Source organism: Adiantum capillus-veneris, chromosome 21 (genome assembly GCF_014529385.1).
Source record: "Adiantum capillus-veneris isolate H3 chromosome 21, ASM1452938v2, whole genome shotgun sequence".
Taxonomy (NCBI): Eukaryota; Viridiplantae; Streptophyta; class Polypodiopsida; order Polypodiales; family Pteridaceae; genus Adiantum; species Adiantum capillus-veneris.
Window position 1 is genome coordinate 10,163,014 of NC_140951.1, and position 144,179 is coordinate 10,307,192.

General features: G+C 42.6%; 1 protein-coding gene across 1 annotated transcript; it reads left to right on the forward strand.

Moving 5' to 3' along the window:
* The first annotated feature begins 64,381 nt into the window (after positions 1 to 64,381).
* Positions 64,382 to 64,766, forward strand: LOC147430533 (uncharacterized). Its single transcript, XM_086494455.1, has one exon. It carries the CDS (start codon positions 64,386 to 64,388, stop codon positions 64,764 to 64,766), a length of 381 nt encoding a protein of 126 aa, XP_086350581.1. The 5' UTR covers positions 64,382 to 64,385.
* Positions 64,767 to 144,179: the final 79,413 nt, after the last annotated feature.

Below are 144,179 nucleotides of genomic sequence, written 5' to 3' on the forward strand. Positions count from 1 at the left end.
ACAAAGCAAGGCTTGTTGCCGAGGGCTTTAAACAAGAACAAGGCATTGACTTTGATGAAGTCTTCTCTCCGGTGGTCAAGATGACTACATTGAGATGCTTTCTTGCATTGGTTTCCATATTAGATTTGGTGTTGCACCAAATGGATGCAAGACAGCGTTCTTGCATGGTGATTTAGATGTGGAAATTTACATGCAGCAGCCAGAAGGGTTTGTTGAGAAAGGCAAGGAAGATTGGGTATGCCAGTTGTTAAAGAGTCTTTATGGCTTAAAACAATCACCGAGGGCATGGTACCATAAATTCCACAAGTTTATGCTTTCTCAAGGCTACAAACGTAGTGAGTTCGATCACTGTCTATATACAAAGAAGGCTAAGGATGGTAGTTGGTTGATCCTTATTTTGTATGTGGATGACATGTTGATTGCTGGCGAGCACTTGGAAGAAATTTCAGCTTTGAAGTCAAAGATGGCAAAATCGTTTGACATGAAAGACATGGGTGAGGCAAGTCATATACTTGGTATGCGCATTGAAAGACACGGATCAAAGAAGTTGATTTGGTTGTCTCAAACAGAGTATATTGACAAGGTTTTGCAACGTTTCAATATGGAGAAGGGAAAGGCATTGAGTGTTCCATTGCCACCATATGTGAAACTTAGCAAACAAGATTGTCCTGTGTTCTAGGAAGAACAGGCTGAAATGGATAAGATTCCATATGCGTTTGCAGTGGGTAGTTTGATGTATGCAATGATTGCTACTCGCCCAGACATTGCATTTGCAGTGGGAGTAGTAAGTCGATACATGTCCAACCCAGGCAAGAAACATTGGGAGGCAGTGAAAGGAATATTGAGATACCTGAAAGCTACAAAGAGTATGCACATATGCTATGGGAGTCAGGAGCCAAGTGTAAAGGGTTTTACAGACTTAGATTATGCAGGTGACTTAGACAACCGAAGGTCTACATCAGGGTATGTCTTTACATTGGCTTGTGGAGCAGTATCATGGCGTTCTAGATTACAAGATTGTGTTACTAAGTCTACTACATAGGCTGAATATGTTGCAGCATCAGAGGCATGCAAAGAATCAATTTGGCTTAATCGACTAGTAACAGATTTGGGAATCAAAGAAGAGATGCCCGTGTTATATTGTGATAGTCAGAGTGCTATACAATTGGCTCGCAATCCAGTTTATCACTCAAAGACAAAGCATGTGGATGTGAAGTATCATTTCATCAGGGAAATGCTCGAGGATAAGCAAATTCAGCTTGTCAAAGTTCACACCACAGAAAATCCTGCTGATCTACTTACAAAAGGACTTCCCTCAGAGAGCTTTGCACACTTTCGCAAGCAGTTAGGTGTAGGGTAGTACATCACTTCTCTACATCTCTTGTATATTAGCTTGTATAGTAGCTTCTCTCACACTTAAAGTACCACATTGGACTTTAAGTGGGAGGTTGTTGGGGTATAAAGCCCAATGTGGTTGCCCAGGTAAGTGGGCGGGCCGCCAGGTATGTACACATATTATTTTGTAAAAACCTAATAAGAACTCACTATGCTCTACACATTATGGTAGAGTGAGTTCACCATATCGTCGTGCTCTTCTTCTCGCACTCTCTCTCGCGTCACACTTCTGCTCGTACTCCTTCACTTTTTAGACAGCTTGGACTCACCCTCGACATCTCCTTCCTTCTCCATAGAGCATGTCTGATGCACTGGACTCTCCACATGTAGAGGGATTAACTCTCGCATCACCTGCACCCTGGTCAAAGCCTTATCCACAAGCACTCACATATCTTCATCCATGGCATCCTTGGCATCATCAAAGCCCCAATCAGCTTCACTTTCACAACATACCTGATCCAAAAGTCCTACGCCTATAACGTCATCATGGCAACCCATAGACACCTCCAATTGCTCTTCACCTTGGTCAACATCCATCACCTCATGAGCTTCAGAAATATGCCCAACCCCATCGGTTGCCACTTGATCATCATCCCCTTGTCAATTTGGTAGACCAGCTTGGCTATCCCAAGACTTAGACTAATCCTCCTTTGCGGATCTTTGAACTGATTGTCCACCATAGCCACTTTCACTGCTACTTTCATCAACATGGCCACCAATAGACCACTGCAAGTCACCTTTTATAGCATATCCTCTTTTCACTTCAACCTATTTTTCTTCCACATTTGCTATGACCATATCATTAGACACATAATCAGGCAACTTTACCTTTACCAGCACCGACCTATTAGAATCGGCCTCCTCGTCGTAGGATGTGGGCTAATCCGGTCCATCTTCATCAATTCCCTTCAAAAAACTAGAACTAGACTCTCCATCTTCATCAACATCATACATTGGCTCGGTATCAACATCTTCAACTACCTGCTACTCCACAAAATCTTGACCATCGTCTAGGCTTTGTGCACTTTCTTCATCTCCTTCTGAACCTTTGATTTCTGCAACTTGACTGATATCTGCTAACTTCTCATGCAAACTTTCCACAAGAATAGGCTCTCCCTTTTTTATTTGCTCGAGAAACTTGACACCTGCTTCCTCTTTGGCACGCTGGCTCACTTCAACAAGGGGCTTATCCTTTTTGACAAGCTCTTCCATCATTGGCACATGCACATCATAAACTGGAAACTTCCAAGGAACACTATTGTTGGCCTTACCTCAACAGGCTTTGCATCTTACACATTTTGCACTGCCTTTGATTGAACCATAGAATACTCATCTAGCCTTGCAAGGAACATAATCTGCAGGCTTCATCAAGCCCAGCTCTAGATTTCACTTCACCTTTGTACTCTTCAGGTTGGTCAGATACACCATGTCATCATAGGTATCAGCACCGTCTTCCACCTTATCTCTGATCCTCGGATGCAAGCACTCAAGAAACTTTGACAGCTTCAAAAATTGATTGCCTTTCACCCCAATGGCAACCTATAACTGTTTCCAACATGCTTCAGTTTAGAAATGCACAAAGGTCAAGGGTTTTGAAGTGGCATGCTTGTTTTGCCTAGAAAGTTCAATGTGAGCAATCTCAACCAAAAATAGCAGATTTCTTGTACATGCATAAATGATGTATCCAAAGTGATTACCAAGTCAAAAAATGAGTTTCATCATGTCATTTGAGGCCAAGGGATTTTTCCACAATTTAAGGGAATTTTCCCAGCTCGTTACGGGCAAAAAAAAGTTTAAAAATTACTCAAAAAAGGCAAATAACGGCTTAAAATGCCACATCACTCACGATGCCATGACTACGAGGAGTTGAGAATTTTTTTTAAATTATAATATCAGCACTTGGAGATTATTTGTGAAGGGATATATAGCTTGCTTCTATGGTGTAATAGTGCAGTTTCGTGCTGTTTATATAGCTTGCTTCTATGGTGTACTAATGCTTCTATGGTATACTAGTGCAGTCCTATGCTGTTTCCGCTATGTGTTTGAGGTTGTGACGCTACCAATTAGGGTTTCCCCTATTAAAATAATCAATTGGTCTTGTATAATTAAGTTCTAAAGCTTCCATGAAATGACTACAACAAAGAATTGAAGCGTTAATTTAAGGTTTGTCTCTGGGCAAAAGAGCACTGCATTCGTGCAATTAGGAGCAACGCTACACCACATCTTCACACACATAAAAGTTCTGAGTTGTTCTTTGTTCTTTTTCAAAGTGAAGCTTTCATGGCTGGAAGTTTGGTATTTTTGAGTGTGTCTTTAGCTTAAAATATTCTACGACTCACTTGATATTGTTGCGAACCCTCACAGTCAGAGGCCTAACACTTTCCTAGCCGCACTGTGTACTTCTTGCCACAAATTTGGTGAACCCGATGCAAAATAGGCTAGAGTGAGGGCTCAAAGGTTTTTTTAAGGTCTCAATACAAATTTTTGAATACATGGAGAAACAAGATCAATAGGGGGTATTTGTTCAAGTTACTCTGCAAATGTTTCAAGCCTTTTCTATGTTTATGTAGCAGCAACAAGCTCTTTAAAGGAGGGAGCTTTCCTCAACCAAAGCTCTTCAATTAGTGGTAAAGAAAATGTACCAATTTATTGGTAAAGATGTAACAAAGTATCTTTGTGGGTATGTAAAGTAGACGGAGCTACATCGAGTGCCTTTGAAGAGGAGATGATACAAAGTTTTGAACTAGATGTGGTTCCTAAGATTAGAGAGCATGTAAGAGGAATTATAAATTAACATGGGGGAACTTGGGAAGCATTAAAATTATCTTTAAAGGAATATTTTTCATGGAGGCCTCTTAAAGGGTGACAAAGAGAACATTTTTAGAGTGGGTAGTTAGGCCAAAAAAGGGTCTTTCACCTACCAAACTTCTAAGGGAATTCGAGCAATGCTATGATCAACTATCAAGGACTAAAAAGGCAACCCTCAACTCAAAGAAGATAGAGCTCTTTTTGTAGGATGTGGGGAAATGGATTCAAGACAGGATATTGAGCATGGTTCGAAGACCGATTGGAATGAGGACAAAGATGTCGTTGCTAGCTAAGCAGCAAAAATGGAGACACAGGATGATAGTCAACCCTACTCAAGTCATGAGCATTTCTAAGAGTCCCATAAAGCCTGTTATTGTGGTTTTAAAGACCAATTGGAATGAGGACAAAGATTTTGTTTCACTGCTAGCTAAGTGGAAACGATGGAGACACAAGATGATAGTAAACCCTACTCAAGTCATGAGTGTTCCTAAGAGTCCCATAAAGCCTGTTATTGGTTTAAAAGAGTGAAAAAACCATCTTAGATTATATTGTCAAGGGAATGCAAGAATTGAAGTTAAAACTTGCAAGGATAGAAACAAGGGCCAACCATTACGGCAATCTATAGAGAAAGACCTCAAAATAGAGAAGGATTTGTAAAGAGATGTATATGATGTGATAGTATTGACCATGCAAGGAGGGATTGTGAAAGTTTCAAACATGCTTTGATGAATGAGTTTTTTTTTTAAAAGATGGCAAGATCCACTTAAGAGAAATAGGTAAGTTCTTGGGGACAAACTTTGGCAAAGGTGGGATGAAGAAGCTAGTTGAGGACATGGCTACTAGCCATGCAATCTTAATAGTTGAGGTAGCCACCTATGGGTTGAAGGTGGAGGCTATTAAGCAAAAAGGAGTCAAGGTAGGAGAAGAAGCATCTAATAGAATTGGAGAATTGTGGCCATGCTCAATAGAAACTACTAGATTAAGGGTTATTAGGAAGGAAATGGGGTCTAAGGGGGCCTCTTTATTGCATGGGATTAAAAAGGAGATATGGAAAGGGAAAATGGGTGGATGCCAATGGACTAAAATGGTGGGTATGGCAAGGCCTAGAAGTAAGCGATCAAACTTGTACTCTTTTATAAAATATAAAGAGAAAATCTCTTATAAGTTAAAAAAACTTAAAAAGAAACTTTTAGCTAAATAATTGGGTAGAAACCAATTTTTTCTCTCTCTAGTGGTTGCCAGTTTCTCACCCCCTCTCTCCTAAAAGGGGGTCCCTCCAAAAACGTGATGATCATTCCCTCCCTCTCTCTTGACTGTACCATCTCTCACTTCTCTTCACTCCACCTCAAGTGCAAGTTGCTTCTCTTTCCTTAATGTTACTTTTCCCTCCCAAAAAGCTCTACATTAGAAGTTTGAACCTCCTTTCCCTCCTCAAGATTACTGCATTCTCCTCAAGTTGAAGTTCTCCATTGCTCTATGAACCTCACTACACACCTGTACCTAAAGCTGAAGATCTACAAAATATCCTTCTGCTTGATCTTCCCTCTTTCTTTCCTCATTGCTCCATCTCCATTAAGGTCTCTAGAGAGGATCTAGTCCCCTCTCAAGCTTTGCAACATTATCTTCCCCATTAACCAACTTTCAAGTGGAGCAGTATAGCAGTAGGTGGCATTAACCATATTTGTGCATGCAAGGTCTCAAGGAGACGTGTGGCTTCTCAAGTACACCATTGGAAAGGAAGAATCATGGAGTTCAAAAAAACCCAAGATGGAAAGTGGCTTGCGAAGGTGCAACATGTGTATGTCTCTTCACAACTGAAGATAGAGACAACAGTGGCTCCATCAAGGTTTCTTGCAAACTGGAATTTCACCCCTCTGTCAAGTTCCTAGATTGTCTAATTTATATTATTACCACTTCGGCCGCCTCTCTCTGTCTCTCTCTCTCTCCCCCTGCGTGCGCACTATCCTTCCGACTCCTCACTGTAGTCGGATAAAGCAAATTGCGACACGTGGCACTGGAAAACCAATCTCCTTAATATATAGTATAGATATACGTTGCTTTGATGGCTATAAGATTTCCATTGCTTGTTCATGTTTGCATATTTTTTCCCATCTAATTTTGTAAAGTGGAGCCAATAGAGTTCTTCACAGGAACTTTTGAGACCATCCTCGTTGACCTTGGCAAGTTGTTGTATGATGGTTGTCCATCCTCTAAGCTTGCCTCACGGGGATTTTTTTTTTATAACCATACTTATGTCATGCCTAGGAAAAATGGGTCTTTGTCAGGTTCACTTACCAGCCTTGCAGAGTCTGGAATGGCCTAATCCACCAGTGCCTTGATTGTAGCAACCAAAAGGAGAATTGAGGTGGATGTGCATGCAGCAATGAAGTGCACCTATGGTTCCCACAAATCCACGGTAACATGGTTTATGTATCTTCATGTGTTTGTGTATATCTTTCAATTTTAGCGTGTTCACATGACACCAACAATGTGGACTTGCAAAGGGGGAACAACGATCAATGACTCGCTTGCAATTGGATGGGAGACCAAGGTGGTCAACCACTAGGGAGATAGAATCAAGTGATTTGTAGTAGGTATTGTATACTGATTCTTAACTCTTACTTGACTTAATCCATGATTGTCAATATCTAGGTGTAGAGTACTATCCTTATTTCAATTAAAACAAACAGTTTTCCATGGAGAAACACTAGGTCGAATGAAACCTTGTTCAAGAAGTTAAGCTGTTCTTTGAATTTCACAGCCTCAGGTACCGACATCATGTATGGTTTTTGAGCGACTGGTTGAGCTTTTGTAATAAGCTCTATTGCATGATTAACTTCACACTTGGGTGGTAACTCTGAAACTTCTTCAACAAATATATCATCAAAGTCAGTAAGCCACTCAAGTTCAAGTGTTTCCAAGTGAATTTTTCTAGGTTAAACTTTACAGCATAAACCATCTCCTTCTTTTTGTAGCTTTTCAGTAGCCTAGTGAAGTTTATAAGCTCAAGTTTAAGTTGTCCCCACGTAATTTTGGAACTATGCTCATGTGCAAAAGTCAATCAAGAAATTCTACAATGTAAGTGAGCAGCACTAGAAAGCTTAGATGTAGTAGGCACATGATCCGATCAAAGATGTGTTCATTGGCATTAGGAACACAACTCACCGATCGCTTATTTGTGCACATGTGCCGCAAAATGGTGCGGTCATTTGTGTTATTTCCCTACTAAGTGCAAGTTAAAAGGGGATGCAGTGAGCGCCACCTCAACCTGCTGTAGCTTTTGCAAACCCCGTGCAAATTGCAACGTTCTTCCCGCCATATGAATGCCCCAACATTAGTGTGAACATGGTAAGGGGGGTGTTGTTCATTGCAATGACACCGTTGAAGGAGCCGTTTGTTTGATACAGGGGTGTGGTGGGCCTAGCTGATGTGGCAACCACTTTTTCAATGAACGTCCCGTTGAACATCTGCATGTGTGAAACACAAGAGACTTCTTACTCAACAGTGCTAATTATTCACTTCAAAGAAGAGAAGCCCAAATTTTGAAGGAGTTTAAGCTCTTATAATCAAGAACAATAGAGTCAAGACCCTAATTGTTCTTAAGTGTTCACATGGGCATGGAAATCTCAAGAACCAAATTCCAATTGACAAGTTACATTGGTATAAGTAAAACTTGGAGCTAAGGGCCTAGGAGATCAAAACCCACCTATAGCATAGATTGGTTCTTGAAGGGAAATTGGATGGCCGGCCCTTGCAATGCTGAATTGTGCAAAAATGCAAACTTCATAATTGAAGGTCAACTTTGTCTTCACCATTTCAAGCTCAAGACTTATCTCAATTCATTCATTATTATGCATGTTGAAGCCCTTTGAAGCGGACGAAGGGTGTCAAATACTATTGCTACTCTAAGCTAGGACAACAAGAAGATATGGTAGAGAGATATTAAGTTAAAGTGGAAGAGAGAGAATCGACAACTTCAATCAGGAGTGCTTGATTTTTTCTTTCCCAAAACCTTGGAAAACCTCCATATGAGGAATACTAGAGTTAAATTCTAGAGAGAGAGAGAGAGAGATTTTATTATTGTACTTGGAGGTTAAATATGACCTATGGGACCAAAGTTACATGTGAAGTAGTATGTGTATGGCTGATGAGTGACTCTCAATGCTCCAAAATTGTGGTGATGAGAGTTGCAATGCAGAGCCCACACTGTGGCTGGGAGAGGAAAGTGTGTAGGTCTAAGTCATGTCTGAAAATGTGAGAGAAGCAAGTTCGGATGTGACCAAAAGCTAAGCACTCTAGTAGTGTCTAGTACTCAGACTCTCAAACTTGCAGTGAGCATAATGTGCACAGTTGATTTGACTCTTCTCCATTGTCCCAACGCCATGTCTCGCATCGACGGAAATGGTAGCTAAGCCGAATGGCTGCGATAGTGTGTATTGCTGACAAGGGGATAGGCTCAAGCATGTAAGTGTGAGTACGATTTCCTCTTTCAATAAAGAACATGGTTTTGTAGTTGGGGGAAATATGGGTGGTGATGTATGAAGCGTGACCCATCGGATTTCTCCGAATCCCTAATACATTGGTATTGTACAAAAGACTCATTGACATGGGAGTCAATTGAAGAATCATGTAGCAAGTGTAATGCATCCTGTTGAAATTAGGGTTGTAATGAAAAACACATGGCTTGGAGAAGACGAAGGAAGCTCAAGGCACACAATAGAGAGTGTATAACTTAGTGTGCAATGGAAAGATAGATAGCCCTAGAGTGAATGGCATATATACAATGCACGAGGGGGGAAAAACTCCTAAAGAGGGAAAAAATTCCCCGACTGTCCTAGTATGTTCACACACATCACTACCACATGTATATGGTAACAAATCCCCCCTGGAGTGATGCAATGAACGAGAGTTGGCACATGAGTAAAGGGAAGTGCCATGCCCGGAGGACCTGATCAATCCACAAAGGGGAGTAAGCCCAAAGCTTTGTGAAAAGCTTCGAGCTTCTCACGAGACAATGCCTTTGTGAAAAGATTTGCAAGGTTGTCTTGTGTTGACACATAAGCCAAGCTGATCTTTCCTGCTGAGAGCCTCGCCCTGACATAGTGGTAATGCACCTCAATGTGCTTTGTGCGAGCATGAAAAACTGGATTTCTCGCAACTACCAATGCGCTCTGACTGTCAGTGTAGATAGTGTTGGCAGTGTCCTATCCAATACCCAAATCATCCATAAGGCGTCTAAGCCATACACACTCAACTGTATCTGTGAAGACTGCCCTATACTCAGCCTAACAACTAGAAGTGGCCACAGTAGGTTGCTTCTTGCTCAACCATGATATACATGAACTGCCAAGCATGAAACAAAAACCACTTGTGGACACTCGCGTGTCAAAACAACCAGCCCAATCTGAGTCCGAAAAAGTCCAAAAAAGAATGTATGTCTGGCGGCAATGATCCCCCCTTGGGATAAAACAAGCCAAGATGTAAAGTGCCACTAAGGTAGCGGAAGATCCTCTTGACAGCGTGCCAATTCTTAGACCTTGGGCTATGCATAATTCTGCTAACCTGTGAGAGTGCAAACTAAATATATGGCCTCGTGTTGCATACATAATGAGGCAGCCAATAGCAATTTGGTAAAGAGTGACATCAGCAGGATCACCAGCATCACGAAGACTCAATTTCAAACCTGTTTCCATGGGAGTGGCAATAAATTGCAATCCTCAAGTCCAAATTTACATAGCAATGTCTCTATGTAACTTTTCTGACACAAGGCAATACCACCATCACACTGCTTAAACTGTATGCCCAAGTAATGATGCAACATCCCCAAATCTTCCATCTTGAAAGTAGCATTCAAATCATCCTTAAATGTAGCAATATGTCTCTCATTTGGTTGAGTGATCAACAAATCATCTACATAAAGAACCACAATGAGAAGTATATCACCCTCACACTTACATACAATGTGATTTTTGTTGCACTGTTACGAAAGCCTTGTCTGACCAAATGAGTGCCAGCTTTCTCATACCAAGCACGAGGAGATTGCATCAACCCATACAAAGCCTTCTTACATCTACACACTTTGTCCTCTTGTCCTTTCTTGACAAAACCGCGAGGTTACGTTACATAAACTTCCTCAAATATGTCACCATTCAAGAAAGCAGTAACAATGTCTAATTGATGTACATCCCAACCAAAATGAGTTGCCAATGCACATAGAAAATGCACAGTAGTCATAGGACAAGTGGGAGCAAAAGTCTCTTCATAGTCTATGCCTTTTTGCTGTGCATAACCCTTTGCAACAAGTTGAGCCTTATGGCGACCGATCTCGCCATCCGACTTGCATTTCAAGTTGTAACCCCACTTTGTACCAATGGCCTTTTGCCAGGAGGCAAATCACATAAAGTCCACGTGTCATTTTCTATAAGTGCATCATATTCTGATGGCATGGTAGCCATCCAATTTTTTGAATTTTGTGCTTCATCAAAAGACAAAGGTTCCTCAACATCATGTAAGCTAGACACAGCCAAAGCATAACAATTTGATGCATAAGATGCATGGCAAGAGCCTGAACGAGTACGACTAGACAAAGGTGCATCCAATTTACTGTCACGCAATGTATGCACCAGCCATTTTGGCATACCTCTAGCCTGCTCATTTTCAGCCCTTTCCTCATCAAGTGCATCATGTACATTTGCATCATTAATAGGCTGATCAAAAACCCCCATAGGCTGTACATTTGCCTTATTGTAATTTACATTTGTATTTCCACCACTAAAAAGAGGCAACAAAGTGTCATAAATGTCCCGTGAGCTTACATTACTGTCTCTAGTACATGACAACAAGGGCTGAACAGAATCTTCCACAAATACTACATCTCGTGAAACCAAAATATGCTTTATTTGCGGATGATACAACCCATAACCTTTGCTTTCATCACTATAACCAAAAAAAATACATTTGGCAGCCTATGTTGTGTTTGTGGCACCAAAGCATATGCCAAACAACCAAAAACACGAATGTGCTCAATAGAAGGCTTTCTATCATGCCATGCTTCATATGGAGTAATAGATTGCAAAGCTTTTGTAGGACACCTGTTCAGTACATGAGTGGTACACATGATGGCCTCAAGCAAAAAAGAATGCGGCAAAGCTTGACTTTTGACCATACATTGTGCCATTTCCGTAAGTGACCTATTTTTCCTCTCAACAACACCGTTTTGCTCAGGTGTATAAGGAACTGTACATTGGTATTTTATCCCACGATTAGCCAAAAATGCATTAAATTCATGAGACATGTACTCCCCCCCTCGATCGGAATGGAGGGTGCCCATAGTACATTTTGAGACATTTTCACTCATAGCCAGAAATTGTTTGAAGCACATAAAAACTTCAAACTTCGCTTTAACAGAAATACCCATGCATGCCTAGAGTAATCATCAATGAAAGTCACGAAGTAAAGGTAATTGCCCAAGGATGGAGTTTGCATGGGCCCATAAACATCACTATGCACAAGTTGCAACCTGCATGTGGCCCTAATTGAACCATCCTTTGGAAACTTCAAACGCTGCATCTTACCCAAAATACAGGCTTCACAATTTTACCACCAAGTGACCACCTTTTATGTAGCCATGGGTCGGGCTTGTTGGACCCGCTAGTAGTGTATTATGTTATTGGCCGAGCTTGTCGGTCAAGTAGGAATGGTTAAGAGTGATCGTTGATGAGAGACGCACTCCAAAATTGGAACCTATAATGTTTGGGTAAGATCGGCTAAGTGTGGGCGTCCAAATGTGAATGCGCAAACCCATATAAAAGTCAATCTAAACCTAAAATACATCATTATCTCATTTGTGCAATGCAAGAAGAGTGCTCTTTCTCCATCTCCCTCTCCGACTCCTTTGTGTACTAGTGTGTGTGTGTGTGTGTGTGTGTGTGTTTAAGTTGAAAAATCCCCTCATACTTGAACCATACTTAGACAATTGCATTAGATAATATATTTAAATAACAATATTTTAACACAAGATGTCATAAATCATTTCATATACACCAATACAACATTCCGTATCTAATGGATAATACAATCGTTTAGATCAAAAATCTGATCTTTGCTCCTTACACTATAATATCTTAGTGTTGTATCTTATGTGCCCATCCTTTGGGATGAGCTTCCACTACATCTGTATGTAGAAGGATCCAGCTGGTATATTTGTTGGTACATTGGACGATCTTCCGTTACTGCTACAGTTTTCGTTGTAATCCCAAGGAAAGAATCTCTTACCTGTCACCATCCAAGAAACACAAGCCTGTCAGAACCGGCATTACTTGGGAAGACAGGTGTCAACGACTCCTTCCCCTTGTTATTGGTGTCAAAAATTACAACAAAACTAACATCATAACAAAGATCTAATATTAAGTTTGAGCCATTTATTTATGGTAATGTTTACATCATTTAATTCCAAAAAAAAAGGAACAGCATCTCCTTTGTAAAATGGATCAATTCTCAAAAATTTCAGTCTACTGCCATCTCATCCGAGACCCCCACTTGGGGATTAAGGCTCTTTTACCATTCTTTGGACTAATTTCAAGTAAACCTTTGTGTTAAACATTATGCATTTATTCGATAGCATCAAAAAGTATTTTTATAATTGTGAATTCACCACTATATACTTACCTTCATCAGAAGTGGTTTCCTGCAGCTAGGCAAATGTTTAAGTTGAACCGTAGGTTATTTATATACATATTGTGAGACGGATGTTTAAATTATGTTCAGTCAGCCTGTAAGTATTAGCATTATAGGACCCAAAAAGTGCATCAAAAAGTACAAATACGCAAACTTTGTCGTTACAGCCTGGTTATCAAATACTCCATATGAGAAATACCTAGCAGCTTATGAGCATACAACCAAAGTATTAACAGTAAGCATGTCTATGTGTGCTATGAATCATGTGTTTATGTGTCCGCATGCATCTTTTTGCAGTGGCCTATTCTTGATACATTTCATTTGTAACTCAAGAAGGACCGTATGTACATGTACGTACAGGGCTTGTGAAGCTTTATGTACGCATGTGTGCGAGGAGCATACAGGTACATGTACGTATGTACATGTACGTATAGGGCTTGTGAAGCTTTATGTACGCCTGTGTGCGAGGAGCATACAGGTACCCAGATGATGGTATTCTGAGTTGAACATGTAAGAGGGTTATAACGTGTCAAGCATCACCGCATAGTACTATGACTCAACTCAACAAATTGCAGCCCAGTGGCGTTATGTAAGTGAGAAGGAACGACAGTCGAGGTAGTGAACATACATATCTGTGTCCAAGATTACCATGTAGTAATCAGTTTTGCTAGAAAATCCAGTCAATGTCCAAAGCTAGTACTGACAAGACAAGTAATGACAAACATCCTCTAGTGTATGTCTCTCAAAGATTCGAAAACAATTAAGCAACCATTTATTTGTATTCCGACAGTCAACCAAAAGATACCATAGGCCACCACCCATGCTAGTTCCAATATTCATCTAAATATGATACTTTGAAAAAAGTTTCAACCCGTAATCCAGCAATATGCAACAAACCTGTATAAATCTACCCCATCAGAGAGTCTAATGTATATTATGCATGGTAGACAATCAACCCAAATTTCCTAGTTTTCTTTAAGGTTCAGGGTCTCTATCTATGTATACCAAAGTAAAAAATGATGCTAGTCAGGTTTTGATTCAGCTTGAAGTCAGTACAAAACCTTGTAAAATCCAAATGCAATAACCATAACTAGATATGATTTTTCCCAGTAAATCATGTGTCATAACCACCAAGAGATGATACTCACCTCCAAGTACAAACATTGGATAAAAAGCAACTCCATATGACTATATTAACGAAAAGGACATAAGAAATAATCGTATTTAAAAACCAGTATGTACCATTCCATCATCTAGATTACCCATCTCTAAAGGAAAAATTTGGACAGCATCTCCTTTGTACAACGGATAGGTTTTCAAATTTCCAGTCAAAGCCATCTTTACGGAGACCCTCACAGGAGGTTAACGGCCGTCACAAAAGGAAAACAAGCTCAAAATCTAGAATGTCCTTGTAGTTCTATTCTTCCGAAATCAATAACCCTGCATTTGCATCCATTACCAGTTTACCACTCATCTGAGTAGATATTGTACTTTTTCTTGCCAAAAAAAAAACCTGCAAACCAAATGTCTAAATTGTATATTTGATAGTGAAAAAACTATGAAAGCCATCATGTATATGTCTATGTGTAAAGCTATAGTACTCCAAAACAACCAGAACTAGTCAAAAACTAAGCAACCTACATATCAAACAAAGTACTGAATAAGTGTCGTTCATGGGTTAAAGTACTTTTTTGCTGTCAATTGGGAAATTTATATGCTTTATCATAAAGCAAGAATGAATATCATGTCCTAAATGCCGATTCTCGATATAAGCACAAGTTGGTGTTAAGATTTTGCCAGTATTTTGCCATTGCTTGTGACAATTCCCAAAATAAATCAGAAGACCATTATCAAAAGACATAATAGAAGTCATAATGAATGTACAAAACAAAATATATACTTTCCACCGGACTGAGGAGGTGCAGTGCACCTACCTGGACGATGTTGGTTTCCTCTTTGAAGCAAGTGTTGAGTGTCAGAGCCTATGAAGTAGTAGCTCGAAGATATTCCACATTAGCTATTGCAAGGGAGACCATCTTGCTTGCCAATTTGATGTATGTACTGAGACACAGAAGAAGTTGAAGGTTGTTTCCAGCCATTGTTTCCCTGTTTGATATCCGATTACAGAAGGTGCTTCGAGTATTGGAGGAGGCTTAAGGATGGGAGACCAATGGAGGAGGTAGAATGTAAACTCATGTCGTCTGCTGCATCTCGCCAGTATGCAAAAAGAGGGTGAACCCGAAAACAAAAATCATGAAGGGGTTTGTAACACCAAATATCTCTATGGACAGCATTTCTCAGGAGGAAGGCTAAACACAGAATGCCATCGTTCCATCTCTTGTGTGTGTGTGTGTGTGTGTGTGTGTGTGTGTGTGTGTGTGTGTGTGTGTGAGAGAGAGAGAGAGAGAGAGAGAGAGAGAGAGAGAGAGAGAGAGAGAGAGAGCGCATAAACTCTGTAGATAGTCACCAAGGAAGCAATCCTAAGTTGCGCATATTCAAGCACCTGTGTGCATGTGTGTGTGTGTGTGTGTGTGAGGGGGGGGGGGGGGGGAGGAACATGTATACCGACTGTCGCAAGGAGCACAAGGAGGGATCCGGTGTTCAGAGGTGCAGGAAACGAGCACAGAGCCTGAGGGATACAATTTTCGGAGGTGCAAGCAATGAGCACAGCGCTTCATTTTTGTTAGGCTGGGCACTTCACACGATATGGCACTTTTTTTAAGGCCTATGAAGTATTGATCGGATAAGATTATTCAAATGAAAGGTCGCCATGTGTGCAAGTTCAATCCCTTTGTAAGCTTCTTACTGCAAGCTATGTGTGGGACATGTGTGTTTAATTATATGCACTATAAAATGCAGACGAGCCCTTTTTTTTTTTGTGCCAAAAAGCCTTTGACTACTAGGATCAAAAGGAAGGTAATGGAGGTAGGTGCAGATAAGATAATGGGTAGCCTTAAACAATTGGGTAACCTTAAACACATTACACCATATTTACGTTGGAACCGAACTACTCAAGCCAGCCAAGTATGATCTCGACCCTCAGTTTATGGTAAAGAAAATAACTTAAAGGCTACCACCTTTCCTCGAGTGAGTGGGTGCACTGACTTTGTGTGTGTACTACATACTATTGAGACGGGCGGGCAACCCAGAATGTATCACCAAGCCAAGAGATCGCACAAGGACTTCTAGAATGTCGTCACAGTGTAGATGTAAGAATCGACACTGTCAGCTCGTAGAGGCAGACAAAGGTCGTGATTGGAGAAGGGCCAAAATAGAGAATAGTATCTATATTTACTAAGAAAGAGTGTGTGTGGGTGTGGTATACATCTGGTAGAGATTTGGTACCATGAGCCATTACATGTGGTCTTGTCTAGAGACTCGGTGAAACTTTTCTAGAGAGTAGCAGTTCTAGATTAGTACACCACAAAGGGGAGCCGTTAGCCAAGGGTTAGCCAAAAACTTGCCAGCTAGATAAGTGTGTGTGTGTGTGTGTGATTGAGCATTGCAGCTGCGCGACAGCGGCGAGGCGGCTGAGTGCGGCACAACGGCGGCTCCCTCTTCTTTGCGGCGAGGAATCCTCCACAACAGCAAGTGTAGAGCGATGAATGACACACCATTGTCATCTTTGAGCTAACTAGTTTAGGCTAGTTGCATACTTGGAGCCATCTGTGGCTTGCACACAATGTTAAGCAAGTCCCGTGCGGCAGAAGCCCACATTTTTGGCGCCGTTTCTAGGGAATCTCCCTGCACTAAGTGCTTCTTCTGTGAGTGTTTGTGTTAGGAAGGAAGAGGAAGAAGAAGAAGTTATTTTCTGCAAGTTTTTATTTCTTGCATAATCTTTGTTTTCTGTCAATGTCTGCTTGCACATAATCTTTTGCATAGTTAGCAGTTAGTGTGTTAGTAGTGAATGAGTGTTTTCTGCCAATGTCTGCTTTTACACAGTTTTTTTATTTGTGCAGTTATTAGTTAGTGTGTTAGTTAGTGAATGAGTAAGCAGTTGGCAGAGTAGGTAGCTTCACAATTAGTTAGTATTCAACAGAGTAGTTAAGTTTAGTTAGTAGAGTAGTTAGTTGTAGAGGAGATAAGGTTAGGTTAGTTACAGGAGAGTAGGTAAAGGTGTAGTGTGTGTGTGGCCCAAAAAGGCCATTGAAACCGCGTGCACGACAACCATCCAAAAAAAAAAAAAAAGTCGAAAATATTTTAGCGTGAGATTTATTTTAGTGTAAGATATATTTAAGCGTGAGACATGAGTGTGTTCTATAAAAATTTAGAATCGGGATCATTCCCCCAAGCCCAAACCTTAGTCCTCAGTCTAATGATATATACTAAACTCACTCTTATATATATACCCTACCCCCACAAGAAGGAATGAGGGCATGTGGGACAAGTTCCTCAAGTCCTCCACCATCCCCTTCACACTCACCCTTCGGACTTACTAATTCTAGTCCTCTCCCCACCTAGGAAAAGACTAGTTTTAGGATTTTGATGGCTATATGTAACCAAATCGGGGGCTGTAAAGCATGAAACGTCACTCTAGCCAAGATGCTCATTTTGAGCTATCCCACGCCATATTCTATGGCTTGGTTAAAAAAAAGGAACCGAAAATACAAAAATTGGGTTGTAAACACCTTAAAAACTAGGTGAGCGGCCTTCACGGGCACTCACCAACACCTCTAGAGGGTCGAGGTCACATGAACCTACGCTCTACTCATGTGCTAGAGGACGAGCACATTGAGGGTGTCTCCGTTTATGCGGGTACTCATTATTCCTCTACCTTAGGCTCTAGGCCCTCAACGGAAACCCAAGGTAGTACCACTCAGGACCCGCATATTACGTCCAGTGACTCTTCCTCTGAGTACGATGTCATGGAGGGCTACCCAATGCCTAATCGTGATAACTCAAGCCAAGACATGCATGCCATGGGCCCACAATCCGGGCCGAGCGTGCTTAGCCGCTTGAAGGAAACCATTAGTAGAGCCACTCGCTACGAACATGGAGCTAACCATGTAAATGAGGGGGGTGGGAAAGTAAATTCGCCATTCATGACCAACGTAGACCCCATGCTCTTAGAGAGTGTGCACATGAATACTCCATTCACTTCACCCCCTAAATCTTCAAAGCTATTACCCTCCGAGGTTATATTACCTGATGGTAGAAGCCTTGACGAAGTGCAAGAGGTTGAGCGATATATCATTGCGGCTAGGGCAAAGGAAATCGAGAGCTTACACAAGGCGGAGCAACAAAGAGAGTTAAAAGTGAAAGCCCCTATGTCAATATCCTTGCTAGGAGAGAAATCTAGTGCTCCTAAATAGAGAGCCACATTGCATCTAGTTCAAAGGACACCCCTAGCACCTGGATCCTAGATGGAGTGTTCTTAAATGAGTGCCTTCAACGGGTCTCATGAGATTCTTGGATACAAGGAAGGCTAAACAACCAACCTTATCGCAAATGGAGACTCCCTTGGTAAGTTCAATGGATCCTTCCTGTGTTGTTTCTCCAAGGGTCTCAGTGCAATATGAGCCTATAAGTGATAGCTTTACTTTTCCAAGTCTAGCTCATCTTTCCCTTGATGACACCACAGCTACCATGCCTACCCCAATGATGGGAATGCCAAGAAACACGCCATGGATCTCATTTGTTAGTAAAGCACCGCTACATGGTAGCTCAATTCTGACAACAGTCCCTACAAGTGTGTATCAATCGTATGCACCTATGGGTCCTGGTACTCATGTAGTTCCTACCCCTCCCATTGTTTCAACAACCTATGCTCCACAACCACAACACCCAAGCTCTTATTTCCGTGGGACCATACCGGCTAGCATTAGCATGTCACATCCGACATTTTCTATGCCTAGGGCCACACATATGAACTTTGGGCTTCCACATGGCACAACACCGTGCCAAACGTGGAACCCAAGGGCTTCCTATGCGCCAAGCCCAATGCCAATACCTACTCCACTTGTAGTCTCTAAAGCGCCTTCACCCACGGTTCCTGCTCACTGAGGTGACCTAGAAACATTTTCTCAAGCTATCGGTCGATCTATTGCTGAGAATATGCGTAACACACCCAATAGAGAACCTAGAAGTAAGGCAGTACAAATAGCCAAGCTCACACAAAAATTTAGTGGAGACGGGGATGTGAGAAATCATATCGAAGTGTTTGAACAAATATGCAATTCTTTAGGAGAACACAATGACCTGCATAAGAGTAATGCTTTAAGCCTAACCTTAAGTGGAAAGGCTAGGGATTGGTATAGAACCCTAAGGACAGAAGAAAAAACGATTAACCCTACTCTTAGGAGACTGTTCTTGAAAAATATATGTACGAGAGGGAGTGCTTTGGGTGTAGCTTCTCAGCTCCAGAAAGCCCAACGAGAGGAAGGAGAGTCGGTGAGGGAATTTATTAGTCGTTTAAAGCATTTGAATTCTTGTTGTAATCCAAATGAGCGCTTCAATAATAATCAATTGCTTTAAAGATTTATTAGGAGATTACGACATGAGGATATCTACAATGGCCTAGTCATTAGAGGTATCACCATTTGGGAAGCGGTCACCACCAATGCAATCCAATTGGAAGGTAATTTAATGATTCAAGGAGAAAGTGTGTTTGTTGAGCTTAAATCTATTAGCTTGCAAGCACCGGGGCATCAGCCAATGACCCTAAAGCCTATTGCCAAAGATATCTGAGATGACTTTAGCAGATCTCACCGAGGCCATTCAAGAGAGTCTTAGACAAAATCGTGCTCCGCAAAATAATCATATATATCCAAGAAGGGAGCATCAATGGTGCTAGGTATGCTATGGTCCGCATAGTACCAGTGAATGCCCTACTTTTAGAGTGAAATTCAATGGGAATTGCAATGCCTGTGGGAGATATGGTCATCAAGCTAAGGATTGCATAGTATTTAAGTGTCTGATGGCCAATAGACCAATCTAAGCATGGACAGACACACCTCGAGTGCCTGCATCAATGCCGGCTTCACCTCTTGAACAAACGTCACAACACATGGTCCCAGGGCCCAAAATGTTGTTCAAACAACACCCTTACCACCTCCAGTGCTAGGACTGCAACCACCACAATCGAGAATCACTTATGTGAATCAAGTGGGTTGTGAGTCATCTATTGCTTGTTTGGAAGGCTGTGAGGAAGATATAGACCCTAATATTGCCTATGGGATTGATGCGCTTGAAGAAAGTCCACAATACTACATGGAGGACTATTAGGGATAGTTCAAACATGTCTATCAAGTAGCTGCTCTTGCTACAAGAGGACAAAATATCAATTGCACTGCTAAGAGACCACCTCTTCAATGCTATGAGTGTGGAGGTCCACATCGTGTGGCCGAGTGTCCTATTAGGCTACAAAAGAACACCACACTAATGCAAACCAATCAAGCAAGCACATCTACAATGCCGATACTCATGTATAATTGATGTGGCATAGATCATTTGATTGCCCAATGTTCAAATAATCCAAATGCACTGAAGATCACGCCATTAAACTTGATTGAGGTTACAAAGGAGCCATCACAAAGTACACATGTGGTACCAATAAATGCACTCGCATGATCGATGCTCCAAAAACAAAATTATATTCTTGAAGAAAGAGACACGGCTTCAATTGCCCAATCTCAAAAAAAGAAGAAAACACGAAGGAAGAGATCTCAAAAAGCATTGAATTCAGACCCCAGTTCAAAGACCAACATAGGGACTGGTGACAACCCCATATATATGAACGACACTGGAGAGGATTCTGATTCAAGTGAAACCATGGAGACCAAAATGACCACTAAGAAAGAAACCAAGAAGGCAAATCGTCATGAGCCACAATGACCAGGATCCAAGAAGAAGATAGGAACTTATCCAAACACTATAGAGGAGATCAAGCGGGTCAAGCAATTAAAGAGTTTGGTAGAAGATACCCAAAGGGATCTAGAGCTAGCACCTAGGTAGATCCAGATTATAGACACAGGGTTCCCTACGCAAGAACAACCTCAGAAAGTCCATAGACCCCTAGCCATACCTAGTGTCATCCAAGAAGTAAGTGATCAAGCGGGTCAAGCAATTAAGGAGTTTGGTAGAAGATACCCAAAGGGATCTAGAGCTAGCACCTAGGTAGATCCAGATTATAGACACAGGGTTCCCTACACAACAACAACCTCAGAAAGTCCATAGACCCCTAGCCATACCTAGTGTCATCCAAGAAGTAAGTGATCAAGCGGGTCAAGCAATTAAGGAGTTTGGTAGAAGATACCCAAAGGGATCTAGAGCTAGCACCTAGGTAGATCCAGATTATAGACACAGGGTTCCCTACGCAACAACAACCTCAGAAAGTCCATAGACCCCTAGCCATACCTAGTGTCATCCAAGAAGTAAGTGACTTAAAGTCATGGGAAACTGCGTGTACTCATATGGAGTTATGGAGATGCCAATAGAGGAGGAACACTTAGATCCACAACCCAACCTAGATGAGAACCCTATTGTAGAAATACATGTTAACAAGTTGGGACAATACTTTGAGGGAGATGAATCCAATGCAACCATACCAATCACTACCAAGGGATTAACTGTGAAGGGAATCCTTGATGGTGGCAGTGGGTTAGCATTGTGACTAAAAATTGCTGGGAAACTATGGGAAGACCTCACCTTGGAACCACAACCATAGTAGTAAAGATGGCCAATGGCTCTATTGTTAAACCTATTAGGATGGTAGAAGATCTCAAATGATCAAGGTCTTTGGACATAAAATAAGAAATACCTTCATTGTTATGGATTTCTCCAAGCATACTATGGCATCTGAGATGATCTTAGGACGTCCTTTCATGAGGGAAGCAAAAATGGTGCATGACTGGTCTAAAAACCATGTCTAATTGCAGTTCCAAGATTCTGTCATTCGAGTGGATCTTGTAACTAGTTGAGCACATCCTCTAGGAAACAGGTTTATAATTGATCATAGATCTGACACCACATTTCACTTGGACCCATTGCAGTATTGTTACACGTATAAATCAGACACTAATGTTGGGAAAGATTCTCCTTATATGGATGTACTACCTGGGATGACTGAGTCGGACAATGTGGATTGGGTCCACCTAGCAGCAACCATAGACACTTGGGGACATAGGAGGACGACCTAGGTAACACCTGAGGGGGATGAAATTCCATCACTGGTTCCCTTAAATATGCTAGAAGCAATGCATATAGCTTCTGATGACCTACAAGATGAAGGTCTGACTGGCATTGGCACCAGTAGTGTCTCACAAGACTATAGCCCACATGATTTGGGGTCAGAATCATCAATTGACATTGACTCCGAGGACGAAGAATCTGAGTTAAATCTTAGTGAAAATATTGGGAACAAACCATTCAGGGCCCAGTGGTACCCTAGATGACAATCTATCCAAGGGAGTAGAAGACACAAGTAGCGATTCATCTAGTGACTCTTCACTAGAGATCGACCATAATCGAAAATTAGACAAGAAGGGTAACAGATATAAGAGGCGACAATATTGAGCAAATGTGCATGCTAGAATAAATGAAAAGAAATCTATCGCAGAATGGCTTAATTATATAGGGGCATGTGATGTTCATCGGAAGTTGGTAGATAATTGAGTTGAATACCTTCAAAGCATTATGTGGTGTAGTCTACAACCCATTGACATCGCACAAGTAGAGGCAACAGAGGAGCCAAAGTTGAGCCGTACTATAAGGAGACGACAAAATCGAGAGTTAGCTCAACAAAAAAAGGAATCAGAAGTGAAATCATAGTCCATAGAACAACAAGACCCCACAGACTTACACCCTGCACCTGAACATTTCAAATCCTACACCAAAGAGGAACGTAAGGTTGTGTATACAAAGGCTCAAATAAAACCTATCGATTGAAGCAATGGAGTCTACGATGGTCCAGCGATAGTTAAGGAAATAGAGCTAGTAGACCCAAGAGAAGCGCCCAAACCTGTTTTCATTGCCCAAGATTTGACTGAGACTAAAGAGTGTGTACTTAAAGAACTTCTCAAGGAATTCAGGGATATATTTACTTGGACATATCATGATATGAAAGGTGTTCCACCTTTCGTGGTGCAGCACACAATCCCCATGAATAGCATGGCTAAACCAGTACATCAATGAATCCTAAATATGCAAAGATCATTCAAGAAGAGATTGAAAAGATTGTGAAATGCGGATTCATATACCCTATTGAGCACTTTGAATGGGTGTCTCCAATAGTGATTGTGCCAAAAAAGAATAGGAAACTCAGAGCGTGCATGGATCTCAAGAAAGTCAATGCCACCACTAGAAGGGACCATTATCCCTTGCCATATTCAGAACATGTGCTTGAAAGAGTTGAAGGGAAGGAAGCTTATAGCTTTTTAGATGGGTAATCTGGCTACAATCAAATCACAATTGCGCTAGAAGACCAAGTTAAAACAACCTTTATAACCAAATTTGGAGTGTTCACATTTTGTGTTATGGCTTTTGGCTTAACTAATGCCCCTGCTACCTTTCAAAGATTGATAAACACTGCTTTTAGAGAATATTTGAGGGAGTTTTGCAAAGCTTTCTTAGATGACCTTTGTGTTCATTACTCTTGGAAAGAACATCTATCATGCTTACAAAAAGTGTTTGAGAAGTGCAGATTGTATCGCATCTCCTTAAACCACCCTTTAAAATGCCAATTTTGGGTTAAACATGGAGTCATTTTAGGGTATATAGTGTCCAAAAATGGGATTTCCACATATGAGAGCAAAATTAAAGCCATTGCTGAATTTCCATCACCTACAAACTATAAAGGAGTTCAAAGGTCTATGGGCCATGTTGATTATTACCGACGGTTTATTTTAAACTTTTCTGAGATAGCTCGTCCTTTGTACAAGCTTCTTATTGAGTTTCACTAGACCACAGAGTGTGACCATGCTTATGAGTCATTGAAAAAGACCTTGACTAGCGTTCCTATTCTACGAGTGCCTGATTGGAATGTGATTTCCCATGTGCATATTGATGCATCAAACTTTGCTATTGGGTGTGTTCTAGCTCAACCAAAAGAACATAAACTGGACTACCCCATTAGCTTTGTAAGTCGTTAATTGAATGATACTGAGAGAAACTACAGTATTATAAAGCAAGAAGGTTTAGCTATGATTTATGTAGTAAACAAATTCCGCTACTACCTTCTTGCCAACAAGTTTGTTTTCTATGTGGATCATCAATCCTTGTTGTATCTAGTAAATAAACCTTGTTCCACAGGAAGAATTACACGATGGTTGTTAATTCTCCTTGAGTTTGATTTTACCGTTGTGGTGAGACCTGGTAAAAGACATGTCATGGCGGATCATTTGTCTCACATACCCAATGGTGAAGCCCCTACTGGAGTCGATGATGAATGGCCCGATACTTCTCTATTCCTAGTCGAAACCATACCTGAATGGAGTGAGAAGATTGTGAACTTTCTAGTTAATGGCTTTTCACCCAAAAAGCTTCGTAAGGACATAACTCAAAAACTGTTAAAAGAATGTGAACCTTATTCTCTCATTGCAGGAACTCACTATAGGCTAGGGAAGGATGATATTCTTAGACGTTGTGCCTGTGAGGATGAGTATTTATACATACTGTAAGAAGCCCACATGGGTATAGCCGGAGGACATTTCTCAGGGGAACTACCAGCTAGAAAGGTGTTGCAATTAGGCTATTGGTGGCCTACCTTATTCATAGATGCATCACTTTTTGCAAAAAGATGTGATGAATGCTAACATCACAAGATCACACAACGAAAGGATAATATGCCCTTACATCCTGTTAAAGTGACTCAACCATTTGAAAAATGGGGGTTGGACTTTGTAGGCCCAATTAGTCCGGCAGCTCGTAGCACTCAATCTCGATATATTATCGTTGTCACTGACTACATGAAAAAGTGGGCGGAAGCTAGGGCGACACGCAAGGCTGATGCAAGGTCGACTGCCAAGTTCCTCTTTGAGAACATTATTACAAGATTTGGTTGTCCCTTTGAGATTGTGAGTGACAATGGCACTCATTTTATAAATGGAGTGATAAAAGAACTCACTACCAACTTCATGATAGCTCACCATAAGTCCACACCTTATTATCCACAAGCAAATGGACAAAAGCTGAGAGCACCAACAAGACCTTAAACTCTATCTTCACCAAAATGGTGGAAGCTCATTGCACAGATTGGGATTTGAAGCTGACTTCAACCCTATGGGCTTATCGTACTTCTTACAAAGTGGCTATTAATTGTACACCATTCAAAATGGTATATGGCCAAGAAGCAGTTATGCCATGGGAGTTTGTAATTCCTAGTCTGCATGTAGCTTCACAAGAAGGATGGGATGGTAACCCTTTAGTTGAGTGCTTATATATCCTTGACAGGTTAGATGAAGAAAAGAAATTGGCTGTGAAAAACGAACTTGTGGAGAAAGATAGGAGGAAGAAATGGTTTGGCCGTCATCTAAATAACAAGGATATCAATGTTGGTGATAAAGTCCTTATGTATGGAGTGCGTAACGAAAAGAAAAAGTTGAAATATGTGGGAAAAGGACCATATAGAGTATGTGAAATCACCCCACAAGGGACCATTTGTGTGGAGACTCTTGATGGAGTTGAAACCATTGGATTCCTCAATGGGAGAAAATTTAAAAGATACTATGATCCTTTAAGCCAAGAGGAACAACGTGCCTCCATCAAAAAAAGGTAGCCAAGGCACAAACAAAATTGAAGAAGATACATGCTCAAGTTGAGGCTAAGGAGCGACAACAACGCATAAGATGCGAATGAGAGGCTAACCTTGGAGTTACACATGCTTTCCACATTGAAACCAACAAGGATTGGTTGGACTCTGAAACACCTCTACGATACCCTATTGAGCTAAACAATGCCTATGGAAAAGTACTATATAATGCCTTATTGGACACAGGTGCTAAGTATAATTGGTTATCATATGGGGTGTGGTGTCAGTGAGGCAAGCCATCTCTATCTGATAGTATTATCCAAGTCAAGGGTGTCAACAAGAAAAAAGCCACAATTTTTTGTATCTAGCACACTTCTATCAGTTATGACATTGGGGTTGTAGCTCAAGACTTTTTGGTCATGCCTACTAAAACTATGGAGTGCAACATAAACCTTGGACACACGTGGATGTTGTCAACCAAATGTACTATTGATTGGGGTACTGGTAGTGTCATAATGCAACCATCGACTCTTACCCCTATCATTGAAGCAAAGTCACCTACGTTGCAGACTCTAGCAAAGTTGCAAGATAGCCAAGATTAACAAACCAAAGTGGTTAACTCGTCCTTGTCGGCTGCCCATGAACCTAGCACTTCAACACTTGTAGTTGCAGCAAGAAGTAAATATTGCAAGTACTCAACCTGAACGACCTAAGAGTGCATATCAATGGGTCCCCAAGGCCTTACTTCCAGATACCTCAACCCTTCCATCCATTTCAAGAAAAACTTCTCATGGAAAACCAAGAGTGCACTCTAGGAGAGTCAAGATTCCAAAACGACTATTAGAAGCCCAAGGCTACTATGATGGAAATGATCAAATTTGGGTACCTAAATGTAAAATGTGTCTTTCCCTATCACCTACAAAACCCTGTGAGTCAATCAGTGCAGCTCCAAAACCAATGGCAGACCGTGGGAAGGGAAAGATCACATAATGCTACACATCTATTCCATAGCTACTTTGGGTTCCAAGGTAAAACCAAATTATTCCACCTAGCTCAGGAAGGGGGGAGTACATGAAGCTTCTAGCTCCTCATGTAATACATCCATAGAGGTAAAAGCTTCTCCACAGCCTCCACCTACAATAGTGGACCTCCATGAAGCTACAAAGGAATCCGCACCTCCCAATGTTCAACAATCACCTGATGAACCACTTCAAGTTCGACCTTACCACCCTTGCAACTCAATGAGGCACCTAAGGTAATAGAAAAATACTGGCAAAATTCCTCACCTATTACCAACTGGAACAATTGGTTTCAAAGGGTGATGAGCACATTTCAAATAGTATGACCTACCCAAGGAAGGGGGGAGTCCTCACTCACGTCAATATTTTGGATCCCCATCCTCTTAAATTTTCTTCTCTGACATTTGAACTCTGCAATTGAGGGATTGTATATACATAGCCTTATATTAGTTGTAGCAAACAAAAAAAATAACAAATAGTAAAAGAGCAAGAACGACTAGCAACGAGAGAGCACCCTATCAAATCCTACACATAAGTCCAAATTCACCATGTCACATCAAGTAGCACACAAAAAGAACTCTTATGTTTTAAAGACCTAACCAAATCTATCTGATTTCTAAGATATGGATAGTTCACCAGAGGCATGCGCTTCTATTTTTTATGAAAGGTACCCTTTTTATTTTTCTCAAGTGTTTCACATCTGCTTCCCTGTACTTTCTTGCGAATGGGATTTGGTAAAGAGACTTGCGTGTGAGAGAAATTTTGAGGAGTTAGAATGGATGATACGTCTATGGATAACTAGTGATCCCTACCCAATAGTGAATGTTTCTCCAGTGGCACATGCTTATTCTTTTGCACAAGATGAGTATCCACGCATAGCGAGGTTCTTGATAAACACGCTTGAGCAATAGGATGATGAAGAAGAAATAATAGAGATCGAGGAAGACTATGGCCTCACAAAAAATGATTTTGTTTATTTAGATGATGAGGATAGAGACCTAGCCTTAGGCATGCCACCCGGTTTATATAATATCATCTTTACTTGATTCTAAAAGGGATGACAGATAGGTACGTTAGGGGTCTCGATTGTGTTTTGAGTTTGATTTCTAGGAGTTTTAATTTGTTCACACTGGCATGGCTCCTAGAGGTATAGTGCGTTGTTTTTTGATATTGTTATGTAGGACTTATATGGATTTCCATCCACATGGCTGAGGACATCTACTTCAATGAGGTATGGCAAGGAGAAAAAGAAGCCAACTCACCTCTACCCTCGCTTGCCGACTCCTGATCGACTGCTGCAATTGACGCTCCTCCCTGGCTGCCTCCTCGGCTCTTGCCTGCTTCTCGCTATTTTCTCCCAGTGTTCTCAAACTACTACAGTTGCCACCGCCCAGGCCTCGACCTCTTTTTGCTTTTTACAACTCGCTCTGCTCCTCTTTGCTCGCGCTCGCACTTCCTTCTCTCTTTTTTTGCTCTCCAACTCTGTCTGACGGCACACTTTTCTTTGTTGGAGCCTTTATATTATTAAAAAACACCTTGTTGCTTTCTTATGTTCGTTATTTTTAGCAGTCCGCACTAGAGAACCAAAGTGAGAAACATCATTGGCTATGATAGCCACACCTACCCTCACCAACTCCACCAGACTTGCTAAAGAAACCTCAATAGTTCCTACTGTATTTGCTTCAGAGGAATGAATTGTAGTTTGCAAAATCTGTCCACCTACTATATCATAGGTGAAGTGGCCTGGTCGTGAAAGTACAATAGTTGCTAGGAAAAAATGAAGAGAATGAGGATAACACGTGGAGTTGCACCAGTATATAAGAACTGCTACAGCTAGTAAGGAGGCTTGGAACACAAGGCCAACAGCCCCCAACCTCAATAAACCCAATTCGTGAACCAAGGTAGTCGAGAGAAATGTTGCTCCAAAACCCATCAAATTTGGCAAAAACCTTATCCAAGGTAGTAGTGAGCGTGTATTCAATGTGCTCCAGGTTACACTGTTCTGGAAAATAACTCCTCAAACTCTTATGTTCATCTCGTAAATGAACCATATTTGGTATACATATTAATCTACTAACTATGTACTTGAAGCGACAATGTCCCATACAATAAATGCCTCAAGAATTTATTGTGCCCTCCAAAGTTCATTGTAGTAGACATACATATCAACCGTAGAATCCCAAGCATTATTTCTCTGCAATCACCGATACTGCAAAAATTGACAGCTCTTTTGTAAGAAAACCTTAAAAACCTTCTTTTTGTGTGTTTTTCTCTCAATAAACGTGGGGTGTCACGACATCCACCCCCTCTGAACCTACACATCCTCCGGCATGTGCCAACCATCTTCAGGTTGTTAATCTTCATAAGCAAAAGTATCGCCAGAAGTATCTTCTAGTGAATACATCACATCATCTTCTTGGCATTCTCCAGAATCTATGTCACCCAGAACCACTTGTCCTTTACGCTTCTTGAATAATTTGATCCTCTTTCCTGCAATGGGTACTTTAAGCTTGGTGCTATCAAGTTCTCTGAGCTTGTAAGTTCCATTATCATCACGACATAAGGTCCAAACCATCTCTTAACCATTTTACGCATGGCGAATATTGATTTTCCAAATTGCTATCATAAACAAGTACCCAATCTCCATCTTTGATAGTATATGGTCTCAACCTATGCTTCTTATCCAATGCAACTTTGTTCTTCAATCGTGCCTCCTTGAGCTTATCTATTGCCTGATCAATGTCTTCTTGGTGTTGATGGCCGGCTTTCGAAACCATGCCCGTGAGAACCATACCCTAAGGAAGGGAAGCTTTGTTACCGAAGGAAAAAAAAAACAAGCAAAGAAGGGTCTTTACCATTCACCATACCCCCCCCCCCCCCCCCCCCGCCCCAAAGTTTACCACCGGTAGGGCGCCGCCAGTTCGTCGGCCACACCCCTCCATTATCACCACAAGATGATCTCTCTCTCTCTCTCTCTCTCTCTCTCTCTCTCTCTCTCTCTCTCTCTCTCTCTCTCTCTCTCTCTCTCTCTCTCTCTCTCTCTCTACTGCCCGCCCCCGCCCATATTCTCCCTCTCCTACTCTACCGCTGCATCATCCGGCCCGGTAGGTGCCTTTGGTATCTCTATCCACACTCCAACCCCGGCAGGCAGTACCCCCCCCCCCCCTTATCTACACCTAGCTCCCTCCCTCTCTCTTAGAATTAGCTACGGCGGGCCTTAGGGAAACTATCACCTCTCCAACCCCTATCTCTCTCATTCCCCTCCTCTCTCCCTCACCACATCCTCCCCCCACTATATCCTCTCTCTACCCTATCTCTTCCCAACCCCTCTCTCTCTCTCTCTCCCCCTCTCCTCCCTTGGTGGGAACCACTCCCCCCCCCCCCCCCCCCCCCCCCCCCCTTTAACTCTCTCCCTCTCTCTTTCGTCTGTTGACTAAGCATAACCACCCCCCCTTGCCTTGTCGTGCGCACTATCCTTACCCCCATCCTCCCGGGCCTCGCGCTGTACAGTGCCGTCCGCGCACTCTCATCCACACCCCCCAACCCCCTATCCCCTCCCCCCCCCCCCACTGTCACTCTCTTTCACGCCCTGTCTTGTCCGCACCCTGCCCGGCTCCACATCATCGCGAGCTCACGCTCCCTACATCACTGCCGCAACCACACACACACACACACCTGCTGCGCTACGCACCCACACGCTCACACACACACGCCCGCCCCCCCCCCCCCCCCCCCCCCCCCCCCCCCCCCCATCCCTCTTCACCATCCTGACCCCCCCCCAACCTCTGCGTCGTCTGCACCGCCAGAAACCGAAAAGAGAAAAAATAAATAAATAAATATATATATTGCATACATTCCCCCGTTCCCATGCACGCTTGCACGCACATACAAACACACACATACACACTCACGCATGCGCACCCACATATACATATATATACACACATATCCACTCATACACCAATACGTACACACACGCATATACGCACTACAAATAAAAAAAAACGAAGGATTCCACGACTACGACGACAACGAAAAAGAAGGAGGACTCAAAGCACGCGCCGCCAACAACAAAAAGGAGAAATGCGTCGAAGGCATGCCCCGGCCGACCCCGAAAAGAAGTATGCTCTAGACCGACGCACTGGCAACACACCATTTGCCGGCAACACGCAACCACGACGCCAATTTCAGTAATTTATAGGGTATTTTCATAATTTCTTCAGTTTTCAACCAAGCCATTGTAAAATCCCACTTTGTAAATTTCCTCTCTCTAGGTGATGGTCACAAAGGCCCACCTAGAGATTCTCATCTTTTAATAACCTCCCAAAACAAAGCAAGGGTCAACCACACCGGGCCCACCACTTGCTTTGTCTCCCCGATTAAGCTTACCCTAATCACGTCGGGATTACCATAATCCAAGCAGCCAACACCTATAAGTTGGCACTGAGAGGTCACTATTGGGGGGGGCAGTTTATGAGAAGTCAGCACTGGGAAGAGTTGACACTATCACCATCACGAGGAGGGGGGCTTGTGTGTTGGGTTTGCCTTGGGAATTGCACCATGCGAAGGGAGCCACATCCACCTCTCTACTCCAATGGTCGATGCACAGGCGTATACACGCTCTTGATAGCAAGCTTCACAATCATTGAGTCGTCTTAGAGAGCGCACCAAGTAGGTTGCACCATCTTTTCTCCCTACCTCTCTACCACCACGGTGTGCCACTTGTAAATACTGCAGAAGTAATTCTCCCTCACACCCCGGAGGGTTTTCATCATTTGCAAATATTCTCATTCTCTCTCTCTCTCTCTCTCTGTGTGTGTGTGTGTGTGTGTGTGTGTGTGTGTGTGTGTAAGTTTGCGGTGTTCATATCATCGTGGTTTGCGTCCTAGCCGCTCAAAGCTAGGTGGTGCCCCCTGTTCGCTTTACCGTGAGGCTCGAGGCGTGCCATTCGGTCCTCGGCGTTTTAGAGGCCGTCGGGATTCGGGGTTTGCTTTGCTCCCGTCAGTGTCTTTCAAGCTGCCAAATGCGCATAGCAAGCAAATCTTCAGTTGACAAGTTTGATTCCCATGGCAATATGGTCCAAGAAACAATCGTCTCTTCTGTAGGCATGATTGGATTTTGCCCATACATACGTTCAAATGGCATAAATCATGTAACTGAGCTATGAGTAGTTATGTCATCCCATAAAGAAAAAGGTAAAAGTTTAGGCCAATCACCAATTCGTCCTCTATAAGCTTTGGCCAAAGCTTTAACAATAGGCGGATGTCCTCTTTCACTTTTTCTATTACCTTCCGGATTATATGTTGTAGTAAGAGCCAACTTGATTCCCAATTGATTGAAGAACTCATATGCCTCATCTACATCTAATTCACCTCTATCAGCAGTAATCTTTCCAATGCAACCATATCGGAAAATCACATCCTCAAGCAAAAACTTACATATTGAACTTGTAGCTTTGCTGCTCTTCCTTCAACCTGGTTAGTGAGATCCTCTCTAGCAAGAACAATATACCTCATTTGCCAAATACCGATTGGCATAGTAATCAAATCTACAACCCACTTATAATGCATAGCCAATGGATAAGTAGGATGTAACTCATCTCGATGTCTCACATTTGAATACTGTTGAAAAACCATGCAATTCTCCACAAATCGAGCAATATCTTTGTACATGCCTTTCCACTAATAGCGATCTTTAATCTTGGAAAATGTTGCCCAAACTCCTCTATGTCTTGCCCATAAATTCTCATGAAACTCTTTAATTACCTGTTGTTGTTTTACTTTGTCACATACTACTTGTTGTGGTGATCCTCATGGACGTTTTGGCAGCTTCCACAAGTGCCCATCTTTAAGGAAATAACCGTAAGCTTTCTTCCTGATCCTCCTGTATTCTTGGTCACTCCATTCCTTTTGCTTGGTGAGAGTGCTGAGATAACGGCCTATCAAAAGCCACTCTCCATCATACATCTCGTCTGAAAAAACTTCAAAAACATGAGCAAGAGCACTACAACTTGCATGCAAATGAGAAGAAGTATAAAACTTTAAGCCCACATCATCACTCTCTATAAGCATCTCCTCCTCATCTTTATATCCGGCTCTTGATAACATATCTACTACCGGATTGTCCTTCCTGCAATATGACAGAATTAAGGATTAAGAGACTTAATGAAAGCTATCCACCATAACATAGCAATATCCGGAGTGGAGCAATTCGTGATCATTCCTATCAATGGCAAACAATCAATTTCCACTACAATTGAAGCTCCAATAAAATAGTCCTTGTCAAACTTTAGAGCAGTAGCAATGCCCCAAAGCTCTCTCTTAACCTGTGGATAACTTTGTTGACGAGTGTTAAGCACCTTTTCACCAAATCGAATAGCATATCTATGACCATCCTCATCATCTTGACCAATAGCCCATCCAATGCCTGTAGGACTAGTGTCAACCATCAAAATCCTTGGCCTTCCACATTTATAATCAACCTTCCTTAAGGTAGGAGCTTCCAAAAGCATCTTCTTCAATTTTTTGATGGCCTTTGTATGAGCATCTTCCCACAAAAATCTTTTTCCTTTTCTTAATAATGGTAAAGTACTTCTGCAACATGAGCAAAGTGTGGTAACCAAATACACACTTTATTGTATTACCTTGTGCCAACATTACGAATTGCTACCTTATTTATGGGCTGCATGTCCTGAATAAATTGTAGGGCTCCATTCTTCTTTGGGATGGTGAACCATCGATTAGAATAAGGTGCACAAGATGGCTCCAAAATACCCATACGTATCTTTTTATTTAACAAGTCAATAAGCTTTGGCAGATGGGCTTTAGGAACAGGAATAGGACGCAAATTCCGTGGCATATGTGGAACGATAAAGATAATCATAGGTGCTACAATATTTGGATCTACACATCCAATCTCACTGGGCTCAAAAGCAAAGGTTTTACCATGTTTTGCAAGCATCTCCTGAAAGCAGTTGACCTCATCATCAGTAAGAAACCCTTCTTCGCCGATGACTACTTGCTTCAAGGTCTCTTCAGTAAATTTGTGGCCAATGTTCTTGGGATCTCTTAGCTTCGATTGGTGTGAAGCTTTCTTAATAACCTCATCACTTCCCCCTGGGAGAGGGGTAGCTACAGGCCTAACCCTCTTTGCAATAGTCTTGTACTTTGTATCCACATGCACTTCAAAAGCACCACCCAATTCTTTGCTTACATCCATTAGAATGTCATACATGTCCATCAAATGCACTCGCACAAATTCAGTCCCACTTTGCAACCTACACTTCTCGATAACTTCAAGTTCTGACATCGTATCAACATAAGAAACTTCTTCAAAGACTCTTGAGATAACATCGCCATGTTCAAGTACATCACATCCCTGCAAATTACTTTGAACACTTACCACATATTGCTTCTCCCACTTAGGTAGCTCCATGAACTTCCTATATGAAACTGAACCTTCAGATGTTAGTCCCAGAAACCTCGAAGAAAAAGTCTCTTCTTGCGATAACTTCTTCTTCTTTGTACCACTATAGTCCCGCTCTATAATGGCACCCCAAGAAAATCCTGAGCAAACTTGTACTCTTTGAACTCTTTGCGAACCCTTGGCAAAGGTTGTTCTTGTAAGATATCTTTATTCTGGACATGATCAATACAAACAGTCAAAAATTGAACCGCTCTCTTACCATCTTTGCTTCAGATCCTTGCATATGCTGAAACATCATCCAAAACCTTTTTCTCCATATACACAGTTGTGGTGTAAGGTTGCCCTAGGATAAGTGGATAAGAGGAATGTTCCTATATTTAAAAAAAAAAATGTTCATCACAAACATCTCTAATTGTAACCTTGACATTTGCACATGCACCATATAAATCTCCAGGCTAGGTGTAGGCAGCTTGAATCCGCCAGCCATGATCCATATCAATAGGCCACTTCCCTCTCTGGTACAAGCTTTTTGACATCAAATTAATTTCTGAACCATGATCCACAAGTGCTAGAATAGGCTCATCATGAATATCACCAATCTTAACAATTGTCTCCGTAGTGGCTCTCGCCCAATGTGTTCTGGAAAAATGACTCCTAGGAACTGCTTCCTCACCATCATCATTATTGAAGTGAACATGTCTTACCTTGGGTGTAACTTGATTGGAGATCACTGTAGACTATAAGCTTTCTTCTTCAATCTCTGAGTCGTAAGCATCCATAATTGATTCTACATGTTGAATCACTTGGCTCTTGACCGCATCAGGTTCTTGCTCAACTGGTACTTGTTGCTTTTGCTTTATAGTAATGATTTCTTCATGAAATTCACGTTTAGCAATACCCAAGACTTCACCCAAAGTAAGTTCTGCCTTGCTATTGAGAATGCATTCCCTCAAATACCTTCTTCAGATCTGTAGCCAATTCAATATCAGATTTTAGCATGTATGAAGGCCCTCTTGGCTTACCTTGCTTTTTATCTTTGGATGCCTCTTCCATAACCACTTCAGGTGTAGGAACTGCTTTGGAACTTATGCCTTCCTCCTTGTTGCCACTAGTCCTCGTAGCTCATTTTGATGAGCCCGCAATATCTTCATCTCTCTTGCGATTCTCTTCCACCCTAGGATTTTGGAAGAAAAGCATACACAGAAAGAGAATCTACAGGATTTGACCACCCCGTAGTTTGTCGAATGCAATTCCTAGCTTGACTGAATGTGTCATGAGTTATTTTACCTTTGTCAGTTGTCCTCAAAGCATAGGGCCACAGATTCCCTTTAGCCTTGATACTTTCCTCATCCTCCGCACTGCATACCTGTAATCCATAAGTTGTTGCATCAACCCTAGAAACATTGTGCTGCATCTCCTCAACCAGCTTCTTCATACCACCCTTCCCATAGTTAAAGCATAGATGTTCACCAGTTTCTTTCAGATGCAGCTTGCCGTCCTTCCAAAAAATTATGTTCTTCTTATAAGCTTCATCAAAATCATCACAATTTTTGCATATATGATCTAAGCTATCACACCACATGCTCCCTTTATCCCAATCTTGTGGTGGAGGATGTTGTCTGGGTTTTGAAGAAGATCCACTTGCATTCAAACCATCAAGTTTAACAGCTTTCAATTTCAAATTCAACTCTTGTATGCCTTTTACCAGCTCATCAAGGACTAGATCTTCCAGCTTGGGCTTGGGCTTCTCCACTAGATCCTCTTCGAGCGCTTCCATAGGCTCAGCCACTATGAACTTGTCCACCATCTTTTGTCGCTTTACAATCATATTAACATCTTCTATAACCAATTTCCAATCAAAAGTTAAGCCCAACTCACCTGATGGGTCCCCAAGCAAGTGTACCAAGCTCTTTTGAAGGCGCGAATCTGCTGCTTGAATAAATAGCTTGACCTTTTCTGGTTGCATTGTTTTCTTCTCAGCAGTAGATAACTGTTCAAACTTCTTTTCAAAAGCTTGTAGCAATTCTCTTGCAGATAATCCTTTATCCTTCTATTGTATCCATTTCATAAAGCTTTGCTTGGTTACCCGTTGAGAATCTTCGAGAAAATACTCTTCTTGTAAAGCCTTCTTAAATTCCTGCAAATTTGCACCATGTGTTACCCAAATTTCTTCAATTCGAGCCCTAAGCTCGGGAGCTGCAATTAAGTGAAAACCTTCCACTGAGTCATGATCATTAACTCTAAGAATTGCAGTGGCACGATGGTGGCGAGGCGGTTGAGAACGGTGCAGTAGTGGCTCCCTCTTCTTCGCGGCCAGGAATCTTCCATGACAGCAAGCGTAGAGCGGTGAGTGACACACCATTGTCATCTTTGAGCTTACTAGTTTAGGCTAGTTGCATGCTTGGATCCATCTGTGGCTCACACACAGTGTTAGGCAAGTCCCTTGCTTCGATACGTGCGTCAAAAGCGTCTCCCTCTTCTTCACGACGGCGAGGAATCCTCCACGACAGCAAGCATAGAGCGGTGAGTGACACACCATTGTCATACTTGAGCTTACTAGTTTAGGCTAGTTGCATGCTTGGAGCCATTTGTGGCTCAAACAGAGTGTTAGGCAAGTCTCTTGCTTCAATACGTGTGGCAAAATCCCACAACAAACATTTTTGACAGGTGCTTCAAGAGGCGGCAAAGAAGCAACCATATCATATTTTTGCAAACCCAGCAAATTGGCAAAATTCAGATAACCAAAACGTGCATGCCAAAGTTTTGCATTTGAAATAGCCCTTGAATCAACAAGTGCATTTACAAAATTTTTTCCACACTTGTCATACAAAGTGATCTTATACAGCCCACAGCACAAAAGCCCAGATGCAACAATTTCATCACCAAAATTGAGATCATGAACTATACATCTGTCATCCACAAATTTGACTACAAGTCCAAGTCTAGTGATCCCAGGTACATAAAGTGCATCAACAAGTGTGAAATAACTCCCATTTGCATCAGTAAGCACAATATTTCCAACTCCCTAAATCGGATAAGAGGCATTGTTGGCACAAGTGACTGAATTCCCATGAGGGACAGACTCGAGAGAGGCGAACAATTCATGATGTGAGGTAATGTGCTTCGTAGCACCACTATCGAAATACCACACATGTGAATCTGCAGCAACTGACATGCATGCATCATGGACATGAGGATTGTAAGTGCACTCTGCACTAAAAGCCCATTCTGCATCAACATCAGCATCACAATGTCCTTTCACAGAAGACTCAACAATGGCTGCATTTGTAGTGGAACCACCCTCTTTCTTCTTAGCCTCTTTGGCCTTCAACTTAGGACATTGCTTGATCAAGTGATCATTAGCTTTACAATAATGGCAACACATCTTCTTTTTGCCCTTATCACATCAGAATGTCCAGACGAAGTGCTGCCGACAGAAGCATTGGGAACATAAGTTTTGCCACTCGTAGCAGAACCATAAGACGTGGCTGCATTGTTGTTACCACCCTTTCTTTGAGAAGCAATAAAAGCTTGTTCAACTACACGTTGTCTAGTCCTGTTTTTTTTGGAAAGTGACTCTTGCAATAGCAATGTGCATAATCAACCTTGAGATTTCAGGATTTCCTTGAGTCATATGTCTCCAAGTACTAGCAAAAGTCTGGTAAGAATCTAGTAAGGCATCAAGAACAGTCTGAACAAGGGAACTGTCTGAAATGACTTCACCTACAGAAATAAGTTTCTCATTGATATCCTTGATACCAGCAAGGAAAGTGTCCATATCATCTTCCTCATGCATAATCTTTGACTCTAGCTCTTACGCAGCAAAGCAATTTTAGCCTCATTGCAACTTGCATAAAGACCGGCCAAAATATCCCAAGCCTGTTTTACATATTTTGTTGAACGAATGTGAGGAACAATGGTGCGCTTCACAGACAATGAAATCAATACATGAGCGTGCGCATCCTTTACATCCCAACGAGATTGTTCTGTCGTAGGCAAAACAACTCAAATAGCAGCAATCCTTGTAGCAAGACCTACCACATCCTCAACATCGCCTACATCCTCAGAACGAGGATGTACATCAATGCCCTGCACAATATTCTAGATGCCCTTTGACACAAGAACATGTTGCATCATGTAAGCCCACATAGGGTAATTGTCCCCATCCAATCTGTCCTAAGCAACAACAAACATCTTGAACACATCTGTGTTGTTGTGAGCCATGGTAAATATTGCACCTGATGTGAAAACTTCCCAAAAAGAGGAGAAACAAAGCGAGAACAACACGTGTTATATAGCACAAACCGTAGAAGAATGTAAGGCACATGTTATGAAGAAAATGGCACTGACAGAAAATCTGCACTAAATGACAAAATAGCCCATGCAGTATTGCCTGTACTGGAAATGAAGCCTGAAATGAGCCCGAATCCGAAATTTGAGCAGACTAAGCTCTTTGATCCATCCCGAAATTCTTGTTGCCCTGCAAATGCTTGCCAAAGCTCATTGAAATCGAAGAAAATGAGCAGGCGTGTGCTGGAGATACTGGCGACTAAGCCTAGGAGGACGCAACCTGCTTTGATACCAATTGTTGGAATTAGGGTTGCAGAGAAAGGCACACGGCTTGGAGAAGACGAAGGGAGCTCAAGGCACACAATAAAGAGTGTATAACTTAGTGTGCAATGGAAAGATAGATAGCCCTAGAGTGATGGGCGTATATACAATGCCCGAGGGAAAAAACTCCTAAAGAGGGAAAAAAGGCCCCGGTGGTCCTAGTGTGTTCACACACATCACTACCACATGTATATGGTAACACATCCCAACTACCACTTCTTTTATGTCTTGCATCCATCCCGTGCTCAAGGTCTTGCTTTTTGAACTTTTTTGCGTCCTTTCCATGCAATTGTAGAAGGTCAATGTGAGGGTTTTGACGCATCTTTATCATGTACTCCACAACCCTTTCCATGCCCATAACCTCAATTGGAAGAGATCTCGACTCAAGAAGTAGGGGAGAAGTAGGGGCATTTATGGTGTTTGTGTCTTAACTTGGAGAAAGTTTGTAAGAAAGCGCTTTTGGACATTCTCAAACTCTTTCCAAGTAGACTTTGAGATGCTCCCACCCCACACTTCAACTCCATAACGAAGAACCGATGTCACCAATGCATCAAAAAGGTACTTATTGTGAGAACCCAACACTTGATTTTTTCCACATTACGCATGTTCTCGAATGAATAATATGCTCTCTTTCCCGCTTTCAAACGATGCATAGCACATTCATGTCACTTATGATTGGACAAAACCTCAAGGCCAAGATACTTACAGCTCTGAATGACTCCAAGTGTCTCATTGTTGTACACAATGCATGGCTTCTCCTTATGGTTTGTTTTCAGCATAACCTTTGTTTTGGATTCATTCATAATCAGCCCACTATGTAAGCAAAAGCTCTCAAGGAAAACCATAAGCTTTTGTGCATCTTCTAAAGTGTGTGCTAGAATCACTACATCATCCGCATACAACAAAAGCATGATTACTGCATTGCAATTAGTGACCTCTTCAATGCCTTCTTCTTGCATAAATTAACTCAAGTACCACTTGTTCCAATTGATGGATGCATAGACCAAACAGAGTTGGTGACAACGGACATCCTTGTTTAACGCCAATAGTGCTTATAATTTTTTTTGAAATTTCTCTTCCCATATGCGCAATTCACAAATCATATTCTCATAGATTCAAGAAAACGCAAGAATAAACTCACTTGGCACTTGGAGTTCTTCCATCCTTCTTCACCAATTGTCACGTGGAATCATATCAAAGGCTTTCTTAAAGTCCATAAAAAAACAATACAATCGCTTGCCTTTCAACCGACTTTCTTCCATGAGAACACGAAGAGTGACAAGATAATCAATGGTGCTATGGCATTGACAAAAATCCACTTGTCCTTTTGCACGCTTGTCATTCTCTTCAATCCAACCACTCAATTTCATTTCCATTATGCACCCAAACAACTTTGCCATAAGAGACCCAATCATTATAGTCCAGTAGTTGTTTACATTCTTTACATCCCCTCCTTTATCCAAAGGCTTAACTCAATCAATACTCCAATCATAAGGCATACCATGTTGAAGTGCAAGTTTGAACATATCACACATCCACTCATGGGTAAAATCTCCATCCATTTGATCATCTTCGGCTTGATACCTTGAAGATCTCTCGCTTTGTGAGTGGCCAACTTTTCAAGCCCATCACATACATCCTCAATAGTAAACAAAGATGGGAGTGAACCATAAAAAAAAATCAACATTTGCTTGCTCATATAATTGCTTACAATGTGTGTACATATCCACGACTCAAGTTACCAAAATACCCGCTTGCCCCTCAAGTTTCTCCAAAATCTTTCACATGCATGTGCCTTTTCTTGGACTTGAAAATGTTGTTGCTTTACTTCCCATTTTCTTCTCTTCTTTTGAATCAATGCCTTGAATGTATACAAATGACTTTGATAGTTGTCTCTTTCCATAGTTGCATCAAGCTTTATCAAGGACTTTTGAGCATGTGGATATTCTTTATTAAACCACCTTTTGCAAGATCTATCTTTGTTGATACCATGGAGTTTCTTTATGGCAAAGCATTCTTCGGCACAAGAACAAATAACTTTCTTAAAAGCTTCCCATTTAGTTTCCAATGGTGCGTCATATTGAAGCTTTGTCATCCATAACTTTTTCTCAATCATTCCAATGTACATTGTGCCCATTTGAAATCCATACATAGTGATAATTTCTCTTCTCTTTGGCTGAGATTATCATGCTTAGTTGCTTCTCCACATTAAACTTAAATACATAAGATTCGATAGTCAGATTCGGGGGTCCATTGGCCAAACATAAAACTCTTTATGTGATACATGATGTCTTTTGAGAGTAGCATATAGTTTATCACACTATCCCCATTATGTTTCCTACATTTAAATCCATTGGTTGCACTCCACAAAGATATACCATTGGCAATAAGCATACACGTCCATTACACATGTGTAGTGATCTAGCTTTTTCTTATCCATTGAAGTACGATCATACAAGCAAACTTCCTTCAACTCCCTTGAAATGTATGCCATATCAAATTGTTGAGTATCATGTTGCAATGTTTTTGTACAAGCATTCATATCCCCAAATACAATAGCATCACCTTCGCCTTTGAAATAAGCAATGTCCTCTTCTAAATCAAAAAATGGTTGATCTCTATCCATGCAAGCATAAAAGGGGGAATCGTGATGAGAAATGTAGCAACCAGCTACAAAAATGGGTGCTCTTTTTGGTGTCATAATTTTCAGACATACATAACGTTTGTACTTGTCATCTTTCACAATTGATACAAAATCTTCCAATCTTTTCTTAACAATACATGCTTCTCCTCCTTGCCCTGTTTGTTGCTTGAGATTCTTTGAGCACATCAATGAATGTATATTGTAATCCTCCAAGCCATTAATCCTTTGTGTATCATGCTCCCAAGTTTCAACAAGAAGTACAACATCGGATTTGCTTGTTAGTTCATCAATGCGAAGCCCCGCATTCCATGGGTCTCCATTACAAATCCAGAAGCATATTTTCAATTGTAACTCAATCTTGTAGGTTACGCATCCGTATTTTCTCGAGGGACTTGCCTCCTCCTTGCGCACATTTTCTTCATGAGAGATCTCTTTGTTTTTCTTATTCTTTTGCCTCATATGCCTTGCGACGCATATTTTGTTGCTTAATAGTGCGATCTTCATATACAAAACATTTTGTATCCCTCAAATAGATCCAACTATTATCAAGCATAATCTTTCGTTTGGTCTCATCCCGTATGGTGCATACAATTGGCCGTTCTCTTGAGCGAGGAGCTCCTTGCTTACCCACTCTATGTGGTCCATAGACCATAACTCCAGACATGCCAAAGTGGATCTTAAAGAAATCTTCAATAACAATGGCAAGAGAAGGAGATGTCTCTAACTTCTCTTCTAGAATTCCATGAATAACAATGTTCTTGGAATGTCGCTCCCGTTCCTTCAATTCCTCCACATCCACATTCTCAACATTCTTTGTTTGAACCATAGCTTGCATGAGTGAGGAATTAGGAACCACATTGTTACCACATACGTCAGCCCAAGACTTGTTTGTGCATACATTTTTCATGTCGCATACATCTAGACTCATGGTGTCAAATTTATCCTCTTTCAATACATGGCCATGCTCTACTTTGGTCATGCGCTCCTTCAAAGCATTCAAGTCCACAAGAGAGCGTTTACATTCCTTGACTTCCTCTTCAAGTTGCATCAAACGTGTTGTTCGCATCTCAAGTGTCCTCTTGAGATTCTCATTCTCAACCACAAGTACCCTTAGTGTGCCATTCTCCATTGCAAGTGCCCATAAGTCTTCGCCTTGTTTGTTTACGATCTCTTGCAATGATACCAAGTATGCTATGATCATGGTTTCTAATGTCGTTGGCTGGGTGGTTGTGTTGCTATCTCCACACTTAGGAGATTTTGGATCATTTTTCACAATAATTGTGGACCTTGCTAAAGAAAAAGAACCCTTGCGAGTGTCGGAAGACACTGTATGTAAAATAAGAGATGAGAGTCAACTTTCTTGAACCTATTCACTTCAGAAATGTTGCTACAAAAATGCATTCCATAACTATAAAAAATTATGTCTTTACATCAATGTGTAAAGGGTGTCGTTCTCTTGGATTGAGGCTATAGATCACCCAAATCGGAGTTCAGATGACGAAGTTATGATCAAAAGAGTGAACTGGTGTCTACTATGTCAAAAAATGGTTGCACTAGAGAGAGAGAGAGAGAGAGAGAGAGAGAGAGAGAGAGAGAGAGAGAGAGAGAGAGAGATGCAATGAAGTGGGCTCCAAAACCTAAAGCTTTCAATTGCACAATTAAATTTTTCAAAGAGTCTGTCTTGCTCACTTCTTGGCCTTCAATCAACTTAAAATTTGTCGTTGATTATGAGCTATTTGTATCCACTTTGCATCAAACCAATCCCTCTTCCCTCTCTAGTCTCAGTTTCCATTTCTTATTCTTCTTCTTCTTCTTGAAAGCCTACAATGTGTGTGTGTGTGTGTGTGTGAGTGAGAGAGAGAGAGAAAGAGAGAGAATAATCATTGATAGATTAAAAAGGATAGCTACAGACTATAGTTTTCCCTACGCCCCCCCTCCTTAAATGCATTGAATGTGTATGCAATTTTTGGGGGGTTACCTCTATTGTATATGCTTATGCACACTTGCCAAAGACTCCCCTATTGTACAATCACATGGTACCATACGAAATAGACTAGTGAATCTCCCATGGTTTGTACATGATCTTTTGTTTAAGAAAAAATCATTCAAAATAAAAAACAACTCCATAAGAAAAAAAATTGGATATTCGTTTACAAAAGCATAGATATACTTTTCAAAAAGCATTTGTGTCTTGAAAAGACTGGCACTGATTAGGAACATTTGAAAAACTCGTATTTTTAGTCATTTATAATGCTTCCTTGGTGAAGGAGTACGAGCGGAAGTGTGATGCGAGAGAGAGTGCGAGAAGAAGAGCACAACGATATGGTGAACTCGCTCTACTATAATGTGCAAAGCATAGTGAGTTCTTGGAGCATAGTGCTGCTTGATATTCCAGATTTCATCTCTGACAATACATCCCATGTGGAAGTACCTCCAATGTCAGGATGAAATCTGGAATATCAAGCAGCAAACACAAGCTACCTGATGAACTAGTGGATGTCGCCTACAGTATGTGTGTAGATGCGCCCGTGTCGTATGTGACACGCCTCCAAGAACTGTGAGCTGTCCTTCAATGTGTAGACAGCCACAAATCAACACTCTGGGAGTGCCGATATCCTCAACACCTGCAGTCGTAGGCCGAAACCCCAAATTTGCAGAGTCGGATCTGCACCTGCTGAGACCACGTAGTTGAAAATGGCATGCGCAGAACTTTGTCGAAGCTGAACGGTGGCCGAGATGACCTCAGAATGAAATTCTGAGAACACCAAGGCCTTTGGGCCCTCCCACAAGATTTGGGGCCGTGTCGCCTATCGAATCTCACTCCAATCTGAGCAGGTGACTCTGGCTACCTGCAAAATGCTGCCCCGAGCCTCGATCTGAGCTCTTATACCAGTTGAAGGAGTACGAGCGGAAGTGTGACGCGAGAGAGAGTGCGAAAAGAAGAGCACGACGATATGGTGAACTCGCTCTACTGTAATGTGTAGAGCATAGTGAGTTCTTATTAGGTTTTTACAAAAGAATATGTGTACATACCTGGCGGCCCGCCCACTTACCTGGGCGACCACATTGGGCTTTATACCCCATCACTTGGGAAGACTTTGTACATATCCAAAACTTGTCTTTTTAGGCATTTTTTTGTCACTCCACTAAAAAGGATGCCATTTCTCAACCTTCCGCTCATCCACCAACCCTCACACCCACCCATCCATTGGCCTTCACAGCCGCCATCACTTTGTTTCTTTAAGTCATGGCCTCAACACGTATACTTTTTCATGTAAATAGTGCAATGGTGCTTAACCTCTATTTTTAGTACAATGATACTTTAATCCGATGCAAAAATATATCTTGACCTTAACACCACGAAGTTGTGTATTGTAGACTACAAGGTTGCCATTGTTGCCCCCTCTACCTTCCTTTCTGCTTACACTTTATTATGTCTAATCGTCCCTTCTAATAGAGGAGAATCTCTTAAACTCGATGCAAAGTGGGGAGGTTGAAATTCTTCTCCATTTTGTAGAGCGCCTTGAAAAATATCCCCTCCTTGCAAGACACATCAATTGCCAAGATGGTTCCGCCTCCGCCTAATAGAGACAAGTCTCTTGAGATGGGTACTGCTACACTCTCCTTGCCTCAATCAAAGATTATCATGGTGGTATCAACGTCAATGGATTGCTGAGAATTTGGTGTTTAGATACCATGTTGCAAAGTCAAGCTCGTCAATGGTCTTTCCCTATAGAAGATGGAATTTGATGATGGAAAAATGGGAGGCACTAGACTCTGATGTTGCTACTAGATATTTAGTTGACCTACAAATATACCTTGCCCAAGCAATATACTAGGTTTTTACAAAAGAATATGTGTACATACCTGGCGGCCCGCCCACTTACCTGGGCGACCACATTGGGCTTTATACCCCATCACTTGGGAAGACTTTGTACATATCCAAAACTTGTCTTTTTAGGCATTTTTTTGTCACTCCACTAAAAAGGATGCCATTTCTCAACCTTCCGCTCATCCACCAACCCTCACACCCACCCATCCATTGGCCTTCACAGCCGCCATCACTTTGTTTCTTTAAGTCATGGCCTCAACACGTATACTTTTTCATGTAAATAGTGCAATGGTGCTTAACCTCTATTTTTAGTACAATGATACTTTAATCCGATGCAAAAATATATCTTGACCTTAACACCACGAAGTTGTGTATTGTAGACTACAAGGTTGCCATTGTTGCCCCCTCTACCTTCCTTTCTGCTTACACTTTATTATGTCTAATCGTCCCTTCTAATAGAGGAGAATCTCTTAAACTCGATGCAAAGTGGGGAGGTTGAAATTCTTCTCCATTTTGTAGAGCGCCTTGAAAAATATCCCCTCCTTGCAAGACACATCAATTGCCAAGATGGTTCCGCCTCCGTCTAATAGAGACAAGTCTCTTGAGATGGGTACTGCTACACTCTCCTTGCCTCAATCAAAGATTATCATGGTGGTATCAACGTCAATGGATTTCTGAGAATTTGGTGTTTAGATACCATGTTGCAAAGTCAAGCTCGTCAATGGTCTTTCCCTATAGAAGATGGAATTTGATGATGGAAAAATGGGAGGCACTAGACTCTGATGTTGCTACTAGATATTTAGTTGACCTACAAATATACCTTGCCCAAGCAATATCTCTTTGTAATCGATGAAAAGGTTGTTTGTTTCAAAAAAGATAAGAGATTTCTGTGTGAGAACATGGCGTTTCCTCGATGCATTTTTTAGAAAACTTGTAACTGATGCAAATTTTGATTGAAATATGCTATTTCTTTGATTTGGAGCCCGAATGATTTCAATATTAGTGTCTTTCAATGCTTTGTCACGTGATTTTGTTTACAGTTTTAAAGTTTATTTGACATTAATTTTAAGTGCTTTTTAAAATGTGACCTTGGGTATATAAGTGACTTTCTAGGTTTTAAACTTCATTTCTCACACTCACAAAACTCTAGCTCTAACCTCTCTTCCCATCTGCTTTGCAAACAAACCCATGGCAACATCTTCTGACGCACTTCTCATACAACTAGAAAAGGTAGGACTTGAGGATCGAGCACATGAACTAGTCAATGTGTTTGAGGGGACAATTGGCATGCAAGCCACTGCCAACATGCATGCATAGATATTCCAAAGCTTTCTTGACTACATGACACATCACATGGAAGAATATGCCATAGTGTTCAAGGGATCGGACATGGCGTGGTTCCTCAAATACCTCTATGCAGTCAACAAAAACTTTTCCTTTCGTTTGTTGATGTTTATTAAAGGGCTCACTGGACGGGACTGCACGAAAAAGGATGAGGATGACACTTGGGCATGGTGTGCATAGGCACCCAATTCATTTCTTGAAACATGGTTATGGCCTTACTTGTGTTGCATGGAGAAGGGAAAATCAAAGAAAAGGTCCAACCAAAAATTGCATGTGACCATTGTGGACGAATCGAATGAAGTTATCAAAGAGGTTGATGAGTAGGCTGAAGCATTTAGGTTGTTTCAAGTGCGACAAGCAAGGGCATGCATACCACGCTTGTCTCCAAAAGAACACCCACCATGAACCTCCTAGAGCTACCTTGGTCGCAATTCAAGAGGAGGAAACTCACCACAAAGGATCTCCTCTATGCCATGCTTGGGGAAAGGTAAGAGACCATGCTTTTATTCTCTTCGACCCTGGTTCTACTCACAATTTCATATCCATAGAGTTGGCCACCAAGCTAGGCATCCAAACCTATGAGATGGGAGATGTCCTACGCGCAGATGGTGCTTTCAAGGGGCAAGAAGCTTCAGTCACTCCCTTAATCGGGAAATTGAGGCTCCATGTCCAAAGCTATGTGGACAAAGAGGACTTATTTATCTCTCCTCTCAAGCATGAGGATTTTATTCTAGCATCAAGGTTTGATCGCATGTCTACCAATGTTAAATTCCCTGAAAGGAAAATCTACTTTAAGTTCATGGAAAAAGATATGTACATAGATGACACCATACCCATTGTACATACGCAAGCAAATGGGTAACACCATACCCATTGTACATACGCAAGCTTTCAATAAGTCAATAAGGAGCTCTATTTTCGTGTACATGATTTTTGTTAAAGATTCTCAAAATGAACCTGATGCTTTAGCAAAAGAAAATATAAACAATCACAAGGAATTAGAGTTATCCAATTTTCTCAAGGGGTTTCAAGATGTCTTTATTGACGATATCCCTTGTGAGCTACCTCCTAAACGAGGCAATGATGACCATGCAATTGAACTTCTTCCAGGAAGTTCACCGCCTAATAAACCTCCTTATAGAGTTTCTCAAGCTCAACAAGAGGAGATTATGTGGCAAGTGCATGAGTTAGTTGACAAGGTCATGGTTAGGTCTAGCTCATCTCCATTTTGCTCACCTGTGCTATTAGTGCAAAAGAAAGACGGCACATATCGTATGTGTGTCGACTATAGAGCACTACATAGAATCACTCTCAAACATAGGTTTCCTGTTCCACGGGTAGAAGACCTATTTGATATACTACAAGGGTCCACCTACTTCAGTAGGATTGACCTAAAAAGTGGCTATCATCAAATAAGGATAGTTGATCAAGACATTGTAAAGACCGCATTTTGCACTACTTTTGGTCTTTAGGAATATATATGCCTTTTGGCTTGACCAATGCACTAGCCACATTCAACCGCTTGATGGAGAAGCTATTCAGGCCTCACCGACCCTTTACTAGAGTGTTCTTTGATGATATCATCATCTACTCTAATTCACGAACACAAGAAACATCTCCAGGTAATATTTCAAGTCTTAAGAGAGAATAAACTTTATGTTAATCGACAAAAAAGTGAATTTTTCTTGTAAGAGATTCAATATTTAGTCACATTATCTCTCAAGATGGCATCCAAATGGATCCATCAAAGTTAGAGGTAATAAAAGGATGGCCTAAACCAGGGAATCTTCATGAACTCAGAAGCTTTATAGGTATGTGTGCATACTATAGACGCTTCATAGAAAAGTTCTCACTAATAGCAGGACCATTACATGACCTAACAAAGAAAAAAATTAGGTATACATGGTCTACCAAGGAGAACAATGCTTTCAAAAATCTTAAAGAAAAGCTTATCTCTCAACCAGTGCTTACACTACCGGATCTCTCAAAGCCATTTGAGGTCCAATGTGACGCTTGTGGTGATTGCCTTGGAGCTGTTTTGCTCCAAGAAGGGCACGCCATAGCCTATGAAAGTCGAAGGCTCGACCCTATTGAGCAAGCTCTAGGCATGTATGAAAAGGAACTCCTCACAGTTCTACATGCCTTAGACTCATGGAAGCACTATTTATTGGGGACTCCTTTCATTCTGCGCGAACGGATCACCAAAGTCTTAAGTACTTCATGACATAGACCAAGCTCTCCGACAAACAAATGAGGTGGGAAAATTTCCTTTCGTAATTTCATTTTCATATTGCTCACATTGATGGCAAGCATAATCAAGTAACCGATGCACTCTCAAGACGGCCGAGAGTGAATGTGGTTTCTATAGAAACTCACAATAATCTATGTTCTATGATAGATGAGTATGCTAGTGATCCCAATTTTAGAGATGTGATTTCAGCCCTTGCACTAGGGAAGAAAGAGGAACCATTTACTTTACAAGATGGTTATCTTCTCTATGGAAATAGACTATGCGTTACTAACTCACTACGTGAGAAAGTAATGAATGAATCTCATGCTCCTCCTTATACTGGGCATAGAGGGATTCAATCTACCCTTAAGGGGATTGAAACATATTTCTATTGACCTACCATGAAATCAAACATACAAGAGTATGTTTCTAAATGTGTGGTATGCCAAAAGATGAAGTTTGATAGAGGGAAGCAACCTGGATTGCTTCAACCCTTGCCAATCCCTAATTCACCATGAGAGAGCATATCCATGGATTTTATCTTTGGATTGCCTAAGTCTATCCATGGGAATATGGGAATATGGACGATAGTAGACAGGTTCAGTAAACAAGCTCATTTTATACCTGTCAAAAAGACTATCAAAGCCCATCAAACGGCAACCCTCTTCATTTCACAAACCTTCAAGTACCATGGCTTGCCAATGTCCATAGTGTCAAATAGAGATCCTAGAATGACTAGTAATTTCAGGAAGGGTCTCTTTGAGAATTTAGGGACAAGGCTAAACTTCTCTTCGGCCTATCATCCGCAAACGGGTGGCCAAAGTGAAATAGCTAACCTAAAAATTCTTGATCTACTAAAATCCTATGTAATGGAAGTAGATCAAAGGTCCCAATGGGAGAAGTCCATTCTCTGACATGAAGACAAGGTGTTAAGAGGCGGTAAGACTATCTAGCGATATCTTATTAAGTTTAAGAATTATCCTTTTGAAGATGCTAGATGGATGCAAGGCATACAATTAAAGGATAACCTAAACCTTGGCAATGCTTACAATGCTTCCCTAGAGTAAGCAAATGTACAAATGTTAAAAATGAACAAAGTTTTTGTCTTATAAGACTCTCTTTTTCTTTATTGTGCACAAAAATGAAGTAGTATGCATGCTTAGATCAAGTTTGCGGAGACGACGTCTCCCAAACACCAAGTAGAGCTTGCCACTCTATAGGACTAATGCGCAGACATGCTTGCGGCAGCTTAGGCTCTCAAGCGCCAAACGGACTAGTCATCCATTCTGGAACGATGCCATAGGATAACATAGGGATCCTCTACCTGCTAGAAAAAGGACTAATGAATAGGCTTTATCTTCTCTATCCCATAGTCGAGGACGACTATGATTTCAAGAGAGAGGTAATGTTGATCATTTAATATTGGGAAGTTTCAGGGGAGAAAAAGCTAGAATATTGGTTAAGCTGGCAGACTGGCCATAGTAGAGATCCAAAGGAGGAAAAATATGGATCCAAAGGGGGGGCCATATGCAAAAGATCAATGTGCAACAATGGGCTTAAAAGACCCTAAGGTTCAGCACATTAAGACTTCCAAATGCTAAGGTTCCAAAATTCAAAGGTTGTGTCCAAAGGTCAAACACTAGGAAAATTGGATGCTTAGTGTGTGTAAAACAAGTATTCATAATCCCTACATAGGAGGGGGCGAGCCTTGGAAGTAGGGGATGAGAGAGAAACACATACACACACTCACAAGCTTCCTTTACACAAAGGGAAAGAGGGACACATGTCAGCTCCCTAGCCCAAATGCCCACAAGGTGTACTCAAATACTATTGGATGGCCATGGAGGTGGACCAATGAGAATTAGGCTAGAGTAAATCTAGTTTAATTAATTTAAAAACACTTAATAAAATAACCAATAGGAATTAAGCTCTCTAGAAGACTATTGGACAGTCTCCCAGGGGGTCCAATGAGCATTCAACAGCCCAATGGCTTGCCTGATTCCTATTGGCCAGGAGACAAAGGGGTCCAATGAGAGTTTAGTTGCATTAATTAATTACCTAAAGCTTTCACAAAAGGGGAAAGGGGGACACATGTCATAAGGCTATCACTTATGCTCTTGAAATTCCATTGACTAAGCCTAGAGAGGTCCAATAGGGTGTGAGCATGAGCAAATAGCAAGAGGGGTCGACCAAGAGAGAGAGGGGACTGATTTTCTCAAGGAATTATTACATACACATTCACACTAGTCCATGTGTTGAGTAAGAAGACTCTCTCTCTCTCTCTCTCTCTCTCTCTCTCTCCTTCTCAAGCTTTAATGGAAAGCTTATCACCTACTCCAAGCTTGTGAGAAGGGAGGCCCACATCAACAACTCTTGGATTTGTGATGCAAATCCAACCAAGAGCTAAGCTTCAATGCCTGCTCATCTCCTCTACCATGCTAATTACTAAGCTAAGCTATGCTAATATGAGTGATTAATATGTGAGGAGATGTACATCTTTCTCGTAAGACTACTCCTTCTTCCTCTCAATCTACTCTCATACTCCGCTAGCTCTCACCATCTTCGAAGATGTGTGAGGTCTTGGGTCTGAGAACGTGAGGGAATTGATGTTGTGTTTAATAAGTGTTTTGCTTAGTGCTTGAAGTTTCCATCTTCATTGCACTAGCTAGTATTGAAGGAACACCAAAGAATTGTATTGTAAAATGTCTCTCTTGATGGGAGAAACCATAATACAAAGCCTTTTGGAGGGGGGACCGGCTCCATGTAAATCCGGTCCTCAATTGTTGTCAATAGCTTAATTTCTCTCTCTTTTGAAGTATTGTTCATGCTATCTAACTAGGTGTTATACTTTTTGCTGCTCTCTCCACCCAAGCACTCTTGTTATTATCATTAGGAATCTATTCTAATGAAATGTTCACTATGTTCATGCTATTTTCCGCTACACACAAGTTACTAGGCCATTAAATGTTACATGTTTTTTCTCTCTCTTCATATTGTCCAAAATAATTCATTTTCACAATGCGTGCACTCACCTCTACCATTCAAGCACCCAACGGCCGCGGGGCAAAGCCCGATGAAATTTTTGCGAAACCGTGCGATCGAGGGGCATGCAAGGGTGGTGGGACTTTTGTTGTGTTGACGGACCCCGCCGAGCGCGGTGGGCATCCAGCCACCCTTATAGGCCCCCCTGGTTGCACGGTTTTGCAAAACTTTCACCAGGCTTTGCCTCGCGGGTTTTCGGGTGCTTGAATGTTGGAGGTGAATTTAAATTTAACAACTTGAGCAATTCAAATACTAAAAGAAAACAATGTACACAATAAAATGTTGCAATTTCATCGAATGGCAGAAATTTGACTTATTGATATTATATGAAAAGATTACAAATATCATAAAGAGAGGCTACATGGGATAGATTAATTCTTATGCAGACACCCTTCACTTGGAAAATTGATTGCTAGAGCTAAATCCGTATTTTTTAGGGTAACTCGCTTAGCATGCACCATATAGGAAACACCATCCTGGAAAGGTTGCACCAAAATGTCCTCGGTGACATCCTGTAAGGCCAATAGAGCCGTTTGTTGTATCCAAGTCACAAAATCACCATATCATCCATTATCTCTCTCAACACCCAAGAGTAGGCCACATTTTGTATGATCGGCTTAGTGCTCTTCTGATACTTTTGGATCTCCCACAGAGCAACTATGCCAGGCCTCCATCTCTGTTTCTTTTGTGATGTTGGCGGTGGTGGAGGAGCCGCTTGCTAGAATTTACAAGCACACACCCACCCAAAGGACCATAGCACATAGGAGCAAAAACCTATCAAAGCACGGATTTACATCACACCTTGACCAATGCATATGAATACAAAGGCCTTCCCTTTCACAATTTAACATCACAACCCCACAATTCATAGACACATGCCCTCCCAATTTGTCTGCACACAATTTGCCACTAGGGTGCCATAGCCATAACCCTGTTGAGAACTAGTTGTAACTTGAAGAGAATAACTCCAATTGGGGCACTTTATAGCTTTGAAAAATGACTAACAAGAAAGCTGAATATTATCAAAATTTATTCTACATGCTGCTATGTGAAAAATTGACACGAACAGAGTGTTGTCCCGGTACGACTACGTGTAGAGAAGGTAAGGTGAGGGAAAAAAACTGCATCCAAAAGCATCGAGGAGGCACAACAACCAAAAACCATCACATTTTTTAACTTTGAATGAACATTTTTAAGTTTTTACATGAGTTTTTGTTATATTTAAGTCTCACTTGAAAAAAACTCACTAAAAAGCACTAACAATAACCCGACAGTTGATGGCACTACACTAGCAACTTGCCCTACATGTACATGTGATTACTAAATCAAACTTAAAACCCCACAAAAAGATATCCCACACACCCTTTTAACATCGGTGTCATAACCATATGTACAAATCTACAAAAACTTGGGTTTTTGAAATATGTGCAACATAGTTTGCCAAACCCCCACTCTGCTAGAGCATTCATGCAGTAGACTATGCACAAGCTTATGTACAAAGATACATCATGTAAAAATACATTAGCATCATATACGCTTACCACAATCGAATGGAAAATTAGTATCCCTTACATCCATCGTGCACACATAATAGCATCCTCCAATGTCCCAAGGCCAATTTCTTAGCATTTTCAAGCTCCAACTATCCATGTCATTCCAAGAAGAAGACCACGTATCACCATTCCCACCGCCATAATACATGTACATATCTGTTAAGTATGGAGCCTGATTTACCCTTGTAATTTTCTGTGGTAAAAGCGCATATTTGTAAGGCCCCCATTATGAGGAGAAGCCATCGTGCGTGAAGGAAAATCACTCACCGGAAACCAAAATTTTCACGGACAAGAATCAGGGGCAACTTTAAAGGCCTCGGGGGCGGAGGCCCCCGAGACTTTTTTTCGCCGGAATATTATGGCCGGACGGCGGTCGGAAAGTGGTCGAAAAACAAACGGTCGGTTGGCCGGTGGCCGGTAGTCAATGGCCAATGGCCGGTGGTCGGAAGTCAATGGCCGGTGGCCGGTGGCCGAATTCAATGGCCGGTGGCCGAATTCAAAAGCGGACTTGTCTTCTCAAGGGTGGCCACACATGGGCGGATTGGAGGGTCCGATTTGGACTTATTCTCACAAGGGCGGCTACACATGGCTGTCTCTCATAAGAAAGGGCAGCCCTTTTGGCCTATAAAAGGAGGCCATTTCTACACACATTTCATAGTGTGAAGTTGATGCAACAAGGTGAGTGTGAGGTGGTGAGAGTGAAGCAAGGCGGGAGCTCCATTAAGGGTATAATCCCTTTGTAAACTACTTCTTGTTTTGAAGTACCAAAGCCATTGAGTGGCTGCTTTCCCGTGGACGTAGCCCACATTGGGTGAACCATGTATATCGTGTGTACTCTCTCTCTCTCTCTCTACACTATAATCTCGTGTATATAAATTTGTCTCTCTCCATTAAGTAATCTACTCAATTATCTATTTAGCTACGTCTTATTTCCTAACAATATCATCATCCATGCCAAGACAAGATATATCTTCTTTGTTATCATGATCAATATGGCTATCCCAACTTTCTAAGTTATAGTCATGTTCAAAAGCCACATGTGCATTTGAGAGTCCTCTAAGCTTTTGTACTAGTGGCATTGCATGGCACACAAGGAATTGCATCTTCTCATCCATCTCCACTTGGGGATCATCAAATCCCCAATTAAGACTACTATCATCGTCCCCATAGGTCTCATAAGCATCACTTTCACTACATGTCATCTCTTGATTAGTGTCACCAACACCAATCTTAGCATCCCAAATGGGTCCACATGCCCACAACTCATCCGAATACCACATCAGCTCATAAGATGGAGGACAAAAACATCACCCATATTGTCAAAAATGTGTGTCATATGTATCACAAGTAAGAGCATCCATAGTCACATAATGCAAACACAAAGAGCTAGATAAGGCCTCATCTTTATGAGAATCCATACATGAAACTTAGTTAGCCATATCATTGCCCTCTTTGTCATACATGCACTCCAAGGTTTTCTCTTTCATGATATTTCTTTCATATAACTCCTCATTAAGGTTTGTACCATCAAGAGATAAAACCTCATCATATACAGCTGGTTTAATCTGTGACTTAAGCTCAATATCAATGCTACCTTTGTCAATGACAGAGGAGTTCTCATGTGTAGCCCACGAAGAAGCACTAGACTGATTTTTACATACTCAAGCCATCTATCTTGCTTTAAGACATCCACTATGTTCCTCATACTAAACAAGTCTATGCATGCAACCTCAATGCCTAAGAGTGCTAGAAGAGTGCCAGTGAACAAGAATCTCTCTCTTTTTGCATCCAAAACTATGTCCTCAAGCACCTCTAACTCTTGTTTGAGAGAGCAAAACCTCATGTAATGCATGTCCATCTCTTCTAACCTGTTTAGCTTCAATTGATTCATTATATCATTCATCCTAATCAATGCATCATTAAGCTTTACCATGGATGAACTTTTATGTATGCATCATCAAAACATAAGGTAGCTTGAAGAAACTCCTCGGTGGAGGGCACCAAAAGGCAAAAGAAAACATGGGACACCTCTATAGCTTTATATCCCAAGAGCGTTAAAACTTCAAAATCATCACCAAAAAGTATACCAAAACCACTCTTAATAAACCCCAACCAAACGGCTTATGCTCCCCTGGGAATTTACAAGCACACACCCATCCAAAGGACCATAGCACATATGAACAAAACCCTATCAAAGCAAGGATTTACAACACATGCCGACCAATGCATATGGGTTATAGACTAGTCTATGCAATCATTTGTCAATCTAAGATGCAATCGTGAAGGAGGATTATTTGTGATACATCCATAACTACTAGATACATAAGCATGGATTGAAAATGCTACAATACTTGGTTTGAGAAGGAAAAACAAGTTGGTAGTGTGCTTGTTGCTGCAAGTAAGTTTACATAGGCCATCCACAAACCCAAACTTGTTTAGTTGTTTGGTATGTACACTTATATTTCTTTCTGTTCGTGTTTCCTTTTGCAGGAGTTGCAACATAAATTCCAAGTCTCTGGTCACAAATACATCCTTAACTATTGGATACATAAGCATGGATTGAAAATTCTACATTACTTGGTTTGAGAAGGAAAAACAAGTTGGTAGTGTTCTTATTGCAAGAAAGTTTACATATGCCATCCACATACCCAAACTTGTTTAGTTATTTGGTATGTACACTTTATATTTATTTTTGTTCATGTTTCCTTTTGCAAAAGTTGCATCATAAATGTCAAGGCTCAATGGTCAAGGAGGTGTGACTCAAATGCATCCATAAGCGTTGACCCCAAACATTTATTAGCCTAGATTTCACAATGTTTCTTCAAGATTAAACAGTTTATGAAAAATGACAAGTGGTACGTGTAGAACACGACACTAAAACCCATGGACAAGATCCTAGAATTATGTATTCACCAAGAAGATACCCTACATAAGTTGTAAACATCTTACGATCCATTGTACCAATTTTGATACACACATGTTGTTGTATCCAATAAAGACAAATGAGGATATTTTTGTTCACCTACCAGGGGGATTCACCGTGTTTTTCTGTACGGTACCACGTGAGTGTACAATAGGGGGGTTTTTAGATTTTGTACATAAGCGTATACAATAAGGGTAGCCCCTCATTATTTCATACTCATACCGTACACATAAGGGAGGAGGGGGGGGGAGAGTGGTTACATTGGGGCTGCTTACACACCAAACATATGCTTGCCTGTCACTTTTGGGGACGGGCACACATGCATCACACACTGAAATAAGAGAACATTTAAAAGGTGACGAGTTTTCCAGATGATACTTCTAGCTTATTGGTTAGAAACTTCAATGCGCATGAGTTGGCAGGAGCTCAGACCCCGCCCATCCTCGGGGAGGTAGTACCGATTGTCCATTTTGTCGTCCGTTGCCCATATTGCATGCCCAATTATGTTTCGCCGGTTGGCTTCCACGTCCGCACGTCCAAGCTTGGGCACACGGTGTGTAAGCAGCCTAAGCTGGTTCAAACTTGCCGAAAGCAAAAGGGTGGGAAATTGAGAAGGCAAAAAAAAGCATTCTCTCGAGAGCTACTGCTGCACATGCGATACCGAAGCCAATCTCAGTCACCAACTTAACGGGGCCCTAGTGAACATCATGACATGGCATACAACGTAAGCTTACACTCGGATTCCTCCTCACCCCCACACACATTCAAACTGCATTCTGGGTCGCTTTACATCTAGGGTAGAAGTCCCCATTTAGAGACGATTGTTAAGTATGGAGCCTGATTTACCCTTGTAATTTTCTGTGGTAAAATCCCACATTTGTAAGGCCCCCATTATGAGGAGAAGCCATCGTGCGTGAAGGAAAATCACTCACCGGAAACCAAAATTTTCACGGACAAGAATCAGGGGCAACTTTAAAGGCATTGGGGGCGGAGGCCCCCGAGACTTTTTTTTCCGTCGGAATATTCTTTTTCGCCGGAATATTATGGCATGACGGCGGCCGGAAAGTGGTCGGAAAACAACCGGTCGGTTGGCCGGTAGTCAATGGCCGATGGCCGGTGGCCGAATTCAAAAGCGAACTTGTCTTCTCAAGGGCGACCACACATGGGTGGATTGGAGGGTCCGATTTGGACTTTTTCGCACAAGGGCGGCTACACATGGCTGTCTCTCATAAGAGAGGGCAGCCCTTTTGGCCTATAAAAGGAGGCCATTTCTACACACATTTTATAGTGTGAAGTTGATGCAACAAGGTGAGTGTGAGGTGGTGAGAGTGAAGCAAGGCGGGAGCTCCATTAAGGGTATAATCCCTTTGTAAACTACTTCTTGTTTTGAAGTACTAAAGCCATTGAGTGGCTGCTTTCCCGTGGACGTAGCCCACATTGGGTGAACCACGTATATCGTGTATACTCTCTCTTCTCTCTCTCTACTCTATAATCTCGTGTATATAAATCTGTCTCTCTCCATTAAGTAATCTACTCAATTATCTATTTAGCTACGTCTTATTTCCTAACAACTGGTATCAGAGCAAGGTTTGCTCGTAGCTAAATTATCTCAAGGAAAGGATTCCTTGAATTGAGTGGGAGTTATGGCGGAGGAAGGGAAGCTCAAGATTGAGAAGTTCAACGGCAAAAACTACCAACATTGGAAGATGCAGATTGAAGACTATCTCTACTAGAAGGACCTCTATTTGCCACTAGGCGGTCTTGCGAAGAAGCCCGCAACAATGGCAGATGAAGCATGGATTGTCCTTGATCGAAAGGCACTGGGAACAATCCGGTTAAGCTTGGCGTCAACGGTGGCCTTCAATGTTTCGGAGATGAAGACCACGGAGGACTTGATGAAGTCACTTGACGACTTCTACGAGAAACCATCGGCATCCAATAAGGTATTTCTTATGAAGCGCTTGTTCAATCTAAAGATGGCAGAGAATGGTTCAGTTGCAGAACACCTAAATGACTTTAACACAAACATAAGTCAACTTCGATCAGTGAAAATCAATTTCAATGACGAAGTGCGAGCTCTCCTTATACTATCATCTCTACCGGATAGTTGGGACAGCCTTGTGATGGCTGTAAGTAATTCTATCTCTGGCACAAATACTCTTAAGTTTGATGATGTTGTGGGTGTTCTCCTAAGCGAGGAAATGCGAAGGAGAAGCACAGGAGAATCATCAAGTTCTGCACTATCAGTGGAAACAAGAGGAAGGCTTAAGGAGAGGTTCAAAAACCAAAAGGGTCGTGATTGCTCAAGGCGAAGCAAGTCACGCACAAAGTCAGTTCTTGAATGTTGGAACTGCGGCAAGAAGGGCCACGTCAAGAAGGATTGCTGGTCCAAGAAGAAGAAGGAGACAGAGTCTCAAGACAACAAGCCAACATCGGAGGCCATTGTGGCAGGTAAAGTAGAGCAAGATGCTCTAATTCTCTCATTAGACAATGTGTCTAATTCCTGGATAGTAGATTCCGGGGCTTCATTCCATGCGACACCACACAAGCAACATTTCCAAGACTACACCAAAGGTAATTTTGGGTATGTATACTTGGGAGATGATGAAGCTTGTGAGATTGTCGGCAAAGGTACAGTTTCTGTCAAAACTGCTAACGGAAATGAATGGAAGCTTAAAGATGTTAGGCATGTTCCTTCTCTTCACAAAAATTTGATCTCTACAAGACAATTGGACGATGAAGGTCACAACATTGCATTCGGAAACAAAAGGTGGAAGATCTCAAAGGGATCTTTGGTGGTTGCCAAGGGTGAAAAAGTCGGTACACTTTACTTGTGTACTGTTAGCACGCAACCTTCAGCTTGTGCAGCAACTACAGAAGTTGACAGTGCGGTGTGGCACTACCGACTTGGGCATATGAGTGCCAATGGAATGCAAATCCTTCAAACAAAGAAGCTTCTACCAGGTTTGAAAGAAGTGGACTAGAGTTCTATGAAGATTGTGTTTATGGTAAACAAAAGAGGGTAAAATTTCAAAAATCAGGAAATGAAAGAAAAAATAAAAAACTTGAGTTGGTTCATTCTGATGTTTGGGGTCCTGTAAGTACACCATCACTTGGTGGCTCATTGTACTATGTAACATTCATAGACGATGCGACTAGAAAAACATGGGTTTATGTCATGAAGAATAAATCCGATGTATTTTCCATATTTCAAAGGTGGAAAGCCTTTGTGGAGAATGAAACAGGTACCAAGGTTAAATGCCTCAGATCCGACAATGGAGGCGAATATTGCAGCCAAGCTTTTGTGCTAGCAATGGCATTCGGAGGCAAAGGACAACCCCAAGGACACCTCAACAAAATGGGATTTCGGAAAGGATGAACAAGACAATCATGGAACGAGCACGAAGCATGCGGCTACATGCAGGCCTACCACTTGAGCTTTGGGCGGAAGCTGTAAGTACGTCTGTGTACTTAATCAATCGGTCACCCTCAACGGCATTGGATGGGGGAGTTCGAGACGAGGTATGGACAGGTAAACCGGTGAATTATGCATTTCTCAAAGTGTTTGGGTATGAGGCTTTCATGCACATAGATAGAAGCCTAAGATCAAAGTTAGATGCAAAGTCCAAAAAGTGTTTCTTCATTGGCTATGGAGAAGGAGACTTTGGGTATCGCCTATGGAATCCTGAAGATGGTAAAATCTTAAGGAGTAGGGATGTAATTTTTAACGAACAAAATATGTACAAAGATTACTTGGAAAGAAAACAAACAAAAGAAACAGGTGATGAGTACATGGAGCTTGAGGACGGTGAAGACTCAAGGACTGCAAACGGTGACAATGTGCAACAACGTCAACCAAATGAGGATCCTCAACCTATTCCCCGAAGATCTACAAGAGCAAGTAGACCTCCAGAAAGGTTTGTTTCTTCCTTCAACCATCTCTTGATCTCAGATTCTGGAGAGCCGGAATCATATGAAGAAGCTATGCAACATGAATCCAAAGAAGAATGGACGAAGAGCATGCAAGTGGAGATGGACTCACTACATCGCAACCAAACATGGGAGTTGGTTGAGTTGCCTAAAGGTAAGCGGGCGCTTCAAAACAAATGGGTGTACAAGCTAAAGGAAGAAGAACGTGGGAAGAAAAGGTGCAAGTCTAGGCTTGTGGTAAAAGGTTTTTCTCAAAAGAAAGGTATTGACTTCAATGAAATATTTTCTCCTGTTGTAAAAATGAACTCAATTAGGCTTGTCTTAATCCTTGTGGCTGCTCATGATCTAACTCTCGAGCAAATGGATGTAAATACGGCATTCCCTCACGGTGACTTAGAGGAGGAAATCTACATGCTTCAACCAAAGGGGTATGAAGTAAAAGGTAAGGAGAAAATGGTTTGCAGATTAAAGAAGAGCTTGTATGGTTTAAAGCAAGCATAAAGACAATGGTACTTGAAGTTTGATCGATGGATGTTGGATCATGGATTCACAAAATGCAACTCGGATCACTGCGTCTACACGGAGAATTTGGGAGATGGGAAATTCATCATCCTAATGTTGTATGTTGATGGCATGTTGATTGCAAGTGCTAACATGTAGGACATCAAAGACCTAAAAGAGGAGCTGTCCAAATCTTTTTCAATGAAAGTTTTAGGTGCTGCAAAGAGGATACTTGGTATGAAAATATCAAGGGACGGGACGAAGAAGACAATAAAGCTATCTCAAGAAGATTACATCAAGAAGGTACTAGAAAGGTTTGCAATGCAAAATGCAAAACCAGTTTCTACACCTTTGGCTAGTCATTTTAAACTAACGAAGGATATGTGTCCAAAGACACAAGAGGAGATAGCCTATATGTCTAAAGTTCCATATGCTGCAGCGGTAGGTTCTCTAATGTATGCTATGGTCTGGACAAGGCCAGACATTGCACATGCAGTGGGAGTTGTGAGTAGGTTCATGGACAACCCAGGTAAAGAGCATTGGCAAGCTGTGAAGTGGATACTTAGGTATCTAAAAGGGACAACAACAAATGCTTTGTATTTTGGAGGAACTGATATTTTTCTAGAAGGGTATGCTGATGCAGATATGGCAGGTGACAAAGATACTCGAAGGAGCACTACTGGCTATGTGTTCACGGTTGGAGGCACAACAGTAAGCTGGGCTTCAAAGCTGCAGAAAGTGGTTTCACTTTCTACCACGGAAGCAGAGTATGTAGCAATGACTGAGGCAAGCAAAGAAATTCTGTGGCTTCACAGATTCTTAGAAGAGCTTGGATTCAAACAAGACAATTGTGTCTTGTACAGTGATAGCCAAAGCGCTATCCATCTTGCGAAGAACTCAGCCTTTCATTCAAGGACAAAGCACATTGAGGTGAGATATCACTTCATACGCACTTTTTTGGAAGAGGGACAACTAAAGCTAGGAAAGGTGCATACAAGTGAAAATCCTGCAGACATGTTTACAAAGGTGGTCAACAAGGAGAAGTTGAGCTTTTGCTCATCTTCAATCGGCATTCAAGGATAAGAAGCCAGAATGGAAGCAGTCACAGGTTTGGTTTGGAGATCAGTCTCCAAGTGGGAGATTGTTAAGTATGGAGCCTGATTTACCCTTGTAATTTTCTGTGGTAAAAGCGCACATTTGTAAGGCCCCCATTATGAGGAGAAGCCATCGTGCGTGAAGGAAAATCACTCACCGGAAACCAAAATTTTCACGGACAAGAATCAGGGGCAACTTTAAAGGCCTCGGGGGCGAAGGCCCCCGAGACTTTTTTTTTCGTCGGAATATTCTTTTTCGCCGGAATATTATGGCCTGACGACAGCCAGAAAGTGGTCGGAAAACAACCGGTGGGTTGGCCGGTGGCCGATAGTCAATGGTCGATGGCCGGTGGTCGGAAATCAATGGCCGATGGCCGGTGGTTGGAAGTCAATGGCCGGTGGCCGGTGGCCGAATTCAAAAGCGGACTTGTCTTCTCAAGGGCGGCCACACATGGGTGGATTGGAGGGTCCGATTTGGACTTTTTCGCACAAGGGCGGCTACACATGGCTATCTCTCATAAGAGAGGGCAGCCCTTTTGGCCTATAAAAGGAGGCCATTTCTACACACATTTTATAGTGTGAAGTTGATGCAACAAGGTGAGTGTGAGGTCGTGAGAGTGAAGCAAAGCGGGAGCTCCATTAAGGGTATAATCCCTTTGTAAACTACTTCTTGTTTTGAAGTACTAAATCCATTGAGTGGCTGCTTTCCCGTGGACGTAGCCCACATTGGGTGAAACACGTATATCGTGTGTACTCTCTCTCTCTCTCTCTCTCTCTCTCTACTCTATAATCTCGTGTATATAAATCTGTCTCTCTCCATTAAGTAATCTACTCAATTATCTATTTAGCTACGTCTTATTTCCTAACAACGACGAAATTGGAGGGGCAATTGCGCACGATTTGCTGGTCCATTTTGATCGGCCATGGGCTCGGCTGATAGCCAGTGAGTTGGGGCATTTGTAGAAAAAGGTGTCATCGTCGGCAATGGCTTGTAGCAAAAGCAGCATAGGCATCTTTGTTTTCCTGTGTAACAAAAGTGCGCTCTGATAAGGGACCTTCCATGGGGGTATTTAGAGCCAAAGGCTCGAGCAAGGATCGAACCCCCTCATGGACCAACCACAAAAGAGCACGTCGACAGTCCGCTACCAAGAACTCAAACTGCACTGTTCTACTTCTGGCGCAGCTCTTGCATTATTTATTGGGGTACGACTGGCTCTAAAGAGGGGCCCAGCTTTTTACTGGTCTGGCGAGGTGAGGACTCGAGGAGAGAGAAGGCTTTGGATCGAACACGGGGTTAGGTGCTAGACACAGCACCTACACTAACGCTCACTACGTAAAAGCCGTATGCCAGCACTCCCGTCTTCCCCCCTCCAATCTCTCTCTGTGTGGCTATGGTGCCTCAAGAAACAGCAAGATCGCTCTCCTCTTAAGGACATTTTACTTCTCGTCCGCCTGGTTTTCTGGGTCGCTTACATCTAGGGGCCAGCTCTTGCGAGGTGAGGACTCGAGGAGAGAGAAGGCTTTGGATCGAACACGGGGTTAGGTGCTAGACACAGCACCTGCACTAACGCTCACTACGTAAAAGCCGTAGGCCAGCGCTCCTGCCTCCCCCCCTCCAATCTCTCTGTGTGTGGCTATGGTGCCTCAAGAAGCAACAAGATTGCTCTCTCCTCTTAAGGACATTTTACTTCTCGTCCGCCTGGTAAGACCTCGTTTTCCATTTGTTTACAATCTTTTCCGGCTCACCTGGTTTAGTTTTTAGGGTTTGTTTTACAGCAGAGCAGCATTTTCTCTCTCGGTTTTGTTGAATGTTGCAGTGCATTTTCTTGGTTCTTTCTGACAAGTCTGCATTGGTAGTGGCTGTCATTTCAGTAGGTTCAATCAGCATTTTTGTTTTAACTTCTCTATCTCTTTCACTTAATCTACTACAATGCCAATTATTTTTGGCATTAAAGTCTCTCAAACGTATCACGGATAAGAAGATTGGGTCTCACAAGTCGACAGCTCTACAGGAAGAATTTTTGTACCTGTTAAGTCAACATGTTTGACAACTGCAGATCTATTATGGGATCTACCCAGCCTTATTAGCAACCTGCAGCAGTATGTTTCTTTATTTCACTGTTAGGCCCAGGCATTATAGATAAACGGCAGTCATAAGTAGTCAAAGCTCTTGATCAGTTTTTAGCTTTAATCTTGTGTTAGCCAATCATTGCAAATAAGTCAAGGAAATGTGTGCTGTTTGCCAGACCTTTTTTGCATATCGAGCAGATCCAATAATTTTTGCAGAAGTTTTTTGTCACTCACAACTGGGAAAGTGTGTTATTGGAACCCATTTACCAATTTTGCCTGCTGGTGTGATGTATGTTTATATTGTCCAACTTTATGTGTCTGTATAAAGATGTATGCGTTTGGAGATTTTTAGCAATTTTAGGCATTCATCACAAGGGATGTTGAAACATTTAGAGAGTACTTCTTTTGTAGCTCTTTTCTTGAGTTTTTTCTTTATCCGTTTTCTTGTGTCTCTTGTTTTTCTGTTTTGTGAGTGTTTTGTTTCGCAAGTTCAGTCTTTTCTTTTTCTATGAAGGTATATACTTTATAAGATTTATGCTCCCTTTGAGTTTTGAACGAGTACCTTTTTGTTTGAAATGCATGCAGACTTGTGGAGTTATTTGAATGTTGGGGAATCACAGTTCTGCCAAAATGCGGGGCCGCAATGATGGTTCACAAGGAAAACACCTAGTACTCTCAATTTGTCTAATGCTTGTGGCATTGTCCCTTGTATGCACATATTATGGGTCGTTTTTGAAAGCTGCTCTTCAGAATAAAAGAGATTCAATGCATCTACAAGATGTTGGGGAGATGGCTTCAAGAAGACTTGGCAGAAATGCAGCTGAAGACAATGATGCAAAGGAGGCTGCCTCAGAACCGGTGGAAGGAGCAGCAGATGCAAGTATCAGAGAAAAAGTAAACGAAGTATCTAACACAGAGGACAATGTTTTTGATGTGACCATCAAGGCTTTTCTTGTAAGTCTCTTACATTCAATAGACTTCTGAAGGGTAGAGCGTCCCTTGTGTCTTATATTTTAAAAAATTATTAAGACTCTGAGAAGCAACTTGTAAGGTGCAGCGGAATGAATGTTGTATTTTCTCAAGATTAGTGATCTTTACTGCTCAAGGTTCCTATTAGTTTTTAGGGAAAGAGAGAGCTTTCCGTCTTATGGAGAGTGCTATGATCACGAACAAAGTGAGTGGATTGTGCGTGCAAGTGAATGAGGCTGAGAGAAGGAGAGAGAAGAGATACGACACCGAGAGGTTGTAAAACCCTTCTCCGAAGGTCCCACTCTCGTTGGCGAGAGTGGTCTACTTGATTGCATAAAGGTGTACAATGCGTATGGAATGGACTAATGCAATGGGACTATGCCGATGACGATGAGGACGACGACTTCGTGGCTGAAAATTGGGATCTTCGATCTGTTGATTTTCATGGACTGTTCGGGGCTGAAATAGGCTGCTTTCTACTGCTCTTGTTGGGGGTGACTTGTTGATGAAAAACGTTGATCTAGCTGTGCATATGGCTGCGTTGTTCCTTGCTTTAGTACTTGCTGTAAAACGTTGATAACTGGCTGTAAAAATGTTGAACTTTGTGTACCTTGAGGCTACGTTTTTGGGGAGACTCTTTGGCTGAGGGAACGCTGGCACAGCAGGAAGATTAGGGCTGAAAATAGCTTGTCTATTTGCAGATTTAAGGGTTGAATTCCTTGCAGTGGTTTAATGTTGAAAACGCAACTGATCTGCAGTAGAAAAGCTAGCATTGGAATTGGAGCTGATCTCTTGAGACAGCTAATTCCAGTGTTGGGAAGATTTCAGCTGCTAGTGTGGGAAGATTTCAGACAGCAGACTGGACAGGAATCAAAGACTAGACTGAAATGTGGATACTGAAACAAGAATCAGACTTATGTACTGGAAATAAGGTCAGATTCAGAAGACTGGACGAGAAGTAAGTATAATTGAAATATATGCCATGATTGGGATTAGAGATCAAGATTACAGTGAATATGATTACAGAGAGAAAGTACAGCCGACAATACTGCCAATGATTCTCAAGTACAAGTATAGCCAAAGCGTTAACCCAAATGATAATAATTGCCAACCCGATTACAATGTAATGGGTCCTATTTATATACTTCGGGTTTACTATAGTAATTACTAAGTAATTCGCTGCCAATCTTCTAAGAAGACGTTCCCACATAGTGACTATCCAGTCGTCTACATCCTTCCCTTTCTTGAATTTTGGCAAGATTCCAAAATTTTTGAAAAATTCCCCTGTCTGATTCTGATGTGAGACTGAAAAATCCATTGTCTGGTTCTGATGTTGGGATGCCGGCTTGACCAATGATAGAATGGCCATACAAACATTACGAGTAGGCAACTGAAAAGGTCAAGGATCGCGAGAGGCAACGGAAAAGGCCAAGGTGGAGCTCTCAGCAGGCCAAGGTGGAGCTGTTATCAGGCCAAGGTAGAGCTGTCATCTCTCCCTGCTTGCTAAGAAGAAAAGTCACCACTGAATTCTGAGATGGAACTACCCAGTATCCTTCCATTGGACTGTCTTCCGTTTGCCTTTGCCCTTTGATCTGGACGGTGCCTGAGAAGTCCTAGTACTAGCATTCTCCTTTTGAATCAGTAGGTAAATGGCCTCCTGCTCAAGCTGATCCCGCCGGTCGGTGGTCATCTCTACTTTATAAGGCGTGAGAGAATGATAGGTTTTGGTGTCAGGATCATAGAGTGTACGCCTGCCCTTGCTCAGTCTAGTTCTGGCCAGCTTATGACAATGCGAAGCAGTATGGATCCATCCTTCTTGAAAAGGATGATTAGTTTTGACTCGAGCTTCGAAAAGAATCTCAACCATCTCCCTGTACTGTGGTGGCAGACCCGGCTTTGCTGCAATGTCTTTTTCAGGCAATTTGGAAGATTCGACGGTAAGTTGTAGCAACTGATTAGTAATCCTGGTCAGTCCTCTGACTTGAATCTTCCACTGACCCATACACAGGTGGATCCTTTGCATCTCCTCTTTTAGTGCCTAAATGTCATTGATTTGGAGAGCATCATTGAACAACGTCTGCCAAGTCTTCCATTCCATAGTTGACCGCTCATACCAATCCTGAAGCTCATCAGTAATTTTGAAGTATGTGAGACGATCAACTGGTTCTTGATGTTGAAGATACAGCGGTGGAAAGAATCTTGGCAGCTCAGTTTCTCTTGCTAAAACAACATACAAGAGAATTGGAGAATCAGACACAAATTCTAAGAAATTGAGAACAACATGGTTCTCTTGTTGCATCATCTTTCTGGTTATTCTCACTAGTTGGAACAGTGTTCGGAGAGCAGTTGCTTGTGCACTGACTGACATTTGCGTCTGAGGTTTTCTGCTAGTGGCTGTCTGGTCCTCAAGAATGGCTTTGACTCTCTGATCCAAAACACCTATGGTAGTTTACATTTGCACCAAAACTTCCTTGAGTTGTACCCTAACATCCTTCGTACAGTGGTAAGTTGGTTTGTTACCCAACAGAAGTTCCAGTTCCAAGGCTAGGGAGCGACAATCTGCAGTAGACTGCCTTTGCAAGTGCGGGTTTTCCACTCTCTCATCAGCATTGAGTACCCATTCAGGAACTCGTTTCAGCAACTGGACTGTACTGGGATGCGGAGGTAGTCGGCAAGCTTTTTTTTATCATGGAAAGCTACTGATTTCCAATGTTCTACCATTTCCCTGGCTCCCACATATAGCCTTTGAAATCTTTCCAAGTCAGTCAAGAGATCATAATCCTCCAGATATTGTCTGGTGATGGAGGCCTGTTGATGTCTCAGTTGCCTATTCAGGGTAATGAGCTGCAGTGAATGCTGATGATCAGCAACTGATTCCTCATCCTGTACTTTCATTTTCCCTTTAGCATCTCTGCTGAGATGGGACTGATCAGTTGGCTGATTCCCAGTGTGACTGGGCTGCTGCTCTTCCGTCTGCTGATTACCCGACTCGTGCTCTTTGTCCTGTCCTTCCTGCTGGCCCTCATTCTGGTCTGGCTGGTCTGGCTATGACTGGCCTCCTTCATTTGGCCTTGTCTCACCAGTACCAGGTTTTGGAGGTGGAGATGGTGGTGGGGCATTATCATCATCTTTTGTATGCCCAGCTTCTTGATCATCCTCCTCCTGATCAGCTTCATCTTCTTTGTCTTCTTCTTCCTCATCCGGAGAAGTTTGCTTCTCAATATAATTCATTATGGCTTGGTTCATCGGAGCATTATTGTACTCACTCACCTTGTCCTGCAAATTGCTCTGCATACTTTCCATCAAGGACTTTAAATTCTCTAAATTGAAAACAACATTGCTTGATGGATTTAAAATTTCAGACAATCTGTTATAGATGTATCTTTCAGTCAGAGAAGCCTTCAGAGCTGTATGGCGCATCAGCAAGCTTTTGAATTCCGCCTGCTTCATCCTGAGCATTGTTTCAGCCCGTTCTGCAGCTCTCAGTGCTTCATTCCTTTGATTCTTGATGATCATTATTTTAGATTAAGCCTTAACTAGCTTTTTGTTCAACAACTCATTAGTCCTTTTTGAATGAGCTTCCAGTACCTTGTGTTGTATATTCTGCTCTTCATGGGCTTTCTGGAGCTTTTCAATCTGATGCTGTGCTTCTGTCAAGTCAGCTTTGAGCTTTTTGACTTTCTCTTTTGATCCAGCAACCTCCATCAGTTGTCCCATACAACTGACAATGGTATTCCAAGAAGACTGTATAAGGACTGAACATCTGTCTTTGACTGTGGTTGGATCAGAATCAGTAGGCTCATATATTGCCACTGGAGCCACATAGGGTAGAGTTGCATAATCAGCTTTGCTGAGCAGGAGATGCCCTTTCAATTGCTGAGTCTGCATTTGCTGCAACTTATCTTGTTTTACCAGTTGCAAAAGGTTTCTAGTATTTGTAGGAACTCCTCCAGGCAAAGTCGAGAATGCTGGACCTTTCCCTTTGTCCAGTTGACTCTTGCCTTTGTCCCCTGACTTGTCAGCTATCTTCTTAACAGTGGCTGGCTTGGCATGATCTTTCCCAGACCCAGTAGCAACTGTATTTTTTACAACTGACTGGTCAGGCACAGTCTTTTGAACAGATTGCTGCTCAGTCTAGCTCACTACCGCTTTCTCAGTGGTTACTGCCTTTGACCTGGCTTTCTATCTGCTTCAAAAATTCACTGCTTTTTGTCAGTGTAATTTTTGGATTCTTTGAACTGCCAGCCTCTTGTGCATTTGCTTTCCTTTTCAGGTCGGTTGAAATGGTTTGACTGTCTGTTTCCTCGTCGTCTGAGGACAGTTCAATGTTCTTTGGTTCAGGAATTGGCTTCTCACTCCAAGCCTTCTTTACCTGCTCACTAACATCTACAGCAGTAGCCCAATACAGGAATTGCCAAACATACCAGGCCTTGAAAACAGTTTGAGATTTTAGCTTGGTAGTCTGCTGGAGTACATTATGCGAGAGAATTTGACAAAGGTTGATAGGAACCTGTGGATCTAGTATCTTGGCCAACAGCATAGCAAATTTTTTTTCGGATACATATGTTGGGTTGTTCTTAAGACTTACTGCTTCAGCTACAAACTTGTAAGCAGTGGAGGCTTCCAGTCCTGCTATTGGAACTCCTTGAGCACTTGCCTTGCGCTTCCGTCTAGCCGTTTCATCCTCCTTCAGAGCGATACTTATTTGCTGCGCAGTTGCCACAGAAGGTTTGGGCTCATTGGGCATCCGGAATGCAAATGCTATGGCTTCTGGTGTCACTGACACCCTTCTACTATTTACCATGGCACTGCCATTTTTAGCGTCGAAGGAATCAAGAACTTGCTTGATGATATCTGCATCAAAAGCAATTCTTGTAGCTTGCAACACAACTCGAAGATCCCAGAGTTGTAGCAGAGTCATTGCTTGATCAGTAAATACATAACGCTGGATTTTACTGTACGGGATAACGGGAAGGCTTGCCTTTGCCTCAGCAACTATTGCCTAGGTTTCCTCAAGAGACTCCTGCATCTTCTCTGATTGTTTCCTTCTACCCATAGACTGTGAGGTCGATGACGATGAAACAAGCGAAGGAGAAGATGACTTACTTATCGTGTCGAAGCTGTTTCCTGGTGTCACTGGCAAGACTATCTGACAGTCAACTGTCTCGTAGAGGTTGAAGTTTGCAGTTGCAGCGAAGAAACTCGGAGCTTTGCGATGGCGAATGGTTAACAGGAGGAAAGCGTCGCGCAGGGGATTTATGAGGAAAAATGCTAACTCTCCTGACTGTTATACGTGTTCGCGCCATAAAAGCTCCACCACTCGTCGCTGTTCCTAGACTTGTGTGCGTCATTGCTGTTGTGGCAAACATGTATTAGACAAGACTGCGACCCATCCTTGAAATAATTACCACTGGCGTGCCATTTGACTGTTGGGCGCTCAAAAATTGGAAAGTGTGTCCATATTGGTACTGGACTGATTTCCAGTCTGGCTCGACCATACTTGTACTGATTCTAAGGTCAGCCTGATCTGGTCCTTCTGGTACTGGTTTTGAAGCTGGAACTGGTTGCACATGAAAAAGTCCAAAAATGTCTGATTTCGGTATCTCTTGATGAGCAACCTCCAGTTCCTTAGTACCTTGTTCTGACCCAGTTTCTCTGGTCTCTGAATAATAAAGCTTGATCTTTGCTCCATTATATACTCCTGGCAACATCAGTTCAGATAAGTCTTTCAATCTGATTGTGCCATTGGAGAAGACCCAGTCTATCTCAAAAGGTCTTGCCCAGGCAATCTTCAAGTTCGGCTTCTTTGGACCCAGTTTAGACTGATATAGAAGCACTAAGTCTCTTTTCTGGAATTCTCGAACTTTAATTCGGTGATCATGCCACTGCTTCCTTCGTTGTTGAACAATTTCTTGTTCCAATATAGCCCTTTGCCTGAGTTCATCTAATTGCATCACTTCATCCGGCCTCTTCTTAAGATTATGGTTGAAGTCTAATCCATACTTCACAACCATTCTCAGACTGGGGATCACAAACTCCATAGGAACCACAACTTCATTACCATACACCATTTTGAATGGTGTCATTCCAGTAGTTACCTTATAAGCTGTCCTATAAGCCCATAGAGCAGTCTGAAGTTTCAAATCCCAATGGTCTGGTTTCTTTTGCACCACCTTAGTGAGAATAGTCTTTATTGTCTTATTGCTACTTTCAGCTTGTCCATTGCATCTGGGATAGTAAGGAGTAGATTTCCAATGCTTGACTGAAAGCATATCCAATAGGATTTCCATAGTATCATTGATAAAATGTGTTCCTTGATCGGTCACAATCTCTACTGGACATCCATATCAGCAGATAATATTCTCAGATAGAAACCTTGCACTTGACTTGGCTGTGTTGTCAGGAAGAGCCTTAGCTTCAACCCACTTGGTAACATAACAAGTAGCCATTACTATGTACTTGTCCTTTCTGGGAGTTACCTTCTTAAAAGGTCCCATAAAATCCAGTCTCCATTTCATGAATACTCCCAGTGGTTGTATTGGCATTAAGGGAGTCATATCTGCAGCTGTTGGTCGGCCCATTCTTTGGCATATGTCACAAGTTTTACAAAAACTTCTGACATCAGCAATCAGTGTTTGCCACCAGAGACCCGCTTGCAGAATCTTCTTGTAGGTTACTTCGTTGGAAAAGTGTCCACCAGACTCACCATTATGCACTTCTGAAATCACTTGCATTCTTCCTTCCATAGGGACACATTGTCGAAGTATACCATCCACACCCAGTCGATAAAGTAATCCTCCTATGATAGTAAATTTTAGGCTTTTTATGATCAGAGATTTCTTCTGATTCCGCTTCCAATCCTCTGGAAAGGCACCTTGGGAAAGGAATTGATAAATATCATATCATTCAGGATCCACTGATTCTTCTGCCTCTAACTGAAATAAATCAGCATCCACTGGCTCATCTCTCAAGGGTGATTCTGAATATCCTTCCGTACTCCTTGAAAGAAAATCAGCTCCACAATGGTTTTGGCCCAGCTTATGGAAAATTCTGAATTCAAATTCCATAAGGAACATCATCCATCTTATCAGCCTGCCTTGAATAATGACTTTGTTAATCAGAAATAGAAGAGCTTGATGATCCACATAAAAATGGAATAACTTTCCCAATAGGTAATGCCTGAACTTCGTGGCGCTAAAAACCATTTCAAGAGCTTCTCTCTCAGTAGTCGTATAGCCTTGTTCAGCTTGACTGAATCTGCGACTAGCAAAATAGACTGGATAGTCTGTTCTGTCATCTGGCTGAGCTAATATTGCCCCCATTGCCAATCCTGAAGCATCTACATGTACGTCGAAAATAATATCCCAATTCGGTTGCTTAAGGACTGATTTATTGGTAATGGCTTTTTTCAAATTCTGGAAACTCTCCTCACACTTAGCAGTCCAGTTGAACTTACTGGTCTTCTTTGTAAGCTCATATAGTGGTACTACTTGAGAAGCAAACTTGTGTACAAATCTTCTATAGAAGTTCACATAACCCAAGAAAGAACTCAACTCTGAAGCAGTTCTGGGTGCTTTAGCTTGCTGGACACACTGTATTTTGTCATTGGCCATCTCTATTCCATTGCGGGAAACCACATGTCCCAGTAGCTGTCTCTTCCAAACTAGAAAAACAGATTTGAATGGATTCAAACAAATCCGCTTCTCCTGACAGCGTATGAAAACCATCTGTAGGAATAGAAGGTGTTGTTCCTCATCTAAATAGACAGTGAAGTCATCCATGAAAATGGCGAGGAATCGATGAAGAAATTCATTAAACATCTCCATCATACACCGCTGAAAAATAGCTGGTGCATTGCACAGGCCAAAAGGCATCACCAGATACATGAAAGCTCCCCACTCAATGATGAAAGTGGTCTTGGCTCTATCTTCAGGAGCGATCTGTAACTGGTTATAGCCGCTATAACCATCCATAAGGCTATACATCTCATATCCTGCGATCTCATCAAGCAACATATCAGTAAAAGGTAAGGGAAAATGGATCCTTAATAGTCTGGGCATTTAGTTTCCTATAGTCGACACAAACTCTCAATTTCCCATTCTTTTTGGGAACGACGACTATGGGAAATAGCCAATCACTGCTTGCCACTTCCGTAATGAACCCGGCCTTGAGAAGATTATCAATCTTCTCCTTGACTTTCTTTGCATAGTTGGGGTTCATCGATATCTTTGTAATCTTACTGGACTAGCATCTGGTTTCAGTGGTATTCGGTATTGATAGACTTCAAGATCTACTCCCTTCAGATCTGTATGTTCCCAAGCAAACACATCTTTATAGTTCCGTAACATTTTCCGTGCCTTTTCCTTCATTGCCGGGTTGAGGTGCTTGTTAACCTTGATCATTTTGGGATTTTCCTCTGATCCTAGGTTCCACTCTTCTACTTCCCGATCGTCTGGAAGCAACCAGTTTGGTCCGCCTCCTTTTCGTTTGGTTGATTCTTCAGCGTAATCCCAGGATGGTCCATTCATTTATGAATCATTATTCTGATCGAGTGGGATTATTCTGATCCAGTGGGTACTCTTCAGAACATATTGGTTTCTCTACTATACCAATATCAGTTGGTTCCGCCATCCTTCCAGTTAGCTGAATTGTTCTTTCCCATGTATTGACTTCGGTAAACTGATCAGAGAATTGTCTCTTCTGCTTGTCAGCCTGCTCTTTCTTCAGCAAGACTGCATTCAAGTCGATTTCTGCCAAAGGGAATATGTTCATAGCCGCTAGCACTTGCTCGATCTTCTTGGCTCTCTACTTCTGACACAACTCCTTCGGCCTCAGTTCCTTTTTTCAGCTCCTGGTATTGTTGGTCTGGATTTTGATTCTGCAAGCAGGTGCTATTCTTAACCATGGGCGCCCTAGTAGCATTCCATATGCTCTCTGCACATCCAGGACTAGGAAACTGGTTTTGAATTTCTCCCTCCCAACTCTCATCTGCATGTTTTCAATCATACCCGTCGCCTGTACGACTCTATGATCTGTCATTCTTACTTTGAATGGTGCTGGTTTCATTTAGTGATACCCATTCTCTGCTGAAGATGGGCTCCCATTATGTTGACTCCTGTCCCTTCATCTAGGATAACGCTTGAGAGAGGTTCCCACTGCTTCCTGACCTTGTAGTCTACCTGAATAAGTGGAACTTCATCATCTCGGACAGTCGTCAGGTCCACTGTTCTGGCCTCTACCTCAGCCTTCCTGCGCTGTCTGATAAAGGTGGCCACCTCAGGCAAGGTTTTTCTTATATCCTCCAGCTCTATAGTCAGCTTCTGTATTCTATCACAAATTTTCACCTGAATTTCTTCTCTCTCTTGGTCAAACTGATTGTCAGAGCTTGAAGAACTGATATCTTTACAATGCCATTCTTCTTTTGCAGTGCTTCCACTCTTTCCATCCACTCCAGTCCCATTTCATCAGCTAGTCCATTTACCACAGCCAGCATGGTCTCTGTCATGGCCGGTACTGACTGATCTTTATCATTCGATTGGGCTGGTATCCTCTGAATGACTCTAGCTTCAGAACTTTCTGGCTGCTCTGGCAGCTTCTTAGCTAAATCCTCCGTGATTTTAGCTGCTAGTTCCCGTTGCTCTTGCCACTCATCTACCACCTTTTCCTTACCTTTGTTGGCCTTCCAAAATTCCCTTTGTTGAGCCCACTTGCTGCTGTTAAGATTGACTGGTACTTCTAAAATGTCTGGGATTTCTTTAATGACTACTCCCTTGCTCCTGGTAACTACCCTGACTGGGATTGGCTCTAGAGCCTTAGCCTCAGTAGTAGTCGTTACCGATGCATCTGGGCATTGGCGATTGCTCTCCTCTTGAGCTACTTTGACTGGTTCTACCTTCACTGGTTGGGTGTAGGCAACCACTGACAGATCCTTTCCTTTCTTAAAATGGTGAATTCTGATGCCACAGTTATTCCATAGGTGACCAAAGGCCTTGCAGTAGGTACATTGTGGACATTCAATGGAGATATGGTCCTTGGATTTGCATTTTGAACACCACGTCTCCATCTTTCAAACTAGCTGTCTTGTGTGGCTAATTTCTGTTGTAACAAACTGCTGACGTGTCAAAGCCTAAAGAATGGAGCCAACTTACAGATGATGTGGCTGTCCGACAGCAGAAACCCTAACCCTAATTTTTGCCAGAAACCCTAACTGCTAAAACCCTAATTCTAGAAACCCTAACCCTAAAACTTGTAATTTCTAATTTTGGAAACCCTAACCCTAAAACTTGCAATTCCTAATTCTAGAAACCCTAAGAAGAACAAGTAACAGAAGAAGAAGTCCTACCAACTTATGGGGACCCCGTTCGATGGGGCCCCAAGTGACATAAAGGCATTAAAAATAAAGCAGAACACGCTCAAAAGACTTTGCACATCAAAATATGATGATGTGGCACCTGTACGGACGTCCCGGAATTCACGGCGGATTTTTAGGGAAATCTCGAAATTTTAGGAAAGTGATTTTTTTTGGGGTCAACTTTTCATATTTGATGCTTTTAGGCTTTTGGCCTTTAAATATGAGCCTTGGGGACCCTCTCTGACACTTTTTAGCGCACAGATTGCAGAGGAGGTGCTCCCCGGCTGTTGTACTTTGCGAATCAACAATAATATAAAGAAATACCGAAAGGGGCGCCAAGGTTTGGGGCCAATACTCTCTGGCGTGGAATTCCGTCACTCCGTGTCGCATGTCGTCTCTCTCTCTCTCTCTCTCTCTTTCAGTTCAGTTGTTATTGAAGTGCTAAAAGTTTGTTCAGTCTGTTCTTTTCTATTGGCACGTGGTGCACGCCTTGTGACAGTGGTATCAGAGCATCAGGCGTGTGCTTTTCTGAAAGTATATTGGTCCTACAAAAGAGCAGACAGAGCTATTGATGGAATTTTATTGGAGAAATTTTCGCCCTCCACCCAACTTATTCGCCACTCCCACCCTTACTTCATCGCGCATCGGGCGCGCTCCCGTCTTCACCGCTCATATCTTACAGGGCATAAGCCAATTAAGATCCCTTGCAAGAGAAGGATCCAGATTTGATTCAAGTCACTGTTTTTCTCAGAAGCAGTGCCATGCAGATGTTGATGTCTACAACTACCAAGCAGCATATTCCAAGTACTTGGCAAGCTTTCAAGAAAAATTTTGCCCGAAGTTATATGGTTTCTGACATCTTCCTTCGGAGTGCAACTTCTGGCAGAGGGGGGTATTTTGAAATGCTTGCCATGGAAACCCTAGCAGATTATAACTTGAAAGTTCTCAACATCTCTCAGTAGATGTCTCTTCACGAGCAGATGACCTTGGAGGTTTAGTGCGATTGCTATCTTGGGACTACCATCGCCGCCAAAGCAACACTATTTGTCCAAGAGCTGACGGACCATGCTGAGCTCGGCTACGACCTCATAGATGGAACCTAACCCTAATTTTTGGTGTAGGTTTCAAGATGGAAAGTCAGTCGACTTTTCGAGCTCGATTGATGTCGAGATTGCTCTTTTAATTTGAGTTTTGTTTGATCTTGTTTGGTGATCCTGTTTGGAATTTGTTTGAAATAGATGGTATCTGTTTTGAACCTATTTTGGTGCTGATTTGAATTGTTCGACTCTGGTTTGATACTGGTTTCAATGATTGGTGATTTTACTCCCGGGTGGAGAAGTGAGAAATACTGTTTTGGTATTGTTTGAACCTCAGAACGACGCAGGCCGATGCCTGGGGAGCGTTTCGTTGTATGCTTGTAAAATAATTGTTGTTGCGACTCCCGGCCCGGACCTCGATGGTTATGCGGGAGGAGTATTAAGAAGTCTGAGCAATGGTTACTCTCAGCACCTCCAAACGACGCAGGCTATGGTCTGGGGGGCGTTTGGTTGTAAAAGGCCTCTATATCTCCCGGCCCGGACCTTTTTAGGTTATGCGGGAGGAGTGACGAGGGAGTCGTTGAATATCTCGCGGCCCGGACCTTGTTAGGTTATACGGGAGAAGTGTTCATCGCCAGCTTTATGTTTCTATGTCTTGTAACATGCATATGTGAGCATTTGTGTTGCATTGTGATGTGCCAACCATTGAATATTCCTAATTGGATGAGATTGCCTGGGTATGTAATTTTAGTGCATCAAGACACCCGTGGAAGATCAGTATGGTCTGGGTGTGATGGCTAATTTTACTACGCCGGAATATCAAGAGTTCCGATATGGACGAAAGGAGAAGCTAACTCCTTGATCAAAACAGCCGATAGGAGCAGCTAACTCCTTGATCAAAAGAGCAGAAAGAAGAAGCTAACTCCTTAATAAAAAGAGCAAATTGATTGTCCCTCGGAATGTCCCTCGGAAATTTTTGAGCTAACTTGAGTTGTTTTGCAGATATGCTGTAATCGCGGACGATTACTCTCTTTCAAGAAGTGAGATGTAACAAACTGCTGACGTGTCAAAGCCTAAAGAATGGAGCCAACTTACAGACGATGTGGCTGTCCGAGAGCAGAAACCCTAACCCTAATTTCTGCCAGAAACCCTAACTATTGAAACCCTAACCCTAAAACCTGTAAACCCTAATTTTGGAAACCCTAACCCTAAAACTTGCAATTCCTAATTCTAGAAACCCTAAGAAGAACAAGCAACAGAAGAAGAAGTCCTACCAACTTATGGGGACCCCGTTCGATGGGGCCCCAAGTGACATAAAGGCATTAAAAATAAAGCAGAACACACTCAAAAGACTTTGCACATCAAAATATGATGATGTGGCACCTGTAGGGACGTCCCGGAATTTGCAGCGGATTTTTAGGGAAATCCCGAAATTTTAGGAAAGTGATTTTTTTGGGGTCAGCTTTTCATATTTGATGCTTTTAGGCTTTGGGCCTTTAAATATGAGCCTTGGGGACCCTCTCTAGCACTTTTTAGCGCACAGATTGCAGAGGAGGTGCTCCCCGTTTGTTGTACTTTGCGAATCAGCAATAATATAAAGAAATACCAAAAGGGACGTCAAGGTTTGGGGCCAATACTCTTTGGCGTGGAATTCCGCCACTCCGTGTCGCATGTTGTCTCTCTCTCTCTCTCTCTCTCTCTCTCTCTCTCTTTCAGTTCAGTTGTTATTGAAGTGCTAAAAGTTTGTTCAATCTGTTCTTTTCTATTGGCACGTGGTGCTCGCCTTGTGACATCTGCAATCTGCCTAGCCATCTCTTCAATTTGTTTGGTCGATGATCCCTTCTTTGATTTCTCCTTTTCTCATTCATTGGAGCTCCTCTCGGAGCTACTGGACATTTCACTGGAATCAAAAGTTTCAGTAGCAGAGCTACTACTACTGGTCCTTCGCTTCTTGTGGCTCTTTTCCTTCTTAGCCTGCTGTTCTAGCTTTAATGCCCTTTGGACCAGATCATTGAATTTTTTTGTAGGGGCTGCTACTTGTTGTTCCCTAAGCTTCTTGCTTCTGAACCCAACCATGCCCTCAATCTCTTCTCCGATGGCGGTTCTTGCAACTGCCTGGTTAGCTCTTTTATCTTTTCCACATAGCTGAAGACTGACAAATTCCTCTGTTTGATCTTATCTAATTCACAGAGAATATCTTCGTCCCCTCTATTGTCGGAATATTCCAACCTGAAGGCCTTAAGCAATTTGTTATATGATCTCAGCTGGCATGCAGGGTAATGGTAATACCATTTCCTCGCTGCCTCCTTCAAGGTTTGTGGAAAATATTCCCCCCAATCATCCTCATCAATGTTTTTAAGTTCAGCATACTACTCAAAAGCTTGTATGTGAACTTCTGGATCATCCTTTTCCCCTCCTTTGAATATTGGAAAGGAAATCTTCAGGGAAGCTGTGTAATCATTTCGATTACTACTGATCTTGCCACTTCTCTTCTTGGATTCAAAATGACGCTTGGGAGCCTTCTTGCAATTGTAAGTGTCAGCATCCCAATCAATCTCTATCTCTGTCTCCGTATTAGTGTCTTCTCTGGTTTGTCTGTTGGAAGTACGATGACTTCCCTTACTGTCCTTGGTATCCTCATCTCTCTGGCGAGACTGAGAACTCTTTGCCTTCCGTGCTTCCCGTTCTGCCCGTGCGGCGTCGAGAATGGAGTGTTGTGAGTCCTGCGCCTCATCAGCCTAACTATGCTCCTCCTGAGCCTCAGTGTCGGTCATTTTCTCTTGCTTGGGGTCAGACTCTCTTCTTGACTCCTCAAGAATGGGATCCACACGAATGGTAGATTTCCGGCCACGATTGGATTTTGGTGCCATTGCTGAAAACTTCAAACTGGGAGAAGAGTCTTTCAGTCAACGAGCTTCAGCTCGAGCCACCGTGATCGCCAAAATGGAATTGGAGCTGATTTCTTGAGACAGCTAATTCCAGTGTTGGAAGATTTCAGCTACTAGTGTGGGAAGATTTCAGACAACAGACTGGACAGGAATCAGAGACTAGACTGAAATGTGGATATTGAAATAAGAATCAGACTTATGTACTGAAAATAAGGTCAGATTCAGATTCAGATTTAGAAGACTGGACGAGAAGTAAGTATAACTGAAATATATGCCATGATTGGGATTACAGATCAAGATTACAGTGAATATGATTACAGAGAGAAAGTACAGCCGACAATACTGTCAATGATTCTCAAGTACAAGTATAGCCAAAGCGCTAACCCAAATGATAGTAATTGCCAACCCGATTACAATGTAATGGGCCCTATTTATACACTTCGGGTTTACTGTAGTAATTACTAAGTAATTTACTGCCCATCTTCTAAGAAGACGTTCCCACATAGTGACTATCCAACCGTCTACAAGCATTAGTGAATCTCCTTTGCTGCTGCCAATGAATAGCAAAAACGCCAGGCATGCGGGAGCAGGGAGGGCGATGTCTGGCCCTGGAAAACGCCAATGGAGGGGTCCTTATGGCGATGGCTGAAAACGTTGTAGAATGGGAGTGGATGGGGAGTGGCCTCGCCAAGGTTGGAGAGGGTCTTGCTGAGAGAAGGTTGGACACCTGTTGCTTGGGGGAAGCCTGTTGTGTCTTTGCTCATCTTCCAATTTGTGCTAACTTGGGTTTGCTTATATATTAACTTACCCAATTTTCCCTACTAAGTACCCAACAAAAGTCACTTAATAAATAAGTAAAAAATGTCAAAAATAGGGAAAAATGAGATAAAGTCATCTGAAAAATCCCCAAAGTGACTCTGATGGAATCTGATAGAAATGCTTATGCTTATGCAAAGTGCAACCAGAGGATATGCATCTACACTGAGTGACTAGGCATGCACGGTCTACGAATAGACTCACAAAAGTGCCAGATCACTTCTAATCTAACTTGACTTGACTTTACGAAAACCCTGCTATGGTGTAGCTTGTCCACGGACACATAGGGTTGGGATGTGTCATGTGACATCCCCTCCTTTTTAAAGTGAGGTACTGGTACCGAGTTGCATGGCTTCCTTGTAGTCTGCCAACAACTCTGTATAATCCTTGAAGAACTCTTCATCTATCCATACCGCTTCATGGGTTCCTCGATCTTTGAACTTCAAAAATACTGTCGTACTTGTTTCTTCGAACCATGGCGAAACCAATGCAAGAAGACTTGCTCCGGGTCCATGACTTCTGCTTCATCGATGATCTCCGGTGCTTCTTCTTCTGAAACGTCCTTTAGAGGTGTTCCCTAAAACACTTTCAACCAAGAAACATGGAAAACGTTGTGCATTGACCATGAGTTAGGCAACTTCAATTTCATTGAAACCTCATTAATCTTTTTGATGACTGGAAAAGGACCATACATACGAAAAGATAACTTAAGACATTTCTTCCCAACTTGCTTAAGATGCTGTTTCATAATTCGTAGATACACCCAATCTCCTTCCTTGATCAAGACCTCCTGACGATGCTTGTTAGTCTGTCGAGAATAAGATTCCTGAGCCTTGCTTAGCCGAAGCTTCACACTCTCAGAAATCTCATCCAATGACAGACTCTCAGTATTGGCATCAGGCATTTGATTGATCGATCGAGTCAACAGTGACTGGAATCGGCAGCCAAAAGCTGCCTTATACGGAGTTCGACCAATAGCGAAAGAGAAGGAATTATTGAGAATAGCCTGTACCAATGGGAGATAGAGCTCCCATTGAGACTGCTGATCATGAACATAAGACTTCAACACATCAAAAGCCAACTGATTATAAATTTCCGTTTGACCATCTGACTGTGTATGAAAAGCGGATGAAAAATTCAACTTTGTGCCAAAATTTTCAAAGAGTGCACGCCAAAAGTTGGACGTAAACTTAACATCCCTATCTGAAACAATGGACTTTGGCAAACCACAGAGGGGGTACCAATGCTTTATGAACAATCGTGCAACATCTTGTGCAGTAACTGTGGCCTTACAAGGAATCAACATGCAGAATTTGCTGAAACAATCAATAATAGTTAAACATTGAGTGTTCCTTGAATGCTGACTTGGTGGTAAGTTAGTCACAAAATCCATAGAGATATCCTGAAAAGGTCCATCGGGAATAGGCAGCGGAAGCAAGAGGCCTTGATGCTTACCTCGAGGAGCTTTTACTTTTTGACATATAGTGCAATGTGTGACATAACTAAACACATCTTTTCGCATTTTAGGCCAATAGAAAAATCGTTCAATCTTTTCCAATGTGGTGTTCATACCCCTATGCCCACCCGTGAGAGAGTCATGTGCATCATGCAATATGGTTGGCCTGAGAGAGGGCAACACACATAGACGCCGACGAAAGAATAACAATCCATCATGAATGAGATAGTTGCTTGGCCCTTGGGAAGCAAGAGCCTGCAACCAATACTTACCAAACTCCGAATCTGCATACTGGTTCTTCATGCTGTCAAAAGACTCACCCTGTATAGAAAATGTGGTTCTTGACTCAAGAGACAAAATCTCTCCTTTGCGACTCAACGCATCTACAATAGGGTTAGATTTTCCAGGCACATACTCAATCAAACCACCAAATTGCTCAAAAAATTGTGACCATCGCGCTTGGCGATCACTCCAATGTGCACTAGGCATAGACTGCAGCCACTTGAGGGCTCGATGATCTGTGCGCACTGTAAACTCTCTACCATACAAAAAATGCTTTCAATGCTTAAGAGAGTGAATGATAGACAAAAGTTCTTTATCATAAACTGAATAATTCTTTTCCGCACTATTGAGCTTCCTGCTAAGGAAAGCTACTGGGCGACCATGCTGCTAGAGCACAACGCCTATGGTGACATTGCTCGCATCCGTCCATACCTCAAAGGGTTCATCCCAAGAGGCAAGGATAAGACATGGTGCTTCTGTCACCGCAACCTTGAGAGCTGCGAAAGCCTCAATGGCTTCCTCGGGCAAGTCTACGCGCTAACGGCGAGTCTTTACCCCTTTCAAAACATCAGTCATAGGTGTAGCAATGCGTTCAAAATTCTCTATGTGCGAGCTATAGGCTTGACATAAACCAAGAAAAGACCGCACATCATATGCAGTTTTGGGCAAATCCGAATTACGAACCTGTTCCATCTTCGCGGGGTCTAGCTTGACGCCTTCTGTAGAAATGATATAACCTAGATAAGTGACTTCAGTAAGAAAAAATTCAGACTTCTTAGCTGCAATATACAACTGACACTCATCCAAACGAGTTAATACCCTTTCAACATCTAATTCATGTTGCTCCCACGAGGCAGAAAAAATGAGAGTATCATCTAAAAAGATGAACACACATACACCTACCATATTGCTGAAACGACTACCATGAGACGATTTGTCACGTGACACATCCCAACCCTATGTGTCCGTGGACAAGCTACATCACAACAGGGTTCAGTCGGTCCGATCAAGTTAGATTAGCAGTGATGTGGCACTTTTGTGAGTCTATTCGTAGACCGTGCATGCCCAGTCACTTAGCATAGATGCATATCCTCCGGTTGCACACAACATGATCATCTGAATTCCCATCAGAATCCATTAGCATCAGTTAGGGGAATTTTCCAGTGCATTTAGTCTATTTTTCTATTTATTGGGATTTTCACTTATTATTTTTAAGTGACTTTCCGACAAAAGTAGGTAGGGCAATTTTGCTAACTTAATATATAAGCAAACCAAAGTTCACACTTTCTGGCAGAAGAGGCAGCAGGAGCACATGCTCAACAGGCATCTTCTCAGCAGAACCCCCCCAAAGAGGCCTAGCATTTTTGGAGCAGATCCATCAACCTAGCTTTTTTGCATGAAGGACCAGCCCTGGCGTTTTTCACAGCAGATCAGCCCCGGCGACTACAGCAGGCAGCAGATCAGCCTAGCGTTTTGCCTTTGCAGACAATCGGCATCAAATTTACAGATTTTCAGCCCTAGCGTTTTTGCATCTGCTACAAACCCTAGCGTTTTGCAGATTCTCCGCGACGGAAGGTCAAAGAACATCAGCGTTTTCAGTTTTCAGCCCTTAGTACCCGTAGATCAAGTCCCGAACCTCGCAGATCTCACCTTCCCATAGCAGTTCCTCGCTGCACGGTCATTTTCCGCAAGGTTTATAGTTTCAGCTCGAAAAACGCAAATTTCAGCATCTGCGTTTTCAGCGCGTCGTCGTCGCATCGTCGTCATCAACATAGAGTCACAACGCAGCCAAAATAGTCATTTTCAGCCACCGAAACAGTCCAGAAAATCAGTAGATAGAAGATCCCAGATTTCAGCCATCAAGTCGTCGCCGTCATCACCGTCGTCGTCATCGGCATAGTCCCATTGCATCAGTCCATTGCATACGCATTGTACACCTTTGTGCAATCAAAGTAGACCACTCTCGCCGACGAGAGTGGGGCCGTCGGAGGAGGGTTTTACAAACCTCTCGGTGTCGTATCTCTTCTCTCTCCTTCTCTCAGTCTCAGTCACTCGCACGCACAATATCCACTCACTTTGTTCGTGATCATATCACTCTCCATAAGACGGAAAGCTCTCTCTTTCCCTAAGAACTAAAAGGAACCTTGAGCAATAAAGATCACTAATCTTGAGAAAATACAACATTCATTCCGCACCACCTAACATTGGTATCAGAGCTTTGGAAGTGTTCTACATTACTCAAGGAAAGAACCACAAGAATTTTTTTGCTTCTTCTGATCGCACGAACCCAAGTTTACTTGGGCGTGGCGATCCTTAATCGTGTTTTGTTAGAGAGTGACAAGAATTCCAAGAAAGAAGGGCTTGTCCAGCCTCCCCTTGTGTCTCTTTTCACTCATTGAGAGCGGACCGTGCACTTAGCGGCCGGCCAATCGACGTGAGGTGGAAAAAAGCAACCTTGGTGTGAGCGCAAGGCCGCCAAGGGGTGCGCCCGCAGAAAGGAGTAGAACTCGGGTGAAGAGAAGATCCTTCTCCAACGTGATTTGCAAGCGAAAGAAAACCCGAAGAACCCAAGACCCTCAAGAACCTCAAGAACCTCAAGAACCCAAGATTCTCACGAATCAAGGACCTCAAGAACCTCAAGACCCTCAAGACCCAAGTTCCTCGCGAGCTCAAGACCCCAAGATCCTAGTGCATGGTCATCACTCGAAGCGGAATGGATACTTCGCTTGGAGGTGATGAGCACGAGAGAGGCGAAGAAGAATTTTCCCCACCATGAGGTTTTTTCGACCCTTCCCCATCTACTACAAAGATTGCACTAACTCCTATGGAGGAGTTGGACCAAGAAAGAGAAGCAGAAAGAAAAGCCTACGAAGAAGATATGGCAGCCATCGAGCGTAAGTACCAAGAAAGAAGGGCAGCCACAGAAGCAGAATCTTATCGCGAGAACAAAGCACAAATGCAAGAGTTATTGCGACTCTTTTCTCAAGATCAGGCACAAATGCAACAGAATCGGGAAAAGGAGATTCTCTCAGTCTCTTCTTCTCCAAAGAATGATAACACAATGATTTGCATGATGATGAGAAGCATGATGAGTTAAATGATAATGATTTGCATGATGATTTGAATGACAATGATAAGCATGATGATTTGGATGCCCATGATTTACATAATGATTTGGATGACAATGACAAGCATGATGATTTGCATGATCAAGATGTGATTTCTCACAAGCATGATGAGTTGCATGAAAAAGATGTGATTGTTCACAGGGATGATGTGTTAGTGGATGCTTTTCCTAGCGAAGCTAACCTCGTTGTAGATTCAATCAATCACCAAGAATCGATCTTGGCTTTCGAGTCGAGGTCCACAGATCCCCCACAGGAAGATTCGATAGATTCCGAAGAAGCGATATTGGCTCTCGAGCCTTGGTCCAAAGAGCCCTTACAGGAAGTATTGTGTGTTCGCATGATTGATACGCACGCATTGTTCGAGTGTTTCATTTGTGAAGGTTTCCTGTATTTTGGTCAGTGTCGTTATGTGATCCCTTTTCCTAGGCATGACATATTGTATGTTGAGCACATTTCTCTCATGGATGGGCACGAATGTATGCGGATTGTGCATGAAAAGTTGAAAAGTTTGTATGTCAGGAAGTCACATTCCATGTCTCTTCCTTGGGATGACACAGTTTCTGAACAAGCACATGACTGTATGAGTACCAAGCATGGGCATTTCCATTGTGATTTGCCACAGCTGATTGATTTCGATCAAACAGAAAAGATTAGATCGCATTGTTTGCATGTGTTTGATGAACGGGTTGTCACTCCGTCTCTATGTTCATCTACATTGCATACAGTCTTTAAGGAAGCCAAGATTTTTTCCCTTCACTTTACATGGACTAGGTATGTTCATGGTTTTGTGTTGGAAGTTGTGTCATGAATTTTCAGCCATGGAGATTCTTGAAGAAGACAAAAGCAAGACTCTAGACGCAGTTGAAGCAAGAAAGGAAACACAAAAGACTTTGTGTCTCTTTCGGCGCGGCCCAAAGAAGAAGGCTTTGCAGACCTTTATGAAGTTCAAGTACCGCAGGATCCACACATTAGAGTGGGCTGGCGAAGAGTCCCTTCCAAGATTCCGGATGCTGTTGGCGATCTCCCTCGATGCCATACAGTTCGGTACCAGTACCTCACTTTGAAAAGGAGGAGATGTCACGTGACACATCCCAACCCTATGTGTCCGTGGACAAGCTACACCTCAGCAGGGTTCAGTCAGTCCGATCAAATTAGATTAGTAGTGATCTAGCACTTTTGTGAGTCTATTCATAGACCATGCATGCCCAGTCACTTAGCATAGATGCATATCCTCCAGTTGCACAGAACATGATCATCGGAATTCCCATCAGAATCCATTAGCATCAGCTAGAGGAATTTTCCAGTGCATTTAGCCTATTTTCCTATTTATTGGGATTTTCACTTATTATTTTTAAGTGACTTTCCAACAAAAGTAGGTAGGGCAATTTTACAAAGTTAATATATAAGCAAACCAAAGTTCACACTTTCTGGCAAAAGAGGCAGCAGGAGCACATGCTCAACAAGCAACTTCTCAGCAGAACCCCCCCAAAGAGGCCTAGCGTTTTTGGAGCAGATTCATCAACCTAGCATTTTTGCATGAAGGACTAGCCTTGGCGTTTTGCAGAGCAGATCAGCCCCAGCGACTACAGCAGACAGCAGATTAGCCTAGCATTTTGCGTTTGTAGACAATCGGCATCAGAATTTGGATACATATTTTCAGCCCTAGCGTTTTTGCATTTGCTACAAACCCTAGCGTTTTGCAGATTCTCCACGACGGAAGGTCAAAGAACATCAGCGTTTTCAGTTTTCAGCCCTTAGTACCCGCATATCAAGTCCCGAACCTCGCAGATCTCACCTTCCCGCAGCAGTTCCTCGCCGCAAAGTCATTTTCCGCAAGGTTTATAGTTTCAGCCTGGAAAACGCAGATTCAGCATCTGCGTTTTCAGCGCGTTGTCGTCGCATCGTCGTCATCGACATAGAGTCAAAACGCAACCAAAACAGTCATTTTCAGCCATCGAAACAGTCCCTAAAATCAGCAGATAGAAGATCTCAGATTTCAGCCATCAAGTCGTCGTCGTCATCACCGTCGTCGTAATCGGCATAGTCCCATTGCATGAGTCCATTGCATACGCATTGTACACCTTTGTGCAATCAAAGTAGACCACTCTCGCAGACGAGAGTGGGGCCTTCAGAGGAGGGTTTTACAAACCTCTCGGTGTCGTATCTCTTCTCTCTCCTTCTCTCAATCGCAGTCACTTGCACGCACAATATCCACTCACTTTGTTCGTGATCATAGCACTCTCCATAAGACGGAAAGCTCTCTCTTTCCCTAAGAACTAAAAGGAACCTTGAGCAATACACATCACTAATCTTGAGAAAATACAACATTCATTCCGCTGCACCTAACATGATTAAACGTACCCACGGCTCCTGTCACTCCAAAAGGCATAACAATATCCTCCCATTGCCCTCGCTCGGTGCGAAAGGCGGTCTTGAAAATGTCGCCTTTGAATACCCGTACCTGATGGTATCCACTTTTGAGATTGACTTTGCTGAAAACCTTTGCCCCATTGAGCCTATCCAGGATATACTCAATGCGAGACATCGGAAACTTGTTCTTGACGGTCATCTTGTTTAATGCCCTGTAATCAACACACAAACGAGACGAACCATCCTTCTTGCGAACGAACAAAATAGGAGCAGCAAAAGGACTTACACTAGGACGTATGAATCCTCTAGCCACCAACTCCGTGAGTTGCCGCTCTAAATCTTCATCCTGTGACTTGTTTAGACGGTAGGGAGCCTTACTGACCAGCTGCGCTCCCTCCATAAGCTCGATGCGATGGTCCTCCGGCTGCTCCGGTGGAAGACGAGGTGGAAGATGAGAGGCAAAGAATGCAAGCCCTCCTCAGCACGAATGATGAGGGGGGAATTTGTTTTGGCATGCAAAGTGAGAGTGAGAGCCTCCCAATCAACGAGAGGGTTCAGTTCACGAAACCATTTCATGCCTAAAATCATATCACATCCTAAGAGAGGAGACACGAGAAATTTCCTACAAAAAGAAGCTTGCTGAACCGTAAACATAACATCAAGGCAGAAACCTCGATAAGAGATTTCTGACTAACCTCTAGGCGGGCTCTCTCAACAAGCGGGGGACTAATCACATCATGCATATTGCCTGGATCAAACAATATGATAAAACGTTGTTCTTTTACATGACCATAACACTTCATGAGAGATTCATCTATGTGTGTGTCAGAGTCATGAGAAGATGCAGGTTGTGTTGTGACAGAGTTTGTGGTAGTTGCAGGTGCCTTTGGTTCTTTAGGTGGGACTGTCTTAGGATAAGCCTTCTTAATGTGACCCTTGACATGACATTGAAAACATCTACCTTCTTTAGCATTTATCACTTGTTCTTCTGTCGTGATGTATCCTCCTATAATTCCTTGAGAAGCTTTTTCATCAGGGGTTAGCTTAGGTTTTGCGGGTGTTTTAGCTTTACCCTTAAATTCATCATTTTTTTTTTCTCGAGAAAAAGATCCTTCTGTTAGTTACTGAAAACTGTCCATAGGGCTACATCCACCTCTGCGAGAGAGGGCTACAACAAGCATGATGGGGAGACTCTCCCAATGTAAAAACAGCATATATACAATGAGGCTAAATCAAGAGATGGGAGGAGGGAAGAGCCACATAGGTGGACAGTAGTGCCATCTGAGCACCCCCTGGACTATGGTGTAGAAAGGCCCAGGGCGCCAGAGTCGAAGAAAAGCCTCGCGGCGCTCCCGCATGCGGTCGGAGCTGCCCTGTAGTCCCTCAAGCTGTCCTCTGAGAGTATGGATTAGCTCTAGCCAAAAGTCACGTACAGTCTCTGCTGGTGGCACAGGACGAGCCTCAAAGATGCAGAAACAGCGGGTCCGCTAGATGAACCAGAGAGCTAGGCCGTTGATGAGCTCCCAACACTCCTCTCTCTCACTGCACCACTCCTGTGGAGCAATCTCTGTAGCAGGCTGGAGTGTAGGTCGCCCCCCCTGTATCACTACCATCCTGCTGGTGGAAGATAGCTCAAACTGAAGTACTGGGCCCGTGAGGGTGGACCAAGCCGCTACCCCCCAAGTGTACTGTCGAGCCGTGGAGAGGGCAGGCATCAGCCGAAGAACACGTAGCCACACCTGCTGGGCCGAGGGACAGTCCCAAAGACAGTGACGCTGACTCTCCACCAACTGGTCACAGGTTGCACATGCGGCCGAGAGACCACTATGCACCAGCCAGCTCCCTACTGCTGTGGCTCTGTGTGCAACCAGCCATTGGAACAAGGTGACTCGCCTCGGCTGTCTGGAGTGCCACAGCCTCTGCCAAAAAGCTGCCAAGAACTCGACTGTGACGCCCTCCTCCTGCCAATGATGTGTTGCAGCGGGGCGGGCCTCTCTCTGTGCTGCAAGTATATGACGTCTAAGCTGAACAGTGTACTGAAAGAAGGGGACTCCTGGGCGGTCGGCAGAAGAGAAGGGGTCCCTCCATAGCCACTCACCAGGATCCCACTGTACTCGTGCCAGTGGACAACACTCCCAAGCCCATAGCCTCCAGTGTCCAGTCTCAAGAGCTGTTGGGTCAGGGTCTATGACGCAAGTCCTCCCACAGATGCCCACAACTCGGATCCTCTGGAAATAGCACTCTGCTACCTGCGGGGCCTCTACTGCAACTCGCTGTAATCGTCCCCTACCCTGAAGCTCGAAGAACAGGGCTGGGACAGTCTCTGAGCAAGCCTTGACTGAAATGAGAACCTCCAGTCGTGTGAAGGCTCCCATCCACCGGGGTGCTACTGGCTCGAGAGGCGTGAGCCACCCAGCTGGAACTGACTCTGAGATGTCCTCACACATGCTCTGCACCCCTCTCATGCCTTGCAGCTGGACAACCTGCACCTCCTCTTACAAACCTATGAACTCTAGCCAGTCACCTAGAGCACGCGCTGGACCTGTCGCCATGGGACCCCAAGAAACATGAGGCCGACTCCCAACCAAGTGGCCTCTCTGAGGGCTAACCATGGGGTTCCAGACGAGGGGCTGCCGTAGGCGCTCCTCCGTGCCCATCGGCTGTCTCTGCTCTAGGCCACGCCGTAAGAGCTCCCAAGATCGAAGCAAACTCATAGCGCATCTGTCCTCCAGTCTCCTGCTCAAACCAACTCGGCGCAGCTCTGAAAAGATCCATCTGGTCGAAGGTTGCCAAGGACCTCCCAACTGAGGCACCCTGGCACGAAGCCTCTGCAACAAGAATTCCTTCCAGGGCTCCTCGCCTGGAAGAAGTCCTCTGGCGAAAAACTTCCCAAGAAGGGCTCTGCTCTGCTGTGCAGGATCAATGATCCCAAGCCCTCCCTGAGAACAAGGAAGTGTGATGACCGACCAAGACACCTTGGCTCGGGCAATCTGAGTATCGCGACCTGACCAAAGGAAGTTCCTGATCAGCCTCTCTACCTGGCTGATACAAGAACTCGAGAAGATCCAGCAAGAAGTGATGTACCACATAGTCGCCAACATCACCTGGTTGGCAACTACTACTCTACCAGCCAGCGAAAGTCCTGCTGAGCTCCAATGTAACAGCTTTCTCCTGATGGACAGGAGAAGAGGAGCAATCTGCTGCTTGGGGGACAAGTCCAGACCAACCTGACAACCCAAGTACCGAACTGCAGTCCTTGGAGGAATCCACCTGAAACCCTCTCCTGGCATCCAATCTGGCACAAGAGCACTACCAACCGAGAAAGCCATTGTCTTTCTCCAGTTGATCAATGCGCCTGATGCACAGCAGAAGGTCTCCAAAGCCTGCTCACATCTGTGTAGATTGGCCTCCTGGCCCTCTAAGTACAAGGCTGAGTCGTCGGGAAACTCAGCGTCCAGAAGCTCATCTCCCCGTATAGGGAGTGCTAAGCCTCTCAAACCAACCTGCTGTGACACCAAAAATCTGCTCATCGCCTCCGTATAGAACAGAAAGAGAAAAGGGGCAAGAGAACAGCCCTGTCTGACCGAACGTGTGAGCATGAAGCGCTCACCTCTACCTCCTGCCAACAGCACCTGACTATGAGCCTGTCTGTACAAAGCTGACACCCCTCTGATCCAAGCATCTGAGAAGCCCATCCTGCGTAGCGTGCCCTCTAGAAAGTCCCAGTCAACTCTGTCGTATGCCTTCTCAAAATCGAGAAGAAGAATCACAAGGTCCTCCCCACGGATCCGTGCAAGGGCAGAAGCCTCCCAAAAAGTGAAGATGTTGTCAAGGATACTGCGTTCCTTGACAAAACCTGTCTAAGTCCCATGTATAAGGCTCTCCAAAAGTGGCTGAATCCTCAAACTCAGAGCCTTGGCAAGAATTTTGTAGGCTGAGTTGAGAATGGTGATGCGGCGCCACTGTCGAATCTCATCCAAGGAGCCACCCTCCTTTGGAATGAGGTAAATCAGTCCCTCACTCATGCTATCCGGCATCACTCCTGTGTGCAGAATGTACTGAAAGGCACTACAAAGATCTGGGCCAAGCAGGTCCCAGTACTCTAAGAAGAAGCTGGGAGTCAGCCCATCCTCACTTGGACAGCTACCACGAGGGAGGGCCCTAAGAGCCGTATGCAGCTCCTCAAGCTGAAGAGGTATCTCTAGCCTCTGGCGCATCTTCTCAGTCACAAGACAAGGCATCTGTGCCCAAACCTGCTCCCTGCATGCAACCTGTCTCTCTGACTCGGGCTCAGCCGACAGTTGCTCACGGTAAAAGTCAGTAGCAACTGCACGCATATCCTCTGTCTCACAAACAACGGACCCATCTGGTCTCCTCAACTGATTGACCTTGGCATGCGAGTGCCGAGGTCCCATTGTCTCAAAAAAAGCACCTGTCACTCTATCACCCACCTGAGTCCACTGAGATGCCTGTCGGTGAAAGGCAAACTCATGGCGCCTCTCCTCTGTGCAAGCAAGCTCCTGTCAAGCCTGCTGTAACTGCTCCTCCAACCATGGACTGTCCGGATGCTGCTCCTGCATCCTATGTAGTGAAACAATGCCTCGTCTGAGACTCTGCTCCTCCTCTCTCGCTGTAGCCCGTCGAGCCAGAGACTCCTGGAGAAAGAAGTGGCTAAGTCGAGCTAGGCCTGAGGCCACTCTGTCTGTAGGTGGAGCCTGGCTGTCCTTGCCCTCTGTCCATAGAGCATTAGGAAAAATATGAACCCTCTAGGGGCCCTTTGGGATTAAGGTTAATTAGAGGCCAGCCAATAGGAAGAGGGTGGTGGACACACTCTATACCCTCAAAAAAGTAGGGGGACAAGGTAGCCTTACACCTCTTAATGGCCTCTTACCTAGTGAGAAGGTAAGGGAGGTGGCTAGGGGAAAGGGAGGGGGGGCGGGGGAGGGGGGGGGCACTTTGACCTTTTTTCCCCCACTTTTTGGCCCGGATTTAAAAATACACTAAAAATTTCAAAATTTCAAAAAATTTCAAATTTTAAGTTTTCCCTCTTTAAAAGGTCCCCTAACCTATTCCATGGTCAAAAAAGTAATTTTGACCTCCAAAAGTCAAAAACGTGCACTAAAAAATTCCAAAAAATTAAATTTTTTCAAAAAATTTCAAAACATCATTTTCCACCCTCTAAAGTCTTTCCAAACCTATTCTATAGCTAAAAGTGATTTTCTCTCTCTACAAACCCTTTTCCAAGCTCTCCATGGCTGCAACAACCACATGCACCCCCTATAGTCCAACATTATCTCTCTACTAGCTTTCTCCCATCTCCATTGTAGCACCAAGCAAGCTTCTTCCCCATCTCTTCCCCTTGCCCACCACATAGTTCCACACCAAGCTAGCTCCTCTCCCTTCTCTCACCTCCATTACAGCATGAAACAAGATTCTCCTCCTTCTACTTTCATTCACTCGCACTACATGGAAACCTCTACTCCCGAAGGTGGAAAAAACATCAACTCACATGACTTGCATACCACAAGAACAGGAGGTGTGAATAGTGCATGGGCATTGCAAGGAATCATCTCCAACATAAAGATAGAATGGTGAGAAAACTACCCTTGTAGCTTACATTCAGAGCTTAAGATCATCTCCATCTTTAAGTTTATCATGCTGGAGGGAATTAACCTCTTTATGGCTTTCAATGTTTAGGCTTCACACCTCATAACATTGGGTGGTGCTATTTTGTTGATTGCTTTGGTGCGCCATCTATAGTTTTGTAGCATGTGATTGAGTCTCACAATGTAAGTAAGTTGTGTTATCTATGGAGAGTCATCAAAGATTTTTCTTATAATTTATTCTTTGTATAGTTGTCATTAGATTATTAGAATGATATCATTTTGTACTTTATAACTTTGTGCTCACATAATCTGTTGTTTACTTACAGAGTTAACTTGTTTTGAGAGGACATGAGCAAGCAACCATGTGCAGAGATGGAAATCACCCTATTTTTGTTCCGTGAGGAACCTTTCACTACCGTGTTAAAAGATTTTGATAAGAATAGTAGGATTTTTGTAGAATCTTGAACCAATAGGTACTCTCTAGGAGCTCTTAGAAAAGCCATCCCTATAGTACTACTATCTTCCCTAGTGTCATAGACACACAAATACTCGTGTATATGAATCTCTAGATGAGAAAGAAAAATACTTGTAAGAGAAGCCTAACAGCAACAACATTGTCTCCATTTGTAATTATTTTTATGAGGCTGGATTCCTCTATAAATGCAATATAAATATTTCTTTTTTTTAAATGGTGTCGCACTGAGTGAGAGTCTTTTATTTAGATTACTGAGTTTCATATAGATTTGAGAAATATTGTTGATTTTTTTGGATATTCTAATTTGTCTGTAAGATGTTTGAAGTTTCAAGTCTTAATCATTCCACCATGAAGAAATTCATGCAATATTTTGATTTCAGTTTAATCACTAATGGTTATTCTTATTAAGTGGATCATAACCTTTGTCAAGATGTCCTCATTTGGGGATGTTGAATATATATCAATAGCAACATTTCAAAAGTTGAGAAAGCTAAATTCTTGCTTTCCAAAATGTTATTGTTTCCATACTATTCCTATGCCAAGCTTGACTTAGAGAAATGACAACTTGAGATGGAGGTGTAGATATATAGGGGTGAATTATTATTGATTCTTGTTTCATCATATATATTATAAAGCCTTTGAGTTTCCACCTTTTTGAGTAGTGTTGACAAGTTTTTGGTATCAAACCTTCTTAAATATCCCTATTCATTCGCTATTGGTAGCTATTTATTTGGTATTGTTAAAGATCATACCAATATCTATCACCTTGTGAACTTAATTGTTGAATTGCGGATTTGATTTTTACTATGTAGCTCATTTGGATAGAGAAAGTGTAAACATAAATTATAGATACATGCATTGTTAACATAGAAGATATGTATCACTCGAACCTATATAACTGCTAATCAAGAAACCTTTGGTCGGATACTATAACAATAGGGGTCACATGTGGTTTTAAATACCAAAGAAATGGCTTAACCAAAACATTTTCAAGAACACGAGGTGAACACAAGGAAGTAAAAATCGGCTCCTTGTTTGGTTGATTTCTAGTGCTAAATGTTTTGAGTACACAAAATTTGTGAGGCCTTTGACCTTGTGAGTTCACTAAAGTATATGTAACATAGCACATGTGTTCAACAAAAGGGAATTTATATTCTTGTAAAGTTACAGAAACATGTGTAGGTAAGGCCTATAAGGGCTACTTTCAATCCATTGTGGTGAACGGACATGATATAGGAAAATTTGACATAGTGAAACATCAAACACTACAACTCTATCTCATGGCCATACATTAAAACAAAACCCCTATTTGTCATTTTGAAGCCCCAGAGACCCTCAACAAGAGGGACCACAACGGCGCATAGAATGCCCATCCAGGCACAAATAAGGACCAAGATATTTCCAAGAACAGGGGATGGACACAAGGAAGTAAAAAATGGTTGATAAGCATGATACAAGGTTTAGGTATCTGCCATTTGGGGGGGGGGGGAGGGGTTGCTATGAACACATTAAACTGCCCAGTTCTATCTCATGGACATGCATTAAAAAAATCTTGTACTTGTCATTTTAGGGGCCCAGGGACCCTCAACAAGAGGGGCCACAAGGGCGCGCAAACTGGCCATCCAAAATTTTTGGATGGCCAGTTTGCGCGCCCTTGTGGCCCCTCTTGTTGAGGGTCCCTGGGCCCCTAAAATGACAAGTACAAGCATTTTGGATGGCCAGTTTGCGCGCCCTTGTGGCCCCTCTTGTTGAGGGTCCCTGGGTCCCTAAAATGACAAGTACAAGCTTTTTTTAATGCATGGCATGATACAATGTTTAGCTATTTGCCATTGTGGGGGGGGGGAGTTTGCTATGAATACATCAATTTGCCCAGCTCTATCTCATGGCTATGCATCAAAATTTTTGGATGGCTGATTTGCGTGCCTTTGTGGCCAAATTTTGGATGGCTGATTTGTGCGCCCTTGTGGCCTCTCATGTTGAGGGTCCCTGGGGCCCTAAAATGACAAGTACAAGATTTATTTTTATGCATGGCATGATACAATGTTTAGCTATTTGCCATTGTGGGGGGGGGGGGGGGGGGGAGTTTGCTATGAATACATCAATTTTCCCAATTCTATCTCATGGCTATGCATCAAAAAAAGCCTGTACTTGTCATTTTAGGGCCCCAGGGACCCTCAACATGAGGGGCCACAAGGGCGCGCAAATAAGCCATCCAAAATTTGAAAAATAGACCACCCTTAGACTTCCCACAATGATAGAAATCAAAAGGTTCAAGGAGAGGTCTGGTGTCACAAGTGCATGGTAAGAATCTAATCGAGGCTTATTCCGTCAAGATCTCTTATACTTTATTATGTCTTCTCATGTACAATCTTACCAAACAAAAACAAACTTACACTTTAAATGACTACAAATTTTATTTAACTTATCAAACAATCTAAAATATGGTAGACCTAGAGTGCTCTTACACATCAACAAACAAAAAAGTCCAAATTTCTTCTCATTAACTTTGATAAACATACATCTGTGAACACTTTACAAGGAGTAGTGTGGTCATAGTTCTTACATCCATTCCATGACATGGTATGCTCCTGGGGTGACCTATCACATAAAAATATCTTTGGTAGGAGTGCCCTCATGTTAGGAAAGAGTGTGTTGCTGCTGATGAAAAGTTTTTGCATTGTCCTACTAGGGATCTCTTCATGTCAGCTTAATGATTTTTGGTGTAGTGGGAGCCACATTGCCGCTGAGGAGAGCTTTGTGCCACCGTAAAAGCTTCATGTTATGCCAGTTCCTTGAGCCGTTCTTGCAAACAACGCCACTCAACTAGCATAGCAAGAGGTCACCTTGTAACAAAAACATGTATGAATTCAACATTTGCAAGCTATATAATGAAGACACTTGTTAAGTATATGTTGTACAAATTTGCAAGTATTTCTATCTAGCTGGGAATAAACAATATAAAAATATACATTAGGATGAGACTACCACCCCTAATAAGCATGGATTTGAAGCACCTACTTGCAAGATGTAACAAAGAAGACTGTTTTAGAGGAAAAGTGGTGACACTTGGCCTCTCTAACCTGCAGCCTTTCACTATTTGTGCATAAAAGCAACCTTTGTGCCAAGCACTACAAAACAAGTAGAGGCAACACCTTAGACTTCAAAGTTTATGATAAGAAGAACACAATCAAAAGTAAGAAGTATATTGTTACCTTGCATAAAGGGGTGTTTTATTCAAATATGTGATGGTATTGGCAAGATATTGAAGAATCGTCAACATTCATCTCACCGATGCTACGACGTTCCTGGGATGACCTCTGCTCACCCTCACGTGCGGCCTTCGATGCAAACGTTGCGAACAAGCAAATATGTATGCATACGATTTGTGATGTCCTTGAGCACCATGGTAGTTGTTGCATGAGGAAGCAAAGGATGAAAAGAGAGAGGGGGGAGGGAGAGAGAGGAACATGGGAGAAGACAAGGGGGTAGTGGGGGAGAGAGAGAGAGAGTGGAGAAGGAGGAGAGAAGGGGGCAGGGAGGGAGAGGGAGGAACATGGGAGGAGAGAAGGGGACAGTGGGAGAGAGGGAGAGAGGGGAGGAGGAGGAGAGAAGGGGTAGGGAGGGAGAGGAGAGGGAGAAAGGAGGGAGGAGGAAGAGAGAAGAAAGGTTTTTTTTTGTTGGGGGGGAGTTTTTTTTAAAAAAATTGGACTTTTAGTGCTTGTAAGTTTAAAAAAATGTCAAAAAATACTTTTTTGATATGGATATATGTTGGGGGGGAGTTTTAAGTCAAAAATAAGTAAAAATAACTTTTTTTAAAAAAAGTCAAATTTTGGCTCTTAGTGATCCACGTTTTTGATGATGTGGCCACACCTCTTTACTCCCTTCACTTTCAAAAAGCTAGAGAGAGAAGGTGACCTCTTAGGTCCACATCCTACATGTGTCTTAAAAAAAAGCTAGAAAAGCCTACTCAAAACTAGCTTCTTGAATGCCCTTGTCCCCTTAACCCTACACACCATTAGCCTTAATCCCTAAAAATTAGGATTCCTTACAAGGCCCATGCAAGGTTCATATTTCTCCTAATGGCCTCGACCCTCTCTCTGAGTGCTGAGTCCAAAAAGACCCGCTCTGGGATGCGAAGCATCGTGCTCCCACTCCTCTGCCTATCTGCCACTGTGAGGATCACTGGTGCATGGTCCAAGAAGGATGTCCCTGCCAAGATGCCCACTGATCCCCCCAAGTCACTGAAGTGGTCACTAGTGTAGAAGCGATCTATGCGCGATAGATTCACTCCTCCCACTCTGTGGTCCGATCTAGAGAAGGCAAGACTCTCTGGAGTCCTGACAAAGCCAGAATGCTGCCATGTATTCGAGACCCTCAAAGTCATACTCAACCTCTCCCAAGCTGCTAACTCGACTCCATGCACAGTAGCATGGCTGCCTCTGATCCTGTCAGAAGGATCCTCCAACATGTTGAAGTCCCCTCCTACACACCACTGGTTAGCCTGTGGCAAAGACTCAACAATCTGTGACCAAAACTTTGCACGAGCACTCGCCACATTGGGCGCATAGATGTTCAGGAAACCCACATGGCCACCCTGAACCTGCATAGTAATCCACTGAGCCCTGCCTGGCACAATAATCCCTCTGCCCACAATGGCCTGCTGCAATGAGTCCGCAATAGTCATACATACCCCTCCCTGGATGCCTCCAGGTCCAAAAGCAGCTGACCAAAAGGTATCATAGCGTCCACGCAAAATCTGACCACATCGTCGAATGCGGCTCTCAGACAAATGGTGCTCCTGAAGCATAAGGAGATCAATCTCTCCTCCCACAAGGCAACGCTGAAGCTCCTGACGCAATCGGCCCCGTTGTCGCTGAAACTGGGGCCCACCTAGTCCCTGCACGTTCCACGAGACGATCCTCATGGGGAGCGAGAGAGAACAGATGATGCCGCAACAGCAAGACGAGCTATCTTCGAGGCTGGCTTGGATGGGCAGTAATCCGCATCCGAGCATCCTCTAGATAGGCGAGACTGCAGTGAGTGCCTGGTCCAAGCCCAAGCAGAGCGAGCCATGCGTAAAGCACCCTCCTCTATCCAGGAGTCCTCATGGATGTATACATAGCAAGGCAAACACTGCGTATCAGTAAAAAAGTACACCACAATGTGTCTACATCCTGCTGAGTCTGGGGGTGTCACCGCAAACTTGGCCAGCGGCCACAAAGTCGTCAGCAAGTCTGTAATGCCAAGTTCTCCCATGTGGTGAGAGAACTCAAGAACCTATGTATGCAACCATCCCACCACTGAGTCGATGGACCACTCTGTCTCAGTCCTACCACAGAGGGGGAAGGAGAAACCAGCTGCCGAGTCCAAGGCCTCTGTCCCCCTAGCGGCAAGGAACAAAGCGTGGACTCTGAAGCAGGCTGCCTCGTGGTCTGCTGCGGAATCGCCGAGAAAGCGAGTGAACACGTAATCGAAGAAATCCCAGCGGCGTCGGAGGTCAATGCTCGTCAAACCACGAGGGATAGCTACAAGAGAAGATGTCTGAATCTGTAGAGGGGGCCGCATGAAGGGCTGACCCTCTCTCGCTAGGCGACTCGTGGCAAAGGCGCTACCAAGAGATCTCCTAGCCGCCGGCGAGGGACTAGTCTCCTGAGCCGACTGTGGTACTGAAGCAGGAGGAGGGGGAGAAGGGGCTGGGGGGGGCGGGGGAGAAGAGAAACGGGGTGGGGCGACAGAGACATGGGGGGGGGGGGGGTGAGGTGGGGAGTGGACGGGAGCAGAGGGCGGGGGAGGGGATGAGGAGGAGGAGGGGAGATCGGAAGGCGAAGCGGCTGACGAGGGTGAAGCGGAGGTGGAGGTTGGCGTAGGGGGCTCCTCCTGCTCAAGAGGACCAAAGCGGTTCCCCGTGGGAACCCACTGCTGTTGAGTAGGCACCTGAGGGCCACTCTGAGTGCCAGGCTGTCGCTGTGGCCCCTGGCGTCGACGGCCACGGGCCTGATGCCACCCCTCCTCTGCTGGAGCCCCAGGCTCGGAGGGTGGCGCTGAATCTGTGCGCTGTGTCGCTGGCTGTGGCTACGGCCCAGCCTTGGCAGGCTGGGGCTGAGGCTGAGGTGCGGGTCGTGGTCTCCTCCGTGGACAGGCCATCGCTAGGTGGCCCATCTGTCTACAAATAAAGCACTGGTTCGGGAGACCCGAGTACTCCACACTCTGTCTAAACCAACCCCCACTCACCCGAGGCAGAAGGATGACCTTCGGGAGCATGTGGGTATCTCTGACCAAAACTCGAACTGAAGGGATGCCAGCCGCCTTGGCAGCTACTGATGCTGCCGTACGAGGTGTCTCCAGGTCAGTCCCGATGGCGGAGCCAATCCTGGAGAGAAGTGGAAGGTACTCCCTCCGTAAACCCGGAAAGCAGACTGAGATGGGGATGTCCGCCTCCTCTACTAGCACATCCGAAGTCGGGTTAAAACCATGTCGCCACTGTCGAAAGTGGGCACGTGATGCTCGGATGGCCAATGGACTCATAGCTATGACCTTGGAGGCCATCTCGGAAGTCTCGAACTCAATCCTGGGTAGTACCCCCGTCCGAGAATCTGGGCATCCAAGATCTTGCCCACCTCTGCGGAGGCGGGCTTGGAGAAGGTCTCGCAGCTCTCCTCTGCTAGGACGAGTGCCGAGAACCTGCAGATGACAAAGTCGCCTGCTCTACTGCAAGGCTCGCTTGCGGCAAGGCTCGCTTGCTCTATCGGTGAAAGAGCAAGTCGAATAGTGGGCTCAGCAGGGTCGGGCGAGGGGGTGCTTCAGGTGAGTCCCTCTTTGGTGAAGCTGGAGCCTCCATCTGTGTGTACTGCTGAGTTGAAGAAGCGGGCGGTGAAGAAAAAACCTGCAAACAAGTCAGACAGACACTTTTTTTCGAAGAGAATTTGCTGCCGAGCCAGGTGCAGAGGGCCTTGGGAGCGAAGAGGATAAGGGGCGGGGGGGGGGGGGGGGGGGGCGGGGGGGGGGGGGGGGGGGGGAGGTGGGGGGGGGACGGCGAGGATGAAGAGGGCAGCGTGCAATGTGCGGGTGTACAAGAAAGCAGCAGCGAGCGGGGGGGATGGAGTGGGGAAGGCAAAGCGAGAGGGAGGGCAGCGGGCTGCGGGCAGCCTTTGGGGCAGCGCGCAGCAGATAGGGGGGGGCAGCGGGTGGGTTGAGGGGCAACGCGTAGGGGCTGAAGGGGGTGGGGGGACAGTTGTAGGGGCAGCGGGTGGGGGCGGGGGGGGGGTAGCGATGGCGCAGCAAGGGGGGGGCGCGCAGCAGTAGCGAGCCCAAAGTAATAAAACTTCCTCCACTTTCCCTTAAATTCATTGTTAGAGTTCTTTTCCGAGGAATTAGAGGAAGAAGGGCAAGAAGAATTACCGTTCTTACCATTCTGTGTGGTCTGAGAATTTTGAGATGTCCCTTGAGAAGACTTGTTCTCCTTAGGCTTTCCCTTGTTGTGCTTCATCTCTTGGGCGAGAGCGATTGCTACCGCCTTGTTGAGATCCGCGGGGTCAAAGACTTCAACATCAAACTTGATGTATTCGTCTAACCCAAAGAGAAAGGCCTCTTTGCGCTCATCATCCGACTTGCGTAGTTGAGTGCCTAGCTGCAAAACACGGTTAGACAAAGACATGACTGGCATACCATGTTGCTTGAGATTATGCCAATCCTCTTTCAAGCGCACAAGGTACTGAGGTGGCATAAACCGCGCCTTGAGCTTGTCTTGGAAATCAGCCCAACTAAAAGAGAGGGACGTGAAATCGTCGGTTGCCTCTAGGTGCGCGGCTAGCTGTGCCTCTTGCCATGCATGGTACCAATTGATGGCATCACCGGCAAGCTACATAACTGCCGTCAAAACTTTGCTATTTCATGTTTTCTTAGTTGTCACAAAATAAGCATTAAATTGATGCAACCAAGAATGAATAACTGTAGCATCCATCTTACCGTCATACTTACTGAAAGTCAACTTTTCTATAACTGGATGGTTGGAATCCGCATCGTGGCTTGCACCACTTGACGAACTTCCACGATCTTTGGGTGGTTCGGTCTTCAAGGCCAGGACATGGGAAATAAATTCTTGATTACGAATCTCCCTTTGAGCTTCTCGCTCGGTGTCCCTTTTTGCTTTGCGTTCTTTTCGTTCAGCGCGCTCTCGTTCGAGAGCAAATCGATTTTCTTCTTGTTATGCGGCCAATCTTGCGTTTCTTTTGTCACGCTCGCGTTCTAAAGCAAGACGCTTGTCTTTCTGTCTATCCATCATGGCAATCATTTGCTTCATCATTGCCTCCATAGGGTCTGGCGTAGATGGCGAAGCGGGAGGGTTGGAAAAATCTCCTGGTGGGGAAAATCCTTCGTCGCCTCTCTCATGCTCATCACTTGAATGCAAAGTATCCATGCCACTTTGGGTGACGACCATGCACTATGATCTTGGGGTCTGAAGCTCGCAAGGAACTTGGGTTCTTGAGGGTCTTGAGGTCCTTGATTCGTGAGAATCTGTTTTGGCATGCAAAGTGAGAGTGAGAGCCTCCCAATCAACGAGAGGGTTCAGTTCGCGAAACCATTTTATGCCTAAAATCATATCACATCCTGAGAGAGGAGACACGAGAAATTTCCTACGAAAAGAAGCTTGCTGAATGGTAAACATAACATCAAGGTAGAAACCTTGATAGGAGATTTCTGACTAACCTCTAGGCCAAGTCAAGATTTACTCCTTCGTAGTCCATACCCCCCCCCCCCCCCCCCCCCCCCCCCCCCCCCCCCCCCCCCCCCCCCACCACCACCACCACCACCACATCCCCAGCCTTTCCTCCCAAAAGTAAAGTAAAGAAAACCACACGCACACACACACAACCCCCATCCTTTCTTTTCTGGGCCCTTCTTGAAAAATCGAATCGTCCATGATTGGGTACATATCATCCCAAAAGACACATGCTTGATTGAAAGTAGAACTTATCGATTCATCAGCGTAGAGCAATAGAGAACAAAAGAGTAAGTTGCGACAAAACCTTGTCAGAGTTCCATTTCCTATTGCGTGGTGTCTTCGATATCTCTCAAGAGTAGGATTATGGAGTGGGGGACTGTTTTTGTGGCTGTACCCAGCCTTATGTGAGGTGGGCGTACCTGCCCGAGGCTTGGTGTGCCATGTATCTCATCATTGGGAAGGTGTGCTAGAGACGAGAGCCCTGTTCCTAGGTCAGTTTGGGGTCAGAATCTGAGTTTTATGCATTTGATGGCATTTTGGACATGTGGCATTTATTGATGGATTCTCCTGATGGATATGAGTTGTGGGCTGTGTCAGGTACACATCTAACCCTATGTGCATGTAGACAAGCTAACTTCTACCTCTAGGGATTAGGACAGCCTAGGGAGTGTTTTAGCACCCTTGTGAGCTTGTATGCAGGTCTGCATGTCCACGCACTTTAGATCTAGGACTTAGGACAACCTAGGGAGTGTTTTAGCACCCTTGTGAGCTTGTATGCAGGTCTGCATGTCCACGCACTTTAGATAGATTAGTTGCATACCCTTTGAGTGCACGAGCACAGCCAGTGTCTACTAGGTGTAGGCACTAGGGAGCGTTCCCATACAGTAGCATTAGTATCAAGCCAGGTGGTATCAATATGTGAAGCACCTGTTACTAAAGGTTTTTAAATAAGTGATAGTTTGGCCCAACATTAAGGAGTCGTGGGGTTCCTCTGGCTTTGCCTAACTCAGCTCTGCAAGATGTCACGTGCACATGGCTCTGTGCACCAGGTGGACATGCTTCATTGACATTCATAGTCAATTCTCTACATATCCCTAGATAGGAGTGTCTAGAATCCTAGGAGGATTAGTACCGGCAATTTTGTGAGAATGTTCGCAGGGCCTCTGTGTTCGAAAGAGTCCATTAGATTAGGTTTTCAAGTTTCGGAACCCTCTTGCATAAATGGATTGTACAATGTTGGGTCAAAGGCCTAAATAACCCCTTTTTGTACGTTTTTATACTTTGTCCAGGTTCAATATGAACCTGGACACAATTTTTTAAAGTCACTTATAATACAAGTGGGAAAACGAAAAACTCACTTATTGAGTTTTCCCCAAAAACATGAGCTCTCTCTCTCTCCCTCCTTCGATCCCTAGCGCTTCCTCTTTGCTTCACTCCGCCTCCTACTTCTTGCCCCAATCCTGCACTACATCACGACGCGCACCTATCGATACCTTCTGCTTCGCGCTTTCAAATGGTATCAGAGCCCTAGGGTTTCAAAACAGCCCTCTACAGTCTGTTGAACAACGAGTTAAAATTGCTCTTCTGTGATCAATTTCGCTTCCATCGCGAAGCCCCTTGCTTCCGGAGTCAAAAACGTCACCAAAACAGCCCAAAACAGACTGTTTTTAGGTCAAAACAGGTGATTTACAGGTTATAACATGTCAAAACAGCAATACGCAGGTGTACCAAAGTTGTGGGATCACATGTATTGATGTTTGTCGTGACAAATTGAGTGAAAAGCTGAGTACAGGTGCTTGAAATTGCACTTTTCAACTGAAATTTCAGATTTGGACAGTTTCATGTAAAGAAATTGTGGTCTATCGTATGCAAAGTCTTGTGGTTGCTTCTATTTGCTGAAATTTTCAGCCTATTTGTTGATCGGGTCTATTGAGCTATCCATTCTTACCAAATGTGTAGTTGTGTCTGTATTTACTATAAAAAGCGTTAAAGATTTTAAGATCGTTAGTTTCTTTAACATGTAGTTACAAATTCTATAGTCTCAATTTCCCACATGGTCATATGGCTTGACCGGGTGTGTTATCTTGAGCTATAGTTTCTTGCCAAGACACGTCTAGCATACCTTAGGTCTATGTGTCACAGATATACAATGTCTTCATTTTGTATATCGTTATAAATATTGTCTCAATTTGTCACATGGTCATATCGCTTGACTCGGTGTGCCATCTTGAGCTATCGATTTTCACCTTCAGTTCTTCTAGCTATCCATATGGCTTGACCGAGTCTCTTGAGCTATCCATTTTTAGCAAATGTGTAGTTGTGCATGTTTTTATCATAAAAAGCGTTCAAGATTTTAAGATCGTTAGTTTCTTTTACATGTAGTTACAACTTCTATAGTCTCAATTTCCCACATAGTCATATGGCTTGACTGGGTGTGTTATCTTGAGCTATAGTTTCTTGCCAAGACACGTCTAGCATACCTTGGGTCTATGTGTCATAGATAAACACTGTCTTCATTTTGTATATAGTTACAAATATAGTCTCAATTTGTCACATGGCCATATGGCTTGACCAGGTGTGCCATCTTGAGCTATCGATTTTCACCTTCAGTTCTTCTAGCTATCCGTATGGCTTGACCGGGTCTCTTGAGCTATCCATTTTTACCAAATGTGTAGTTGTGACTGTTTTTATCATAAAAAGCGTTAAAGATTTTAAGATCGTTAGTTTCTTTTACATGTAGTTACAAATTCCATAGTTTCAATTTCCCACATGGTCATATGGCTTGACCGGGTGTGTTATTTTGAACTATAGTTTCTTGTCAAGACATGTCTAGCATACCTTGGGTCTATGTGTCACACATACACAACGTCTTCATTTTGTATATAGTTATAAATATAGTCTCAATTTGTCACATGGTCATATGGAGGTTCCTATGTACTATGATATGCAGGTCATATAACCACTTTTAAGTTAGATTACTTTGATTCTATTGAAAATGTGTTTGATTTTAATGTGTAAGATAATCCTTAAATCCCGCGTGGGAGCCCAAGATGAGGTGGACAGTTTTTTTGGAAAAAGAAATTATGTGATGAAAATCCAATGTGGGAGCCCAAGAAAAGGGTAAACATATATTTTTTTTAGAAAGAGGTCTCCATACAAAGGAGACTCTTGCGAAATTTTTAAGATTTAGTTGTAACTTAGACATTGGGTAGAGTTCTCTGTAGGAAGTAGTCAATAGTCGGTCGATTGTAGGTTGACACCCTATACTTGCTTCCACGCGGTTGCGGATCGAGCTTCGTCCTTAGATGACAATTCTTGTTAGGTGAGTTCTCGCTGTACTGACGTCCGTCCTGGCGTATCCGCCAACATTCGCCATTGCTGGGGATGAAAAGAGTGGGTAGGTGACTGACACTAGTCCTTAAGGATAGGGATTCTCTGGCTTGCCATAGTATTATTTTACATTTAGTTAGGATCAGAGGGTGGTGGACTCTCTAGGTCTTAGGAGGAGTCTAGGGTAGTAATAAATAGGAGTTAGGTTGTGGTGTATACAAAAAATAGTGAGTCATTACATCCGTACGAAATCCGTATGAGGGGGCATGGCTCATTACGAGAACGTCCGTATCTTGTTCGTATGTAGGGGGATAGGTTAGCAAGTAAGATACCGTACATAGGGAGGTTTCTCTAATTTTGATGCACGCGGGTGACATCCCCCCATTACTAATAAGGAATCCCCCTGTAGTGGTTGAATGCAGTGGTTTAATGCTGAAAACGCAACTAATCTGCAGTAGAAAAGCTAGTGTTAGTGAATCTTCTTTTGCTGTTGCCAATGAATAGCAAAAACGCCAGGCATGAGGGAGCAGGGAGGGCGATATCTGGCCCTAGAAAACGCCAATGGAGGGGTCCTAATGGTGATGGCTGAAAACGCTGTAGAATGGGAGTGGATGGGGAGTGGCCTCGCCAAGGTTGGAGAGGGTCATGCTGAGAGAGGGTTGGACACCTGTTGCTTGGGGAAGCCTGTTGTGTCTTTGCTCATTTGCCAATTTGTGCTAACTTGGGTTTTCTTATATATTAACTTACCCAATTTTCCCTACCGAGTCCCTACAAAAGTCACTTAATAAATAAGTAAAAAATGTCAAAAATAGGGAAAAATGGGATAAAGTCATCTAAAAGTTCCCCAAACTGACTCTGATGAAATCTGATAGAAATGCTTATGCTTATGCAAAGTGCAACCAGAGGATATGCATCTACACTGAGTGATTGGGAATGCATGGTCTACGAATAGACTCACAAAAGTGCCAGATCACTTCTAATCTAACTTGACTTGACTTGACGAAAACCCTGCTATGGTGTAGCTTATCCATGGACACATAGGCTTGGGATGTGTCACGTGACACATCCTCTGATTTTGGCAAGACTTCTTCGTGCAGTCTTGCGACATGCGACATTCCGAATTGATACCATGTCTGGATCGTCATCTCCATAGCCAGCTTAAACTGAAGCTAAATCTTTCCTGAATGGAACATTATGAACGTCACCGTCCTCCTCCATATCGAAGGTTAAATTGCCTCATACCCCCACCTCCTAACTATAAGGTGTGTCTATTGTTGCTTTTATAGGTTCTCATGAAGTAGAGATGTATACAAGTTAGTATGATTGTGGAAGTGTTGATGAGAAAATAAATATTCTGGTCCAGTGCCTCGATAGACCTGACCATAACAAAGTCAATTTTTCTTTCTTTGTTCTAGTGATAACTTGTGATATGTGGTTTCAGTGTTCTTTTTCAAATCCAGTTTTTTTTATTTTGCTTTTTTCGTCCTTTTTTCTCTTGCCTTATCCCCTAGTCACCTTCAAAGGGAGATCCTTTTGATTGAATGAAGCATATATATTGAAAGTGGCAATCAATTTTGTGAGAGGTGGTCACTCAAATAAAGTGCAAACCCTTAACTTGAAAACAGAAACTATAACAAAATAGAACTTCTATTTAAGACATAGTACTCACAAAATCTCTATCAGGATGGAATCATTGGTCTGAGAACTGACACCCCTTTTGTTTTATTTTGATTTACAAGCACAAAGTGTGCCCTTACAATTTTTTCACACAAGTTTGAATGTAGTGCTCTGTCAAGGCAGAGACTTTTAATTGAGGTCCTTGGCCTGTTTACGTAGACTCCAAAAGCATTTGGCTGGAAAGCTGCTCTTCTATGAGCATGCCGTCCTCAAAAGCTACCTGTATGAGTGAGTATTTGTCTGCTAGGTCCAAAAAATAAGGTTTCCTTCTGTATTTGTGATATTGGCTTTTGGCGACCATCCCTGCTTTTCCCAATTGGTGCCATTTTGGTACTATGGCATGTGCCAAGACAAGATTTACTGACCACATAGTCCATATTGATAACATCCCCCGAACTGTCGCCGCGTCCCCCTTCCCCCCCCTCCCCCAACCACCACCACCACCACATCCCCAGCTTCCTCCCAAAAGTAAAGTGAATAAAACCACACACACACACACACACACACACACAAGCCCCCATCCTTTCTTTTCTGGGCCCTTCTTGAAAAATCGAATCGTCCATGATTGGGTACATATCATCCCAAAAGACACATGCTTGATTGAAAGTAGAACTTATCGATTCATCAGCGTAGAGCAATAGAGAACAAAAGATTAAGTTGCGACAAAACCTTGTCAGAGTTCCATTTCCTATTGCGTGGTGTCTTCGATATCTCTCAAGAGTAGGATTATGGAGTGGGGGACTGTTTTTGTGGCTGTACCCAGCCTTATGTGAGGTGGGCGTACCTGCCCGAGGCTTGGTGTGCCATGTATCTCATCATTGGGAAGGTGTGCTAGAGACGAGAGCCCTGTTCCTAGGTCAGTTTGGGGTCAGAATCTGAGTTTTATGCATTTGATGGCATTTTGGACATGTGGCATTTATTGATGGATTCTCCTGATGGATATGAGTTGTGGGCTGTGTCAGGTACACATCTAACCCTATGTGCATGTAGACAAGCTAACTTCTACCTCTAGGGATTAGGACAGCCTAGGGAGTGTTTTAGCACCCTTGTGAGCTTGTATGCAGGTCTGCATGTCCACGCACTTTAGATCTAGGACTTAGGACAACCTAGGGAGTGTTTTAGCACCCTTGTGAGCTTGTATGCAGGTCTGCATGTCAACGCACTTTAGATAGATTAGTTGCATACCCTTTGAGTGCACGAGCACAGCCAGTGTCTACTAGGTGTAGGCACTAGGGAGCGTTCCCATACAGTAGCATTAGTATCAAGCGAGGTGGTATCAACATGTGAAGCACCTCTTATTAAAGGTTTATAAATAAGTGATAGTTTGGCCCAACATTTAGGAGTCGTGGGGTTCCTCTGGCTTTGCCTAACCCAGCTCTGCAAGATGTCACGTGCACATGGCTCTGTGCGCCACGTGGACATGCTTCATTGACTTCCATAGTCAATTCTCTACATATCCCTAGATAGGAGTGTCTAGAATCCTAGGAGGATTAGTACCGGCAATTTTGTGAGAATGTTCGCAGGGCCTCTGTGTCCGGAAGAGTCCATTAGATTAGGTTTTCAAGTTTCGGAACCCTCTTGCATAAATGGATTGTACAATGTGAAGAAGCAGTATCTGTGAAGGAGAAGCTGTGGGTAGGGAGAAAGGGCACACAGACACACGTATGGAAGGGGGTGAGCCAAAGATTAAGGCCCCCAATTATAATGTACACATATATTGAAGAGTGGCTCAAGTGTACTATACACTTGGGTTAGTAGCAGTTAGATGGGCGGCCGGACATGGCCAGCATAAACCCAACAATCTCCCACTTGATGGGCAATGCGAGAGGCCAAAAGAGAGAATGAATGAGTAAGTCTCTATCTTACCCAATGCCCATCAACTCACGACAATGTTGAAACTGATGGTTGGAGAGACTCTTGGTGAGTGCATCCGCTGTGTTTTCTGACGTAGGAATTTTCACTAAATCAAGGCTCTTGTTTGCCAGGCATTCAAGACTGAAGTGATAGCGCACATCAATGTGTTTCGTTCTGGAATGAAACACTGGATTTTTAGCCAAGGCAATAGCACTTTGACTATCACAGTGAAGAACTGGTAAGCACTGCTTCAATCCAAGATCCTGCACTAGGCGAGCAAGCCAAATAGCTTCTTTGCATGATTCACTCAATGCAACATACTCTGCCTCTGTAGTGGAAATGGATGTACAATCTTGAAGAACTGATCTCCAAGAAATGGCAAAACCAGCAAATGTGTAAATCCAACCTGTAGTTGATTTACGACTGTCAACACAGCCTGCATAATCACTGTCTACATATCCCTTAATGGATAACTCTCCATGACCATAGCATAAATGTCTATCTGCAGTGCCACTCAAGTATCTGAGAATCGACTTGACAGCATCCCAATGCTTTTTACAAGGGTTAGACATAAATCTGCTGACAACTCCCATTGCATGTGCAATGTCAGGTCTTGTAGCCACCATGGCATACATAAGACTACCACAAGCTGAAGCATAAGGAACCTTAGCCATCGCAGCTTTTTCCTCAACAGATTTGGGACAGTCTTTCTTGCTAAGTTTCAAGTATGCAGGCAATGGAGTACTCAAATCCTTCCCCTTCTGCATGTTGAAACGATCAAGAACCTTGTGCACATACTCTTTTTGAGAAAGGTACAACAACCTCTTCTTACGATCACGAGTAATGCGCATACCCAAAATGTGATTGGCTTCACCCAAATCTTTCATGTCGAATTGACTTTTCAGCTTGGTTTTTAATTCAGCAATGTCCTTCTTAGAATGACCAGCAATAAGCATGTCATCTACATAAAGGATAAGCATAATAAGCTGTCCATTTGGTTGTCTTTTCACGTAAAGACATGGATCCTCATTACTGCGCTTATAGCCTAGGGAACGCATAAATGCATCAAACTTTTGATACCATTGTCTGGATGATTGCTTCAAGCCATAGAGACTTTTCAAAAGCTTACAGACCAAATGTTCCTTGCCCTTTAGCACAAACCCTTCAGGTTGCTGCATATAAATCTCTTCCTCGAGATCACTATGTAAGAAAGCTGTAATGACATCCATTTGATCAAGCTCCATATCTTCAGTGGCAACCAAAGCAAGCAACATTCTTAGTGTCGTCATCTTGACCACTGGAGAAAAGATTTCCTGGAAATCTACACCATATTCTTGCTTGAAACCTTTGGCCACTAAACGAGCTTTGTAATTCTCAACATTGGATGCAATCTTCTTCTTGTAAACCCATTTACAAGGCAAAGCTTTCCTACCTTTTGGCAATGGAACAAGTTCCCATGTTTTGTTGTTTGCAATACTGGATAGCTCCCTCTTCATAGCATGTTCCCACTGAACCTTATTATTGGCTAGCATAGCCTCTTTGTAACAAGAAGGCTCACCACTATCTGCCAGCAACACAAAGTCCACGCCTGGAACAAACCGTTCTGGCGGATGTGAGACTCTTTGAGATCTCCTTGGCTGATCAGAGCTTGTACTAGCCTGTGTAGTAATTGGCTCTAGAGCTATCTATGTAGGAGGTGATACATCGGAAAACGTCACTTTTCGGAATTCAACCTCTTTCGTTGGCTGCCCATGCATCTTGGTCTCATTGAAGACAACATCACTGCTACGGATTACTGATGGGCTTTCTGGATCCCATAAACGATAGACAAATTGACCATCTACACCATAGCCAATAAAGATGCATTTCCTGGACTTAGGGTCAAGCTTAGCACGCAACTCCTTGGGTACATGTGCATAAGCTTCGCAGCCAAATGTACGGAGTTTTTCATAAGACAACTTATGTCATGACCATAACTCCAAAGGTACACGAAATTGTAATGAAGCATGTGGTGATCTATTGATCAAATACACAATAGTCTATAATGCTTTAGCCCAAAACGCTTGCGGTAAATTAGCCTGTGATAGCATAGACATAATCCTCTCTTGAATGGTCCTATTCATTCGTTCTGCAACACCATTTTGTGCAGGGGTATAAGGAGCTGTAAACTCGCGCTTAATTCCCCTACTTGAACAGAAGTCTGAAAACTCTTTAGAGACATATTCTCCACCATTGTCTGAGCGTAAAGGTTTCAACTTATGTTCAGACTTAGTTTCCACACTAGATAAGAACTTTTTGAAACAAGAAAAAGTCTCATCTTTAGACTTCATGGCATAGACCCAACATGCCGTGTTGCATCATCAATGAATGTAACATAATAGGACACACCACCATGGGATTTAGAAGGCATAGGCCCACATAAATCACTATGCACAAGCTCTAAGGGCTTTCTTTCTTTGTCAAAAGACTGTGTACGATGTGCTCGTGTTTGCTTACCATATTGACAGTGTTCACAAAAGGAAAAATCAGAAAATGATAAAGACGGTAAGTAGCCCAAACGAGAAAGAGTTTCCATTCCCTTCTTTGACATATGACCTAACCGGCTATGCCACAAAGCAACAATTGGCAGCTCGGTTACAGAAAGAACACTATTCTTGTCAGATACATAAAGAGGATAAAGTGTACCAACTTTAGAACCATGGGCTAAAATAAGATGACCTTTTGCAATACGCCAAGACTGCTGATGAAAAGTGACTTTGTAACCCAAGTCATCAAGACGTCCAACCGAAATCAAATTTCGTGTCAAAGCTGGAACATGACGCACATTATGTATGGTAAACCTCACCCCATTTGCCATAACCATAGCAATATCACCTATGCCCACAATGTCACAAGAGTAGCTGTCACCTAGTGTAACAGTTCCAATGGTTTCCTCATATGTAGTAAACCAATGCCTATGAGGTGTGAGATGCAACGAAGCGCCTGAATCAAGAATCCATGTATGAGACACTTCACCACTAACAAGTAGCTCTGCTGGCATAGAACTCTGCAAAGATAGAGTTTCTTGTGCATCATAAAATACATCATTATTTTCAGTCAACATATTGATGTCTTCTACATCACAATCATCTTGCACTATGTTCAGTTCTTCAATCTTAACCAAACTCTTTGGTTTCTCCTCTTTATCATCATTGTCTTTGCCTTTGCCTTTACCTTTGTCACGCTTCTAAGTATAACAATCCTTCTTTATGTGACCAAACTTATCACAATAATGGCATTGAACATTGCGGCGACCTCGAGACTTTGATCTATCCTTTGATGCATCTCTATTGCCCTCTTTCTTGGACTCACGTTGCGAAGAACGGCCCTTACATTGCTTATCATCCCTTTGCACGTAATGAGCTTCGCCATGATGCGAGCTAATCATGGTCTTTCGACGCATCTCCTCTGACAAAAGTGCACTAGTAACATCATCGTACTTTAGCGTACCATTAGGAGCAGAGTTACTAACAGCTGTGCAAAAGATATCCCAAGAGGGTGGCAACGAACAAAGCAAAAAGATTGCTTTAATCTCATCATCAATGGTCATGCGTTGTGCACGAATCTGGGCAAAAAGAGAATCAAAATCATTGATATGGCTGGCAACGCTAGCTGACTCCTTCATACGAAGGTTGAAAAGTTTTCGCATCAGGAAAACCTTATTGCTAGCCGTATCCCTTTCATAGGTGTCGCATAATTTCTGCCATAAAGCTTGAGCAGTCTCGCATTCTAACACTGAAAATTACACCGACTCTCCAAGGTGCAGTCTAATAGTAGACCTGCATAGCTCATCAAGCTCCTCCCACTGAAACTGAGTCATGTGCATATCTTCAGTTCTAGCCGCATAGGTAATAGGCAACTTTTGCTTCTTTTGGACAAGCACATCATGCATTTGGTTCTTCCAAAGCTGAAAATTAGTGCCATCAAACTTCTTTATGTCATAAATGTCACGGTCTTTGCTAGTAGACATGGTGACAAAACTACCAAAAGATTCTGGGAAAATTTCGGTAGAGTCTCCTTTGTATTTGGGACTATGTCAACCAAAATACGAGACAAAATGACCAAGTATGTCACTCACAAAGCATAGAAGAGAGCAATGCCTCTCAAAAGCATACTGTATAGAGACCAACTGAGGCGCATCAACAGTCAAACTGACCATAGACCGCCAACTCGGCGTCAAAAGCACCTATACCACTCTATACATATCCTATGGCGAGGCCTCGTAAGGGATGCTCCAGCTACCTGTATCACCGAAGGTATCTCCACATATGAGAATACCCCAGCTCAATGAAAACCTCACGCTATTGACCCTCAACAACGTAGGTTATGCAGCAAAAAACGTATAGCCCAAGTCTCAGAAATGGCTATCTTCCGGACCAAGTCTCAGAAATGGCCGAGACTGCCGTACTAGCCAAAAGATGGCTCCACAAAAGACGTACACTGGCAGTATCCACAAAGACGTACAAGGCTGTCACTGCGCACAAACAGGCGCCAAAAGCATATGCATGCCAAAAAGTATCCCTGCAGGGAGGCAAATTGCTCTCAAAAGAGCTCAAACACTGTAAAAAGTGTCAAAATATGCATGTACGCATATAAACTGCTCCCACTGGAATCAAAACTGACATAAATGCTACAACTTGTACTCTGTGTGTCGATGCCGTTATCGAAACGCAATCCGATGCCGGAAACCTGTGTAGAGTAGGGATATATGAGCTGAAATGAAAGAGCTATGGAAGCCCTCACACAAGAGGCAAAACACCTGTAGAATGCAGATCTGCAAGAAACATGTTGTTGTTTGCATACAATCTCCTGATCAAACGTATCTTCCAAACTATGAGGAATTAGCAGATGCGCGTGAGTGGCAAAAAGTTGCAAAACGCTATTTTCGGTAGGCTTCTATCAGAAATTCTCTCAATGAACACTAAAACGTGCTGAAACTTATAGCACACACACACTCCAGTACACAACCATCTGCAAGCACATTACTCTCTTGCAATGTCTCAAATCTGATGTGCAGTACTCTCTCTTCTCCTCCTCTAAGCTTGAGCTTCAACTCCGCTCAAGCTCCGAGCTCAAGCTATGGCTGAACTCTCTGCTCCCACCTATCGCTCTGATACCAATTGAAGAAGCAGGATCTGTGAAGGAGAAGCTGTGGGCAGGGAGAAAGCGCACACAGACACACATATGGAAGGGGGTGAGCCAAAGATTAAGGCCCCCAATTATAATGTACACATATATTGAAGAGTGGCTCAAGTGTACTATACACTTGGGTTAGTAGCAGTTAGATGGTCGGGCGGACATGGCCAGCATAAACCCAACACAATGTTGGGTCAAAGGCCTAAATAACCCCTTTTTGTACGTTTTTATACTTTGTCCAGGTTCAATATGAACCTGGACACAATTTTTTAAAGTCACTTATAATAAAAGTGGGAAAACCAAAAACTCACTTATTGAGTTTTCCCCAAAAACATGAGCTCTCTCTCTCTCTCTCTCCCTCCTTCGATCCCTAGCGCTTCCTCTCTGCTTCACTCCGCCTCCTACTTCCTACCCCAATCCTGCACTACATCGCTATGCGCACCTACGGATACCTTCTGCTTCGTGCTTTGAAATGGTATCAGAGCCCTAGGGTTATAAAACAGCCCTGCGCAGTCTGCTGAACGAGTTAAAATTGCTCTTCTACGATCAATTTCGCTTCCATCGCGAAGCCCTTTGCTTCCGAAGTCAAAAACGTCACCAAAACAACCCAAAACAAGCTGTTTTTAGGTCAAAACAGGTGATTTATAGGTTATAATAGGTCAAAACAGCAATACGCAAGTGTATCAAAGTTGTGGGATCACATGTATTGATGTTTGTCGTGACAAATTGAGTGAAAAGCTGAGTACAGGTGCTTGAAATTGTACTTTTCAGCTGAAATTTCAGATTTGGACAGTTTCATGTAAAGAAATTGTGGTCTATCGTATACAAAGTCTTGTAGTTGCTCCTATTTGCTGAAATTTTCAGCCTATTTGCTGATCGGGTCTATTGAGCTATCCATTCTTACCAAATGTGTAGTTGTGCGTGTATTTACTATAAAAAGCGTTAAAGATTTCAAGATCGTTAGTTTCTTTTACATGTAGTTACAAATTCTATAGTCTCCATTTCCCACATGGTCATATGGCTTGACCGGGTGTGTTATCTTGAGCTATAGTTTCTTGCCAAGACACGTCTAGCATACTTTGGGTCTGTGTGTCACAGATATACAATGTCTTCATTTTGTATATCGTTACAAATATAGTCTCAATTTGTCACATGGTCATATGGCTTGACTCGGTGTGCCATCTTGAGCTATCGATTTTCACCTTCAGTTCTTCTAGCTATCCATATGGCTTGACCGGGTCTCTTGAGCTATCCATTTTTATCAAAAGTGTAGTTGTGCATGTTTTTATCATAAAAAGCGTTAAAGATTTTAAGATCGTTAGTTTCTTTTACATGTAGTTACAAATTCTATAGTCTCAATTTCCCACATGGTCATATGGCTTGACTGGGTGTGTTATCTTGAGCTATAGTTTTTTGCCAAGACACCTCTAGCATACCTTGGGTCTATGTGTCACAGATATACAATGTCTTCATTTTGTATATAGTTACAAATATAGTCTCAATTTGTCACATGGCCATATGGATTGACCAGGTGTGCCATCTTGAGCTATCGATTTTCACCTTCAGTTCTTCTAGCTATCCGTATGGCTTGACCGGGTCTCTTGAGCTATCCGTTCTTACCAAATGTGTTGTTGTGCCTATTTTTATCATAAAAAGCGTTAAAGATTTTAAGATCATTAGTTTCTTTTACATGTAGTTACAAATTCTATAGTCTCAATTTCCCACATGGTCATATGGCTTGACCGGGTGTTTTATCTTGAGCTATAGTGTTTCTTGTCAAGACACGTCTAGCATACCTTGGGTCTATGTGTCACACATACATAATGTCTTCATTTTGTATATAGTTATAAATATAGTCTCAATTTGTCACATGGTCAAATGGAGGTTCCTATGTACTATGATATGCAGGTCATATAACCACTTTCAAGTTAGATTACTTTGATTCTATTGAAAATGTGTTTAATTTTAATGTGTAAGATAATCCTTAAATCCCTCGTGGGAGCCCAAGATGAGGTGGACAGTTTTTTTGGAAAAAGAAATTATGTGATGAAAATCCAATGTGGGAGCCCAAGAAAAGGGTAAACAGATTTTTTTTGAGAAAGAGGTCTTCGTACAAAGGAGACTTTGGCGAAATTTTGAAGATTTAATTGTAACTTAGACATTGGGTAGAGATCTCTGTAGGAAGTAGTCAATAGTCGGTCGAGTGTAGGTTGACACTCTATACTTGGTTCCACGCGCCTGCGGGCCGAGCTTCGTCCTTAGCTGACAATTCTTGTTAGGTGAGTTCTCATTGTGCTGACGTCCGTCGTGGCGTATCCGCTAATATTCGCCGTTGCCGGGGACGAAAAGCCTAGGTAGGTGACCGAGACTAGTCCTTGAGGATAGGGATTCTCTGGCTTTCGAGAGTCTTATTTTACATTTAGATAGGATCAGAGGGTGGTGGACTCTTTAGGTCTTATGAGGAGTTAGGAGTAATAGATAGGAGTTAGGTTGTGGTGTATACATAAAATAGTGAGTCATTACATTCTGTACGAAATCCGTATGAGGGGGGATAGCTCATTATGAGAACCTCCGTATCTTGTCCGTATGTAGGGGGATAGGTTAGCAAGTAAGATACCGTACATAGGGGGGTTTCTCTAATTTTGATGCACGCAGGTGACATTCCCCCATTACTAATAGTGAATCCCCCGGGTTCACCTATCGGTGGTCTATATATTCAACTATGCTAAAGTGTTGTCTAGTTTTGTGCAAGTGTTGTCGATAATCTCTGAGTGTTGTAGATGCAAGTACAAGAGTGTTGTAACATTAAGAATAGTAAACCCTTGGAGTTGCCAAGAAATCTATGTGTGCATAGCTCATGTCTCTATTTTTCATCAACTTGTTAAAAAATTATGCTCTACAAATGACTCTAATAGCCACAAAAATGGATTTCTCTCATGATTTGTGCTTGGTTGCATGTGTGAAAATCCATTGAGAACTAACAATTTTTGTGTTTCCTTGTTACAATTTCAAGTTTAGGAGGGATTTCCTCTATAATCACCTTAGGAAACTATTGAAATTGGCTTCAAAGCCCTTATGCCATTGTTTGTGAGCCGAGAATTTTTTGCAAAAACTTGCAAAAATAGTCTCTTTGTCTCGAATTGCTCCTACTAAAATTTCAAGTTGGAAATGACATATTTTGATATTTCTGACATCATGGCTAGCACCTACAAGCTTTATAGCTCCAAGTTATGTGCTTAGTATTGAAAAATACCATACTTTTGAACTAGTAATTCCAATGGCATAGCGTGAACAGTGTAATAGCTACTTGTAGACTGGCTGGTCACTTTTCAAGGCAATTACATAAAAAATTTGACCCTTGAAAATGTAATGATTCAAGATCAATTAATGAGCTAAGGAGTTGTACAAAGTTCCAAGGATAACCTTAAGATTGTTAAAATCAATTGTACCATCTTGCCAACTAGTTCAGTGACATAAGCTTGTAGTCTGTGATGATTGGAATTGCCAATTGGAAATCTGACTAGAATCGCTAGTTAGACTCTAACTGGAATTGTCATTTGAGTCCTTTGATTTTGCAGAGACCAAGTACAACTCTTGGGCATCTCGTAGGTCACTTATGACCTCATTTAGACCCTCAAATCAAGTTGCAATTCGAGTGTCAGAACCATTCCAAACTGCCAATTTTTTACATTGAGCAAGACACAAACACTTTCCAAAGAACCTCCTCACCTTGAAGATCGACCTCTAACCCTAAAGTGTCCAAAAAAATTAGCAAAAACATTTTAAAATACAAAAAAAAATTATGCAAAATCCATTAAAAATTCTTGTTTTTTTTTTGTAATATCGAAGGTCATAAGGCAAGCTCTTTGCCTTGTGCATACCCCATTACCTTGATAAAGGCCATAAAAGCTACATGCATTTGAGATCGGGCGTGGAAATTATGTCAAGGTCTCAAGTGTCATCAAAGGCTTTGATGGATAGCATCAAGTCGCGACGTGTCTTTAAGTGCTTGAGACCATAAGGGAATATGAATCGAGGAGCTACATGAACACCAAGGAACTGGGGTCAATCTTACTATTGTCCCCCACCCCTGTAGGGTTTACCCTATCTTGGTAGTCTCTTGGGTGGCTTGGAGAATGATTCCCCATCACTCTTGCTCTATAGTAACAATTTTCTAAGACATGTACCCATTTTCCTATAGATGTTGCACCAAATGAACCCACTAGTTATGGGAGCTGTTGTGCCACCTATTTGGCATGGTCATGTGGGGTGGTTTGCCACACAAATCTCGCATACGTAGGCTCGTGGGTATCTTCCACTTCTATACATCAAATTAATCCTTGCATCTTGTTGCATTCGTCTAAGGAGTTGCTTTGTTATAACTTCTATGTTAATGTTCTTGTCTATGTGCCTAGAGGCGTCAAAAATTGCATTTGCATTAGTTTCCCCCTAGTCAAAATTGTCCTTATAAAGTTTTGCATCCTGACAACAATCTGCAAATTTTTTGTGCTTTGTTCTAAATAAGTGTGTTGACATGTCATGTCTCTAAGGCCTTCTAAGAAGCATGAGACAATCTTTTCTCTAAAAGGTACCAAGTGTTTTGGGCACCAAGAAATTAGCTTCTTCATCCTATCTATTATGTGTTGTACAGTTTTCTTATTGCCTTGCTTGAAATTCAAGATTTGTGTGAGCATCGTGTGTTTGATCCCCATCTTTGTGTTCGAATTGATTAAGACTTTTACTAGGGTCTTAAAATCTACCAAGGACTTAGGGCTCAAAGTTTGAAACTAGGACATGGCTCCACCTTCTAGGGTCAATCCAAACCCTTGGATAATTGTATGCACGTCAGTCACCCCTTCTACAAAAAGCATTTGACAACATGGTCATAGGGATCTTTGCTTTCGCTAAACCTCTTGTAGAGCTATTGTAGCTGCGAGGGTCTAATACTGAGGACTCTAGTCTCCTCACTCTTGGTGGTCTATCAAGGGCTAGTTCTAAGCTATGTGTAGCTCTTGCTGGGGCTCGTCTTGATTGGCCTCTAACTGGGGCGGGATATGAAACTATCGCTATATGATGGAATCTCTTGGTGTGTTTCACATTCTAGCACCATGGAATCCATCAGGCTCACATGATGCATGTGGTGGGAAAGTTTGCCTCCTATGCTAGGTGTTGCTTTGTGGTGGGTTTTGTGTATTGGTTATGTTGTGGGTGTAGGAGCTCCCAAGGGGTAAGCGTAGTGGAATCTCCTCTACAGTACCTTGGAAATGCAAGATCTCCTTGCCATGTAAGGTCCTTGAGGGATTGATATCTGAGTGGCTCTACGTAAGGAGGATTCAACAAAAGGGTTGGTTTTCATTGGCGATGAAGGCATGGTTGTCATGATAGGGGTTGATGGGGTTGGGTGACTTGTGCCTCTTAGATCAAATGACAATGTGGGAATCCTGGTGTGGGGAGCATGAGATCATTTGCTAAAAGCTTGTGTCCCTAGTTCTGTGTTTTCCCTTGGGTCTAGGCCATTAGGGTGCATCGTCTTTATGTACTTGACCCCATCAATGCCCATGTAGTGATCCTTGTGATTGATCACTATGGCTGCGTGGAGAGGGATTACATTACGCCTAGGTTCATTGGTTGACGGTTAGCATGTCATCAAGGGTCGAATAGATTTGGACATCTAAGTGATTGGTGTGCTCTACAAGACATAGATAGTTGATATGTAGAGAACCTTGGCATACATGTCATCACACTCCTTGGGGACTCTTATGTCTAAATGAGTTGGTGTTGATGTCATGGATTTGGTCACGTAGTTGGACTACGAAGGTAATGGGCTATGCACAAGGCAAAGAGCTTGCCTCATGACCTTCTATATTGGACTTTTTTTAAATGTATTTTTAATTGGGTTTTGTCTCTCTCTCTCTCTCTCTCTTTGTACCTTTGCAGAGCCTCTGTAGCTTGGTGTGTGCATGATTCCCCCTATTGAAGTGATACTTCATCCTCAAAGACTTTCACTGTAATGGTGGATTAGGTAGGTGGCTCATGTCGATGTTTTGTGCAACATTCTATTGTCTCTTATTGTGTTGCTATGGACTGACAAGTTCTTGTTGTGCAAGATCTTCAAGGGGACCATAAGACATTGACATGGATGGCTGCTATTCCAAGTTGCGTTGATGCTTTAGCATTTGGGCTTGCACATTCTGGCTACAAAATGTGGGTGTTTTGTATGTTGAGAGAAGTGGTTGAGAATCGTTGTCTACGTAAGTGCCCTAAGTGCGTTTCGCAACTAGACGGACAAAGGAAGTTGCGACGTTCGTAGACGTGTAACCTATGTGGCACTTACGCGGACAACGACTCTCAACTACTTCGCTTGACATACAAAGCACCCAAATTTGGCAAGTAGAATGTGCAATCCCAAATGCTAGAGCGTCAACACAACTTGGAATAGCAACCATCCATGTCAATGTCTTATCGTCCCCTTGAAGATCTTGCACAACAAGAACGTATCAGTGTATAGCAACACCATAAGAGACAATAGAATGTTTCACAAAACATCGACATGACCCACCTAATCCACCACTAGAGTGAAAGTCTTTGAGAATGAAGTACCACTTAAATAGGGGGAATCATGCAGACACCAAGCTACAGAGGCTCTGCAAAGGTAGAGAGAGAGAGAGAGAGAGAGAGAGAGAGAGAGAGAGAGAGAGAGAGAGAGAGAGAGAGAGAGAGAGAGAGAGAAGCAAAACCCAATTAAAAATCTATTTTAAAAAAAACCAATATCGAAGGTCATGAGGCCATTACCTTGGTATTCCAACTGGGAGACCAAATCCATGGCATCGACACCAACTCATTTAGACATAAGAGTCCCCAAAGAGTGTGGTGACATGTACGCAAAGCTTCTCGACATATCAACTATCTATGTCCTTTAGAGCGCACCAATCACTTAGATGTCCAAATCTATTCGACCCTTGATGGCATGCTAATCGTCAAAACCAATGAACATAGGCGTAATGTAATACCTCTCCAAGCAACCATAGTGATCAATCACAGGGATCACTACATGGGCATTGATGGGGTCAAGTACATAAAGACGATGCACCCTAATAGCCTAGACCCAAGGGAAAACACAGAACCAGGGACACAAGCTTTTAGCAAATGATCTCATGCTCCCCACACCAGGATTCCCACATTGTCATTTGATCTAAGAGGCACAAGGCACCCAACCCCATCAACCCCTATCATGACAACCATGCCTTCATCGCCAATGAAAACCAACCCTTTTGTTGAATCCTCCTTACGTAGAGCCACTCAGATATCAATCCCTCAAGGACCTTACATGGCAAGGATATCTTGCATTTCCAAGGTACTGTAGAGGAGATTCCACTACGCTTATCCCTTGAGAACTCCTAGACTCACAACATAACCAATACACAAAACCCACCACAAAGCAACACCTAGCATAGGAGGCAAATTTTCCCACCACATGCATCATGTGAGCCTGATAGATTCCATGGTGCCAGAATGTGGAACACACACCAAGAGCTTTCATCCTATAGCGATAGTTTCATATCCCGCCCCAGTCAGAGGCAAATCAAGACAAGCCCCAGCAAGAGCTACATATAGCTTCGAACTAGCCCTTGATAGACCACCAAGAGTGAGGAGACTAGACTCCTTAGTATTAGACCCTCGCAGCTACAATAGCTCTACAAGAGGTTTAGCGGAAGCAAAGATCCCTATGACCATGTTGTCAAATGCTTTTTGTAGAAGGGGTGACTGACGTGCATACAATTATCCAAGGGTTTGGATTGACCCTAGAAGGTGGAGCCATGTCCTAGTTTCAAACTTTGAGCCCTAAGTCCTTGGTAGATTTTAAGACCCTAGTAAAAGTCTTAATCAATGAGAACACAAAGATGGGGATCAAACACACGATGCTCATACAAATCTTGAATTTCAAGCAAGACAATAAGGAAACTGTACAACACATAATAGATAGGATGAATAAGCTAATTTCTTGGTGCCCAAAACACTTGGTACCTTTAGGAGAAAAGATTGTCTCATGCTTCTTAGAAGGCCTTAGAGACATGACATGTCAACACACTTATTTGGAACAAAACACAAAATAAATTGCAGATTGTTGTGAGGATGCAAAACTTTATAAGGACAATTTTGACTAGGGGGAAACTTATTCAAATGCAACTTTTGACGCCTCTAGGCACACAGACAAGAAGATTAACATAGACGATATAGCAAAGCAACTCCTTAGACGAATGCAACAAGATGCAAGGGTTAAATTGATGTATAGAAGTGGAAGATACCCACGAGCCTACGTATGCGAGATCTGTGTGGCACCACATGATCATGCCAAATAGGTGGCATAACAGCTCCCATAACTAGTGGGCTCATTTGGCGCAACATCTATAGGAAAATGGGTACATATGTCTTAGAAAATTGTTATTATAGAGCAAGAGTGATGGGGCATCATGCTCCAAGCCACCCAAGAGACTACCAAGATAGGGTAAACCCTATAGCGGTGAGGGACAATAGCAAGATTGACCCCAGTTCCTTGGTGTTCGTGTAGCTACTCGATTTATATTCCCTTATGGTCTCAAGCACTTAAAGACACGTCGCGACTTGATGCTATCCATCAAATCCTTTGATGACACTTGAGACCTTGACATAATTGCCACGCCCGATCTCAAATGCATGTAGCTTTTATGGCCTTTACCAAGGTAATGGGGTATGCACAAGGCAAAGAGCTTGCCTCATGACCTTCAATATTACAAAAAAATAATTAAATGGATTTTTAATTGATTTTGCATAATTTTTTTGGGTATTTTGGAATGTTTTTGCTAATGTTTTTGGACATTTTAGGGTTAGAGTTCAATCTTCAAGGTGAGGGGGTTCTTTGGAAAGTGTCTGTGTCTTGCTCAGTGTAAAAAATTGGCAGTTTGGAATGGTTCTGGAACTAGAATTGCCACTTGATTTGAGGGTCCAAATGAGGTCATAAGTGACCTAGGAGATGTCCAAGAGGTGTACTTGGTCTCTGCAAAATCAAAGGACCCATTTTGGTTTAAAATATTGGCTCATGTCAAGTGACAATTCCAATTAGAGTCCAACTGGCGATTCTAGTCAAATTTCCAATTAGCAATTCCAACTCATAGACTAGAAGTTTATGTCACTGAACTAGTTGGCAAGATGGTACAATTGATTTTAACAACCTTAAGGTTATTCTTGGCACTTTGTACAACTTCTTAGCTCATTAATTGATCTTGAATCATTACATTTTCAAGGGTCAAATATTTGATCTAATTTCCTTGAAAAGTGACTAGCCAGAAGTGTACAGGTAGCTATGACACTGTTCACAGTTAGTTTCTACCATTGGAATTGCTAGTTCAAAAGTAGGGTGTTTGTTAATACTGAGCACGTAACTTGGAGCTATAAAGCTTGTAGGTGCTAGCCATAATGTCAAAAATATCAAAATATGCCATTTCCAACTTGCAATTATAGTGGGAGAAATTCCAGACACAAAGACTATTTTTGTAAGTTTTTGCAAAAAATTCTTGGCTCACGAACAATGGCATAAGGGCTTTGAAGCCAATTTCAATAGTTTCAGAAGGTGATTGTAGAGGAAATCCCTCCTAAACTTGAAATTGTAAAAAGGAAACACAAAAATTATTAGTTGTTAATGGATGCAACCAAGCACAAATCATGAGAGAAATCCATTTTTGTGGGTATTAGAGTTTTTTCCAAGTTGGTGAAAAATAGATACATGAGCTATGAACACATAGATGATCTCCTTTCTTGGCAACTCCAAGGCTTTACTATTCTTAATGTTGCAAGACTCTTGTACTTGCATCTACAACACTCAGAGATTATCAACAACACTTGCAAAAAACTAGACAACACATTAGCATAGTTGAATATATAGACCACTAAAAGGTGAACAAAAATATCATCATTTGTATTTATTGGTTACAACAACATGTGTGTATCAAAATTGGTACAATGGATTGTAAGATGTTTACAACTTATGTGCGTAACTTCTTGGTGAATACATAATTCTAGGATCTTGTCCATGGGTTTTAGTGTCGTGTTCTACACGTACCACTTGTCATTTTTCATAAACTGTTTAATCTTGAAGAAACATTGTGAAATCTAGGCTAATAAATGCTTGGGGTCAATGCTTATGGATGCCTTTGAGTCACACCTCCTTGGCCATCGAGCCTTGACATTTATGATGCAACTTTTGCAAAAGGAAACATGAACAAAAATAAATATAAGTCTACATACCAAACAACTAAACAAGTTTGGGTATGTGGATGGCATATGTAACCTTCTTGCAACAAGCACACTACCAACTTGTTTTTCCTTCTCAAACCAAGTAATGTAGAATTTTCAATCCATGCTTATGTATCCAATATTTATGGATGTATTTGTGACTAGAGACTTGGAATTTATGTTGCAACTCCGGCAAAAGGAAACATGAACAAAAAGAAATATAAGTGTACATACCAAATAACTAAACAAGTTGGGTTTGTGGATGGCCTATGTAAACTTTCTTGCAGCAACAAGCACATTACCAACTTGTTTTTCCTTCTCAAACCTAGTACTGTAGCATTTTCAATCCATCCTTATGTATTTAGTAGTTATGGATGTATCAAAAATAATCCTCCTTCACGATTGCATATTAGAGTGAAAAATAATTGCATAGACTAGTCTATAACCCATATGCATTTGTTGGCATGTGCTGTAAATCCTTGCTTTGATAGGGTTTTGTTCATATGTGCTATGGTCCTTTGGATGGGTGTTTGCTTGTAAATTCCCAGGGGAGCATAGGCCTTTTGATAGGGGTTTATTCAGAGTGGTTTTGGTATACTTTTTGGTGACGAGTTTGAAGTTTTAACGCTCTTGGGATATAAAGCTATAGAGGTGTCCAATGTTTTCTTTTGCCTTTTGGTGCCCTCCACCGAGGAGTTTCTTCAAGCTACCTTATGTTTTGATGGTGCATACATAAAATTTCATCCATGGTAAAGCTTAATCATGCATTGATTAGGATGAATGATATAATGAATCAATTGAAGCTAAACAGGTTATAAGAGATGGACATGCATTACATGAGGTTTTGCTCTCTCAAACAAGAGTTAGAGCTGCTTGAGGACATGGTTTTGGATGCAAAAAGAGAGAGATTCTTGTTCACTGGCACTCTTCTAGCACTCTTGGGCATTGAGGTTGCATGCATATACTTGTTTAGTATGAGGAACATAGTGGATTTCTTGAAGCAAGATAGATGGCTTGAGTATGTAAAAATCAGTCTAGTGCTTCTTCGTGGGCTACACATGAGAACTCCTTTGTCATTGACAAAGGTAGCATTGATATTGAGCTTAAGTCACAGATTAAACCATTTGTATATGATGAGGTTTTATCTCTTGATAGTACAAACCTTAATGAGGAGTTATATGAAAGCAATATCATGAAAGAGAAAACCTTGGAGTGCATGTATGACAAAAAGGGCAATGATATGGCTAACTTAGTTTCATGTATGGATGCTCATAAAGATGAGGCCTTATCTAGCTCTTTGTGTTTGCATTATGTGCCTATGGATACTCTTACTTGTGATACATATGACACGCATGTTGACAATATGGGTGATGTTTTTGCTCCTCCATCTTATGGGTTGATGTGGTATTTGGATGAGTTGTGGGCATGTGGACCCATTTGGGATGCTAAGATTGGTGTTGGTGACACTAATCAAAAGATGACGTAGTGAAAGTGATGCTTATTAGACCTATGGGTATGATGATAGTAGTCTTGATTGTGAATTATTAAAACTCAGACCATGTAATGGCTATTGCCCGCAGAGGAGCAATAGGCATTACGGGAATGAATACCCTCAAACTGCCTTACATTATGTGAACATCAAACACATAGAAATATAATAGAAAACAGTACACAGGAACATAACACCTTCTTCTTCATGCATATGTAAGCTGAACACAGAGTTACAACAGAAGATGTATGGATAACATAAAGTAGATGTATATCAAAGACATGTATGCCCCCCCATATACAACCGTTGCTGCAGCGCAGATCGGGAACGGTGCAGATCCCCCATCCTATCCCATGACATGTTGTGAAGAACTGTCGCCAAGGCCGCCGCATGACTCCTGGTTCGCAATGTCCCGACCTCTGCAGGATTGCAGGACCGCAGGACCGCACTGTGCGTCTTATGTCGTAACACCTGGCACGCACGGTGGATTGCGCGAACCAACAGCTTAGCCCCTCCAGTTGGAAGGTTTCGGTTGCTATTCTTCGACCTGTTCTGGTGAGGAAGAAATATCAATGTATCCAAATCCTCAAAAATCTTCAGTATGGACCCGATACACCTCAACCAATAGATGCGGATCTATCTCAGTGTGCTCTGGTCAAGGATCCCTAGGAATAAACTATGTTGACAAAGAAATAGACGGGGGCACCTGCGGCAAAGGAGCAAGAGGCGTATGCAGCGGATAATAACGAGACATGTATCGATTTAGGGCAGGCCAAAAAGGAGGACATGGGGGTAGAATGAGGGAGAAGGAGTGAGCCAAAGTCTCCACCCAGAAACATAACCTGCGCCGCTCCTTACGAAGTCGATGAATCACTCACTGCAAACGAGAGACATGAGCCTGGGCCTCAACACAATCTTCTCTAGCTTGCGTCCAATCAGCAATATCAAAACCTTCTAGAACAACATTCTTACCTCTGTCAGTGTTCAATGGCTTAGGATGCTGCATCACAACCTGCTGAGTTGGTTTTTGCGTTATCACCTCAGCAGATAGCTGTGTTCTCCAACTCTGTATTTGATTTTCGAAAAAAATGTGGAGGTCCTGCTCCATTTTCACTGCTAAAGCATCCAAATCATTCATATGAATCATGACATCACCAAGATGAGAGGCTAAGTATGTGGCAAGGCCATTCTGCGTTTGCAATTGAAGCAATTCATCTTGAATGGAATCCACAAACACAAAATTAGCCCCCCTAAGCGCCTGTATTTCTTCATTTTGCTGCCGAATTGCCGTAGTTAATTCTGCATTTTGATTGGTTAAATCGGCAATACGAGCCTGCAAAGCCGTTACCTACGTTTCCAGGTCATTGACTCATGCCTCTGTTGCGGGAGCTGGCCAGGCCGAACGAATAGACTCCGCAAGATGGTGCAAAAAAGTACCGCACGCCTGGAGTTGGTCAGAAGGATTTGCGGCCGTCGCCTCCCATGGCAAAACGCAGGAAGGGTACCTTCCATCGAAGCAGCTGCATTGGTGATTCCAAAATTCTCTGGCATATCCTCAATGCAAACATTTGTCCGCGTTACCCGCACAGCAGGCACTTCCAGATTCTGAGTTTGCCGTAGGGGTGCAACAGTACCTTGGACTACAAGTCTATCATCTTCAAAATGACATAGAGGACGCAGGGAGAGAGGAAAGACTTTTCTTAAAGGAAATACCAGCGTCAGTAAAATGCCGACTTTTGTATTTGTTGGGGTGCTTCGCCCCATCTCTCCTACCACTCTTTGGAATTCTGCAAGCAGTCTCTCTCTGACAACCGCTGTCGAAGTGACTGGCCCAAGGTTGGCCAAATGCAAAACATTTCGTGCTTTGGCCGAGATGGTATATGTTTTGGCTTGCTAGCCTCAAGAAACTATCGATAAGCATCTCTTATCGCTGCATCTGTAAGCCCTGAAAGCTTGAACTCTCCTTTCACTTTCAACCCAAACTCCTATTCGGCATCAACAGCAGGGATCAGATGTGATGCTCACACGACCCCATCATTGGGCGAGCAGATTGGGAAATGAATCTCCATCCATCTCTATGGGCTTATCAAGTTTCATTCAAAACAGCTTTAAATGCTACACTCTTTAACCTTGTTTATGGTCTTGATGCCATACTTCCAATAGAATTTCTATTGTCGACATTAAGGGTAGCATAGAATCTCAAGTGTATTGGACATGAATTGTCAGAAAGACTTGAAGATTTGGAAAAGCTAGATGAGCAAAGGCTAATGGCTATAGCTCACATCTATGCACAAAAGCGAAAACAAAAACAGTTTTTTGATTCCCACTTAATCACCAAAATCTTCAAGAAAGGGAACTTAGTTTTAGTCTATTCCCTTAAGCAACACATTCCCAAGTTTAAGAAACAGGGAAACGGACCGTTTATCATTGAAGACGTATCTCCAAGCGGAGCTGTAAAATTGTCCACCCTAGATGGTGAACCAATGGCTAATTGGATTAGTGTATGTCATTTAAAGAAATACAATTTGTCGCTAACCAATGAATTGCTAGAAAGAATGCATGCAGCCAAAGAAAGGAAGATTAAACGACAGCAGGTAATTGATGAAGCCCAAGAGGAAGTTCGGCTTTGGGTACTCAAGTGGAAAGCTGCTCTCAAGAATCAACAGATACCGATTCTCATCAACACTCTGGAAATAGATGACGGACAATGGGAATTACCTAAAGACGCAGTTTCAACAGATGATGACTGGTTAGACGGATTGGACCTGCGCATCGAAGTACAGCTCAACAATCATAGCACCGATGCTTTGATCGAGACAGGAGTAAATGTAGTCAATTATTCCACGTACAAGAAGGCAACAAGTCAAGCATTGACAACAGGAATAGCGACAATCAAAGGATGTAACAAGAACCCAACCCCAACATTGGGAGTAGTCAACTTGAACGTGATAGTACATGGATGTATGCTTACCAGATGAGCACATGAATGAGACGATGATTCTTGGAATTCCCTGGATGGGTACATACAAAGCAGTACCAGATTGGGATACAAACCAGCTAAAGCTATTACGTAAAGGCGGACAACTCATAGTTCCAATTGCACCAAGCAAGAAGGAATGGAAAGGAAGCAATCAACATACCAAACCACGAAGTAATCAATTTTCTCCAGCACCCCAACATGAAAATGCTATAAGTAGCATGCAAGGAGTCAGGCAAATTTGGGTACCAAAAGCACAGCTTAAGGATAAGCTGATTCAAATCTGGGTGCCTAAAACTTCACCGACAAAACGAAAGAAGGTTCCAAGGGTTAAAACACAAAGACGAACATCTTCGAGCAAGGAACCTAGCATGAAATTGGTTTGGAAGAAAAAGGACCCTACAACCAATCAAGCAATGGTGAGGTAAGTCTCAAAAGACTCCATCACACTAGATAGCACCAAGCAAACAAGCTACCAATGGCAAGAAAAAGCTCGGCAAAGAACAAAAGTGCTACCGACAGCTCAAGCAAACAGCATGCTGAAGCATCCTGATGGTACAATCAAACAAAGAGCACACAAGCTACAAGATCAAGTACCAAACAGACAATTTGGTACTTTGGAAGTACCAAAAGTTGGTACTGTGAGTACCAAAGCAGGTATTGTGTAACACCCAGATACACACAGTACTGGTACTTACTGATACCATTGTATTAACACCAATGTCGGGGATCTTAAAAAATATGCTTTTAGACTTGAAACTACTAGACAACACAAAAAAAACACAGTACAATTCAAGTACCAAACAAACAATTTGGTACTTTGGAAGTAATAAAAGTTGGTACTGTGAGTACCAAATCAGGTACTGTGTAACACCTAGATACACACAGTACTGGCACTTACTGATACCATTGTATTAACACCAATGTCAGGGATCTTAAAAAAGATGCTTTTATACTAGAAACTACTAGACAACACCAAAAAAAAGACAGTATAGTTCAAGCTCCAAGATAGTGTACAAAAATATTGGGTTTCCATTATATATGTATAGGACACGATACAAATTTGGTTCAAGTACCGAAGTTCAAGAATCTCCATTACATTTTATGTGACATGATACACAAGTTCACCAAGTACAACACTTTAGGAATCTCCTAGGTTAGGGGGATCTAATCTGTAAGAGCACCCCTCCATCTGTATGAAGTAATCAGCAACGTATGCAGAGACATAATCTTGTGTGTAAAAAATTGGGTTTGTGTGAGTGTATGCTGTTGGGTACCGATCGTGTATCCATCCTTACAACCAGGGCAAAATACGGTCCAGTAGGTAAAAAAGGTAATCTTTTTCAACCACCAGAGGTTCATATGATCTAATGGCAAGACAATTCTCATAGTCATTTTTTAGCGACTTGTATCTGCAGTCATCCACTAGTATTGTGTTGCTAGCATCAAAATGGGGGTGCCTTTCCCACGCTATCTGTAGGTTCTTTAGAAAAACAGGCTTGTTGGCCACATTGTCAGGCACGTGCGGCACCTCCGCCATACTCTACCGCCAGGTCTCACAGTCTTCTTATGATAGTATACCTGCCATACCATAAAGGCGGTTAGAAGTCTGAGTAGCTTAACATCTAAAGCACTCAAGGCATTGTTACCTGCAAAATACTTCTACCTCAAATGCAAATTTCTTCTTAAGCGTTCGTATGAGCTCGTCAACATCTAGCCTTACACAACAAACCAGAGAGCTATTGACATGGACGATCTGTGGTTGGAACTCATCTGCCAAACCTAAAGGCCTTCTGGCAGCTCTGTGTAGCTTGTCAATAAGACCCCATTAAGGTCACGCACAATCAACCGGCCAGGTTTAGTCGCCAGATCAGCCACAAGTGTTGTGTTTTGTTGTGTCTCATCTTGCCACGAAGATCTGACTACAATACCAACAATCCAAATGAGTGGTGGAAAATATACAATGCAAACATTATATAAAAAACAGAGTACCACTATGACACAAGAAGTACAAAATTTGATACTGTACTGTACTTGATACTGTATTGTACCAAAGTTGATACTATACAGTACCAAATTTGGTAGTATATAGTACCAAATTGGGTACTATACAATACCAAACTGGGTACTATACAGTATCATATTGTGGTACAATATTGCACAGTAGAAGTGTAACATTGGAAAATTGCATTGTACTATACAGTATCATATTGTGGTACAATATTGCACAGTAAAAGTGTAACATTAGAAAATTGCATTGTACCAAACTGTAGTGTAACATTGGAAAACTGCATTGTAACATTGGAAAACTACATTGTACCATAGTGAGCAGTAACATTGGAAAAGTGTATTGTACCATAGTGAACAGTTATATTGGAACACAACTGATGAAAGACAAAGGCCAAAAGTTGATTGTATTGGTAGAATGAAAAGCACATTGTGCATAAAACGTAAGCATATGAGAAGGGCTACAACTTGCATGCACAAGAAAACTGGTCACGGGCGCGGTTGTGTTTCTTTCTTTGCAAACTAAAAAGCTCCAACAGGGTCATCAAATTAGTGGAATCACCTGACATCTTTTGCACAGCAACTTCAACTTCAGGATCGGCACTCTCGTCAGTACTCTCCACTTTTGCATCTTCCACTACCACTTCCTTCTTGGCATCCTCGGGGCCGTCCCCCTTCATCGCATTGCTTGCCTTTTCCTTTTCTGCCTCTTCCCCCTTCCTAGCCTCCCCGTCATCCCCTTTCTTGGCATCCTATGTACATTTTTCATCCCTGGCTTCCACCCCTCTCTTAGCCTCCCCCTCAACCCCCTTCTTGTCCTCCTCCCCCATAGTGGCCTCTTCCTTTGCACCTTCCCTTTGCTTGTTCTTGTCCTCGCTAGTGACTCGATCCTCAAGCCCCTTGGCAGCAGCATCTGATCCATCCAACTCTACTATGTGAGGCACGTTACCTCCAACATTGTCTTTATTCCTTTTAGCATCTTTGTCCTCACAGTCACTATTTTCTTCGTTGTCCCGCATGGTATCATAGTGTTGTCCCTTCTCAGTCCCTTTCCCTTCCACACCACCATGCTTTAAATCCCAAAAAACATCCCTTATTTGTGAAGTATCCTCATCCTCCTCCCATGCATGACTTGCAGCAAATTTTGTGGCATCTAGTCCATCCTTGACTTCCTGTCCATTTTTCCCACCAGGCCTAGCCGCTGCAGCATTCTCTTCCTAACAATCTCACATTCAGTGCAGGTAAGCATATGATTCACAGAACACACACATACGTACTCTTCACACCACGATGCCCACCGACCCAAGACTTTGCCACCTTGGGGATCACCATGTTACAACCAGGTTTGGCACAATGATCCCTGCTTAGTAGCAAAGCTCTAAAGCAAAGGGGGTGATACTGATGTCCGCACTCAAGCATAAAGGTTCCTACAACTCCTGCAGACTCTAAGAGCTCACCACATGCAACACACATTCCAAACACATGGATCATCTCCCTCGAATTAGCAACCTGGGGCCTAAGATATAACATAAATCTCTTCCCGCGGGGAACATCAGCTATCATCTGCTTCACAAATAGGACATGGCCTTGTGCTTCCTTCCATGTTGCCTCCAGCACATCATACTCAGCCTGTTGTCAACTAGCAACAATACAACATTCCCAAATTAGAACCCAAAATCTAGCAGACAGTACCAAAGGCATCATGCTACCAATTAGTACCAAAATGTAGTAGACAGTACCAAGGCCATCATACTACCAATTAGTACCAAATAGTACCAAGGCCATTATACTACCAGTTACTACCAAAAACTAGTAGACAGTACCAAGGCCATCACCAATTAGTACCAAAAACTAGTAGGCAATACGAAAGCCATCATACTACCAATTAGTACCAAGAACTAGCACACAGTACCAAAACCATCATACTACTAATCAATACCAGAACCTATCAGACATTACCAAAACCATCATACTACCAATTAGTACCAAAAACTAGCAAGTCATCTCTGCAAGAAGACAATCGTAAACTACCAAAATTAGTACCAAATCATAACCAAGAGCTACCAATTGGTACCAAATCATAACCATGATCTACCAATTAGTACCAAATCATAACCATGAGCTACCAATTAGTACCAAATCATAACATGAGCTACCAATTAGTACTAAATCATAACCATGAGCTACCAATTAGTACCAAAAATCATAACCAAGAGCTACCAATTAGTACCAAATCATAACCACATGAGCTACCAATCAGTACCAAATCATAACCATGAGCTACCAAGTAGTACCAAAAACCCTAACAGCCACCAAAAAAGCATTGTAAGAAGCTACCCTAAAAGTACCAATACATTCAAAGTAGTGTCATTACAAAAGAACCATAAACTACTAAAGGGAGTGATAAAATAGTACCAAATGCTACTAGTACCAAAAGCATTACAAATACACCCAAGCCCACCAATAAACTACCCAAAAGCAACCATAACTACGAAAATAACATTGTTAGATCCACTCCAAAAACTGCCAAAGCATTACCAAAAACTACCAAAAGCTACATGTAAGGGTTTAGTGGTACTAGCAACACAACCAGAACTACCAAAACAAGAGATTTATCAGACTACCAAACTACTAAAAACAACATGATAGAAGATACCAAAACAAGAAAGTATATCCAAAAAAACCCAAAAGATACCAGTATGGACAAAAAGTACCAAAATAACATAGAGAAAATTCAAAAAATCAACTTGGACCTAGCAATCTACCTAGAATATGCAACTGCCATACAGAAGCAAAACCACCAAACTCTGGCAAACTAGCAAAGCAACATTTATAGATACTAAAAATCTGTATACACTACCAAAACCACTTTCTTAAGACATGATAGGAATTACTTCTTGTAAATGAACCGCCTTCTCTAGCTTCAACATGTCCTCACTGTTTCCAAGTCAGTGAAGCATGCGTTGACTGGCTCCTAGATCAACCTCAACCTCTTTTATGTCCTCATCATTGAAAGGGTTTTCCTATTTTAGTTTTGCAAGATGCACTTCATAGTGCTCTATGTCATCCTTTATCCGCTTCACAACAACACTGGAACCCTCGGCTCTCAACAATGTTTCCTTGTTCTACTGCTGTAGAGATGCTTTCAGCTCTTTCAGCCTGTCCGATGCAGTTACACTTTTTTTGAGGCACTCTCTCAACAATACTTTCCAATTCTGTAACATAATCGGGTGGCTCTACGTGAAGTTGTGGGGGATCTACCTCTGTACAGAGGTTACTACCACTTTGCATAAGGCGGGGCTTCTTAATAGATGACCCTAAACTGCCGTGGGAGGCACCGTTTTCCCTTTGCCAAGTTTCGACCTTTCGCTCCAACCCTCCTGGGCGGCTGGCACACATGTTTAGTACTACCTCTCCAAACCTCGTCCATGTGACTTTATGGCGCGTAGGGTCCTTTGTTGCCACATGGCATCTCTCAAAAGCATAGCAGTGTGCAAACTTCACAGTGATTTTCCCACAAGATGGAGGGGCTTGATATAACTTGTGGAAGAGGAACCTGCAATCTTCAAGGAGTCTTGGGTGCACGTGATTCAAGTAGATCTTTGCATTCTTCTGGTAGCTTTGCTTGAGCACCGTCATCCACTCGTTGTGAGGGAGGTCTTTATCCCTAAGATCCTTTGCAAGCACCCCCTCCATGCTGAGACCATACTCTTCGTGAAGCTCCTCGATTGTATAATAGAACTTGGTCAAAATAGGGTATTCTTCCATTTTGTTCTTGCCTGCAATGTGGAAACACAAAGCTCAAATGTTAGACATGTTGTTTTAATTTACCAATTCAAAATACCTAAGCATGCTTCATAAATGACCTTCTATTAGCAACATTTTAGCAATGTCAAACTAAACCCTACACCCTAAACAGCCCTTTGGTCACACAAATGACCTTGCCAATTCACAATTTGGTACTGACCAAATTTGAGGTTATACATAGTTATCATTGTACAATACCAAATTTTGAACTCTAAACTTCCTCATTTTCTTAGTAAGCCTTCTTGTCCTACAGGGTATGATTATAGGGATACAAGAAGACTCTTCTGCATAGATGCATAGATGAAACAATACATTCACAATTGATGAAAAATTTCGTGAGATTGTGTTCGGTTGAAGGCACATATGCTTGAATCATGAATGCATGCAGTGCAAAAAAAGGATAGAAATGCAAAGCTCCTGAGCAAGAAACAAAACATTGACTTACATGCAATGCATAAATGAAACAATACTCTCATGCAATTGTTGAAAATTCTCCTGAAATTGTGTTCGATTCAAGGCACATATGCTTTCATGAATGCATAATGCAAGGCTCTTGAGCAAGAAACAATACATAAAATTGCATGCAATAACCTTACAACCTTTGACATAGCTACCTCTTATGAAACAAAATCAAATCCTGTAACAAGACATGACAGCGTAGAAACACCAACCTCTTGTTTTAGTTGAAGACCGATTCTCGTCCTCGGTAAAAGGTGTTGCATACTTTGCTAATTTCTCCACAGAAATGCTTCCCTTGCTAGCCCTTGTGTTCGGTGTGTTGATGCTTTGGGGAGACTTTGTGCCTTTGAGGGGGGAGGTTGCATCCATTGTCCTAGGCTTCTTGCCTTTTTTGGGTGAACCCTTGGTATCAGTAGACTTCCTCGTGGGCGTTGGAATTGGAGCTGTTCTCTATAGATAGCTGATTCCACTGTTAGAATTTACAGCTACTGGTAAGTCGTCAATTTATCAAGTGAAGATAGGAACTGAATTGGGATAATTCATTGAACTGAAATATTCTACTGGAACGAGAACAAAGTGTATAGTTGGAAAAGTATTTTAGATTCAGATTCAGATTCAGATTCAGTGTTTATGATGAACAAGTACATGTTGTACTGATTGAATGATTACATAGTAGAATCACAAGAAGTGATTGTAGCTCAAGACTAGAGAGAGATAGCAGTCGATTACAATACATACAAGCATGTGATTACACCTGCGACAAGCAGCCCAATTATGATGTAATGGGCCCTATTTATAGCCCTCCGCAGTTACTATGGTAACTGCCATGGTAATTCCTGACTGTGGTAATTCCTGACTATTCTATCCTTCGGCTTCAGAAGATAGTTCCCGCTTATTGAGACTATTTCCGCCGCCTATTGAGACTATCTTTGCCTTCTACATCCTTCCCTCCTTTCTTGAATTTTGGTATGGCTCCAAATTTTTTGAAAAAAATCCATCGTCTGATTCTGAAAGGCATTGGGAAAATCCACCGTCTGATTCTGAAATGGATTTCCCAACATCCCTCCCCTTTTGAAATCATCTCCAATTCATAAGGCGTGAGAAGATGATAGGTTTTGGTGTTTGGATCATAGAGCGTGCGTTTGCCTTTTGTCAAACGGGTTCTGGCCAGTTTGTGACAGTGCGAAGCTGTGTGGATCCATCCTTTGGGAAGAGGCTGATTGGTTTTAATCCGAGCTTCAAAGAGAATTTCATCCATTTCTCTGTACTGTGGTCCCAGGCCTGGTTTAGCCGTAATATCCCTGAGATGGTTTAGCCGTAATATCCTTTTCAGGGACTTTGGAAGGCTCCACAGTAAGTTGTAGCAACTGGTTTGTGATCTTGGTAAGACCTCTCAGGTGAATCTTCCATTGTGCCATACATAGCTTAATCCTTTCCAGCTCACCCTTTAATGCCCCAAGATCATGTAGCTGGAGAGCATCATTGAGCAGTGTTTGCCAGGTTTTCCATTCACCAGTGGATCGCTCATACCAATCCTGAAGATCATCAGTGATATTGTAATAGGTGAGTCAATCTACTGGCTCTTGATGACGAGGATACAGTGCCGGGAAAAACCTAGGTAGCTCAACTTCTTGGGCTGGTACAACATACAGAAGGACTAGGGAATCTGATACCAACTCCATAAAGGTTAAGACAGCCTGGTTTTCCTACTGCATCATCTTCCTTGTGACCTTACCAGCTGAAACAGTCTTTTGAGATTTGTGGCTTGTTCCCCCACTGTCATTAGAGTTTGAGGCCCTTTACTGTTGGTAGCCCGATCTTCAATGATGGTTGTGACCCTTTGATCCATAACTCCTATGGAAATTTGTATTTGTAGTAATACTTCTTTCATCTGACTTCTGACCTCCTTCATACACCGATATGTTGGCCTGTTTCCCAGCAAAAGCTCTAATTCAATAGCCAAAGAATGACAATTTGCAGTAGACTACCGTTGCCGATGTGGATCAACCAGCTTATCATCAGATGTTAGTACCCATTCTGGTACCCTTTCTAGCACTTGAATTTTGCTAGGATGTTCAGGAAGTTGACACACACTTTGATCATGGAAATCAGCCGATTTCCAATGTTGGACCATTTCCTTGGCACCAACAAAAAGCCGTTGAAATCGTTCCAAATCAGAAAGAAGAACCTCATCCTCCAGATACTGCCTTGTTATAAGAGCTTGTTGATGTCTTAATCTCTTGTTTAGTGTGATGAGCTGCAATGAACGTTGCTCATCTTCTTTCAAATCCTTGGTCAAAACTTTTCCTTTCCCTTTCACATCCACACTGTGATGTGACTAGTATGCTGGTGAACTTCTAGTGTTGGTTTGACGATCTTCAGCCTGCTGATCACCTGATGACTGGCCCCGTTACTGATCTGGCTGTTTTGCACCGGGCTTATCTCCTCCTGTGGCTCCTGCTCCCCCAACACCAGATCCTGGAGGTGAAGATGGAGGAAAATCGTCATCATTGTCCCTTAGTGCTAGTTCATCCTCCTTATCTTCCTCTTCTGCTGCTTCCTCCTCCTCCTCCTCCTGGAGATTATTCTACTACTCAATATAGTGGAGGATAGCCTGATTGGCCAAAGCATTATTGTACTCAGAGAGCTTATCTTGCAGATCACTCTGCATTGTCTCCATAAGTGCCCTCAAATTATCTAGATTGAAGACAATTGTCCCTTCTGGATTCAAAATATCAGCCAAATTATTGTAGATATATCTTTCAGTTAAAGTATCTTTTAATGTAGTGTGAGTGGTCATTAATGAATTGAAGCATCCAAGATTTGTCCGATAGCATTCACAATAATGTTCCAGGACGACTGAATAAGAACTGAACATCCATCATGCATAGTTGCTGGGTCACGGTCTTCTGGCTCATACATTGTGACAGAAGCCATATAGGGTAGTGTTGTGTCCTCAGCTTTATTCAAGAATATCCATCCTCTCAGAGGTTGAGTGTAAAGCTATTGTAATCGATCCTTCTTAATCAGATTCAAGGTTGGCTCAGTATAAGAAATAGAAATCTTCCCAGTAGGACTGGAAATTGCTAGTCTTTTCCCTTTGTCAACCTAAACCGTTAGCTGCTCCGCACTAGTTTGGCCTGACTGGTGATAGCCCGTGCTGGTGGTCTCACTGATTCTTGCCCTACTGGTTGGTTAGTTCCTCCACTGAACTGGGTTGGTTGGTTAGCTAGAGTCTATTCCATTGGAGTCTGTGTAGTAACCACTGTTTCGGTCTGTCTTTCAAGCTGGGTAAGAAAAGCATTACTCTTGGCTAGTGTAATTTGGCATCTTTTGGAATTTCCTTCTTCCTCTTGTGTGCTATTCCTCTTTTGGCCAGTGAGAGCTATCTGAGTGTCCCGGGTTTCTTCATTTGATGACACTTCCAGATTGTTAGTGACGGAAAAGGGTTTCTGGCTCCAAGCCATCCTTACCTGATGATGGGCATCTGGAGAAGTTGCCCAGTAAAGAAACTGCCACACATACCATGCTTTGAAGACAGTCTGGGATTTCATCTTGGCAGTTTGCTGAAGCACATTATGTGACAAAATTTGGTATAAATTGATTGGTGTTGTAGCATCCAGTCTTTTCGCCAGTAACATAGCAAATAGCTTCTCTGATACATAAGTTGGGTTGTTTTTGAGACTTACTACCTCAGTCACAAAATGATAAGCAATAGGATTATCCAAACCTTCTACTAGAACTCCTTTCCCACCACTGGCTTTGCGTTTTCTTTTGGCAGCATCATCCTCTTTCAAGGCTGCGCTAATCTGTTTTGGAGTGGTCACAGATGGCTTTGGCTCATTTGGAATTTTGAATGCAAAGGCAATGTTCTCTGGTGTGACAGACACCTTCACACCATAGACCATAGCAATTCCATCTTCACTATTGAAGGAATCAATAACATGTCTCATGATGGCTGTGTCAAACTCAATCTTGGTGGCTTGTAACACCACATGCAGGTCCCATAGCCGGATTAATGCCTTGGCAGGTTCAGTAAACACATACCTCTGTATCTTGCTATGGGGAATAGGCGGAAAAGAAGCTTTTGCCACAACAATCAAAGCTTGGGTTTTCTCAAGAGTTTCTTGCATTCTTTCCGACATTTTCTTTTTACCCATGTAGTGTGAAGATGATGTAGCAGTGTGAGAATGGGAAGAAGACTGACTTGTCTCTTCAATCCCGCAACCCGGTGTGGCCATTAGAGAAGAGGAGTAATCCACGGCTTCCTTGGACGAAGAAGTTTGCGATTGTAGAGAGGAAACCTCGGAGCTTGGTGATGGTGAATGGATAGCAGTTGCTAGACGTCGCGCAGGGGATTTTCGTGGAAAAACACTCACTCGCCTTACTGTTATACGCATTTGCACCATAAAAGGTCCACTACTTACCGTTCCTAGAGGTTTGTGCACCGCAATTGACATGGAAAACATGCATTGGCTACTACTGTCCGCAATCTTAGAAATGATTCTTACTGATAGCCCGACTGACCCTTTTCCCAATATAAACTGATAGTGGTTTGGATGTTGGATTGATTCTGGAACTGGCTGACAGATTCTGGGCCGTTGGATTGGCTCTAAAACTAGCTGTACATGAAAAAGGTTTAAAATATCCGATTCATAAGTTTCCTGATCATCAGTTCCTAGAGGACCAGTATCCTCATTTCTGGAAGTCTCTTTATCTTCTGAATAATAAAGCTTGATTTTGGCCCCATTATACACTTCGGGTAGCATCAATCCAGATAAGTCCTTTAGTCATACTGTGCCATTGGAAAATACCGAGTCAACTTCATATGGACCTGCCCAAGCTATCTTTAAGTTGGGTTTCTTAGGCCCCAGTTTGGATTGATACAACATAACCAGATCTCCCTTTTGAAATTCCCTGACTTTGATCCGTCTGTCATGCCAATGTTTCCTTCTTTGCTGAACAATTTCTTGTTCCAACATAGCTCTCTGCCTTAGCTCATCCAATTGCATCAACTCTTCCAATCTCTGTTTCAAATTATGATTAAAATCCATGTCGTACTCGATTGCCATCCTAAGACTGGGAATGACGAATTCCATGGGAACAACAACTTCAGTACCATAAACCATTCTAAATGGTGTTAATCATGTAGTAACCTTATAAGCTGTCCGATATGCCCATAGAGCAGTCTGAAGTTTCAAGTCCTACTGATGTGGCTCCTTTTGCACAATCTTAGTGAGAATGGTCTTGATAATTTTGTTCCTGCTTTCTGCTTGCCCAGTGCATCTAGGATAATATGGTGTTGATTTCCGATGCTTAACAAAAAGCATATCCATGAGAATGTCCATAGTATCACTAATAAAGTGTGTACCTTGGTCAGATACAATTTCCACAGGACAATAATATTTTCAAATAAAAACAGGGCAGTGGATCTTGTCGTGTTGTCAGGAAGAGCCTTAGCTTCCACCCACTTGGTCACATAACAAGTGGCCATTAATATATACCTGTTATTTTTGGGAGTGATTTTCTTGAATGGACCCATAAAATCTAGACCCCATTTCATGAAAACACCTAAAGGCTGAACCGGTGTCAAAGGAGTTATATCTATTGCTCTGGGTCTACCCATTCTTTGGCATATATCAGAGGTTTTGCAAAAACTTTTGACATCAGAGATCAAAGTTTGCCACCACAAACCAGCCTGCAAAATCTTCTTAGAAGTAATATCAGTAGAAAAATGTCCACCCAAATCCCCATTATGAGCCTCTAAAATCACTTGCATTCTGCCTTGCAGAGACACACATCTACAAAGAACCCCATCCACTCCTAATCGGTAAAGTGATCTGTCAATGATGGTGAACTTCAGACTCTTAATAATCAGAGCCTTCTTTTGATTCTAATTCTAGTTAGCTGGGAATTTTCCTTTGAAGAGAAACTGATATACTTCATACAATTCTGGATCAATGGGCTCATCAGCTGTTACCTGAAATAACTCAACATCCACTGGTTCATCCCTTAAAGACTCTTCAGAATAACCTTTGGTGCTTCTAGATAGGAAATTAGCACCACAATGGTTCTTGCCAGGCTTATGAAAAATTCTGAATTCAAATTCCATGAGGAACATCATCCACCTTATTAGTCTGCCTTGAATAATTACTTTGTTGATGAGAAACAATAAGGCCTAATGATCCACATAAAAATGGAACAGCTTCCCCAACAAGTAGTGTCTGAACTTAGTAGCACTGAAAACCATTCCGATGTCATGCCGCTCCGCTCCCATGACAAGAAAATGAACAAAGGAATGCCAATCAAGAGTATTTGAATCCTACATGATTAATCAACAGTTACAAGGGCTCGTTAACAAGCCAATTTTAAGATGAAAGTGTGCCAAAAGATGTCTTGGTAATGCTAAACAGTGAGTATTATTGAAGTGGTCATAGCTAGGATTTTATTAATCCAAGTTGAAGTACTAAAAAAAGATCTACATGCCTGTCTTTACGGCTCGTCAATCGGAGCTACGGATAAGAAGTTATGACAATTTTAAGTTGAGTCAGTAGCAGATCCGCACCGGATTGAGCACCTGCTGATAAAAGGTCAAAGATGAAAGAAATGCATGAGTCCAAAGTTCTCACTTCCAGGAGCATGTCAGTCTTTTCAGTTCGTCAATCGGAGTTTCTGTTGGCAAGATATGGCCAGTTTAAGTATCACCGTGGGCCGGGTTCGAACCGCCCTGGTCGCCCTGGTCACCCTGGTCAGTCACATTCATCTGGCTTAATGCAGTACGATGCCAATGTGTATGCAAATGTGGGCCGATGCGGAAGCATTTTTTATAATATACCTAGCCTTGACGGGACAACTCTCCAAAAGCAATCACTTACACTGGCTTCTTGCAGGCATGTGGCAATATTGAAGATTTTAATGACATCAAAATTCATGATGATATTGTTAATCGATGGCGACTAGAGAAGATGTTGTGCTTGACGACGCTTGCCTGATATTTATGCACCCAAGGGCTATGGGGCCGGTATGTCATCCCTTACGGTATCTGAAGGCCGCACCATGGAGAAGCTTAGCAAGCTTGGCCGATACGCATGCCAAATGTGATTCCTTCTACTTGCAAGCAAAGCTTGGCCGGCATGAATGCCAAGTGTGGTGCCCTTACAAGGGCTTCAACCGCCCTTTAATAACCTAATTGGTTGGCCACCCAAGGGCCAATTCAAGTGGCCGCCCATTCAAAGGGTTTTTTTTTATAATGTGAAGTAAAGCAAAAAAAAAAAGAGCTATGGCGCATCTGCAGCCGACGAGGAGAGGGCTTCGCGGGCTGGCGCTGGTCTATATGGCGCTCAGACGCCCTCGCCACAGAAGCGGATGTTGCAGGAAATTCCATCGCGATGCTTTTCGGCACCAGTCGCATTGGATTCCAAGCCGGTCCAAAATCGCCTGCCATGTCACGAGGGGGGTACCCATTAGCGACATCGCTAATGGGTAGAACCCTTTTTTAGCAAGAACTCGGCTCATGCAAGTATAAAAGGGGAAGATGAGGGTCACTTGAGCTCTCTAGTGTTTTTTTTTGGAGAGTCCTCACCTCTTGATTGGAAGCTCTCTCTCCGGGAGTATAAGCCTAATCCTATTATAAGCCAATAGCCATTGGAAGCCAAGCTTTCTTAAGCTCAAGCAAAGCCTAATCTCAAACCATTAGCAGAGCCTAACCTGAAATTCATTAGCCAAGATTAATTTAATCTTCTTACACCAATCCGAAGCTCTTCTCCTCATCATCTTAGAAAACCCTCTTCTTTCCGGAGGTGATTAGCAAGCTAATCCAAATCTCTTAAGCCAAAACCAAGCTTGATCTGGCCCTCCTATCCGAACCTTCTCAGATCAACTCAAGCCAAAGCTCTGGATATCATTAATCCATCATTATCCATTCGAATCCCCAAAACTAAACCTCCATAATTCATCCTAACCCTATTCTAAGCTTGATTAGCCATTCAAATCAAACCAAGCTTAAGGTGGATCACGATAAACCCGTTCAAATCAGGGATTTAAGCCATAAACCTTAAGCCAAATTAGACGGCCATTGGAAGACGGAAGTTCCTATGCCATAACAGGAAAAAGAAAAAGGCAGTACAAAGCAGTTCATTATTAATTTTCTTGATTAACACTTAGATTAAGCCAGGTTTCATCTTGTAAGGAGCATTAAGCCTCCATTAGTGATTGATTAATCATGGATACTGTTGATTAATTGGAATTAGGAAAACCGTTTGTTTTGAGCTCTGTTGTCGTTAATTGCGTCTGCTGCACCTCTTTCCCCGCACCTCTCACAACCAGGGGCCCAGTGCCTTCTCGGCTCACCTTTCGCACATTTATCCCCCGACACTGAGAGCTTCTCTTTCAATCGTTGTATAGCCTTGTTCAGCTTGAATGAACCTTCGACTGGCAAAGTAGACTGGATAATCAGTTCTTCCCTCTGGTTGATCTAGGATGGCTCCCATCGCCAATCCTAAAGCATCCACATGTACATGGAAGATGATATCCCATTTTGGTTGTCAAAGAACTGGTTTACTGATAATCATATTCTTTAAACTCTGGAAGCTCTCCTCACATTTAGTGGTCCAATTGAACTTGCTAGTTTTCTTTGTAAGTTCATACAAGGGTAATGCCTAGGAAGCAAACTTATGCACAAATCTCCGATAAAAATTAAAATATCCCAAGAAAGAACTTAACTTTGATACATTGCGAGACACCTTGACTTGTTGGATACACTGAATCTTGTCACTGGCCATTTCTATACCATTTCTGGACACTACATGTCCCAGTAGCTGGCCTTTCCAGACTAAGAAGACTGATTTGAATGGATTTAAACAAATTCGCTTTTCTTGACAACGCTGAAAAACTATCTCCAAAAAAAGAAAATGTTGTTCTTCAGTTGAATAGACAATGAAATCATCCATAAATATGGCCAAAAATCGATGAAGAAATTCACTGAATATTTCCATCATACATCTCTGAAAAGTGGTCGGTGCATTGCAAAGACCAAATGGCATTACCAAATACATAAATGCTCTCCACTCAGTAATGAAAGTGGTTTTACTCCGATCCTCAGGAGCAATTTGTAATTGGTTGTATCCACTATAGCCATCCATAAAGTTTTACATCTCATAGCCTGCAATTTCATCAAGCAGCATATCTGTGAATGGTAATGGAAAAGGATCTAAAATGGTTTGAGCATTCAGCTTCCTATAATCCACACACACTC

Excerpts from the sequence above, each read along its gene's own strand:
- LOC147430533 (XM_086494455.1), top strand. The coding sequence starts at position 64,386 with ATGTTGGGGAATCACAGTTCTGCCAAAATGCGGGGCCGCAATGATGGT.